This window comes from Nerophis ophidion, linkage group LG17 (genome assembly GCF_033978795.1).
Source record: "Nerophis ophidion isolate RoL-2023_Sa linkage group LG17, RoL_Noph_v1.0, whole genome shotgun sequence".
In the NCBI taxonomy this organism is placed as follows: Eukaryota; Metazoa; Chordata; class Actinopteri; order Syngnathiformes; family Syngnathidae; genus Nerophis; species Nerophis ophidion.
The window spans coordinates 10,195,253-10,322,981 of NC_084627.1; the positions used below are offsets into that span (position 1 = coordinate 10,195,253).

Here is a 127,729-nt window from a genome sequence, read left to right on the forward strand (position 1 = left end):
TTAAAGTTGTTTATTTGGCCACCCTCAGTGTGACCTGTATGGCTGTTGAGCAAGTATGCGTGGCATTCGCATACGTGTGTGTGAAAGCCGCATTTATTATGGGACTTGGCCAACACGCTGTTTATATGGAGGAAAAGAGGACGTGACGACATGTTGTAGAGGACGCTAAAGGCAGTGCCTTTAAGGCACACTCCCAATATTGTTGTCCGGGTGGAAATCGGGAGAATGGTTGCCCAGGGAGATTTTCGGGAAGGGCACTAAACTTCGGGAGTCTCCCGGGAAAATCGGGAGGATTGGCAAGTATGAGTATTGGCGAGGAATTTGGTGTTACCGGCGGGCCAGCTCTAATGTTAATTTGATATTGCCTCAAGGGCCAAATGAAATGAAACGGTGGGCCAATTTTGGCCCGCGGGCCACAGTTTGACACCCATGCCATAGTGGATCTAACATAATACTGAGAGTCTAGTCCATATTGGGGCCAGCAGGAGAGCATCCCGAGCGGATTATTATTATGGTGTGTCTATAAAGTAAGACATTATCTGGCGTTTTGTGGTACAATATTATGCAAAAGCTTTTCTTACCTTCTGGTACCTGCTGATCTGTATTTGGGATCTGCATGAATCCTGAAAACGTGCGCGTGTCCGCCTTTGTAGTGTGCCGACACCGTAGTCGATAAGTTTCTTTTTTCTCTCTATCTTCTTGTTATGAGACATTCATCCTCCGCTGTTGCCATTTGTAATTTAAAGTAGTGTTAAGTTCTAACTTATATCTGTCAGTAAACATGCCACGAAAGCACTAAAACATACCTGTGTAGTGAGTTTACATTATTCACCCAAGGAACTTTAGTTATTAGAGAGTTGCGGTCGGACGGTTTTTCACGGGACACATTTCCGGCGTTGACGTTGCACTAGTGAGCCACGGATGAGGAGACGCTGCTCCGTTATTGATTGACATCTCTGCGCTGCTGATCCGCCTCCGCTTGGGATGGTTTCCTGCTGGCTCCGCTATGAACGGGACTCTCGCTGCTGTGTTGGATCCGCTTTGGACAGGACTCTCGCGACTGTGTTGGATCCATTATGGATTGAACTTTCACAGTATCATGTTGAACTTTCACAGTATCATGTTAGACCAGCTCGACATCCATTGCTTTCCTCCTCTCCAAGGTTCTCATAGTCATTATTGTCACCGATGTCCCACTGGGTGTGAGTTTTCCTTGCCCTTATGTGGGCCTACCGAGGATGTGGTAGTGGTTTGTGCAGCCCTTTGAGACACTAGTGATTTAGGGCTATATAAGTAAACATTGATTGATTGATTGATTGAAGTAAAGTCTGAATGTCATTAAAACAGTTAGAGCCATCTTTTGACACTTCTTCCACTCCCGCTACAACAAATATGACGGAGAAAAGACGCTGCGGATGGTGAGCCAAGTAAATAAGAACGCCCACAAAACGGCGACTGTCAGAAAGCGGCTTGAAGATGGTCTGTAAAACATCATCAATGCAACATTTTGACCAAAGAACCACCATTACATCAATCAATCAATCAATGTTTACTTATATAGCCCTAAATCACTAGTGTCTCAAAGGGCTGCACAAACCACTACCACGGCCCACATAAGGGCAAGGAAAACTCACACCCAGTGGGACATCGGTGACAATGATGACTATGAGAACCTTGGAGAGGAGGAAAGCAATGGATGTCGAGCGGGTCTAACATGATACTGTGAAAGTTCAATCCACAATGGATCCAACACAGTCGCGAGAGTCCAGTCCAAAGCGGATCCAACACAGCAGCGAGAGTCCCGTTCACAGCGGAGCCAGCAGGAAACCATCCCAAGCGGAGGCGGATCAGCAGCGCAGAGATGTCCCCAGCCGATACACAGGCAAGCAGTACATGGCCACCGGATCGGACCCCCTCCACAGGGGAGAGTGGGACATAGAAGAAAAAGAAAAGAAACAGCAGATCAACTGGTCTAAAAAGGGAGTCTATTTAAAGGCTAGAGTATACAAATGAGTTTTAAGGTGAGACTTAAATGCTTCTACTGAGGTAGCATCTCGAACTGTTACCGGGGAGGGCATTCCAGAGTACTGGAGCCCGAACGGAAAACGCTCTATAGCCCGCAGACTTTTTTTGGGCTTTGGGAATCACTAACAAGCCGGAGTCCTTTGAACGCAGATTTCTTGCCGGGACATATGGTACAATACAATCGGCAAGATAGGATGGAGCTAGACCGTGTAGTATTTTATACGTAAGTAGTAAAACCTTAAAGTCACATCTTAAGTGCACAGGAAGCCAGTGCAGGTGAGCCAGTACAGGTATATATGTATGTATATATGTATATAAAGGTATATACAGTACAGGCGTAATGTGATCAAACTTTCTTGTTCTTGTCAAAAGTCTAGCAGCCGCATTTTGTACCAACTGTAATCTTTTAATGCTAGACATGGGGAGACCCGAAAATAATACGTTACAGTAATCGAGGCGAGACGTAACAAACGCATGGATAATGATCTCGGCGTCTTTAGTGGACAGAATGGAGCGAATTTTAGCGATATTACGGAGATGAAAGAAGGCCGTTTTAGTAACGCTTTTAATGTGTGCCTCAAAGGAGAGAGTTGGGTCGAAGATAATACCCAGATTCTTTACCGTGTCGCCTTGTTTAATTGTTTGGTTGTCAAATGTTAGAGTTGTATTATTAAATAGAGTTCGGTGTCTAGCAGGACCGATAATCAGCATTTCCGTTTTTTTGGCATTAAGTTGCAAAAAGTTAGCGGACATCCATTGTTTAATTTCATTAAGACACGCCTCCAGCTGACTACAATCCGGCGTGTTGGTCAGCTTTAGGGGCATGTAGAGTTGGGTGTCATCAGCATAACAGTGAAAGCTAACACCGTATTTGCGTATGATGTCACCTAGCGTTAGTTATGTATACCACAGGGAAGTATTTTACATTTAAAAAAAAAAGAAATATTAGACTCCTTTAATGCGCCCTATAATCCAGCGCGCCTTAAATATGAAAAAAGATCAAAACCAGACCATTCATCGGCAGTGCACCCTATGGTTCAGTAAACGAGAAGAGAGCGGTTATAGTCAATGTCGGTCTTAATAGCCAACAAGAGTGCTGTAAAGTTGATATTTTCATGTTATTCATTTTGTGTTCAGACGCTGAACACCCATAATCCATCTTTGATGTGTATTTGGGTTGCTTGTTCTCCTGTACGTGCCAGGGTTTTCCGCACTTCCTACTTTTGGGCCGCTAACGCGCTAATCAGCCTTGTAATCTCAGCATGCGACGACAAAGCCGCACGCTGGCCCGGTCTCACGCTTTCCAATCCAGGGATTGGACGTTGCCAATCCCTGGATTAACCTGCGGCGTCAGTGTTTGCCCGCCCGGGGGTCAATTAGCATGGCTGCTGTCAAACATTCCGAGCCGGGTGACGTGGTCAGACAAACATCCTGATCTGGCTGCACGTCACCGCGATGATCAAGGTGTGATTCAACCAAGACTTGTCCAATCAATGCCTGATTGGATCAAGCATCATTGATTTATCCATGCGTTTGTTACGTCTCGTCTCGATTACTGTAACGTATTATTTTCGGGTCTCCCCATGTCTAGCATTAAAAGATTACAGTTGGTACAAAATGCGGCTGCTAGACTTTTGACAAGAACAAGAAAGTTTGATCACATTACACCTGTACTGGCTCACCAGCACTGGCTTCCTGTGCACTTAAGATGTGACTTTAAGGTTTTACTACTTACGTATAAAATACTACACGGTCTAGCTCCATCCTATCTTGCCGATTGTATTGTACCATATGTCCCGGCAAGAAATCTGCGTTCAAAAGACTCCGGCTTATTAGTGATTCCTAGAGCTCAAAAAAAGTCTGCGGGCTATAGAGCGTTTTCCGTTCGGGCTCCAGTACTCTGGAATGCCCTCCCGGTAACAGTTCGAGATGCTACCTCAGTAGAAGCATTTAAGTCTCATCTTAAAACTCATCTGTATACTCTAGCCTTTAAATAGACCTCCTTTTTAGACCAGTTGATCTGCCGCTTCTTTTCTTTCTCCTATGTCCCCCCCTCCCTTGTGGAGGGGGTCCGGTCCGATGACCATGGATGAAGTACTGACTGTCCAGAGTCAAGACCCAGGATGGACCGCTCGTCGGGACCCAGGATGGACCGCTCGCCTGTATCGGTTGGGGACATCTCTACGCTGCTGATCCGCTTGAGATGGTTTCCTGTGGACGGGACTCTCACTGCTGTCTTGGAGCCACTATGGATTGAACTTTCACAGTATCATGTTAGACCCGCTCGACATCCATTGCTTTCGGTCCCCTAGAGGGGGGGGGTTGCCCACATCTGAGGTCCTCTCCAAGGTTTCTCATAGTCAGCATTGTCACTGGCGTCCCACTGGATGTGAATTCTCCCTGCCCACTGGGTGTGAGTTTTCCTTGCCCTTTTGTGGGTTCTTCCGAGGATGTTGTAGTCGTAATGATTTGTGCAGTCCATTGAGACATTTGTGATTTGGGGCTATATAAATAAACATTGATTGATGATTGATTGATGTGCCGAGACTGTATTTGGAAATCCCCGACATTCACACACTACAGGTGTTAATGTACTTCCAATTATAACGTTCATTTTGGTGCGAACATGTACGGATATCGCACTCAGTAGATATTATAAGCGCCATAGGGCAATGGAGGATCCTACACAAAACCCTCTTCCATAGTTCCATAGACCACTTGGCGCTCCAAGTAAAATATGTCAACAAACACAAAGTGGATAAGACAAAAGCTGGTGCCACCATTGTAGAAGAGTTCAATCAATCAATCAATGTTTACTTATATAGCCCTAAATCACTAGTGTCTCAAAGGGCTGCACAAACCACCACGACATCCTCGGTAGGCCCACATAAGGGCAAGGAAAACTCACACCCAGTGGGACGTCGGTGACAATGATGACTATGAGAACCTTGGAGAGGAGGAAAGCAATGGATGTCGAGCGGGTCTAACATGATACTGTGAAAGTTCAATCCACAATGGATCCAACACAGTCGCGAGAGTCCAGTCCAAAGCGGATCCAACACAGCAGCGAGAGTCCCGTTCACAGCGGAGCCAGCAGGAAACCATCCCAAGCGGAGGCGGATCAGCAGCGCAGAGATGTCCCCAGCCGATAATAAACTTTACTCAAATAAAATAATCTTTCAAACTTTATAAACTCCTATTGTTTATTTTCTTTTGTATTTCGATTTGAGAATTTTACAACAATAAAGTGGATAGATAGTACTTTATTGATTCCTTCAGGAGAGTTCTCTCAGGAAAATAGGAGAAATAGTCATTTTACAAGAAAAATAAGTTGTAATTTTATGAAGTGAAGTGAATTATATTTATATAGCGCTTTTCTCAAGTGACTCAAAGCGCTTTACATAGTGACACCCAATATCTAAGTGACATTTAAAGCAGTGTGGGTGGCACCGGGAGCAGGTGGGTAAAGTGTCTTGCCCAAGGACACAACGGCAGTAACTAGGATGGCACAAGCGGGAATCGAACCTGCAACCCTCTACCAACCGAGCTATGCCGCTCGACAAGACATTGGTATCAATATTAAGAATATTGTAAGATAAAATAGTTATAAAATGTACTTTCATCTTTAAAAAAACAAAACAGAATATTAAAAGATACATTTACAAGTAACATGGAATTTTACAAGAAAAAAAAAAGAAGTTTTACATGATTAAAGTTGTCTTGTTATATGAATAAAATCGTAATAGTATGAAGAAAAAAAAAATTTTACAAGAAAAAAGGTGCAAATGCAGAATATAAAAATAGTATTATTATTATTTGTAATAAGTTTGTATTTATTGATCATTAAAAAAATATATTAATGAGAGGAACATTATCAATTTTATGAGGAAAAAGTTTCAATAAGATAAAAATGGTAATATTATTGTTGGTGGTAAGATTGTATTTTTTGAGAATAAGATCATAATATTATAAAGAAATACATTGATGTTGCAATTACACGAGATAAAAATTCCAATATTAACATTGGTAATAAGATTGTATTTATTGAGAATTAAATTGTAATAATATGAAGAAAAAAAATAAATTTTGCAAGAAAAAAGTTGCAATCGCAGGAGACAAAAAAAGTAATATTAGCACTGGTTATAAGTTTTTATTTATTGATAATATAACAACAAGAGGAAAATTATCAATCTTATTATAAAAATGTGCAATAACACTAGATAAAAATGGTAATATTAGTGTCGGTAATAAGATTTTATTTATTGAGAATATAATCATAAAAATACAAATAAAACATTTTATTTTGCAAGAAAAAAGTTGCAAATCGCAGGAAATAAAAATAGTAATATTAGTATTGGGAATAAGATTGTATTTATTGAGAATCAAATAGCAATATTACAAAGAGAAACCTTGATGTTGCAATTGCAGGAGATAAAAATAGCAATGTTAGTATCGGTAATAAGATTGTATATATTGAGAATAAAATCGTTGTAATATGAAGAAAATATTTGGACGATATAAAAATAGTGATATTAGTAATGGTAAGAAGGTTGTATGATTTGGAATAAAATTGTAATAATGTAAGGAAAGTAATTTTGTGGGAAAAAAAAGTTGCAATTGCTGGAGATAAAAATAGTAATATTGGTATTGGTAATAAAATTGTATTTATTGAGAATCAAATTGCAATATTGTGACAAAACATTTTAGTTTGCTAGAAAAAAAGCTGCAACTGCAGGATATACAAATTGTAATAATGGTTTTGGTAAAAAGGTTGAATGATTTGGAATAACATTTTAAGAAGGAAAATATTGAATTTTGCACCCCCGAAAAAGTTGCAATTGCAGTAGATAAAAATAGTAATAGTATTGGTAATAAAATTCTACTTATGGAAAATTCAAATGTAATAATACAAGAACATCATAATCTTATGAGAAAAATGTGAAATTACAGGAAATATCAATAGTAATATTAGTATCGGCGATAATATTGTGTTTATTTAGTATTAACTGAAAGTGTAGGTTGTATTTCTTGTTTAGACTAGATTGTTTGTTCTTGGAGGTTCCGACACCGCAACATCCCCACAATGCAGCATGCATTTAGTGCAGGGGTCACTAACGCGGTGCCCGCGGGCACCAAGTAGCCCATAAGGACCAGATGAGTCGCCCGCTGGCCTGTTCTAAAAATAGCTCAAATAGCAGCACTTACCAGTGAGCTGCCACTATTTTTTAAATTGTATTTATTTACTAGCAAGCTGGTCTCGCTTTGCTCGACATTTTTAATTCTAAGAGAGACAAAACTCAAATAGAATTTGAAAATCCAAGAAAATATTTTAAAGACTTGGTCTTGAAGTGAAGTGAATTATATTTTATATAGCGCTTTTCTCAAGTGACTCAAAGCGCTTTACATAGTGACACCCAATATCTAAGTGACATTTAAACCAGTGTGGGTGGCACTGGGAGCAGGTGGATAAAGTGTCTTGCCCAAGGACACAACAGCAGTAACTAGGATGGCACAAGCGGGAATCGAACCTGCAACCCTCAAGTTGCTGGCACGGCCACTCTACCAACCGAGCCATGCCGCCCCCTTCACTTGTTTAAATAAATTCATTTATTTTTTTACGTCGCTTCTTATAACTTTCATAAGAGACAATTTTAGAGAAAAAATACAACCTTAAAAATACTTTTTAAATTCCTTCCTCTTCTTTCCGGACAATTTAAATCAATTTTTAAGTATTTTTTTATTTATTGTAAAGAATAATAAATACATTTTAATTAAATTCTTCATTTTAGCTTCTGTTTATTCGATGAATATTTGTGAAATATTACTTCAAACTTATAATTAAAATGAAAAAAAAATATTTTGGCAAATCTAGAAAATTTATAGAATCAAATTTAAATCTTATTTCAAAGTCTTTTGAATTTATTTTTAAAATTTTGTTCTGGAAAATCAAGAAGAAATAATGATTTGTCTTTGTTAGAAATATAGCTTGTTCCAATTTGTTATAAATTCTAACAAAATGCAGATTGGATTTTAACCTATTTAAAACATGTCATCAACATTCTAAAATTAATCTTAATCAGGAAAAATTAATAATGATGTTCCATAAATTATTTTTTAATTTTTTCAAAAAGATTAGAATTAGCTAGTTTTTCTCTTCATTTTTTTCGGTTGAATTTTGAATTTTAAAGAGTCGAAATTTAAAATAAACTATGTTTCAAAATGTAATTTTCATTTTTTTCCTGCTTTCTCCTCTTTTACACCGTTCAATTAAGTGTTTTTTTCACCATTTATTCTCTACAAAAAACCTTCCGTAGAAGGAAAAAAAATGTACCACGGAATGACAGACAGAAATACACATTTTTTTAGTTTTGATATTTATCTTTTTCTATACATATTTATTGTTAGAAATCATTATGCTGATCAGTGTTTTCACAAAGATAAATATCATTAATAATTAACAATAACATAGAGTTAAAGGTAAATTGAGCAAATTGGCTCGTTCTGGCAATGTATTTAAGTGTGTATCAAACTGGTAGCCCTTGGCATTAATCAGTACCCAAGAAGTAGGTCTCGGTTTCAAAAAGGTTGGTGACCCCTGGACTAGATGGTTTGTTTTTAGAGGTTCCACACAATTTAGTGCAGGGGTAGGGAACCTATGGCTCTAGAGGCCAGATGTGGCTCTTTTGATGACTGTGTCTGGCTCCCTTAGCTGACATTGCTTAACACGATAAGTAATGGATATGTCCGCTAGTAATCACATTGTCAAAAACAAAGTTCAAAATATAAAACATTCCCATGCATGTTAATCCATCCATCCCTTTCTATCGCACCTGTTCAAGAAGTCGCATTAATGGTCAAAAGTATTTTGTTTATTATTGGTTCGCTTCAGAATAACAATGTTATTAAAAAAAATAAGAGATGCACACATTTAGTTGTCCAAATAAAATAGGAGGCGTAGGATTCTCTTGTCAAAGCCTGGGACGACACTGCACAAGGGTACAGGTCTACACGTTTCTCCTCATTGAGCTGAACTGAATCCTGTCTCTGTTTAATTCCTTGCTTCTTGTCTGTTTAATATGTCATCAGCTGTATTCAGGGTTAACAATATTATACGGCTCTTACGGAAATACATTTTAAACTATTTGGCTTTTCAGCCAAAAAGGTTCCCGACCCCTGATTTAGAGTGTACTTGTTGTTTGTGTGCCATTATGTGTTAACTGTTGAAAGGGCGACAACCACCCTGGACTTCTTTGCACCATCCCCCTGAAGACCATTCCAATCCCGCGCGGCGTGTTACCTGGGCTCGGGCAGGATGATCTTCTTGCTGGCTCTGGCTGCAGGCGTGGACTTGCTCTTCTCCATCGCCATCAAGTAGCTGACATCAGCCAGCACTGCCTCCAGGTCCGCCATCTTTCTCAGCGGCTGCGAACGGGCTTGAAAAACACGGGAGGTCCTCCGCCAGATGTGACCACCATCAATGTCCCGGGGTGGGGGGGCCTCGGTGTCCTCAGACTCTCATCCTTGTGTTTAATGCCGGAGAGAACAGTTCTTTTAATCCCATTTAATCAAAGATTCTACGGCGGTCTTCTAATCCCATTTAAAGGCGGCGGTGGTGCGCGCTCCCTCGCCCCCGATGCAGCATCCGTCCCCGGGGAGCAACGTCAACGCCGTCAAGGTGTGTTTGTTCCCGGCAGGTGAGACTGATCCGTTAATGTCTTCCAAGCTAGCGCGCCTCCTTTCGCATGCCACGCAGTCCGCCTGCCGCCACCCGCGGTGTGCTTCTTGTGTGCTCCCGGACTGAGGAGCCCCGGAGGCAAAGTCCCTCTGCGACGCTCGATCACGTCAGAAGGCGGACGTCGATGTTTGCTTTGCTAGCTAGCATGCGGCTAGCTGCGGAGCTAACAGGCTAGCGGGGTTAGCTGCTAGCCGGCAGCTCGGAGTCAGGTTGCGGTTGTCCACTACCACCCCCGCCCCCCAAAAAATAACAACCAAAAAAAAAAAAAAAACACATCCACCGGCCCTTTTAAGTGTGTTAAAAGTGTCCCCCGCGCAGCTTCCACCGCTGCTCGCCGAGCTAGGCCGAGCGTTCGGGGAGCTTCGTCGCCGGGGCAGCCAGCGCGGAGGGCTGCCTGGGGGCTGCCAGTGACGCCGGAGGAGGGGGAGGGGGCGCTCGGAACTTTGGAGCCAAATGGCGGACAAACTAAGCAAAAAAAAAAAAAACACGAACTAAGGCAGGATGTGGCGCTTAAGTGTCCCGCGCCGGCGTCTCGTCGACCGCACTGAGCTCCACAATCACACGGGGGGGGGGGGTGCAGGTCGTCGTGCTCCGTCAGCTCCGGGCGACTCCTTCCTGCAAGGCTGGCCGTGCAGCCGCTCAATGTCCGGGTGTGGGGGGAGGGAGGGTGTCCTCTCTACGGGGCTCGCGATGTCCGGTACCGTGCTTGTCCTCTGCTAGCCCCGCTTCTCCGTGTTTTTTTTTCTCTGTTTTCACTAACGCGGCTGTGAGCTCGCCCTGTGGCTCAACTTCCTCCCACTGCGGCGGGAGAGCCTTCCAAAACCCGGTGCGGCTCGCGGCCTTGGAGCCGGACAGCCGGTTCCGCTCAACTCTGCTCGGCTCGATTGGATCACCAGGGGCGCCGAAAAGGAGACGGATTCTAGGGGCCCATGATGATGATGAAATTATATGAAATGATGTGTTGGGGGATCCTGTAAAGATTCTTCTCATGGGGCCCAAAATCCTTAGCGGCGCCCCTGTGGATCAAACCAACATTGATGCATCTGTCACCATGTTGAACTCTAACTGTGGTCCCCAACCTTTTTGTATCCGCGGACCGGTCAACGCTTAATAATTTGTCCCCCTCCTTTTATTTTATTTTATTATTATTTTTCTGTGTCATGAAAAACGGAGGTTTTTGTGGTTGGTGCACTAATTGTAAGTGTATATTGTGTTTTTTATGTTGATTTAATATATTTTTTTTTAAATAAAAATTAATAAAAAATTATTCTGCGGCCCGGTGGTTGGGGACCACTGCTCTAACGTATAACTATAATAATTCCCCCCTATACAATACCCTACTGTGCAATACTACCCTTCGAGTGCAACACGTCAGACACTGATTGTTATTTATTCCTTCCTTGCTCTTGTCTTGTTCTGTAAATTGTTCAGTATTTTGTATTTCTATAGTGTTTTGTATATTGTACAGAATTGTTTATTATTTTTATCGGATAGTAGTATGTTTATTTTAATTGTTAGTTTTTTTCCTTTGTATACCTCTTGTGTTATTTATTTCACCCCATATTTATTCCCACTACCACACCTTAAATTGGAGTCTTTAATCTCCATCCATCCATTTTCCTACCGCTTATTCCCTTTTGGGGTCGCGGGGGGCGCTGGCGCCTATCTCAGCTACAATCGGGCGGAAGGCAGGGTACACCCTGGACAAGTCGCCACCTCATCGCAGGGCCAACACAGACAGACAGACAACATTCACACTCACATTCACACACTAGGGCCAATTTAGTGTTGCCAATCAACCTATCCCCAGGTGCATGTCTTTGGAAGTGGGAGGAAGCCGGAGTACCCAGAGGGAACCCACGCATTCACGGGGAGAACATGCAAACTCCACACAGAAAGATCCCGAGCCTGGATTTGAACCCAGGACTGCAGGAACTTCGTATTGTGAGGCAGACGCACTAACCCCTCTCCCACCGTGTTTTTTTATGTTGTTTTAATATATATATATATATTTTTTTAAATAAAAATTAATAAAAAATTCTTCTGCAGCCCGGTGGTTGGGGACCACTGCTCTAACTTATAACTATAATAATTCCCCCCTATACAATACCCTACTGTGCAATACTACCCTTCGAGTGCAACACATCAGACACTGATTGTTATTTATTCCTTCCTTGCTCTTGTCTTGTTCTGTAAATTGTTCAGTATTTTGTATTTGTGTAGTGTTTTGTATATTGTACAGAATTGTTTATAATTTTTATTGGATAGTAGTCTGTTTATTTCAATTTGTTAGTTTTTTTTCCTTTGTATGCCTCTTGTGTTATTTATTTCACCCCATATTTGTTCCCACTACCGCATCTTAAATTGGAGTCTTTAATCTCAATATATGCAAATATAATGACAATAAAGTCCATTCTATTCTATTCTATTCTATCTAAAATCTTTGAGACCAGTGGTTGTCAAACATTTTTCACAAAGTGCCACCATAATGAACAACAATAAAACACAGTATAGTGTAGTAGGCCTACGTATTCATTAAAAACAAGACATAGGTTTTATTTAACATTTATATTTACCTACAAAAAGTGCAAAATAATCTCCCCTACACAAATTTAAATCAATCACCTACATATTAATAACTTTTTGTAATGTTTTGACTCTGTTAAATGTAAGGGAGCTCTCTCGACCTGTGGCTCAACTTCCTCCCACTGCAGCGAGAGAGCCTTCCAAAACCCGGAGCGGCTCGCAGCCTTTGAGCCGGACCGCCTGTTTCGCTCAACTGGGCTCGGCTCGATTGGATCACACCAACATTGATGCACCTTAAATGTTTGAGACCTGTTGTTGTCAAACTTTTTTCACTAAGAGCCTTCATCAGGGGTCGGGAACCTTTTTGGCCGAGAGAGCTAAGAAGCCAAATATTTTAAAATGTTTTTCCCTAAGAGCCATATAATATTTTTTTTACCACTGAACACAACTAAACGCGTGCATTTTTAAGTAAGACCAACATTTCCAGAGTATAATAAGTCTCTTATTCTTTGCAATAACATTGTTATTCTGAAGCAAACTGGGGAAAGGGCGTGGCCTGCGGGCCTGCAGCAAAGCGGGATGTTGTCAGGACCGGCCTCGAAATCAGCGACAGGTGCGTAGAGGGCCCACCTGGGCCTTTTTATCTAATCACCTGTCGCTCTGTTATAAGCAGCAGCCAGGAGGATAGACAGGGTTGGGGCTGGAGCCAGGCTCTCATGTCGATGTTTGGTGGTCTGAAAAACCCCCAGGAGGGCAAGCCCAACACTAACCACTAATAAATAAATTACTACTTACCATTAACGCAACTTCTTGAACATAAAAAAACATGAGAATGTTTTATATTTTGAACGTTATTTTTAACACTGTGATTACAAGTGGAATTATTCATTATTAATCCTGTTAAGCAATGTCAGCTCAGATTTATCCGAGAGCCAGATGCAGTCATCAAAAGAGTCACATCTGGCTCTAGAGCCATAGGTTCCCTACCCCTGGTCTTCATAATGAACAACAATAAAATACAGCATTGTGTAATAGGCCTAAGTATTCATTAAAACAAGGCATAGGTTTTTATTTAACAATTATATTTACTTTAAAAAAGTGCAAAATAATCTCCCCCCCATACATATTAAAATCAATCACCTACATATTAATGACTTTTTGCAATATTTTGACTCTTTGTTAAATGTAAGCGAGCTCGCCCTGGGGCTCAACTTCCTCCCACTGCGGGAGAGCTTTCCAAAACATGGAGCGGCTTGCGGCCTGGAGCCGGACCGCCGGTTCCGCTCAACTCGGCTCGGCTCGTTTGGATCACACCAACATTGATGCACTTTAAATGTTTGAGACCTGTTGTTGTCAAACTTTTTTCACCAAGAGCCTTCATAATGAACAACAATACAATACAGCATTGTGTAGTAGGCCTAAGTATTCATTAAAAACAAGGCATAGGTTTTTATTTAACAATTATATTTACTTTAAAAAAGTGCAAAATAATCTCCCCCCCACACAAATTAAAATAAATCACCTACATATTAATAACTTTTTGCAATATTTTGACTCTTTGTTAAATGTAAGTGAGCTCGCCCTGGGGCCTTCCAAAACATGGAGCGGCTTGCGGCCTGGAGCCGGACCACCGGTTCCGCTCGGCTCGATTGGATCACACCAACATTGATGCATCTAAAATGTTTGAGACCATTGGTTGTCGAACTTTTTTCACTAAGTGCCACCATAATGAACAACAATAAAATACAATATTGTGTAGTAGGCCTAAGTATTCATTAAAAACAAGGTATAGGTTTTATTAAACATTTATATTTACATACAAAAAGTTTGAAATATCTCCCCCACACATTTAAATCAATCACCTACATATTAATGCCTTTTTGTAATATTTTGACTCTCTTTTTGTCAAATGAAAGTGTCAAAACAACCAATAAAGGATTGGAGTTGTGTTAACTAACATCAAATAATGACATATTTAGCAGCGCAGTCAAAACAAACTTTACTTAAGTTAAACACTGTGTGCACTTTGTAGGCCCTTGAGGGTTGAAATGTTCTATTCCTCTTCAAATACATTTAAAGCAAACAATATGAACTAAGACACTATAGTCATTAGCTTCAGGCTAATCAGTCCTTCCAGGAATTTGCGCACCATTTCACGCAATTTCAACAAACCCCAGCTAATGCAACTTCCCGGCATTTTTTGGCCAGTGAGCCACATTTTCGCCGATTGAATTTGCCTCTAAGTGGCGCTAAACTTGTTTGTTACTGTGCGGACCAAGTGGAAACAAGGTGTAACAACGTAGCCACCCTTTCTACTTCCTGTTCCTGCCTACAGCGCTAAGCCTTCGCTTTCTAATTTAAATGTACATTGATATATTTTTTTAACCTATATTTTTTAACCAGGTTAAGACAATTACAAACATGTTCACCTTTGTAATGCTGACCTGGCATAGAGGCAGTATTTACATGTTAGAGATGTTGAAGTGTGATGATAATATCTCATTTGCTAACAAAAATTGCTCCCAACAACGGCGAATGTCAGCATCTTGTTTATAATAAAAGCTTTGGTGGTTATAACTATAATGCACATACTTGCCAACCCTCCCGGATTTTGCGGGAGACTCCCGAAATTCAGGCGGAGCTGGAGGGGGCGTGGCCTCCAGCTCCATGCGGACCTGAGTGACGTGTCGACAGCCCGTTTTCACGTCCGCTTTCCCACAATATAAACAGCAAGTCTGCCCAATGACGTTATAACTGTAGAATGATTGAGGGCGAGTGCTTGGTTTCTTATGTAGGTTTGTTTTTAGGCAGTTTCATTAACGTCCTCCCAGAGCAGTAACAACACACAACAACAGCAGTCACCTTTTCGTCTACCGTAAAGCAGTTTCCCTGCCGTAAACAGCAATGTTGTGACACTCTTAAACAGGACAATACTGCCATCTACTGTACATGCATATGGTAAGAAAAAGAAGGATGGACTTAACTCAACAATGAGTAGATGAGTGTTATGTGTGTGTAAATGTGTAAATAAATGAACACGGAAATTCAAGTATTTCTTCTATATAAATGATAAATAAATAAATGGGTTGTACTTGTATAGCGCTTTTCTGCCTTCAAGGTACTCAAAGCGCTTTGACACTATTTCCACATTCACACACACATTCACACACTGATGGAGGGAGCTGCCATGCAAGGCGCCAACCAGCACCCATCAGGAGCAAGGGTGAAGTGTCTTGCTCAGGACACAACGGACATGACGAGGTTGGTACTAGGTGGGATTTGAACCAGGGACCCTCGGGTTGCGCACGGCCACTCTCCCACTGCGGCACGCCGTATATATATATATATATATATATATATATATAATAAAATAAATATACTTGTCCAGGGTGTACCCCGCCTTCCGCCCGATTGTAGCTGAGATAGGCACCAGCGCCCCCCGCGACCCCAAAAGGGAATAAGCGGTAGAAAATGGATGGATGGATGGATGAAATTCAAGTATTTCTTATATATATATATATATATATATATATATATATATAATAAAATAAATATACTTGTCCAGGGTGTACACCGCCTTCCGCCCAATTGTAGCTGAGATAGGCGCCAGCGCCCCCCGCAACCCCCCCAAAAAATGGATGGATATATATATATATATATATATATATATATATATATATATAGGCACCAGCACCCCCGCGACCCCAAAGGGAATAAGCGGTAGAAAATGGATGAATATATATATATATGGCTAGAATTCCCTGAAAGTCAAGTATTTCTTATATATATATATCTATATATATATATATATATATATATATATCTATATATATATATATATATATATATATATATATATATATATATAATAAAATAAATATACTTGTCCAGGGTGTACCCCACCTTCCGCCCGATTGTAGCTGAGATAGGCGCCAGCGCCCCCCGCAACCCCAAAAGGGAATAAGCGGTAGAAAATGGATGGATATATATATATATATATATATATATATATATATATATATATAGGCACCAGCACCCCCGCGACCCCAAAGGGAATAAGCGGTAGAAAATGGATGGATATATATATATATATATGGCTAGAATTCACTGAAAGTCAAGTATTTCTTATATATATATATATATATATATATATATATATATATATATATATATATATATATATATATATAGGCACCAGCGCCCCCAAAGGGAATTAGCGGTAGAAAATGGATGGATGGATATATATATATATATATTTATGAAATACTTGACTTGGTGAATCTAGCCGTAAATATACTCCTCCCCTCTTAACCACGCCCCCGCCCCACCCCCGACCACGCCCCCACGCCCACGTCCCGAAATCGGAGGTCTCAAGGTTGGCAAGTCCGATAATGCATTACTACTATTATTAGTAGATTAATGAAAATTGTAATTTCTACGTGCTGCCATGTGACGTCCACTTTGAAGTCTGTGTGGTACAAATGGAGTAAAACATCAATGCAGTATTTATAGTTGAATGAGATGAAATGAAAGAAATGTCTCTGATGTTTAGGAAAAACAGTTTATTCAGCTGGAAAGCAGCGGGGGTCAAAGGTTAAGGGTCACTGTTGGATGCGGCGGATGGACTGGATCTGGGGGGTCTGGCTGTGGGAGCCGAACTCCTTGAAGTGTTTGTACTCGCCGCAGTGACGGTCGCACTCCATGATGTACTGGTAACCACGGTAACCGGGGTACTGGTAGCACACGAAGCTGTAGAGAGACGGGCGGGTGTCAGAAAGCGCGGCGCCGGGAGAGGCGAGGGGTCAGAGGTCACTCACGCTCCCGACTGGACCCGCAGAGAGCCCACTTCGTTGTTGCACCAGCCCATGGCCTGCAGGGAGGGGTAGTCGTCGCTCAGCTCGCCTTTGCGACCCAGGAAGTTCTCCCGCTCAAAGATGGTCATGCGGCACTCTCGGTGGTTCTGCGGGGGACAAAAAGGAGACGCTCAGGTGGACTCGGGAAGGTTCCACGGTTCTCGGCGTGGTCGCCACTCACGGCGCATGCGATGGGCCGGAAGGAGGTCAACCTCTCGATGTGGTAGGCGTTGCTTCCGCCGAAGGCGTCGCACTGCGGGTACTCGCCGCGCTCAAGAACCAACTGCTGGCCCTGGAAGGAGGCGTGCTCGTAACCCACCCAGCTGCAAGGAATACAGAACCCAGGACATTGTTGTTACACATTGTTGTTACACACTGTCACACCTGTTTAGACTTTGTTGTTACACACTGTCACACATGTTTAGACATTGTTGTTACACACTGTTAGACCGGTTTAGACATTGTTGTTACACACTGTCACACCTGTTTAGACATTGTTGTTACACACTTTTAGACCTTTTTAGACATTGTTGTTACACACTGTCACACATGTTTAGACATTGTTGTTACACACTGTTAGACCTGTTTGGACTTTGTTGTTACACACTTTTAGACCTGTTTAGACATTGTTGTTACACACTGTCACACCTGTTTAGACTTTGTTGTTACACACTTTTAGACCTGTTTAGACTTTGTTGTTACACACTTTTAGACCTGTTTAGACTTTGTTGTTACACACTGTCAGACCTGTTTAGACATTGTTGTTACACACTGTCACACCTGTTTAGACTTTGTTGTTACACACTGTTACACCTGTTTAGACAGTGTTGTTACACACTGTTAGACCTGTTTAGACATTGTTGTTACAGACTGTCACACCTGTTCGGACTTTGTTGTTACACACTGTTAGACCTGTTTAGACTTTGTTGTTACACACTGTCACACCTGTTTAGACATTGTTGTTACACACTGTTAGACCTGTTTAGACATTGTTGTTACACACTGTTAGTTTAGACATTGTTGTTACACACTGTTAGACCTGTTTAGACATTGTTGTTACACACTGTTAGTTTAGACATTGTTGTTACACACTGTTAGACCTGTTTAGACATTGTTGTTACACACTGTTAGTTTAGACATTGTTGTTACACACTGTTAGACCTGTTTAGACATTGTTGTTACACACTGTTAGACCTGTTTAGACATTGTTCTTACACACTGTTAGTTTAGACATTGTTGTTACACACTGTTAGACGGGTTTAAACATTGTTGTTACACACCGTTAGACCGGTTTAGACATTGTTGTTACACACTGTCAGACCTGTTTAGACATTGTTGTTATACACTGTTAGTTTAGACATTGTTGTTATACACTGTTAGACCGGTTTAGACATTGTTGTTACACACTGTTAGACCGGGTTAGACATTGTTGTTACACACTGTTAGTTTAGACATTGTTGTTACACACTGTTAGTTTAGACATTGTTGTTACACACTGTTAGTTTAGACATTGTTGTTATACACTGTTAGACCGGTTTAGACATTGTTGTTACACACTGTTAGACCGGTTTAGACATTGTTGTTACACACTGTTAGACCGGTTTAGACATTGTTGTTACACACTGTTAGTTTAGACATTGTTGTTACACACTGTTAGACCTGTTTAGACATTGTTGTTACACACTGTTAGACCGGTTTAGACATTGTTGTTACACACTGTTAGTTTAGACATTGTTGTTACACACTGTTAGACCGGTTTAGACATTGTTGTTACACACTGTTAGACCGGTTTAGACATTGTTGTTACACACTGTTAGACCTGTTTAAACATTGTTGTTACACACTGTTAGATCGGTTTAGACATTGTTGTTACACACTGTTAGACCGGTTTAGACATTGTTGTTACACACTGTTAGTTTAGACATTGTTGTTACACACTGTTAGACCGGTTTAGACATTGTTGTTACACACTGTTAGACCTGTTTAGACATTGTTGTCAAACACTATTGTTGTTAGACATTGTTGTTAGACATTGTTGTCAAACATTGTTGTGAGACATTGTTGTTGCTAGACATTGTTGTCAAACATTGTTGTTAGACATCTTTAAACATTGTTGTCAAACATTGTTGTTAGACATCTTTAAACATTGTTGTCAAACATTGTTGTTAGACATCTTTAAACATTGTTGTCAAACATTGTTGTTAGACATTTTTAAACATTGTTGTTAGACATTTTTAAACATTGTTGTTAGACATTTTTAAACATTGTTGGACATCGCTACACAATGTTGTTAGACGTTGTAAGACCTGTTTAAACATTGTTGGGTATTGCCAGACATTGTTGTTGAACATTGTTGTTAAACATTGGTGTTAGACATTTAAAACATTGTTAGACAGTGTTACGCAATTTAAACATTATTGGACATTTTTGTCAAACATTTTAAACATTGTTGTTAAACACTGTTGGTCATTGTCATTGTTAAACATTTAGACATTTTAAACATTATTACACATTGTTGTTAGACATTGTTACACATTTTTAGACATGGGACATTGTTGTCAGATATTGTTGCTAGACTTTGTTACAAATTGTTAAGACATTTTTAAACATTGTTGGACATTGTTAGACATTGTTGCCAGACATTGTTAAGACATTTTTTAAACATTGTTGCACCTTATTGGACACTGTTAGACATTGTTGTTGGACATTGTTGCCAGACATTGTTACAAATTGTCAAGACATTTTTAAAAATTGTTGGACATTGTTAGACATTGTTGCCAGACATTGTTACACATTAAGACATTTTTAAACATTGTTACACACTATTGATGGACATTGTTGTACACTATTCCACATGGTTACAAGTTGATGGGCATTGTTACACATTGTCTTACATTGTGAGACATTGTGAGACATTGTTGTTAGACATACTTAGACACTGTTACACATTATTGTTGGACATTGTCATACACCATTAGACATAATTTGGCATTATTAGACATGATTAAAAGTTGTAAGACATTGTTGGACATCGTTACACATAATTGGACATTGTTACACATTGTTACACATTGTTAGACATTGTTGTTTGGCATTGTTGTTAGATAGTATCACCCATTGTTGTTAGACATGAAACATTGTTGTTGGACATTGTTACACATTGTTGTTGGACATTGTTAGACATTGTTGTTGGACATTGTTACACATTGTTAGACATTGTTGTTTGGCATTGTTGTTAGATAGTATCACCCATTGTTGTTAGACATGAAACATTGTTGTTGGACATTGTTACACATTATTGGACATTGTTACACATTGTTATTGGACATTGTTACACATTGTTAGACATTGTTGTTTGGCATTGTTGTTAGATAGTATCACCCATTGTTGTTAGACATGAAACATTGTTGTTGGACATTGTTACACATTATTGGACATTGTTACACATTGTTAGACATTGTTGTTTGGCATTGTTACACATTGTTAGACATTGTTGTTTGGCATTGTTGTTAGATAGTATCACCCATTGTTGTTAGACATGAAACATTGTTGTTGGACATTGTTACACATTGTTACACATTGTTGTTGGACATTGTTACACATTGTTAGACATTGTTGTTTGGCATTGTTGTTAGATAGTATCACCCATTGTTGTTAGACATGAAACATTGTTGTTGGACATTGTTAGACATTGTTGTTTGGCATTGTTGTTAGATAGTATCACCCATTGTTGTTAGACATGAAACATTGTTGTTGGACATTGTTACACATTGTTGTTGGACATTGTTACACATTGTTAGACATTGTTGTTTGGCATTGTTGTTAGATAGTATCACCCATTGTTGTTAGACATGAAACATTGTTGTTGGACATTGTTACACATTGTTGTTGGACATTGTTAGACATTGTTGTTTGGCATTGTTGTTAGATAGTATCACCCATTGTTGTTAGACATGAAACATTGTTGTTGGACATTGTTAGACATTGTTGTTTGGCATTGTTGTTAGATAGTGTCACCCATTGTTGTTAGACATGAAACATTGTTGTTGGACATTGTTACACATTGTTACACATTGTTGTTGGACATTGTTACACATTGTTAGACATTGTTGTTGGACATTGTTACACATTGTTAGACATTGTTGTTTGGCATTGTTGTTAGATAGTATCACCCATTGTTGTTAGACATGAAACATTGTTGTTGGACATAGTTAAACATTCTTACACATTGTTGTTGGACATTGTTAGTCACCGTTAAGACATGGTTACACATAGTTTGGCATTGTTGGACATGATTAAAAAAATGTAAGACATTGTTGGATATTGTTGTTTGGCATTGTTGTTAGATATTGTCAGCCATTGTTGTTAGACATGAAACATTGTTGTGGGACATACAAAGTAAACAGTGTTACACATCATTGTTGGACATTGTTAGACACCGTTCAGACATGGTTACACATAGTTTGGTATTGTTAGACATGATTAAAACATTGTAAGACATTGCCGGATATTGTTGTTTGGCATTGTTGTTAGACATTGTAGTTGGACATTATTACACATTGTTGTTGGACATTGTTGGACACTCACGCTCCACTCTCCACCCGCAGGGAGCGCACGGTCTCGAAGCCCAACTCCATCACGTTGCTGCACTCGGACGTGAACTCATGGCGGCGGCCCTGGAAGCACTCCTCGTCGAACACGATGATCTACGCCAGAGAGGTCACAGAGTAAGCGCGTCCTGGTCATTGCTGTTCCTAATGAAGTGGCCATAGAGTGTGGCGCTCCTCACCCACCTTCCAGTGTCCAGAGAACTTGGTGCAGTGGTGAGTCATGATGTCTGCAAGCAGAGACACGGGTCAGAACCAGGAAGCCACGTTGGAAAAGTTCTAAAGAGGCACAACTATCCCAACCAGACTGCCAGGGTCTGTTTGCATGGGGGCCCACCTTCACCTGCATGGGAGCTTCATTTTTGACCCCACGCTGGGGGTCCAGGCACTGCTGAATGAGGGGGTCTGGGCGGGCGGTGGGCACTCACCTTGCTCTGATGCTCCTTGCTGCTGAGAGTGAGAGCAGCCTGGCGCCCCCTCCCTTTTAAAGCCTCCCCTGGCAGCAGGCCATCCTGAAAGGCCCGCTCAGCAGAGGGGCGGGGCCTTGCCTCCTTTGTGCCCCCCCCCCCAACAAAGGTGGCTTTAATCCGTGGACCACTAGAAATGCAGACGCCACATTATCAGATGGGAAGGGGACGGCGACCTGGCAGCCGGGGACCGCCGTGTGGACCATGATGAAGACCGAGCATGCAAATGAGCTCATTAGAAGGTAAAGGTCAGAGGTCGCTGACCATGTGAAGATACAGCATCTCCTCAATTACAATACAAAATATGAAAACTGATATACAATCCGAAAAAAAAAAATATTATCATAATAAATGTACATCAATTTATGTATTTATCTGGATATTTGATGTCGACTTTTATTTTCATGTACTCCATTTACTCTACTTTATGTATTTTTTGGGATATGTTATGTCATGTCGATTTTTATTTTCATGTACTCCGTTTACTCTACTTTATGTATTTAAGTACATATTTTATGTCCATTTTTTTAATGTAATCCATTTACTCTACTTCATGTACTTTACGCATTTATATGGATATTTGATGTCATGTTGATTTTATTGAAATTATAAATCAACATGACATAAAATATCCTAATAAATACATAGAGTAAATGGAGTACATGAAAAATAAAAATCAACATGACACAAAATATCCAAATAAATGCATAAAGTACATAAAGTAGAGTAATAGAATACATGAAAATAAAAATCAGCATGACATAAAATATCCAAATATATACATAAAGTAAACAGAGTACATGAAAATAAAAAGCAAAATGACATCAAATATCCAAAAAGATACATAAAGTACATAAAAAGGAGTACATGGGGAAAAAAAAGTCAACATGACATAAAATGTCCAAATAAATACATAATGTAAAGTAAACAAAGTACATGAAAATAAAAAGCAACATGACATAAAATATCCAAATAATACATAGAGTACATGAAGTAGAGTAAATGGAGTATGTGAACATAAAATTTGACATAAAATATCCAAATAAATACATAAAGTATAGTAAATAGAGTACATGAAAACAAAAATCAACATTATATAAACTATCCAAATAAATACATAAAGTACATAAAAAAAGTAAATGGGGTACATGAAAAAAATAAACATGACATAAGATATCAAAATAAATACATAAAGTAGAGTAAACAGAGTACATGAAAATAAAAAGCAACATGACATAAAATATCCAAATAAATACATAAAGTACATAAAGTAGATTAATAGAGTACATGAAAATAGAAATCAACATGACATAAAATATCCGAATAAATACAAAAGTAAACAGAGTACATGAAAATAAAAAGCAACATGACATCAAATATCCAAATAAATACATAAAGTACATTAAATAGAGTAAATGTAGTACATGGGGGGAAAAAAATCAACATGACATAAAATATCCAAATAAATACATAATGTAAAGTAAATAGAGTGCATTAAAATAAAAATCAGCATGACATAAAATATCCAAATAAATACATAATGTAAAGTAAATAGACTGCATTAAAATAAAAATCAGCATGACATAAAATATCCAAATAATACATAAAGTACATGAAGTAGAGTAAACAGAGTACATGAACATAAAAAATGACATAAAATATCCAAATAAATACATAAAGTATAGTATATAGAGTACATGAAAATAAAAATCAACATGACATAAAATATCCAAATAAATACATAAAGTATAGTATATAGAGTACATGAAAATAAAATTCAACATGACATAAAATATCCAAATAAATACATAAAGTACATAAAGTAGAGTAAACATGACAAATGACTGAGACGCTTCATTTTTTTCCTGATGTTGTGCGAGATCCGGCAGGATTAGTGGTGATAATCTGTACGTATGAAACATGTTAATCCTTCTTCCATAGCACAAATAATCACATTCGACGGGATTTGATCCCAAAACAATCCTTCTGTAATCCATGTATTAGTAAGTAATAGCTAGCTTCTCTCTAGCCACTGAACACTTAGCATATTAGCCACTTTATTGGATCATCAGTCAGTGTGTTAGCACATTAGCATGGTGGGTAGTTACCATACTAGCTGGGTAGTTACCATACTAGCTGGTTAGTTATCATACTAGCTGGGTAGTTACCATACTAGCTTGGTAGTTACCATACTAGCTCGGTAGTAACCATACTAGCTCGTTAGTTACCATACTAGCTTGGTAGTTACCATACTAGCTGGGTAGTTACCATACTAGCTTGGTAGTTACCATACTAGCTAATTAGTTACCATACTAGCTCGGTAGTAACCATACTAGCTCGTTAGTTACCATACTAGCTTGGTAGTTACCATACTAGCTCGTTAGTTACCATACTAGCTTGGTAGTTACCATACTAGCTGGGTAGTTACCATACTAGCTAAGTAGTTACCATACTAGCTTGGTAGTTACCATACTAGCTGGTTAGTTACCATACTAGCTTGGTAGTTACCATACTAGCTAAGTAGTTACCATACTAGCTGGTTAGTTACCATTCTAGCTGGGTAGTTACCATACTAGCTTGGTAGTTACCATACTAGCTGGGTAGTTACCATACTAGCTGAATAGTTACCATACTAGCTGGTTAGTTACAATACTAGCTGGGTAGTTACCATACTAGCTTGGTAGTTACCATACTAGCTGGGTAGTTACCAGACTAGCTGGTTAGTTACCATACTAGCTGAATAGTTACCCTACTAGCTGGTTAGTTACCATACTAGCTGAATAGTTACCATACTAGCTGGGTAGTTATCGTACTAGCTTGGTAGTTACCATACTAGCTTGGTAGTTACCATACTAGCTGGTTAGTTACCATACTAGCTGAATAGTTACCATACTAGCTGGTTAGTTACCATACTAGCTTGGTAGTTACCATACTAGCTGGGTAGTTACCATACTAGCTGAATAGTTACCATACTAGCTGGTTAGTTACCATACTAGCTTGGTAGTTACCATACTAGCTGGGTAGTTACCATACTAGCTGAATAGTTACCATACTAGCTGGTTAGTTACCATACTAGCTTGGTAGTTACCATACTAGCTTGGTAGTTACCATACTAGCTGGTTAGTTAGCATGTGATCTTTTTAGTTATCACATCAGTCATTTAGTTGTTAAATTAGCTGGGTAATTACCATAAGAACTAGTTAGATAGTATATGGAAGTTAAAGGCCTACTGAAATGAGATTTTCTTATTTAAACGGGGATAGCAGCTCCATTCTATGTGTCATACTTGATCATTTCGCAATATTGCCATATTTTTGCTGAAAGGATTTAGTAGAGAACATCGAAGATAAAGTTTGCAACTTTTGGTCGCTAATAAAAAAGCCTTGCCTGTACCGGAAGTAGCAGACGATGTGCGTGTGACGTCACGGGTTGTGGAGCTCCTCACATCTGAACATTGTTTACAATCATGGCCACCAGCAGCAAGAGCGATTCGGACCGAGAAAGCGACAATTTCCCCATGAATTTGAGCGAGGATGAAAGATTCGTGGATGAGGAAATTTAGAGTGAAGGACTAGAAAAAAAAGTAAAAAAAAAAAAAAGGCTATTGCAGTGGGAGCGATTCAGATGTTATTAGACACATTTACTAGGATAATTCTGGAAAATGCCTTATCTGCTTATTGTGTTGCTGGTGTTTTAGTGAGATTATATGGTACCTGAAAGTCGGAGGGGTGTGGCCACGGGTGTGTTGACACCAGAGTCTCTGAGGGAAGTCACGCAGCTGCAGCAGGACAGAAGCTCCGCTGATGTCTCCGGTAAGAGGCGACCTTTTACCACAATTTTCTCATGTAGTCGGGATCCATGTTCACTTGACCGCTCTGTAAAGCTTCATCTTCGGGAATTTTAAACAAGGAAACACCGGCTGTGTTTGTGCGGCTAAAGGCTAAAAGCTTCCCATCTACATCTTTCTTCTTTGACGTCTCCATTATTAATTGAACAAATTGCAAAAGATTCAGCAACACAGACGTCCACGATACTGTGGAATTATGCGATGAAAAGAGACGACTTGTGGAAAAATAATGTCTACTGCAACCCGAGACGTCATCACGTTTTTAACACGACACTTCGCGGGAAATTTAAAATTGCAATTTAGTAAACTAAAGCGGCCGTATTGGCATGTGTTGCAATGTTAATATTTCATCATTGATATATAAACTATCAGACTGTGTGGTCGCTAGTAGTGGCTTTCAGTAGGCCTTTAACGTGGGGTAGAACTGGTGCACAGACAGTCGCCACACCGTCCTTGACAGAATCGGGTCAGGGTCCAGTGGCGTGGAGTCCAAGACGACTGGGGACCCTTTTCTGCTGCAGCCTTTTTCCTCTGTCGCAGCCGTTGTGGTAATTCTTCAAATCTACCGTCTTCCGCTTGCTCCGCCGTTGAGGTCTTCACCGTATCCCTGGCTAGGGGGCAGTCAGGTGCCAAGGACCACCTGGGGTAACAGTAGTAAAGGGGTAAACCTCCTAGAGTCCCAAGACCCCGTAGAGGAGCCTTCACTGCCGGATGCACTTTATTAGTTTGGGACAAGCAGAAGCTAATTAGCAAGTAGCATGTGCAAAAGTAGATATTGATATAAGATGTAGTTTGTTGTGTGTCTGAATGAAAGTGTTCCAATGAGGTTTGATGAGCTACTAATTGTGTTTGTTGTGTGACAGCGATGACATCATCGTCGGTTCGTTGCATTCTTGTCTTTCAGCCCCCAAAGCAACAGCAGCCTGAAATGCCGCGCTCAGCGCTTTCCTTTCCTGGTCAAAGTGCTTACAGGCTTCCAGGCTTCCAGGCCTTGCCATGACCCGCTTGGCTTTGGCCCCGATCCCACTCTGATGACAAAGCCTTTCTTTTGTGCCGGCGCCGTCCGCGCTCCACCTTTGCCAGACTATATAAGCCGGACCGGAGCCGGACCACACCATCTTGGTTCAGTCCGCCTCACGCCGCACTGCAGGACAGACCTAGCCCAGGTAAGTACGCACGTACACACCCCGCACACGCCGAGGTCCTCGTCCGTCACCTACGTCTCCCGCCCAGACTCTCCTGAAGCCCCCCCGCCATGTCTCAAATCGCCAAGTCCGCGTCCAGCCTGGGCTCCGACCCCAAGGACAAGGGAGTCCCGACCCCGGCCGCCTCCAGCAAGGCCACCAAGACGGGCGAGCCCGGCGCCGGGTCCTTCAGGGTGAGTCCGCCTGGGGGTCAGGACCCGAGTACTCGGGTGAGCAGGGGTCACCAACGCGGTGCCCGTAAGGACCAGATGAGTCGCCCGCTGGCCTGTTCTAAAAATAGCTCAAATAGCAGCACTTACCAGTGAGCCGCTTCTATTTTTTCAATTGTATTTATTTACTAGCAAGCTGGTCTCGCTTGGCTCAACATTTTTAATTCTAAGAGAGACAAAACTCAAATAGAATTTGAAAATCCAAGAAAATATTTTAAAGACTTGGTCTCCACTTGTTTAAATAAATTTTACTTTAATTCTTATAACTTTCAGAAAGACAATTTTAGAGAAAAAATACAACTTAAAAAATGATTTTAGGATTTTTAAACACATATACCTTTTAAATTCCTTCCTCTTCTTTCCGGACAATTTAAAGTAAATTATTTTTTTTAATTGTAAAGAATAATAAATCAATTTTAATTTAATTCTTCATTTTAGCTTCTGTTTTTTCGACGAAGAATATTGGTGAAATAGTTCTTCAATGTGATTAAAATAAAAATAAAAGTATTCTGGCAAATCTAGAAAAATCTTTAGAATCAAATTTAAATCTTATTTCAAAGTCTTTTGAATTTCTTTTAAAATTTTTGTTCTGGAAAATCTAGAAGAAATAATGATTGGTCTTTGTTAGAAATATAGCTTGGTCCAATTTGTTATATATTCTAACAAAGTGCGGATTGGATTTTAACCTTTTTAAAACATGTCATCGCCCTGAGATGAGGTGGCGACTTGTCCAGGGTGTACGCTGCCTTCCGCCCGATTGTAGCTGACATAGCCGCCAGCGCCCCCCGCGACCCCGAAAGGGAATAAGCGGTAGAAAATGGATGGATGGAAAACATGTCATCAACATTCTAAAATTAATCTTAATCAGGAAAAATTACTAGGTGGCGACTTGTCCAGGGTGTACGACGCCTACCGCCTGATTGTAGCTGAGATAGCCCCCTGCGACCCCAAAAGGGAATAAGCGGTAGAAAATAGATGGATGGAAGGAAAAATGACTAATGATGTTCCGTAAATTCTTTTTTTTTATGTTTTCAAAAAGATTCGAATTAGCTAGTTTTTCTCTTGTTTTTTCGGTTGAATTTTGAATTTTAAAGAGTCGAAATTGAAGATAAAGTATGTTTCAAAATTTAATTTTCATTTTTTTTCGTGTTTTCTCCTCTTTTAAACCATCATTTATTCTCTACAAAAAACTTTCCGTAGAAGGAAAAAAACGTACGACGGAATGACAGACAGAAATACCCACTTTTTGTTTTGATATTTATCTGTTTCTAAACATATTTATTGTGAGAAATCATTAAGATGATCAGTGTTTCCACAAAGGTAAATATCGTAATTATTAACAATAACATAGAGTTAAAGGTAAATTGAGCAAACTGGCTATTTCTGGCAATTTATTTAAGTGTGTATCAAACTGGTAGCCCTTGGCATTAATCAGTACCCAAGAAGTAGCTCTTGCTTTCAAAAAGGTTGGCGACCCCTGCGGCCGAGGGTGTACTGAGAAGCTGTGTGTTCCCAGATCATGCTGTTCGACCAGGAGAACTTCCAGGGCAGGATGGTGGAGCTTCAGAGCGAGTGCGTGAACATTTGCGATCGAGGTCTGGATCGGGTCAGGAGTCTCATCGTGGACAGCGGCCCGTAAGAGGACCCCCCCCTCCACAAGTTGACGTGTGGAACTGTGCACTCATGGCTCTGTATGTCTACACCCCCTCCCCCAACCGACCCCCTTACTCCCCATGCCGCCGCACCCCCCTCTTCCAGCTTCGTTGCTTTTGAGCAGACCAACCTCCGTGGCGAGATGTTCATCCTGGAGAAGGGAGAGTATCCTCGCTGGGACACCTGGAGCAACTCCTACCGCAGCGACTGCCTCATGTCGCTCAGGCCCATCCGCATGGTACTGCCCACTGACACCCCCCCCAACCCCCCACACCCCCAACACCAGAACCACACTTACCTTCAGTGTTAAAAATGATAGATTATATGGCTCTCACGGAGATACTTTTAAAAATATTTGGCTTGTACGGCTGTCTCAGCCAAAAAGGTTCCGACCCCTGCCCTAGAGTCTTCCTTAGGTGGTTTTATAAGACCCCCTTTGTTAGGTAGTCTTATAGGACCCCCTAGAGCAGGGTTGTCAAGCCCAAATACAGAGTGAGCCAAAATTTAAAACTGAACAAAGCCGCAGGCCAAGGTTGAACAAATGAACCTTTTAATAGGAACCCAAACACGTTTTGCATTGAATATTGAACAAGCAAGGCTTATATAACTTTATAGTGACATGCAAAATCGAGTTTTAAATAATAATCATTAAAAAATATCAATGGCATATAGAATAAAATGTAAGTAAAAATGGAATGCCCCTTTTTTATTTGCAGCCCTCTGAGGTAAATATCAACATAAACTTTTTAAAATAACAATAACAAATCAATCAAACATTCAAGCCTTGAAGTAGCAAAAGAAAGTGCATGAGTAAAACATGAATTATTGCTTGGGGGCGGGGGGGGGCGGGGGTATATTCTAGCGTCCTGGAAGAGTTAGTGCTGCAAGGGGGGCTGGATATTTGTTCTGTTGTGTTTATGTTGTGTTACGGTGCAGATGTTCTCCTGAAATGTGTTTGTTATTGTTGTTTGGTGTGGGTTCACAGTGTGGTGCATATTTATATATATATATATATATATATATATATATATATATATATATATATATATATAGGGCTTCACGGTGGCAGAGGGGTTAGTGCGTCTGCCTCACAACATGAAGGTCCTGCAGTCCTGGGTTCAAATCCAGGCTCGGGATCTTTCTGTGTGGAGTTTGCATGTTCTCCCCGTGAATGCGTGGGTTCCCTCCGGGTACTCCGGCTTCCTCCCACATCCAAAGACATGCACCTGGGGATAGGTTGATTGGCAACACTAAAATTGGCCCTAGTGTGTGAATGTGAGTGTGAATGTTGTCTGTCTATCTGTGTTGGCCCTGCGATGAGGTGGCGACTTGTCCAGGGTGTACCCCGCCTTCCGCTCGATTGTAGCTGAGATAGGCGCCAGCGCCCCCCGCGACCCCGAAAGGGAATAAGCGGTAGGAAATGGATGGATGGATGGATAGAGATATATATATATATATATATATATATATATATATATATATATATATAGATGAGGTGGTTCGGGCATCTGGTCAGGATGCCACCCGAACGCCTCCCTAGGGAGGTGTTTAGGGCACGTCCAACCGGTAGGAGGCCACGGGGAAGACCCAGGACACGTTGGGAAGACTATGTCTCCCGGCTGGCCTGGGAACGCCTCGGGATCCCCCGGGAAGAGCTAGACGAAGTGGCTGGGGAGAGGGAAGTCTGGGTTTCCCTGCTTAGGCTGTTGCCCCCGCGACCCGACCTCGGATAAGCGGAAGATGATGGATGGATGGATGGATGGATGGATATATATATATATATATATATATATATATGTAAATTCCTCGCGCACTAATTGACTGAAAGAGCGCAAACTTGAGGCGGCATAGCTCGGCTGGTAGAGTGGCCGTGCCAGCAACTTGAGGGTTGCAGGTTTCAGGATATTGTTGATAAATGGGTTTGGCTTTGCATAGTAGAGTTTTAACTTGCACCTACAGATGTAGCGACCAACTGTAGTTACCGACAGTGGTTTTATGAAGTGTTCCTGAGCCCACGTGGTGATATCCTTTACACACTGATGTCGGTTTTTGATGCAGTACCGCCTGAGGGGTCAAAAGTCCGTAATATCATCGCTTACGTGTAGTGATTTCTCCAGATTCTCTGAACTTTTTGATGATTTTACGGACCCGTAGATGGTAAAATCCCTAAATTCCTTGCAATAGCTCGTTAAGAAATGTTGTTCTTAAACTGTTCGAATTTGCTTACAAAGTGGTGACCCTCACCCCATCCTTGTTTGAGAATTACTTAGCATTTCATGGAAGCTGTTTTTATAGCCAATCATGGCACCCACCTGTTCCCAATTAGCCTGCACACCTGTGGGATGTTCCATATAAGTGTTTGATGAGCATTCCTCAACTTTATCAGTATTTATTGCCACCTTTCCCAACTTCTTTGTCACGTGTTGCAGGCATGAAATTCTAAAGTTAATGATTATTTGCAAAAAAAAAATGTTTATCAGTTTGAACATCAAATATGTTGTCTTTGTAGCATATTTAACTGAATATGGGTTGAAAATGATTTGCAAATCATTGTATTCTGTTTATATTTACATCTAACACAATTTCCCAACTCATATGGAAACGGGGTTTGTGCATTCATTCGCATATTAGTTAGGTAGAGTGTTTTCTGTCAAGTTACTTAGCATATTTACCAGTTAGTTACCACATTGGCCAGATAGTTAGCACATTTGCGAGCTAGTTAGCATATTAGCTATTTCTTTACACCATGAACTTGTTAGTTGTTACATGAGTTAGCATATTAGCAGGTGGTAATATTATTAAATTAGTTACCAACTTAGCCAGTTAGGTAGCTAAAGAACTAGGATCGTATAATACGACATAGATATCTATCATATTAGCTTGTTAGTACATTAGTAAGTACATAAGAATATTTGCAAGCCAGTTAGTTGTCATACTAGCCAGTTAAGTAGCACATTAGCCTGGTAGTTAGCCTATTTTCTGACTAAATAGCATATTAACCAGTCATTTAGCAGTAGCTTGTTGTTCATTACACAATTAGCTCATTAGTTAGCAGATATTAGGTCAGTGAGTCAAAATGTTAGACGATAGTTACCACATTAGCCAGTTAGGTAGCATATTAACCAGGTAGTTAGAATAATACATCGTCAGAAATCATAGTACCTTTTTATTTAGTATTTTAGTTTGATTATTGCTTGTACACTTAGCAAATTTGCCAGTTAGTATGTGCAATAGATGGTTAGTTATCAAATTAGCCAGTTAGTCAGCACATTAAGTTGTTCGTAATTATATACGTTCGTTTAATTGTTAGGTAGTTAGTATTTCAACTAATGAGTTCGCATGGTAACAGGTAGAGTATATTACCTGGTTAGCCTTCATACCAGCTCGTTAGCACATTAGCCAGGTAGTCGGCACATTAGTTAGCATATTAGCCAGGCAGTTAGCACATTTGTTAATTAGTTACTGTAATAGTCAGTTAGTTTGCGTATTAGCCAGGTAGATGGCCCATTTTCTCAATAATAATGATAATAGAATGTATTTGTAAAAGCACAAGAAAAATAAATAGAAAAAACAAATAGAAACTACAACAGCCTAATAGCTATTTTTAGCATATTACCCAGTTATCTAGCAAATTAACCTGTTAGTTATTACACAAGTTAGCATATTTTTCAGTTAGTTAGCCAATGTGTTAGCTTCCTAGCAGGAAGTTAGCAATAGTATTAGCTTCAAAGAACATTAGTAAGCACAACACCCAGGTAGTTAACACATGTGCCAGTTAGTAAATGCAATAGCCAGGTAGTTAGCACATGTGCTAGTTAGTAAATGCAATAGCCAGGTAGTTAAGACATATGCTAGTTAGAAAATGCAACAGCCAGGTAGTTAACACATGTGCTAGTTAGAAAAATGTAACAGCCAAGTAGTTAACATATGTGCTAGTTAGTAAATGCAACAGCCAGGTATTTAGCACATGTGCTAGTTAGTAAATGCAACAGCCATGTAGTTAACACATGTGCTAGTTAGTAAATGCAATAGCCAGGTAGTTAGCACATGTGCTAGTTAGTAAATGCAATAGCCAGGTAGTTAAGACATATGCTAGTTAGTAAATGCAACAGCCAGGTAGTTAGCACATGTGCTATTTAGTAAATGCAACAGCCAGGTAGTTAGCACATGTGCTATTTAGTAAATGCAATAGCCAGGTACTTAACACATGTGCTAGTTAGTAAATGCAACAGCCAGGTAGTTAGCACATATGCCAGTTAGTAAATGCAACAGCCAGGTAGTTAACACATGTGCTATTTAGTAAATGCTACAGCCAGGTAGTTAACACGTGCTAGTTAGTAAATGCAATAGCCAGGTAGTTAGCACATATGCCAGTTAGTAAATGCAACAGCCAGGTAGTTAACACATGTGCTATTTAGTAAATGCTACAGCCAGGTAGTTAACACGTGCTAGTTAGTAAATGCAATAGCCAGGTAGTTAACACGTGCTAGTTAGTAAATGCAACAGCCAGGTAGTTAGCACATATGCCAGTTAGTAAATGCAACAGCCATGTAGTTAACACATGTGCTATTTAGTAAATGCTACAGCCAGGTAGTTAACACGTGCTAGTTAGTAAATGCAATAGCCAGGTAGTTAGCACATATGCCAGTTAGTAAATGCAACAGCCAGGTAGTTAACACATGTGCTATTTAGTAAATGCTACAGCCAGGTAGTTAACACGTGCTAGTTAGTAAATGCAATAGCCAGGTAGTTAACACATGTGCTAGTTAGAAAAATGTAACAGCCAGGTAGTTAGCACATGTGCTAGTTAGTAAATGAAATAGCCAGGTAGTTAGCACATGTGCTAGTTAGTAAATGATATAGCCAGGTAGTTAGCACATGTGCTAGTTAGTAAATGAAATAGCCAGGTAGTTAGCACTTGTGCTAGTTAGTAAATGATATAGCCAGGTAGTTAGCACATGTGCTAGTTAGTAAATGAAATAGCCAGGTAGTTAGCACATGTGCTAGTTAGTAAATGCAATAGCCAGGTAGTTAGCACATGTGCTAGTTAGTAAATGCAACAGCCAGGGTAGTTAACACATGTGCTAGTTAGTAAATGCAATAGCCAGGTAGTTAGCCCATGTGCTATTTAGTAAATGCAACAGCCAGGTAGTTAGCACATGTGCTAGTTAGTAAATGCAATAGCCAGGTAGTTAGCATGTGTGCTAGTTAGTGATATCATAGCAGAGTCCAGCCAGTGTGCATTCCTTTATAGAACATTTAAAATTTTGCGCTGGACATCAAGTCGATGTTTGAGGCTTTTAGCTCGATGCCTAGCGCATTTGCATTCTGATTCGGAGGACCGAGGTTCGAACCCCGGGCGCTAATGATGCTAATGAGCAGGTTGATATGTTGGTCCCTTGTTGTTGACAGGACAGCTTGGAGCACAAGATCTGCCTGCACGAGCTATCTGACTTCAAGGGCAACAAGATGGAGATCCAGGAGGACGATGTCCCAACCCTGTGGGCGCACGGTTTCTGTGACAGAGTGGGCAGCGTGAAGGTGCCCGGAGGAGCGTAAGTTTACCTTTTTACTCTTTTCAGACAATTGATCCCTAGGGGAAATTCAGCACCACAGTTCGGTCACAATAGACAATAATAATAATAAATAATATATAACATATGTTATATATATAATATATGAATAATATAAATATATTCTACATTTAAGTGCAGTCAAGGAACATATGCATTATACAGTCTAATGGATGTCGGTATGAAAGACCTCCTGTGTCGTTCCGTGTTGCATTTAGGGAGTCTGAGCCTTCCACTGAACGTGCTCATTCTCTCCACAAGGTCCGAGTGTAGTGGGTGGGAGGTTTTTGTCCATAATGGCTGGGAGTTTTACTAGACTTCTCCTCTCTGACACCACCGCCAGAGAGTCCAGCTCCACTCCCACCACGTACTTGGCCTTCTCTACCAACTTGTCCAGTCTGTATGTGTCCCTCGCTCTCAGCCCACTGCCCCGGCAAGCCAGGGCGTACAAGAAGGCGCCCGCCACCACCGACTCGTAGAACATCTTCAACATCTTTGTACAGACGTTGAAGGATCCTAGACTCCTGAGGAAGTAGATCTTTGTACATCTTTGTACAGACGTTGAAGGATCCTAGACTCCTGAGGAAGTAGAGGGCCTCAGCGTGTTTTGACCCATTCAGCTTGTGGTCCATGTGTACTCCGAGGTATTTATAATCCTCAACCATGCCCACATCGACCCCCCTGATGGAAACAGGGGTCGCCGAAGTACTCCTCCTTCTTCCCAGGTCCACATTGAGGTGGAGGTGGTTCTTTCAACACCATGTGACAAAGTCCTCCACCAGTGTCCGGTATTCCTCATCATCACCATCCTCAATACACCCCACTATCGCAGAGTCATCAGAAACCTTCTGAAGGATGCAGGACTCTGACTGATAGTGGAAATATGTGGTGTAAATGGTGAAGAGGAAGGGGGGAGAGGACGGTACCCTGCGGGGCCCCGGTGTTGCTGACCAGCCTGTCAGACACACAGTCCTGCAGTCGAACGTACGGTGGTCTGTCAGTCAGGTAATCTACAACCCAGGACACCAAGGGGGCCTCTACCTGCATCTTCTCCAACTTCACACCCAGTAGCCCTGACCTTATGGTATCAAAAGCACTGGAGAAGTCAAAAAACATGACCCTCACACTGCTTGCAGGCTTGTCCAGGTGGTTGTGGTCTCGGTTCAGCAGGTAGACTGTGTCCTCCCCTCCCAGTCGGGGCTGGTAGGCGAATTGGAGTGGGTCCAGGTGGGGCTTGACTGTAGGGCGGAGTTGTTCCAGGACCAACCTCTCCATGGTCTTCATGATATGGGAGGTTAGCAGGGGCGGCATGGCGTAGTGGGTAGAGCAGCCGGCCAGAAACCTGAGGGTTGCAGGTTCGCTTCCCATCTATTGACATCCAAAAAATCTCTGCCGTTGTTTCCTTGGTCAGGACACTTCACCCTTTTCCCCCGGTGCCGCTCACACTGGTGAATGAATGATAGGTGGTGGTCGAAGGGGCCGTAGGCGCAAACTGTCAGCCACGCTTCCGTGAGTCTACCCCAGGGCAGCTGTGGCTACTGATGTAGCTTACCACCACCAGGTGTGAATGAAAGTTGAGTCCCACTTCTCTGTGAGCGCTTTGAGTGTTTAGAAAAGCGCGATATAAATCCAAGTTGTTTAGCGCCACCGGCCTGTAGTCTTTCGACGCTCTGGGGCCCGTGTACTTGGGGATGGGGACCACGCATGAGGTTTTCCACTGTGTGGAGACTTTCTGCAGCCTAAGGCTCATGTGTGGCGCAGGCTTTGAGAACCCTGGGACTCACACCGTCAGGACCCGCGGCCTTGCCTGTGTGTAACCTATTTAGCTGTGCATTCACCTGTTCTGCAGACAGACACACTGGGGGGGGGGTCTCAGGTGGTTGGGGGAGTGAGGGTCATCCTTCTGAGGGTGAGGTGTTGGGTGGGGGGAGGTAGGCATTGGAGTTGGGGGGCTGTGAGGCTGGGGGGGTGGATTGGTTCGCTTGTTTTGGGGGTGGTGGGGCAGGAGATTTTCTGAGCCACTGTGTCAAACCTGTTAAAGAACTGGTTTAGCTCATTGGCCCTCTCTTTGTCTCCGTCGAACTCCCCCTACCCCCCGACGGTTTGAGGCCGGTGATGGTCTGCAGACATCTCCAAACCGCCTTCATGTTGTTGTCCTTCAGCTTCCTAGTTCTCCTTGGCCTCCTTTAGTTTGGTCTTCAGCAGTTGTCCTTCAGCTTCCCTTCCAGCTTCCTCTTGTAGTTTTCCTTGGCCTCCTTTAGTTTGGTCTTCAGCAGTTGTCCTTCAGCTTCCCTTCCAGCTTCCTCTTGTAGTTCTCCTTGGCCTCCTTTAGTTTGGTCTTCAGCAGTTGTCTTTTAGCTTCCCTTCCAGCTTCCTCTTGTAGTTCTCCTTGGCCTCCTTTAGTTTGGTCTTCAGCAGTTGTCCTTCAGCTTCCCTTCCAGCTTCCTCTTGTAGTTTTCCTTGGCCTCCTTTAGTTTGGTCTTCAGCAGTTGTCTTTCAGCTTCCCTTCCAGCTTCCTCTTGTAGTTTTCCTTGGCCTCCTTTAGTTTGGTCTTCAGCAGTTGTCCTTCAGCTTCCCTTCCAGCTTCCTCTTGTAGTTTTCCTTGGCCTCCTTTAGTTTGGTCTTCAGCAGTTGTCTTTCAGCTTCCCTTCCAGCTTCCTCTTGTAGTTCTCCTTGGCGTCCTTTAGTTTGGTCTTCAGCAGTTGTCTTTCAGCTTCCCTTCCAGCTTCCTCTTGTAATTTTCCTTGGCCTCCTTTAGTTTGGTCTTCAGCAGTTGTCTTTCAGCTTCCCTTCCAGCTTCCTCTTGTAGTTCTCCTTGGCCTCCTTTAGTTTGGTCTTCAGCAGTTGTCCTTCAGCTTCCCTTCCAGCTTCCTCTTGTAGTTTTCCTTGGCCTCCTTTAGTTTGGTCTTCAGCAGTTGTCTTTCAGCTTCCCTTCCAGCTTCCTCTTGTAGTTTTCCTTGGCCTCCTTTAGTTTGGTCTTCAGCAGTTGTCCTTCAGCTTCCCTTCCAGCTTCCTCTTGTAGTTTTCCTTGGCCTCCTTTAGTTTGGTCTTCAGCAGTTGTCTTTCAGCTTCCCTTCCAGCTTCCTCTTGTAGTTCTCCTTGGCGTCCTTTAGTTTGGTCTTCAGCAGTTGTCTTTCAGCTTCCCTTCCAGCTTCCTCTTGTAATTTTCCTTGGCCTCCTTTAGTTTGGTCTTCAGCAGTTGTCTTTCAGCTTCCCTTCCAGCTTCCTCTTGTAGTTCTCCTTGGCCTCCTTTAGTTTGGTCTTCAGCAGTTGTCCTTCAGCTTCCCTTCCAGCTTCCTCTTGTAGTTCTCCTTGGCCTCCTTTAGTTTGGTCTTCAGCAGTTGTCTTTCAGCTTCCCTTCCAGCTTCCTCTTGTAGTTTTCCTTGGCCTCCTTTAGTTTGGTCTTCAGCAGTTGTCTTTCAGCTTCCCTTCCAGCTTCCTCTTGTAGTTTTCCTTGGCCTCCTTTAGTTTGGTCTTCAGCAGTTGTCTTTCAGCTTCCCTTCCAGCTTCCTCTTGTAGTTCTCCTTGGCCTCCTTTAGTTTGGTCTTCAGCAGCACCTGAACTCTTTTCACCTCCTCCCTGTTCCCAGCATTGAATGCCCTCTTCTTCTCATTCAGTATGGCTTTGATGTCTTTGATCACGTTTGGGTATCAGGGTGACCGTCTTTGATGGGACCTTTGAGTCAACACAGAAGTTGATCTAGTCTGTGATGCACTCTGTCAGGACCACAATCTTCTAGTCCAGGGGGAGGGAACCTATGGCTCCCGAGCCAGATGTGGCTCTTTTGATGACTGCATCTGGCTCTCGGATAAATCTGAGCTGACATTGCTTAACACGATAAGTCATGAATAATTCCACTTGTAATCACAAGTGTTAAAAATAACGTTCAAAATATAAAACATTCTCATGCATTTTTAATCCATCCATCCGTTTTCTACCGCACCTGTTCAAGAATTTGCGTTAAAGGTAAGAAGTTATTTATTTGTACAGTCCTTTGAGACATTTGTGATTTAGGGCTATATAAATAGACATTGATTGATATTTATTATTGGTTAGTTGTGGGGCTTGCCCTCCTGGGGGTTCTTCAGACCACCAAGCACCGACATGAGAGCCTGTTTCAGGGTTACAATATTGTTTTATTTTTCAATTAGTCTCTCTTTTTCTCTTTCGTTCCCGCTCGCGCTCTGGCTCCAGCCTCAGCCCCAACCCCGTCTCTCCTCCTGGCTGCTGCTTATAACAGAGCGACAGGTGATTAGATAACAAGGCCCAGCTGGGCCATTTACACACCTGTCGCTGATTTCAAGGCCGATCCTGGCAAAACCCCGCTTCGCTGCAGGCCCGCAGGCCACGCCCCCTCCACATTCAGCTTCAGAATAACAATGTTATTACAAAGAATAAGAGAACTATTATACTCTAGAAGTGTTGGTCTTACTTAAAAATGCACGCGTTTAGTTGTGTTCAGTGTTAGAAAAATATTATATGGCTCTTAAGTAAATACATTATAAAATATTTGGCTTCTTGGCTCTTTCAGCCAAAAAGGTTCCCGACCCCTGTTCTAGTCCGTCATATCATCACAAATTGTATCATCCATCCATCCTTTTTCGACCGCTTGTCCCTTTCGGGGTCGCGGGGGGTGCTGGAGCCTATCTCAGCTGCATTCGGGCGGAAGGCGGTGTACACCCTGGACAAGTCGCCACCTCATCACAGATTACATCATCACAAGTCGTATCATCGCGAGTCATATCATCCCAAATCGTATCATCCATCCGTCCATTTTTGACCGCTTGTCCCTTTTGGGTTTTTTTCAGCATTTTTCTCTAGATTAAAAAATAATTGTACTTTTTTTACTGTAATAAAGTGTGGTGCTGGTATGGCATTTACAGAAATACACCCAAAAATCTACACTTGTTGATTTGCGGTAAAGAAAATAACAACAAACAGGCAGCTCAGGTGCCAAAATGTTACTGTAAAATTGCAGGGTTTTTATTTATTTACAGTAATAAAACAAATGTTACTGTAAAATTCTGAAAACTGAACTGCCTTTTTTTTAACCATAAAAACAGCAGTACTTTTTTTTTCTAATTACAGTAATACACACTAAATGTTGAGGTGAAATTATTGAAACTTACCATATTTTTTTTTTACATTTGAGTTAAAAAACAATTAATAATAAAATGAATTAAAAATGGTGCAATAGTATTATTCACTGTTAGAAGCGGCCCTCTGGGGCCAAACATAACTGCCATGTGGACCCTTGGTGAAAACCACTTTGACACCTAAAATGTCCACGTGAAGCCTCCGTGTCAAACATGCTGAGTGTTTGTGGTTTTGTTGTTTGAATCACGAAGAATTGCTGACAGCAACACAAACACTCTGACATTTTCTTTTCTCTCATTCAAACTACTGAGCAAAAGCTTTTAATGGAAGCAAACAGCCCCCTCGTGTGGATTAACTGTGTATTGCAACTATTTCAAAGACTAAAATAAACGCGGTCTCAGATGGAATACTTGTTTCAGTACACTTAAGATGGAATACTTGTTTCAGTACACTTAAGATGGGATACTTGTTTCAGTACACTTAAGATGAAATACTTGTTTCAGTACACTTAAGATGGGATACTTGTTTCAGTACACTTAAGATGGAATACTTGTTTCAGTACACTTAAGATGGAATACTTGTTTCAGTACACTTAAGATGGAATACTTGTTTCAGTACACTCAAAATGGAATACTTGTTTCAGTACACTTAAGATGGAAAACTTGTTTCAGTACACTTACGTACCTTAAGATGGAATATTTGTTTCAGTGAACTTAAGATGGAATATTTGTTTCAGTACACTTAAGATTGAATACATTTTTCAGTACACTGATGTACCTTAAGATGGAATAATTGTTTCAGTACACTTAAGATGGAATACTTGTTTCAGTACATTGAAGTACCTTAAGGTGGAATACCTGTTTCAGTACACTTAAGTACCGTAAGATAGAATACTGGTTTCAGCACACTGAAGTACCTCAAGATGCAATACTTTTTTCAGTACACTGAAGTAACTTAAGATGCAATACTTGTTTCACTACACTGAAGTACCTTGAGTTGCAATAATTTTTTTCAGTGTACTTAGATGGAATACTTGTTTCAGTACACTTAAGATGGAATATTTGTTTCAGTACACTTAATATGGAACACTTGTTTCAGCACACTGAAGTACCTTAAGATAGAATACTGGTTTCAGTACACTGAAGTACCTCAAGATGGAATACTTTTTTCAGTACACTGAAGTAACTTAAGATGCAATACTTGTTTCAGTACACTGAAGATGCAATACTTTTTTCAGTATACTTAGGTGGAATACTTGTTTCAGTACACTTAAGATGGAATATTTGTTTCAGTACACTTAATATGGAACACTTGTTTCAGTACACTAAAGTACCTTAACATGGAATTATTTTTTAAGTACACTGAAGTACCTTAAGATGGAATACTTGTTTCTGTACACTTATGACAGAATACTTGTTTCAGTACACTTCAGATGGAAAAGTTGTTTCAGTACACTTCAGATGGAAAGGTTGTTTCAGTACACTTAAGATGGAATACTAATTTCAGTACACTTAAGATGGAAGACTTGTTTCAGTACACTAAAGATTGAATACTTGTTTCAGTACACTGAAGTACCTTAAGATGGAATCCTCGTTTCAGTACACTGAAATACCTTAAGATGGAATCTTGTTTCAGTACACTGAAGTACCTTAAGATAAAATTCTTGTTCCAGTACACTTAAGATGGAATACTTTGTTTCAGTACACAGAAGTACCTTCAGATGGAATATTTCTTCCAGTACACTTAAGATAGAATACTTTGTTTCAGTACACTGAAGTACCTTAAGATGGAATACTTGTTTCAGTACACTTCAGATGGAATACTTGTTTCAGCACACTGAAGTACCTTAAGATGGAATACTTGTTTCAGTACACTAAAGTACCTTAACATGGAATTATTTTTTCAGTACACTGAAGTACCTTAAGATGGAATACTTGTTTCTGTACACTTATGACGGAATACTTGTTTCAGTACACTTCAGATGGAAAAGTTGTTTCAGTACACTTCAGATGGAAAACTTGTTTCAGTACACTTAAGATGGAATACTAATTTCAGTACACTTAAGATGGAATACTTGTTTCAGTACACTTAAGATTGACTACTTGTTTCTGTACACTGAAGTACCTTAAGATAAAATTCTTCTTCCAGTACACTTAAGATGGAATACTTTGTTTCAGTACACAGAAGTAAATTAAGATGGAATACTTCTTTCAGTACACTTAAGATAGAATACTTTGTTTCAGCACACTAAAGTACCTTAAGATGGAATACTTGTTTCAGTACACAGAAGTACCTTAAGATGGAATACTTCTTTCAGTACACTTAAGATAGAATACTTTGTTTCAGTACACGGAAGTACCTTAAGATGGAATACTTGTTTCAGTACACAGAAGTACCTTAAGACAGAATACTTTTTTCAGCACACTTAAGTACCTTAAGATGGAATACTTGTTTCAGTACACAGAAGTACCTTAAGATGGAATACTTCTTTCAGTACACTTAAGATGGAATACTTGTTTCAGTACACAGAAGTACCTTAAGATGGAATACTTCTTTCAGTACACAGAAGTACTTTAAGATAGAATACTTTTTTTCCAACACACTCAAGTACCTTAAGATGGAATACTTGTTTCAGTACATTGGAGTACTTAAGTATGGTAAATGAAGTGTGTAGTGTGAGGGTTGAAGACTAAGGCGAGGTGTGCTCCCCCTCAGGTGGGTGGGCTACCAGTACCCGGGCTACAGAGGCTACCAGTACCTGTTTGAGAGCGGAGACTTCCGGCACTACAACGACTTCTCGGCCCTGCAGCCTCAGATCCAGTCGGTGCGTCGCATCCGAGACATGCAGTTCCACCAGAGAGGATGCTTCACCTTCACCTCCTCCAGCAAGTGAGCCACACCCGCCGGTGCAGCTTTTTACCCTCCACTGACTCCTTTCTCTCCATCCCGGGAAGGACCACGGACTTTTTATGGTGCTAACTAATAAAACACGTTGTGGAACAAAAACAATCAAAACCTCCGGCCTGCTTCGCCTTTTACCTTTTACTCCATGTCGCCGCACGTGAGACAGGGGTCGACATAGTTCCATTTACCTGGGAAGTGGGACCTGCCTTCCGCTCTCCAGGCGGCCACATCTACGGAAGCTATTTTTTTGTGCCGTTGCCTTGTCTGAAATAAACAAGTTAAGGGAAAACATGGACTCTTTCTTCAACCTTCAAACATGGTGGCTGAAGAAGAAACTGTATATATGTACCACTTGCCGAAATGATCATGTAGACCAGTCATTTTCAACCACTGTGCCGCGAGATATTGTCTGGAGTGCCGTGGGAAACTATGCAACTTCACCTAATTGGTCCCAAAAATATTTTGGGCAAATCCATCCATTTTCTACCGCTTGTCAATAATCATAATAATGCGCTGTTGTCTAGTGCCCGAAAAGGCACTGAAGCATAGGGATAGCTATGTCAAACAAAAGTAAAACCTACCTAGTCAACAAAAACAGAATGCTGGACGACAGCAAAAACTTACAGCGTGTGGGGCAAAGACGGCTACCATGAATTGATTAACGTGGACTTAAACAAGTTCATCCATCCATCCATTATTCTACCGCTTATTCCCTTTCGGGGTCGCGGGCGGCGCTGGCGCCTAACTCAGCTACAATCGGGCGGAAGGCAGGGTACACCCTGGACAAGTCGCCACCTCATCGCAGGGCCAACACAGATAGACAGACAACATTCACACACTAGGGCCAATTTAGTGTTGCCAATCAACAGAGAAGTACTTTAAGATAGAATACTTTTTTTCAACACACTCAAGTACCTTAAGATGGAATACTTGTTTCAGTACACTTAAGATAGAATACTTTGTTTCAGTACACAGAAGTACCTTAAGATGGAATACTTGTTTCAGTACACTTAAGATAGAATACTTTGTTTCAGTACACAGAAGTACCTTAAGATGGAATACTTGTTTCAGTACACTGACGTACCTTAAGATGGAATACTTGTTTCAGTACACAGAAGTACTTTAAGATAGAATACTTTTTTCCAACACACTCAAGTACCTTAAGATGGAATACTTGTTTCAGTACATTGGAGTACTTAAGTATGGTAAATGAAGTGTGTAGTGTGAGGGAGGGAACCCACGCAGTCACGGGGAGAACATGCAAACTCCACACAGAAAGATCCCGAGCCTGGATTTGAACCCAGGACTGCAGGACCTTCGTATTGTAAGGCAGACGCACTAACCCCTCTGCCACCGTGAAGCCCTGTATATATGTATGTACCACTTGCCAAAAGGTTCATGTAGACCAGTCATTTTCAACCACTGTGCCGCGAGATATTGTCTGGAGTGCCGTGGGAAACTATGCAACTTCACCTAATTGGTCCAAAAAATATTTTGGGCAAATCCATCCATTTTCTACCGCTTGTTAATAATCATAATAATGCGCTGTAGTCTAGTGCCCGAAAAGGCACTGAAGCATAGGGATAGTTATGTCAAACAAAAGTAAAACCTACCTAGTCAACAAAAACAGAATGCTGGACGACAGCAAAAACTTACAGCGTGTGGAGCAAAGACGGCTACCATGAATTGATTAACGTGGACTCCGACTTAAACAAGTTCATCCATCCATCCATTTCCTACCGCTTATTCCCTTTCGGGGTCGCGGGCGGCGCTGGCGCCTAGCTCAGCTACAATCGGGCGGAAGGCGGGGTACACCCTGGACAAGTCGCCACCTCATCGCAGGGCCAACACAGATAGACAGACAACATTCACACACTAGGGACCATTTAGTGTTGCCAATCAACAGAGAAGTACTTTAAGATAGAATACTTTTTTTCAACACACTCAAGTACCTTAAGATGGAATACTTGTTTCAGTACACTTAAGATAGAATACTTTGTTTCAGTACACAGAAGTACCTTAAGATGGAATACTTGTTTCAGTACACTTAAGATAGAATACTTTGTTTCAGTACACAGAAGTACCTTAAGATGGAATACTTGTTTCAGTACACTGACGTACCTTAAGATGGAATACTTGTTTCAGTACACTGACGTACCTTAAGATGGAATACTTGTTTCAGTACACAGAAGTACTTTAAGATAGAATACTTTTTTCCAACACACTCAAGTACCTTAAGATGGAATACTTGTTTCAGTACATTGGAGTACTTAAGTATGGTAAATGAAGTGTGTAGTGTGAGGGAGGGAACCCACGCATTCACGGGGAGAACATGCAAACTCCACACAGAAAGATCCCGAGCCTGGATTTGAACCCAGGACTGCAGGACCTTCGTATTGTGAGGCAGACGCACTAACCCCTCTGCCACCGTGAAGCCCAGTATATATGTATGTACCACTTGCCAAAAGGTTCATGTAGACCAGTCATTTTCAACCACTGTGCCGCGAGATATTGTCTGGAGTGCCGTGGGAAACTATGCAACTTCACCTAATTGGTCCCAAAAATATTTTTTGCAAATCCATCCATTTTCTACCGCTTGTCAATAATCATAATAATGCGCTGTTGTCTAGTGCCCGAAAAGGCACTGAAGCATAGGGATAGTTATGTCAAACAAAAGTAAAACCTACCTAGTCAACAAAAACAGAATGCTGGACGACAGCAAAAACTTACAGCGTGTGGGGCAAAGACGGCTACCATGAATTGATTAACGTGGACTCCGACTTAAACAAATTCATCCATCCATCCATTTTCTACCGCTTATTCCCTTTCGGGGTCGCGGGCGGCGCTGGCGCCTAGCTCAGCTACAATCGGGCGGAAGGCAGGGTACACCCTGGACAAGTCGCCACCTCATCACAGGGCCAACACAGATAGACAGACAACATTCACACACTAGGGCCAATTTAGTGTTGCCAATCAACAGAGAAGTACTTTAAGATAGAATACTTTTTTTCAACACACTCAAGTACCTTAAGATGGAACACTTGTTTCAGTACACTTAAGATAGAATACTTTGTTTCAGTACACAGAAGTACCTTAAGATGGAATACTTGTTTCAGTACACTGACGTACCTTAAGATGGAATACTTGTTTCAGTACACAGAAGTACTTTAAGATAGAATACTTTTTTCCAACACACTCAAGTACCTTAAGATGGAATACTTCTTTCAGTACATTGGAGTACTTAAGTATGGTAAATGAAGTGTGTAGTGTGAGGGAGGGAACCCACGCAGTCACGGGGAGAACATGCAAACTCCACACAGAAAAATCCCGAGCCTGGATTTGAACCCAGGACTGCAGGACCTTCGTATTGTGAGGCAAACGCACTAACCCCTCTTCCACCGTGAAGCCCTGTATATATATATGTACCACTTGCCAAAAGGTTCATGTAGACCACTCATTTTCAACCACTGTGCCGCGAGATATTGTCTGGAGTGCCGTGGGAAACTATGCAACTTCACCTAATTGGTCCCAAAAAATATTTTTGGCAAATCCATCCATTTTCTACCGCTTGTCAATAATCAGCACCGTAGTCTAGTGCCCGAAAAGGCACTGAAGCATAGGGATAGCTATGTCAAACAAAAGTAAAACTGAACTGGGGACGGCGTGGCGCAGTGGGAGAGTGGCCGTGCGCAACCCGAGGGTCCCTGGTTCAAATCCCACCTAGTACCAACCTCGTCACGTCCATTGTGTCCTGAGCAAGACACTTCACCCTTGCTCCTGATGGGTGCTGGTTGGCGCCTTGCATGGCAGCTCCCTCCATCAGTGTGTGAATGTGTGTGTGAATGGGTGAATGTGGAAGTAGTGTCAAAGCGCTTTGAGTACCTTGAAGGTAGAAAAGCGCTATACAAGTACCACCCATTTATTATTTATTTATTTATAACTGGCTACCTAGTCAACAAAAACAGAATGCTGGACGACAGCAAAAACTTACAGCGTGTGGAGCAAAGACGGCTATCATGAATTGATTAATGTGGACTCTTGACTTTAACAAGTTGAAAAACGTATTGGGGCGGTTTAGCTCGGTTGGTAGAGCGGCCGTGCCAGCAACTTGAGGGTTGCAGGTTCGATTCCCGCTTCTGCCATCCTAGTCACTGCCGTTGTGTCCTTGGGCAAGACACTTTACCCACCTGCTCCCAGTGCCACCCACACTGGTTTGAATGTAACTTAGATATTGGGTTTCACTATGTAAAGCGCTTTGAGTCACTAGAGAAAAAGCGCTATGTAAATATAATTCACTTCACTTCACCATTTAGTGGTCAATTGAAGGATAGCGTACGCACAACATCAAAGGCCTACTGAAAGCCACTACTAGCGACCACACAGTCTGATAGTTTATATATCAATGATGAAATATTAACATATGGCCGGGGTTAGTTTACTAAATTGCAATTTTAAATTTCCCGCGAGTTTCTCGTTGAAAACGTCGCGGAATGATGACACGTACGCGTGACGTCACTGACTGTCAGGAAATATTAGCAGCTGCACCGCTCGCGGCTAAAAGTCGTCTGCTTTAACCGCATGATTCCACAGTATTTTGGACGTCTGTGTTGCAATTTGTTCATTTAATAATGGAGACGTCAAAGAAGAATGCTGTTGGTGGAAAGCGGTGGATTGCAGCTGCCTTTAGCACCGAGACACTGTTTGTCGCGAAAGAGCGGTCAAGCGAACATGTTTTCTCGACGTCAACCAGCATGTTTTTGGAAGGGGAAATTGTGACATATATATCTTACCGGAGACATCAGTGGATTATTCGTCGTCCTGCAGCAGCTGTCAAAAAAGGCGGCTGTGAGCTTGGCTTCTCTCTGAGACACTGCTTGTTCACCGCAGCCATCCGACCTCGAGGTATGTTTTTACAATCTTTACAATCTCACTAAAACACTATTAAAACAATAAGCAGATAAGGGATCTTCCAGAAATATCCTAGAATATGTGTCTAATTACATCTGAAACGCTCACTTTGCCGCCGCCCTTCCAGTCCTTCACTATCAATTTCCTAATTCACAAATCTTTCATCCTCACTCAAATTAATGGGGAAATTGTCGCTTTCTCGCTCCGAATTGCTCTTACTGCTGGTGGCACCCGTTATAAACTATGTGAATATGTGTGGAGCCCTCCAACTCGTGATGTCACGCGCACATACTTCCGGTAAAAGCAAGGCTTTTCTAGTAGCGACCAAAAGTTGCGAATTTTATCATCGATGTTCTCTACTAAATCCTTTCATCAAAAATATGGCAATATGGCAAAAAGATCAAGTATGAGACATAGAATGGACCTGCTATCCCCGTTTAAATAAGAACATCTCATTTTAGTAGGCCTTTAAGTAGTCTTGATTGCAAAAACAAAGCAGGTGCGGGGAATAGCACTCAAAAGAAGGCTACAGGAGAACACCAACAAAACAGGAAGTGTCACCAAAATAACAGCGCAAGACAGGAACTAAAGCACTACACACAGGAAACAACAACAAACTCAAAATAAAGCTCGACAACCTGGTGGAGTTTAATTGTTTAACCTTTTATTTATTTATTTATTTCGGCAATCTTCACATAAAACAAAGAACAACAACAAAAAAAAGGAAAACAAAAAAACACTCATTTGAGCAACGATTGAGCCGAAAGGGTGTAGGTTGAAGCAACGCTTATATAAACCTACCCCATCACAACAAGAACAAGATTGTGTCCCCCATAACAATGTGACCTCGGACTACGTTAAGGTAACGTGTGGAGTTCCCCAGGGTTCGGTGCCGCTAGGTGACATCATACACAAATACGGTATTAGCTTTCACTGCTATGCTGATGACACCCAACTCTACATGCCCCTAAAGCTGACCAACACGCCGGATTGTAGTCAGCTGGAGGCGTGTCTTAATGAAATTAAACAATGGATGTCCGCTAACTTTTTGCAACTCAACGCCCAAAAAACGGAAATGCTGATTATCGGTCCTGCTAGACACCGAACTCTATTTAATAATACAACTCTAACATTTGACAACCAAACAATTAAACAAGGCGACACGGTAAAAAATCTGGGTATTATCTTCGACCCAACTCTCTCCTTTGAGGCACACATTAAAAGCGTTACTAAAACGGCCTTCTTTCATCTCCGTAATATCGCTAAAATTCGCTCCATTCTGTCCACTAAAGACGCTGAGATCATTATCCATGCGTTTGTTACGTCTCGCCTCGATTACTGTAACGTATTATTTTCGGGTCTCCCCATGTCTAGCATTAAAAGATTACAGTTGGTACAAAATGCGGCTGCTAGACTTTTGACAAGAACAAGAAAGTTTGATCACATTACGCCTGTACTGTATATACCTTTATATACATATATACATACATATATACCTGTACTGTATATACCTTTATATACATATATACATACATATATACCTGTACTGTATATACCTTTATATACATATATACATACATATATACCTGTACTGGCTCACCTGCACTGGCTTCCTGTGCACTTAAGATGTGACTTTAAGGTTTTACTACTTACGTATAAAATACTACACAGTCTAGCTCCATCCTATCTTGCCGATTGTATTGTACCATATGTCCCGGCAAGAAATCTGCGTTCAAAGGACTCCGGCTTATTAGTGATTCCCAAAGCCCAAAAAAAGTCTGCGGGCTATAGAGCGTTTTCCGTTCGGGCTCCAGTACTCTGGAATACCCTCCCGGTAACAGTTCGAGATGCCACCTCGGTAGAAGCATTTAAGTCTCACCTTAAAACTCATTTGTATACTCTAGCCTTTAAATAGACTCCCTTTTTAGACCAGTTGATCTGCCGTTTCTTTTCTTTTCCTTCTATGTCCCACTCTCCTTTGTGGAAGGGATCCGGTCCGATCCGGTGGCCATGTACTGCTTGCCTGTGTATCGGCTGGGGACATCTCTGCGCTGCTGATCCGCCTCCGCTTGGGATGGTTTCCTGCTGGCTCCGCTGTGAACGGGACTCTCGCTGCTGTGTTGGATCCGCTTTGGACTGGACTCTCGCGACTGTGTTGGATCCATTGTGGATTGAACTTTCACAGTATCATGTTAGACCCGCTCGACATCCATTGCTTTCCTCCTCTCTAAGGTTCTCATAGTCATCATTGTCACCGACGTCCCACTGGGTGTGAGTTTTCCTTGCCCTTATGTGGGCCTACCGAGGATGTCGTGGTGGTTTGTGCAGCCCTTTGAGACACTAGTGATTTAGGGCTATATAAGTAAACATTGATTGATTGATTGATTGATTGAAAAATATATAAAATCTAAAACATGCTTCACTTATATTACTTTTTTTGATGCAATATATAAGCAACATATATGTAGCACACGTCTCATATACACAGTTTAACATTTAAATCAAACATATACATTCGTACACTTATATATATATATACATATATATATATTATATATACCCAATTTATTTAAATTCCATATAAAGTGGTGATATATACATTTTAATATAACCTATATGTATAATTATGAAATCATAAATTGTATTTATATACATATTATATATTATTGTCTTTCTACAACAATGTTTGTTCTTCTTTCTTATATTTACGAATGATAAATGATTTAAAAAGCTTTTTAAACGTGTTTATGTTGGTGCTGTGTTTTATTTCATCCTTTAAACAGTTCCACATTTTAACGCCTGCTATTGTTGTACTCATTCGTTTCTGCGTTGTTCTACAATATCGGATCTTAAAAAGTAGTTCTCCTCTTAAATTATAATTCCCTTCTCTCTGTAAAAATCTTCTCTGTAACCCTGTTGGAAGTCAATCTCTACTTGCTTTATAAATCATTTGGGCAGTCTTGAGTTGGATGAGATCTGGTAGTTTTGAATCAAATGTTTTTTTTGCTAGTGGTGTGCCTCCGTATTTTTTTTGTGAAAAAAATGGGCCTCGGCTCCAAAAAATGTTGAAAAACACTGATGTTGACTACAATAACGTCCAAAGACACAAAGTATATGGCCGGTTTAGTGTCACAAAAGTGCTTATAAACTGATATTTAGAAGCTTATATTGGTAAAAATGGCGTTCCGGTTGAAATTCCGACCTTTTAGTACAAATGGACTCACCATTAGCGACACCTGCTGGGTGATAATAGGTCATTGAAATGTGAAATATATGACCAGTTTGTGCGGAGTGACCACTGTTATGCTAACGCTGGCCTTTTCAACTATTTCAACTTATGCTAATGTGTTAGCATGCCAACATGCTAACGCTAGCACAGACCTTTGATTGATTGGAAACTTTTATTAGTAGATTGCACGCACAATACGGTGCATATTCCGTACAATTGACCACTAAATGGTAACACCCTAATGAGTTTTTCAACTTGTTTAAGTCGGGGTCCACGTTAGTCAATTCATGGGCAATTATTTTGACTCGGGGGGGCCAAATTTTGAGAGAAAAAAAAGTGTCTAGGGGCCGGTATATCCGATTTTTAGGAACACTAATACAAAACCTCACAATATGGCGGCATAGCTCGGTTGGTTGAGCGGCCGTGTCAGCAACTTGAGGGTTGCAGGTTCGATTCCCGCTTCCGCCATCCTAGTCACTGCCGTTGTGTCCTTGGGCAAGACACTTTACCCACCTGCTCCCAGTGCCACCCACACTGGTTTAAAAAATGTAACTTAGATATTGGGTTTCACTATGTAAAGCAGATGATGTGGTCCTGATGGCTTCATCAGACCGGGATCTTCAGCTCTCGCTGGATCGGTTCGCAGCCGAGTGTGAAGCGACCGGAATGAGAATCAGCACCTCCAAGTCCGAGTCCATGGTTCTCGCCCGGAAAAGGGTGGAGTGCCATCTCCGGGTTGGGGAGGAGACCCTGCCCCAAGTGGAGGAGTTCAAGTACCTAGGAGTCTTGTTCACGAGTGAGGGAAGAGTGGATCGTGAGATCGACAGGCGGATCGGTGCGGCGTCTTCAGTAATGCGGACCTTGTACCGATCCGTTGTGGTGAAGAAGGAGCTGAGCCGGAAGGCAAACCTCTCAATTTACCGGTCGATCTACGTTCCCATCCTCACCTATGGTCATGAGCTTTGGGTCATGATCGAAAGGATAAGATCACGGGTACAAGCGGCCCAAATGAGTTTCCTCCGCCGTGTGGCGGGGCTCTCCCCTAGAGATAGGGTGAGAAGCTCCCTTAGAGATAAGGTGAGAAGCTCTGCCATCCGGGAGGAACTCAAAGTAAAGCCGCTGCTCCTTCACATCGAGAGGAGCCAGATGAGGTGGTTCGGGGATCTGGTCAGGATGCCACCCGAACGCCTCCCTAGGGAGGTGTTTAGGGCACGTCCAACCGGTAGGAGGCCCCGGGGAAGACCCAGGACACGTTGGGAAGACTATGTCTGCCGGCTGGCCTGGGAACGCCTCGGGATCCCCCGGGAAGAGCTGGACTAAGTGGCTGGGGAGAGGGAAGTCTGGGTTTCCCTGCTTAGGCTGCTGCCACCGCGACCCGACCTCGGATAAGCGGGAGAAGATGGATGGATGGATGGATATGTAAAGCGCTTTGAGTCACTAGAGAAAAGTGCTATATAAATATAATTCACCACAATAAAGTCTGATTGAAAGCTAAAAACGTTACGACAGACCGCCTTAAAAAAACAGAAGGTTTTTTTTTTTTTTTTTTAACGTTTTTAACAAATGAGACACCCGGAAAGTACATGAAAATAAAGAATGTGGGGTTTTAAGTAGACGCAGCATTGGCTGCTGTGATGTGAGAAATTGGGCCGCCATCTTGAAGTGGTGATGAAGAGCCGGCGAGCAGCCTAAACCAATCTGTTTCACTAAATCCAGTGTTTGGTTTTAGCTGATATAAAGACTTTCAGGTGTTTATATATCTTTATGTTGAAGTATTTGGCAGACGTTTTTATCTAAAACAACATACAATCAAACAATCAGTGTAAACATGATCATTTAAGGGAAGAAAGTAATAGAACATACAAATAAAAAGTGTGAAGATAGAATAAACTCTGCTGCTGCAGCAACAGAGATACAGTCTATAGATAAATATTTAATGTATTCATGCATTGTTTATGTGGGATATACACATGTATATTCTACATAATCATATTGTTTCTTCAATTTAAAAAAAGCTGACCGTTTTTTCCCCCTTCTCTGGGATTATATTCTTAGTTTTTATCTTGGATGTCTGGTCACTTACAGCATATAAGAATATTCTATTACTGTTAAGCAAACTATGAATAATAAAACATGTGTCCTTTATCATAGCTACACGTATGACAAAAACAACGCGTGAAAATCAGTGGTAGTCAGTGAATTGATTAACGTGGACCCCGACTTAAACAAGTTGAAAAACTTATTCAGATGTTACCATTTAGTGGTCAATTGTACATAATATGTACTGTACTGTGTAATCTACTAATAAAAGTTTCAATCAATCTAAGGTAAGGTGAATGAAATGCGCTGACAGTTCATTGCTTCTGACAAATGAATTGCACCGAGTGGAGCGGATCACCACTCCAAGATGGCGGCCCCGCGTCTCGTCAGCGCCAGTAGGCAGTAGCATTCCATGCTGCCCACATTTAGCAGGGGTCACCAACGCGGTGTTCGCGAGCACCGGGTAGCCCGTAAGGACCAGATGAGTCGCCCGCTGGCCTGTTCTAAAAATAGCTCAAATAGCAGCACTTACGACATTTTTAATTCTAAGAGACAAAACTCAAATAGAATTTGAAAATCCAAGAAAATATTTTAAAGACTTGGTCTTCACTCGTTGAAATAAATTAATTAATTTTTTTACTCTGCTTCTTATAACTTTCAGAAAGACAATTTTAGAGAAAAAATACAACCTTAAAAATGATTTTAGGCTTTTTAAACACATATACCTTTTTACCTTTTAAATTCCTTCCTCTTCTTTCCTGACAATTTAAATCAATGTTCAAGTAAATTTGTTTTTTATTGTAAAGAATAATAAATAAATTTAGTTTAATTCTTCATTTCAGCTTCGGTTTTTTCGACGAAGAATATTTATTAAATATTTCTTCAAACTTATTATGATTAATTTAAAAAATATATATTCTGGCAAATTTAGAAAATCTGTAGAATCAAACTTAAATCTTATTTCAAAGTCTTTTGAATTTCTTTTAAAATTTTTGTTCTGGAAAATCTAGAAGAAGTAATGATTTGTCTTTGTTAGAAATATAGCTTGTTCCAATGTGTTATATATTCTAACAAAATGCAGATTGGATTTTAACTTATTTAAAACATGTCATCAAAATTCGAAATTAATCTTAATCAGGAAAAATTACTAATGATGTTCCATAAATTCTTCTTTTTTTTTTTTTTCAAAAAGATTCGAATTAGCTAGTTTTTCTCTTCTTTTTTTAGGTTGAATTTTTAATTTTAAAGAGTCGAAATTGAAGATAAACTATGTTTCAAAATTTTATTTTTTTTTTTTCGTGTTTTCTCCTCTTTTAAACCGTTCAATTCAGTGTTTTTTTCATCATTTATTCTCTACAAAAAACTTTCCGTAAAAGGAAAAAAAATGTACGACAGAATTACAGACAGAAATCCCCATTTTTCATATGTATATATATATATATATATATATATATATATATATATATATATATATATATATATATATATATATATATATATATATATATAGCAAATTGGCTATTTCTGGCGATTTATTTAAGTGTGTATCAAACTGGTAGCCCTTCGCATTAATCAGTACTCAAGAAGTAGCTCTTGGTTTCAAAAAGTTTGGACACCCCTGCCTTAGAAGATGTCAATATGTGGAACCATTGTCTCGTTGGTGTCCCTCCTACTGCAATAATTGCTGTGACACCTGCCTTTTTATATCTGTTGGACACGCCTTTCTACTTCCGTTTTGTCCACTTTATCAACATGGGAGGTAAGCAGAAAAGTGTGTTTATTGTCTCATTAAGAACTTAAGTTCACTATTTATTGTTCTGTATTATTATATTAGTGTAAGGCCTCGACAATTGGCAGAAAAATATTGACTATATTTGTATTTCCGGTATCGTAAGGTATGTTTTTATTTCACTTTGTCATCTTACGTGACTCCCTGTTTGTCCACGATATCAACCTGAGAAATAGGCGTTCGAGCCACGAAAGAAAAATGTATTTATTGTGTCTTTGACAACTTAAGTTGACTATTTATTGTTCTGTATTATTATATTCATGTAGGGGCTCGACAATTGGCGGAGAAATAGTGACTATATTTGTATTTCCGGCGAGCAAAGTGCCGCTGAGCAGCGCCCCCTGGTGGCGGGCGTCTTTATTACATTTTACATGTGATCGGACAAGAAAGTTAAAAAGCAAATGAAAGTAGACCATGGAACTAATACTAGGATTAAATGTAGGTCAGTTTTTTTAGTCAGCATGTCCACATTTTCATGGTTCTACAACGAGTTTGTTCTGAAGCAGAGGTGTCAAACAGGTTTTTATGAGATGAGTTTGCCAAGTGTACAAATGAGCTGACATTTTTCTTAACGTAATGACCTGCTGTTCTCAATGTGTCCACTGGATGTCGCACTTCAGTGTTTGGACACTACCTACTAAGGCTTTTTTTGTATATATATATATATATATATATATCTCAGTGACGTGCGGTGAGGTTCATGGCTGGTGAGGCACTGACTTCATCACAGTCAGATTTACAAACATATGAACCCTAAAGAGTATCTTATTCACCATTTGATTGGCAGCAGTTAAAGGGTTATGTTTAAAAGCTCATACCAGCATTCCTTACACTTACAAACTGTAGCACACAAAAAAGCACATTTAATTAAAAAAAAAAACGTTATCATGGTCTTACCTTTACTTATAAATGAAGTCCATGCGCAGCTCCTTCTGAACAAAAGCATCGATAACTTGTTTATAGAAGTCTTCCTTATCTTTCTTCGGTTTTAAAAGTCTCTCTGTCTCGATGGAGATCACTGTCTGAAACAAACATTTTAGCTCCGGCGTTGGTCTTCCTTTAATTATTACCACCTGCGTCGATTAAAAGTCCAGTTTGGAAAACTGTTTTATTTTAGATACCAGTATGTAATCCTTCGTGTTAAGGGTCCAGAGGAGAGGAAAAAATAAACAATCGCTGCCGCTGCACTTGACTTGCTAAATGTAGCTTGTTGTCACTTCTTCTGCAGCCGAGTTGTCGCAAGAAGTATCACTAGCGCCCTCTACCACCAGGAGGCGGGAGAACAGCTGCCTCACACAGTGTGTCTTCGCAGCTGTTTTATAATTGCTCAGCACAAGGAATATGTTACACACATACAGTTGTTGACAAAATACACTGTGCATTATATACCTCAGCTAACTAAACTATGGAAATGTATAATATAATATATACAGCAATACGGTCTCACTGCACAGCAGCCAGCAGTTAGCCGAGTCATTGCACAATCCTTGGTGAGGCTCAGCTGGCTGCTGACTCACTGCAAGTCTCTTCTCAGTATTTGAACGGCAAATGTGAAAATTCAGCGATTTTGAATAAAAATAATATAAAACTGGTGAAGTTAAATGGAAAATAACTTTTTTAAGTATAATCACTGGATACATATAACAATTTTATATATTTTTTTTTCTTTCCATGATGGCAGGTGAGGCACTGCTTCACCTGCCTCCCCTGACTGCACGTCACTGATATATATATATATATATATTAATATATATATAGCAATTTTCTCTTGCTTGTCCCTTTTGGAATCAGGGGGGTCGCTGGAGCCTATCTCAGCTGCATTCGGGCGGAAGGCGGTCTACACCCTGGACAAGTCGCCAACTCATTGCAAGGCCATATATCCATTTTCTACCGCTTATTCCCTTTGGGGTCGCGGGGGGCGCTGGCGCCTATGTCAGCTACAATCGGGCTGAAGGCAGGGTACACCCTGGACAAGTCGCCACCTCATCGCAGGGCCAACACAGATAGACAGACAACATTCACACTCACATACACACACTAGGGCCAATTTAGTGTTGCCAATCAACCTATCCCCAGGTGCATGTCTTTGGAAGTGAGAGGAAGCCGGAGTACCCGGAGGGAACCCACGCATTCACGGGGAGAACATGCAAACTCCACACAGAAAGATCCCGAGCCTGGAATTGAACCCAAGACTGCAGGACCTTCATATTGTGAGGCAGATGCGCTATATATATATATATATATATATATATATATATATATATATATATATATAAATTAGGGCTGTGAATCTTTGGGTGTCCCACGATTCGATTCAATATCGATTCTTGGGGTCACGATTCGATAATATATCGATTTTTTTTTTTTTTCGATTCTCGATTCAAAGACAATATTTTTCCGATTCAAAAGGATTCTGTATTCATTCAATACATATATTTCAGCAGGATCTACCCCAGTCTGCTGACATGCTAGCAGAGTAGTAGAGTTTTTAAAAAAAAAAAGCTTTTATAATTGTAAAGGACAATGTTTTAACAACTGATTGTAATAATGTATATTTGTTTTAACTATTAAACAAACCAAAAATACGACTTATTTTATCTTTGTGAAAACATTGGACACAGTGTGTTGTCCAGCTTATGAGATGCCATGCAAGTGTAAGCCACTGTGACACTATTGTTCTTTTTTTATTATTTTTATAAATGTCTAATGATAATGTCAGCGAGGGATTTTTAATCACTGCTATGCTGAAATTATAACTAATATTGATACTGTTGTTGATAATATTCATTTTTGTTTCACTACTTTTGATTTGTTCTGTGTGGTGTTTGTGTCTCCTCTCAATTGTTCTGTTAATTGCAGTTCTGAGTGTTGCTGGGTCAGGTTCGGTTTTGGAATTGGATTGCATTGTTATGGTATTGCTGTGTAGTGGTTTGTTGGATTGATGAAAAAAAATAAAAAATAAATAAAATAAATTTAAAGAAAATTTTTAAATTAAAAAAAAATCGATTTTTTTAAAAATGAGAATCGATTCTGTATCGCACAACGTAAACGATTCCATTCGTATTCGAATCGATTTTTTCCCACACACCATATATATATATATATATATATATATATATATATATATATATATATATATATATATAGTTACTTGCAGTGTGTATATAAAACATTGAGGGAGGGGTTTGAAGTTGTTTAGCGGATTTGAAGGCTGCAATGGCGACTCCTGTTATTTTCCAAGCGTTTTTTCTAATCATCTTTAAAATCTGCACCAAAAATGATTTTTTTTTAAAAAGGTGGCGACTTGGCCAGGGTGTACCCTCGCCTTCCGCCCGAATGCAGCTAAGATAGGCTCCAGCGAGCCCAAAAGGGACAAGTGGTAGAAAATGGATGGATGGATGATTGAAACTTTAATTAGTAGATTGCACAGTACAGTACATATTCTGTACAATTGACCACTAAATGGTAACACCCCAATGAGTTTTAAACTTGTTTAAGTCGGGGTCCACGTTAATGGCTGCATCTAACTTCATTGGGGCGGTATAGCTCATGGTAGAGGGTTCCAGGTTTGATCCCCGCTTCCAACATCCGAGTCACTGCCGTTGTGCTCTTGGGCAAGACACTTTACAGACCTGCTCCCAGTGTCACCCACACAGGTTTAAACCTAACTTAGATATTGGGTTTCACTATGTAAATCACGTTGAGTCACTAGAGAAAAGTACTATATAAATATAATTCACTAATGAAATGAGTTCAAATTCACAAGTTTTGTTGTAGATGATGCACAGAATAAACCACATAGTGGGGAAATTGACTCATTTAAATGAGTAATAATTACATTTTATATTATTTATTTAATCTTCTGATAGATTCAAAACACCAGTGAGAGCATTTTAAACTTAACCCCACCTCTTTGATTTATAAACATCCATCCATCCATTTTCTACCGCTTATTCCCTTTCGGAGTCGCGGGGGGCGCTGGCGCCTATCTCAGCTACAATCGGGCGGAAGGCGGGGTACACCCTGGACAAGTCGCCACCTCATCGCAGGGCCAACACAGATAAACAGACAACATATTGACATTTATTTAGGAGCATTTTAAACTTAATTCCACCTCTTTGATTTATAAACATCCATCCATCCATCCATTTTCTACCGCTTATTCCCTTTCGGGGTCGCTGGCGCTTATCTCAGCTACAATCGGGCGGAAGGCGGGGTACACCCTGGACAAGTCACCACCTCATCGCAGGGCCAACACAGATAAACAGACAACATATTGACATTTATTTAGGAGCATCCATCCATCCATTTTCTATCGCTTATTCCATTTTGGGGGCGCTGGCGCCTATCTCAGCTACAATCGGGCGGAAGGCGGGGTACACCCTGGACAAGTCGCCACCTCATCGCAGGGCCAACACAGATAGACAGACAACATATTGACATTTATTTAGGAGCATTTAAAACTTAATTCCACCTCTTTGATTTATAAACATCCATCCATCCATCCATTTTCTACCGCTTATTCCCTTTCGGGGTCGCGGGGGGCGCTGGCGCCTATCTCAGCTACAATCGGGCGGAAGGCGGGGTACACCCTGGACAAGTCGCCACCTCATCGCAGGGCCAACACAGATAAACAGACAACATATTGACGTTTATTTAGGAGCATCCATCCATCCATTTTCTACCGCTTATTCCATTTTGGGGTCGCGGGGGGCGCTGGCGCCTATCTCAGCTACAATCGGGCGGAAGGCGGGGTACACCCTGGACAAGTCGCCACCTCATCGCAGGGCCAACACAGATAAACAGACAACATATTGACATTTATTTAGGAGCATCCATCCATCCATTTTCTACCGCTTATTCCATTTTGGGGTCGCTGGCGCCTATCTCAGCTACAATCGGGCGGAAGGTGGGGTACACCCTGGACAAGTCGCCACCTCATCGCAGGGCCAACACAGATAGACAGACAACATGTTGACATTTATTTAGGAGCATTTAAAACTTAATTCCACCTCTTTGATTTATAAACATCCATCCATCCATCCATTTTCTACCGCTTATTCCCTTTCGGGGCCGCGGGGGCGCTGGCGCCTATCTCAGCTACAATCGGGCGGAAGGCGGGGTACACCCTGGACAAGTCGCCACCTCATCGCAGGGCCAACACAGATAGACAGACACCATATTGACATTTATTTAGGAGCATCCATCCATCCATTTTCTACCGCTTATTCCATTTCGGGGTCGCGGGGGGCGCTGGCGCCTATCTCAGCTACAATCGGGCGGAAGGCGGGGTACACCCTGGACAAGTCGCCACCTCATCGCAGGGCCAACACAGATAAACAGACAACATATTGACATTTATTTAGGAGCAGCCATCCATCCATTTTCTACCGCTTATTCCATTTTGGGGTCGCGGGGGGCGCTGGCGCCTATCTCAGCTACAATCGGGCGGAAGGCGGGGTACACCCTGGACAAGTCGCCACCTCATCGCAGGGCCAACACAGATAGACAGACAACATATTGACATTTATTTAGGAGCATCCATCCATTCATTTTCTACCGCTTATTCCATTTTGGGGTCGCGGGGGGCGCTGGCGCCTATCTCAGCTACAATCGGGCGGAAGGTGGGGTACACCCCGGACAAGTCGCCACCTCATCGCAGGGCCAACACAGATAGACAGACAACATATTGACATTTATCTAGGAGCATCCATCCATCCATTTTCTACCGCTTATTCCATTTTGGGGTCGCGGGGGGCGCTGGCGCCTATCTCAGCTACAATCGGGCGGAAGGCGGGGTACACCCTGGACAAGTCGCCACCTCATCGCAGGGCCAACACAGATAGACAGACAACATGTTGACATGTATTTAGGAGCATTTAAAACTTAATTCCACCTCTTTGATTTATAAACATCCATCCATCCATCCATTTTTTACCGCTTATTCCCTTTCGGGGTCGCTGGGGGCGCTGGCGCCTATCTCAGCTACAATCGGGCGGAAGGCGGGGTACAACCTGGACAAGTCGCCACCTCATCGCAGGGCCAACACAGATAAACAGACAACATATTGACATTTATTTAGGAGCATCCATCCATCCATTTTCTACCGCTTATTCCATTTCGGGGTCGCGGGGGGCGCTGGCGCCTATCTCAGCTACAATCGGGCGGAAGGCGGGGTACACCCTGGACAAGTCGCCACCTCATCGCAGGGCCAACACAGATAGACAGACAACATATTGACATTTATTTAGGAGCATCCATCCATCCATTTTCTACCGCTTATTCCATTTCGGGGTCGCGGGGGGCGCTGGCGCCTATCTCAGCTACAATCGGGCGGAAGGCGGGGTGCACCCTGGACAAGTCGCCACCTCATCGCAGGGCCAACACAGATAGACAGACAACATATTGACATTTATTTAGGAGCATTTAAAACTTAATTCCACCTCTTTGATTTATAAACATCCATCCATCCATCCATTTTCTACCGCTTATTCCCTTTCGGGGTCGCGGGGGGCGCTGGTGCCTATCTCAGCTACAATCGGGCGGAAGGCGAGGTACACCCTGGACAAGTCGCCACCTCATCGCAGGGCCAACACAGATAAACAGACAACATATTGACATTTATTTAGGAGCATCCATCCATCCATTTTCTACCGCTTATTCCATTTTGGGGTCGCGGGGGGCGCTGGCGCCTATCTCAGCTACAATCGGGCGGAAGGCGGGGTACACCCTGGACAAGTCGCCACCTCATCGCAGGGCCAACACAGATAGACAGACAACATATTGACATTTATTTAGGAGCATCCATCCATCCATTTTCTACCGCTTATTCCATTTTGGGGTCGCGGGGGGCGCTGGCGCCTATCTCAGCTACAATCGGGCGGAAGGCGGGGTACACCCTGGACAAGTCGCCACCTCATCGCAGGGCCAACACAGATAGACAACATATTGACATTTATTTAGGAGCATTTTTAACTTAATTCCACCTCTTTGATTTATAAACATTATGACATCATTTATTTAGGAAGTATAAATGACGACAAATGAAGACAGAATGTGACTAAATGCAACATTGAAGTGCTCTATTTTTAAGAAAACAATCTGAAGTTGTCTTTATTTCGAAGTTATCTTGCCATGGAACAGACCTTCTTCCATGTGGCCCCTGAGCTAAAATGAGCGTGACGTCCAGGTTCTAAAGAGACCACTTTTATTTTGTGACGTCTAAACACAAGGTGGCGCTCTACGGCGGAAGCGGCCCATAAATATGCACATTTCACAATAAAAGAGACACGTTAGGCGGCATGGGGGCGGAGTCGGGGGACAGCATGAGGTCACAGTAGGGGACGTGCAGCTTCAGCACACAGTACCTGGGGGCCGCTCGGTCCGGATCGCAGGTCGACGTGGAGTACCGCTCAAACTCCTGACACACACACACGTGCACAAGGTCGTCAGGACAAGATGGCGGGCATCTCTGACGTGGCGAGTGACAGTGAGACTGATTTAGCCACTCGTGTTTTCTAAATACCGTATTTCCTTGAATTGCCGCCGGGGCGCTAATTAATTTAAAACCTCTTCTCACTCCGGCGTTTACCAAAGACATGCGGTAAATTTAGGCCTGCGCTTATACATTTGAGTGTGATGTAAGGATACCATCATGGTCTTACCTTTACTTATAAATGAAGTCCATGCGCAGCTCCTTCTGATCAAAAGCATCGATAACTTGTTTATAGAAGTCTTCCTTATCTTTCTTCAGTTTTAAAAGTCTCTCTGTCTCGATGGAGAGCTTCCTTTATTACCTCCTGCTTCCATTGAAAGTCCAGTTTAGAAAACTGTTTTATTTTAGATATGTAATCCTCCATGTTAAAAGTGCAAGCGAGAGGAAAAAATAAACGATCGCTGCTTGTTGTCACTTCTTCTGCAGCCGAGTAGTCGCAAGAAGGATCACTAGCGCCCTCTACCACCAGGAGGCGGGAGTCATTTAATGACTCATATTTGACACGCGCAGCTACGGTATATTAATAAAACATAGCTGCTTACTGTTCTTTTTAGCATATTCAATAGCTTGGACCTTAAAACCTACTGAATAGCTCTTAATCTTCTTCCCTTTATGCGATTTCAAATGATTGAAATCAGCCTCCTCCATTTTGAAAATGAGAACAGGTGAAGTGTCACTCGTGACGTGACGAGTTTGACCCGGTGGAAATTCTAGGCATATGCAAATTATTTGACGAAACGAGCTTGACCCGGCGGAAATTCTAGACATGCGCTAATAAAAATTATATTTTACGAAACGAGTTTGACCCGGCAGTAATTCTAGTCAGGTGCATACTATATACCCGGCGGCAATTTTCTCTCCAATTTTTCATATAAGTGAGCAAATGCCAAAACTCTTTGACCATTCAGTGGCGCACATGTGAGCGACGGCAGGCGTGCACACTGTTATGCGCTTATCTTTTCATCCGATTTTGTGTGCGGCCGAGAGGGAACGTTGCCCGGCGGCAATTCAAGGAAATACGGCAGTCTGGTTGCTAGGAGGCGGAGCTAAGGTGAACAGATCAGACAAAAGTCAAGGTGAACTTTATTGGGGGTGAAGTGGGGGGGTACTCACAGTCACAGGCGGGTGCGGGAAGGCAAACGTGGGCGGAGTCTGGCTCTAAAACCTCCATGGGAATCTGAGAGGAGGCGGGACCGCGAGGCTGAGCGAGACAAAGTGGGAGGAGTCAACATGCAGGGGGGGGGAAAAAGACCACCAAGGCAAACGTTCATCCGCCACTAAAACTAGTCCCCAGCGTCACTCTAAACCAGGGGTGTCCAAAGTGCAGCCAGGGGGCCATTGTTGGCACGCTGATGGGTTTATTGGCATAGAGTAGAAATCAAAATGAATAATAATGAGATATATTATTGGATACTATCTAAGTAAGATGTGGATGTGTTTGGACACCCCTGGTCTACGCTCTTCCCCGCCCCCCCCATCATGTCACATGACTGCATCCATGGCTCCGTGTCCAGTGAGAGAGTTAGTGGATGAGAAGGTGTTAGAGAGGAGGAAGTGCTAAAAGTCAGCAACACTGTGGGAGGAAGAGGACATGTTAGTTAGTGATGGAGGGAGGTGTTAGTTGGCAGGTCTCACCTCCTCGTCGCTCTCCGTCTCCATCGTCTTCTTCTTCGTCTTCTTCTTCTTCTTCTCGTCCTCACTCTTCTTCTTCTCCCTGTCAGGGAGGAGGTCGTCCAGCCAGGCCAGGTCGTGTTGGGAGAATATCAAGTCCAGAAGCTTCCGCACCACCATCAGACCCAGGATCTGCACGCAGACCCATCAATCGCAGCAACCCAGGTATCACTGATACATGTTACAGATCATCACTGATATGTTTGATCAGTAGTCAATGATACGTGTAAGAGATCATCACTGATATATTTGTTAAGTAATCACTGATACATATTACAGATCATCACTGATATGTTTGATCAGTAATCAATGATACATGTTACAGATCATCACTGATATGTTTGATCAGTAGTCAGTGATACATGTTACAGATCATCACTGATATGTTTGATCAGTAGTCAATGATACATGTTAGAGATCATCACTGATATATTTGTTAAGTAATCACTGATACATATTACAGATCATCACTGATATGTTTGATCAGTAATCACTGATACATATTACAGATCATCACTGATATGTTTGATCAGTAGTCAGTGATACATGTTACAGATCATCACTGATATGTTTGATCAGTAATCAATGATACATGTTACAGATCATCACTGATATGTTTGATCAGTAGTCAATGATACATGTTACGGATCACTGATATGTTTGATCAGTAATCACTGATACGTGTTATCAATAATCCATGATACATGTTACTGATCACTGATATGTCAGTGATACGTGTAAGAGATCATCACTGATATGTTTGATCAGTAATCAATGATACATGTTACACATCATCACTGATATGTTTGATCAGTAATCACTGATACATGTTACAGATCATCACTGATATGTTTGATCAGTAATCAATGATACATGTTACACATCATCACTGATATGTTTGATCAGTAATCACTGATACATGTTACAGATCATCACTGATATGTTTGATCAGTAATCAATGATACATGTTACAGATCATCACTGATATGTTTGATCAGTAATCACTGATACATGTTACAGATCATCACTGATATGTTTGATCAGTAATCAATGATACATGTTACAGATCACTGATATGTTTGATCAGTAATCAATGATACATGTTACATATCATCACTATGATTGATCAGTAATCAATGATACATGTTACAGATCATCACTGATATGTTTGATCAGTAGTCAATGATACATGTTACAGATCATCACTGATATGTTTGATCAGTAGTCAATGATACGTGTAAGAGATCATCACTGATATATTTGTTAAGTAATCACTGATACATATTACAGATCATCACTGATATGTTTGATCAGTAGTCAATGATACATGTTACAGATCACTGATATGTTTGATTAGTAATAAATGATACATGTTACAGATCATCACTATGTTTGATCAGTAGTCAATGATACATGTTACAGATCACTGATATGTTTGATCAGTAGTCAGTGATACATGTAAGAGATCATCACTGATATATTTGTTAAATAATCACTGATACATATTACAGATCATCACTGATATGTTTGATCAGTAATCAATGATACATGTTACATATCTATCACTATGATTGATCAGTAATCAATGATACATGTTGCAAATCATCACTGATATGTTTGATCAGTAGTCAATGATACATGTTACAGATAATCACTGATATGTTTGATCAGTAATCACTGATACATGTTACAGATCTATCACTATGATTGATCAGTTATCAATGATACATGTTACAGATCATCACTGATATGTTTGATCAGTAATCAATGATACATGGTACAGATCAATATGTTTGATCAGTAATCAATGATACATGTTACAGATCACTGATATGTTTGATCAGTAATCAATGATACATGTTACAGATCATCACTGATATGTTTGATCAGTAGTCAATGATACATGTTAGAGATCATCACTGATATATTTGTTAAGTAATCACTGATACATATTACAGATCATCACTGATATGTTTGATCAGTAATCACTGATACATATTACAGATCATCACTGATATGTTTGATCAGTAGTCAGTGATACATATTACAGATCATCACTGATATGTTTGATCAGTAATCACTGATACATGTTACAGATCATCACTGATATGTTTGATCAGTAATCACTGATACATGTTACAGATCATCACTGATATATTTGATCAGTAATCAATGATACATGTTACAGATCATCACTGATATGTTTGATCAGTAATCAATGATACATGTTACAGATCACTGATATGTTTGATCAGTAGTCAATGATACATGTTACAGATCATCACTGATATGTTTGATCAGTTGTCAATGATACATGTTACAGATCATCACTGATATGTTTGATCAGTAATCAATGATACATGTTACAGATCATCACTGATATGTTTGATCAGTAATCACTGATACATGTTACAGATCATCACTGATATATTTGATCAGTAATCAATGATACATGTTACAGATCATCACTGATATGTTTGATCAGTAATCAATGATACATGTTACAGATCACTGATATGTTTGATCAGTAGTCAATGATACATGTTACAGATCATCACTGATATGTTTGATCAGTTGTCAATGATACATGTTACAGATCATCACTGATATGTTTGATCAGTAATCAATGATACATGTTACAGATCATCACTGATATGTTTGATCAGTAATCACTGATACATGTTACAGATCATCACTGATATGTTTGATCAGTTGTCAATGATACATGTTACAGATCATCGCTGATATGTTTGATCAGTAATCAATGATACATGTTACAGATCATCACTGATATGTTTGATCAGTAATCACTGATACATGTTACAGATCATCACTGATATATTTGATCAGTAATCAATGATACATGTTACAGATCATCACTGATATGTTTGATCAGTAATCAATGATACATGTTACAGATCACTGATATGTTTGATCAGTAATCAATGATACATGTTACATATCATCACTATGATTGATCAGTAATCAATGATACATGTTACAGATCATCACTGATATGTTTGATCAGTAGTCAATGATACATGTTACAGATCATCACTGATATGTTTGATCAGTAGTCAATGATACATGTTACAGATCATCACTGATATGTTTGATCAGTAGTCAATGATACGTGTAAGAGATCATCACTGATATATTTGTTAAGTAATCACTGATACATATTACAGATCATCACTATGTTTGATCAGTAGTCAATGATACATGTTACAGATCACTGATATGTTTGATCAGTAGTCAGTGATACATGTAAGAGATCATCACTGATATATTTGTTAAATAATCACTGATACATATTACAGATCATCACTGATATGTTTGATCAGTAATCACTGATACATTTTACATATCTATCACTATGATTGATCAGTTATCAATGATACATGTTACAGATCATCACTGATATGTTTGATCAGTAATCAATGATACATGTTACAGATCATCACTGATATGTTTGATCAGTAGTCAGTGATACATGTTACAGATCATCACTGATATGTTTGATCAGTAGTCAGTGATACATGTTACAGATCATCACTGATATGTTTGATCAGTAATCAATGATACATGTTACAGATCATCACTGATATGTTTGATCAGTAATCAATGATACATGTTACGGATCACTGATATGTTTGATCAGTAATCACTGATACGTGTTATCAATAATCCATGATACATGTTACTGATCACTGATATGTCAGTGATACGTGTAAGAGATCATCACTGATATGTTTGATCAGTAATCACTGATACATATTACAGATCATCACTGATATGTTTGATCAGTAATCAATGATACATGTTACACATCATCACTGATATGTTTGATCAGTAATCACTGATACATGTTACAGATCATCACTGATATGTTTGATCAGTAATCACTGATACATGTTACAGATCATCACTGATATGTTTGATCAGTAATCAATGATACATGTTACAGATCATCACTGATATGTTTGATCAGTAGTCAATGATACATGTTACAGATCATCACTGATATGTTTGATCAGTAATCAATAATACATGTTACAGATCATCACTGATATGTTTGATCAGTAATCAATGATACATGTTACAGATCATCACTGATATGTTTGATCAGTAGTCAATGATACATGTTACAGATCATCACTGATATGTTTGATCAGTAATCAATAATACATGTTACAGATCATCACTGATATGTTTGATCAGTAATCAATGATACATGTTACACATCATCACTGATATGTTTGATCAGTAATCACTGATACATGTTACAGATCATCACTGATATGTTTGATCAGTAATCAATGATACATGTTACAGATCATCACTGATATGTTTGATCAGTAATCACTGATACATGTTACAGATCATCACTGATATGTTTGATCAGTAATCACTGATACATGTTACAGATCATCACTGATATGTTTGATCAGTAATCACTGATACATGTTACAGATCATCACTGATATATTTGATCAGTAATCAATGATACATGTTACAGATCATCACTGATATGTTTGATCAGTAGTCAATGATACATGTTACAGATCATCACTGATATGTTTGATCAGTAATCACTGATACATGTTACAGATCATCACTGATATATTTGATCAGTAATCAATGATACATGTTACAGATCATCACTGATATGTTTGATCAGTAATCAATGATACATGTTACAGATCACTGATATGTTTGATCAGTAATCAATGATACATGTTACATATCACTATGATTGATCAGTAATCAATGATACATGTTACAGATCATCACTGATATATTTGATCAGTAATCAATGATACATGTTACAGATCATCACTGATATGTTTGATCAGTAATCAATGATACATGTTACAGATCATCACTATGATTGATCAGTAATCAATGATACATGTTACAGATCATCACTGATATGTTTGATCAGTAGTCAATGATACATGTTACAGATCATCACTGATATGTTTGATCAGTAGTCAATGATACATGTTACAGATCATCACTGATATGTTTGATCAGTAATCAATGATACGTGTAAGAGATCATCACTGATATATTTGTTAAGTAATCACTGATACATATTACAGATCATCACTATGTTTGATCAGTAGTCAATGATACATGTTACAGATCACTGATATGTTTGATCAGTAGTCAGTGATACATGTAAGAGATCATCACTGATATATTTGTTAAATAATCACTGATACATATTACAGATCATCACTGATATGTTTGATCAGTAATCACTGATACATGTTACATATCTATCACTATGATTGATCAGTTATCAATGATACATGTTACAGATCATCACTGATATGTTTGATCAGTAATCAATGATACATGTTACAGATCATCACTGATATGTTTGATCAGTAGTCAGTGATACATGTTACAGATCATCACTGATATGTTTGATCAGTAGTCAGTGATACATGTTACAGATCATCACTGATATGTTTGATCAGTAATCAATGATACATGTTACAGATCATCACTGATATGTTTGATCAGTAATCAATGATACATGTTGCAAATCATCACTGATATGTTTGATCAGTAGTCAATGATACATGTTACAGATCTATCACTCTGATTGATCAGTTATCAATGATACATGTTACAGATCATCACTGATATGTTTGATCAGTAGTCAATGATACATGTTACAGATCATCACTGATATGTTTGATCAGTAATCAATGATACATGTTGCAAATCATCACTGATATGTTTGATCAGTAGTCAATGATACATGTTACAGATCTATCACTCTGATTGATCAGTTATCAATGATACATGTTACAGATCATCACTGATATGTTTGATCAGTAGTCAATGATACGTGTAAGAGATCATCACTGATATATTTGTTAAGTAATCACTGATACATATTACAGATCATCACTGATATGTTTGATCAGTAGTCAATGATACATGTTACAGATCACTGATATGTTTGATTAGTAATAAATGATACATGTTACAGATCATCACTATGTTTGATCAGTAGTCAATGATACATGTTACAGATCACTGATATGTTTGATCAGTAGTCAGTGATACATGTAAGAGATCATCACTGATATATTTGTTAAATAATCACTGATACATATTACAGATCATCACTGATATGTTTGATCAGTAATCACTGATACATGTTACATATCTATCACTATGATTGATCAGTTATCAATGATACATGTTACAGATCATCACTGATATGTTTGATCAGTAATCAATGATACATGTTACATATCTATCACTATGATTGATCAGTAATGAATGATACATGTTGCAAATCATCACTGATATGTTTGATCAGTAGTCAATGATACATGTTACAGATAATCACTGATATGTTTGATCAGTAATCACTGATACATGTTACAGATCTATCACTATGATTGATCAGTTATCAATGATACATGTTACAGATCATCACTGATATGTTTGATCAGTAATCAATGATACATGGTACAGATCAATATGTTTGATCAGTAATCAATGATACATGTTACAGATCACTGATATGTTTGATCAGTAATCAATGATACATGTTACAGATCATCACTGATATGTTTGATCAGTAATCAATGATACATGTTACAGATAATCACTGATATGTTTGATCGGTAGTCAGTGATACATGTTACAGATCATCACTGATATGTTTGATCAGTAGTCAATGATACATGTTATCAATAATCCATGATACATGTTACTGATCACTGATATGTCAGTGATACGTGTAAGAGATCATCACTGATATATTTGTTAAATAATCACTGATACATATTACAGATCATCACTGATATGTTTGATCAGTAATCAATGATACATGTTACAGATCACTGATATGTTTGATCAGTAATCATTGATATATGTTACAGATCATCACTGATATGTTTGATCAGTAATCACTGATACATGTTACATATCTATCACTATGATTGATCAGTAATCAATGATACATGTTACAGATCACTGATATGTTTGATCAGTAATCAATGATACATGTTACATTTCTATCACTATGATTGATCAGTAATCAATGATACATGTTACAGATCACTGATATGTTTGATCAGTAATCAATGATACATGTTACAGATCAATATGTTTGATCAGTAATCACTGATACATGTTACAGATCATCACTGATATGTTTGATCAGTAATCAATGATACATGTTACAGATCATCACTGATATGTTTGATCAGTAGTCAATGATACATGTTACGGATCACTGATATGTGTGATCAGTAATCACTGATACGTGTTATCAATAATCCATGATACATGTTGTCCATCTGATACATTTGATCACCAATAATCCCTTTTTCCACAGCAGGAACTTTTTCAGGAACTTCCCACTTGACCCGTGTAAATAAAGTTCCTCCTGTGTTTCCACCAAAAACTACTCGGGTAGATAAAGTTTGTCAGGAACCTTTTAGAGTTCTTCCTAGCTTAGCGGTACTTCTTCAAGCGGCGACCAGGACCAGAACTCTCCAATGCTGATTGGTTGAACACAGTTGGGGGCGTTCCTAAAACTTCTCCTTCTAACACGCGACCACCATTGGAACATACGCAGCTACTTCATTGTTTCCATGACAACTAACATCAGTGGAACTAGGGCGGGGCGATATATCGATACACACGATATATTGTGGGCTTGTCTCTGTGCGATATAGAAAATGACTATATGGTGATATTGGAGTATACGTTCTCACGCAGTTGCTTTTAGCTGCGGGCATTACGCTCTTCTCACTTATTCTTGTCTCTCCTTCTCAGAGAGACGTAAAACAAGCGCTCCTTCTCAGAGAGACGTAAAACAAGCGCTCCTTCTCAGAGAGACGTAAAACAAGCGCTCCTTCTTACATACGTCACACATGGGGGAACATTAGCTGTGATGCTAACGGTGCGGTGCGAGTGGTAATACGAGAGAAAGAAGGTGCCAATCTGATAACAAATGAAGGAAGAATTCATTCCCAAGAAAAACAGCGGGGGTCCATTGTCTGGCGGTGGTTTGGCTTCAAGCGGGAATATGTCCAACATTTATGCGGCAAAAGCGTTGCTACAAAAAGTAGCAGCAGTGTTATTTCATTTCCTGCTATGCAGCTCTTTTTTATTTGACACATGATGGATGTTATCAATCATCAAAGATGGATGTAATGAATGATCAGTGAAGAAGATGGTGGTGTGCTGACCATGACGGGGAAGATGATGGCCAGGAAGGTGGACTTTAGGACCCAGAGGACGGCCAGACATATGACCTGCACCAGCGTGAAGAGGTGGACCCTTCTCAGGGGAACATGGCGCAGGAAGGAGAAGTCTGGTTGATGTTTGGGTGGCATCATGTACAACTTCATGCGCTCCCAGAACTACCACACAAAGTACACACATCATGTACATAGTACACACATGTACACACATCATGTACAACTTCATGCGCTCCCAGAACTACCACACAAAGTACACACATCATGTACATAGTACACACATGTACACACATCATGTACAACTTCATGCGCTCCCAGAACTACCACACAAAGTACACACATCATGTACATAGTACACACATGTACATACATCATGTACAACTTCATGCGGTCCCAGAACTACCACACAAAGTACACACATCATGTACATAGTACACACATCATGTACATAGTACACACATGTACACACATCATGTACATAGTACACACATGTACACACACCATGTACAACTTCATCCTCTCCCAGAACTACCACACAAAGTACACACATCATGTACATAGTACACACATGTACATACATCATGTACAACTTCATGCAATCCCAGAACTACCACACAAAGTACACACATGTACATAGTACACACATGTACATACTGTACATGATGTACAACTTCATGCGCTCCCAAAACTACCACACAAAGTACACACATGTACACAGAGTACACACATGTACACAGAGTACACACATGTAGACAGAGTACACACATCGAGTACACACATGTACACAGACTACACACATCGAGTAGACATGTACACAGAGTACACACATCAAGTACACACATGTACACAGAGTACACACATCAAGTACACACATGTACACAGACTACACACATCGAGTAGACATCATGTACACAGAGTACACACATCAAGTACACATGTACACAGAGTACACACATCGAGTAGACACATGTACACAGAGTACACACATGTACACACATCAAGTAGACAGAGTACACACATCGAGTAGACACATCATGTACACAGAGTACACACATGTACACAGAGTACACACATCAAGTAGACACATGTACACAGAGTACACACATCAAGTACACACATGTACACAGAGTACACACATCAAGTAGACATGTACACAGAGTACACACATCAAGTACACACATGTACACAGAGTACACACATGTACACAGAGTACACACATCAAGTACACACATGTACACAGAGTACACACATCAAGTACACACATGTACACAGAGTACACACATCAAGTAGACACATGTAGACAGAGTACACACATCAAGTAGACACATGTACACAGAGTACACACATCAAGTACACACATGTACACAGAGTACACACATCAAGTACACACATCATGTACACAGAGTACACACATCAAGTACACACATCATGTACACAGAGTACACACATCAAGTAGACACATGTACACAGAGTACACACATCAAGTACACACATGTACACAGAGTACACACATGATGTAGACACATGTACACAGAGTACACACATCAAGTACACACATCATGTACACAGAGTACACACATCAAGTAGACACATGTACACAGAGTACACACATCAAGTAGACACATGTACACAGAGTACACACATCAAGTAGACACGTACACAGAGTACACACATCAAGTAGACACATGTACACAGAGTACACACATTGAGTAGACACATGTACACAGAGTACACACATTGAGTAGACACATGTACACAGAGTACACACATGTACACAAAGTACACACATCAAGTAGACAGAGTACACACATCGAGTAGACACATGTACACAGAGTACACACATCGAGTAGACACATGTACACAGAGTACACACATCAAGTACACACATGATGTACACAGAGTACACACATCAAGTACACACATCATGTACACAGAGTACACACATCAAGTAGACACATGTACACAGAGTACACACATCAAGTACACACATGTACACAGAGTACACACATCAAGTACACACATGATGTACAGACATGAAGTACAGCCAGGTGAAGTTACCTGTATGCCGCTGAGTGAGGCCACGCCCATGTAGAGAAAGACCCCATAGAGGACGGGCATGGGGATGTACTGAAGCACAGGTCAAAGGTCAGTCCCCTGCTAGCATGCTAAGTAAGGAGCCGGGTTCTGACCTTCAAGACGGGGGCCAGGAAGACGGAGAGTCCGGTCAGGACGAAGACCAGAGTCCCGGTCAGCCTCTGCTCGCTGCAGGACAGAAGAGGACGGTCCGGTCAGCAAAGTCCAGGGCGAGAAGGAAGGCCGGCGGTCTTACCGGACCCCCAAGAACTGTGGCTGCTCTCCGGGGGCGCTGGACTCACTCTCCATCTTGAGGGAGTCGATGTGAGCGATGGAGATGACGGTGGCGGCCACGTACCAGGGCAGACCCATGAAGGAGCACACGGCCATCAGGACCCCCACCCAGAACAGGTCCAGGTGGTAGCCGCAACCTTTCTGCAAGACCACAGCGGTTCTCCCCGGGTTCTGACTTTTTGGGGCGGTGCGGCGCTCACCTTCAGCTTGTTCTCCTTGCGGTTGACGATGACGGCGCTGATCTGCTGGTCCATGAAGATGAGGATGGTGACCAGCAGGGCCGGCACCGAGCTGGCCAGGTACCACCACCAGGGGTTCTTGCCCACAGGACTCACCAGCCACCCGCGGTCTGCACGTGTGGGCTGTGCATGGAATACTAGGTCAGGAGTACTGCATGGAATACTAGGTCAGGAGTACTGCATGTAATACTAGGTCAGGAGTACTGCGTGTAATACTAGGTCAGGAGTACTGCGTGTAATACTGGGTCAGGAGTACTGCATGGAATACTAGGTCAGGAGTACTGCATGTAATACTAGGTCAGGAGTACTGCGTGTAATACTAGGTCAGGAGTACTGCATATAGTACTAGGTCAGGAGTACTGCATGTAATACTAGGTCAGGAGTACTGCATGTAATACTAGGTCAGGAGTACTGCATGTAATACTAGGTCAGGAGTACTGCATGTAATACTAGGTCAGGAGTACTGCATGTAATACTTGGTCAGGAGTACTGTATGTAATACTAGGTCAGGAGTACTGCGTGTAATACTAGGTCAGGAGTACTGCGTGTAATACTAGGTCAGGAGTACTGCATGTAATACTAGGTCAGGAGTACTGCATGTAATACTATGTCAGGAGTACTGCATGTAATACTAGGTCAGGCGTACTGCATGTAATACTAGGTCAGGAGTACTGCATGTAATACTAGTTCAGGAGTACTGCATGTAATACTATGTCAGGAGTACTACATAAAGTACTAGGTCAGGAGTACTGCATGTAATACTGTGTCAGGAGTACTGCATGTAATACTAGGTCAGGAGTACTGCATGTAATACTAGGTCAGGAGTACTGCATGTAATACTAGGTCAGGAGTACTACATATAGTACTAGGTCAGGAGTACTGCATGTAATACTAGGTCAGGAGTACTATATATAGTACTAGGTCAGGAGTACTGCATGTAATACTAGGTCAGGAGTACTGCATATAATACTAGGTCAGGAGTACTACATATAGTACTAGGTCAGGAGTACTGCATGTAATACTAGGTCAGGAGTACTGCATGTAATACTAGGTCAGGAGTACTACATATAGTACTAGGTCAGGAGTACTGCATGTAATACTAGGTCAGGAGTACTACATATAGTACTAGGTCAGGAGTACTGCATGTAATACTAGGTCAGGAGTACTGCATGTAATACTAGGTCAGGAGTACTGCGTGTAATACTAGGTCAGGAGTACTGCGTGTAATACTAGGTCAGGAGTACTGCGTGTAATACTAGGTCGGGAGTACTGCATGTAATACTAGGTCGGGAGTACTGCATGTCATACTAGGTCGGGAGTACTGCATGTAATACTAGGTCAGGAGTACTGCATGTAATACTAGGTCAGGAGTACTGCATGTAATACTAGGTCAGGAGTACTGCATGTAATACTAGGTCAGGAGTACTGCATGTAATACTGTGTCAGGAGTACCGCATGTAATACTAGGTCAGGAGTACCGCATGTAATACTAGGTCAGGAGTACCGCATGTAATACTAGGTCAGGAGTACTGCATGTAATACTAGGTCAGGAGTACTGCATGTAATATTAGGTCAGGAGTACTGCATGTAATACTAGGTCAGGAGTACTGCATGTAATACTAGGTCAGGAGTACTGCATGTAATACTAGGTCAGGAGTACTGCATGTAATACTAGGTCAGGAGTACTGCATGGAATACTAGGTCAGGAGTACTGCATGTAATACTAGGTCAGGAGTACTGCATGTAATACTTGGTCAGGAGTACTGCATGTAATACTAGGTCAGGAGTACTGCATGTAATACTAGGTCAGGAGTACTGCATGTAATACTAGATCAGGAGTACTGCGTGTAATACTAGGTCAGGAGTACTGCATGGAATACTAGGTCAGGAGTACTGCATGTAATACTAGGTCAGGAGTACTGCATGTAATACTAGGTCAGGGGTACTGCATGTAATACTGTGTCAGGAGTACTGCATGTAATACTAGGTCAGGAGTACTGCATGTAATACTAGGTCAGGAGTACTGCATGTAATACTAGGTCAGGAGTACTGCATGTAATACTAGGTCAGGAGTACTGCATGTAATACTAGGTCAGGAGTACTGCATATAGTACTAGGTCAGGAGTACTGCATGTAATACTAGGTCAGGAGTACTGCATGTAATACTAGGTCAGGAGTACTGCATGGAATACTAGGTCAGGAGTACTGCATGTAATACTAGGTCAGGAGTACTGCATGTAATACTTGGTCAGGAGTACTGCATGTAATACTTGGTCAGGAGTACTGCATGTAATACTAGGTCAGGAGTACTGCATGTAATACTAGGTCAGGAGTACTGCATGGAATACTAGGTCAGGAGTACTGCATGTAATACTAGGTCAGGAGTACTGCATGTAATACTTGGTCAGGAGTACTGCATGTAATACTAGGTCAGGAGTACTGCATGTAATACTAGGTCAGGAGTACTGCATGTAATACTAGGTCAGGAGTACTGCGTGTAATACTAGGTCAGGAGTACTGCATGGAATACTAGGTCAGGAGTACTGCATGTAATACTAGGTCAGGAGTACTGCATGTAATACTAGGTCAGGAGTACTGCATGTAATACTAGGTCAGGAGTACTGCATGTAATACTAGGTCAGGAGTACTGCATGTAATACTAGGTCAGGAGTACTGCATACAGTACTAGGTCAGGAGTACTGCATGTAATACTAGGTCAGGAGTACTGCATGTAATACTAGGTCAGGAGTACTGCATGTAATACTGTGTCAGGAGTACTGCATGTAATACTAGGTCAGGAGTACTGCATGTAATACTAGGTCAGGAGTACTGCATGTAATACTAGGTCAGGAGTACTGCATGTAATACTAGGTCAGGAGTACTACATATAGTACTAGGTCAGGAGTACTGCATATAGTACTAGGTCAGGGGTGTCCAAAGTACTGCCCGGTGAACAATCACAACATTTTTTGCACATTTTGCAGGTAAAAACCTCAGTGTCAGATATTTTCTTACTTGACAAATTATACCTGTTAGCATGCTAGCTTTTATTTGGTAAATTTGTAATGCATTCATAATGCATTTTGGTACTTGACACATGTTACAGTTAGCATTTTAGCATGCTAACATGATCATGTTGGTGTGTTAAGCTAATTTACCAAGTATGCGTACCCCAGTGTCAAATATTTTGGTATTTCATTCATGCTAACTGTTTGCACGCTAGCTTTTTTTTGGATAATTTTATTGGTAAACACCTCAGTCTTATTTTGGTACTTGATACATGCTAATGTGGACCTGCTAGCTTTTTTTGTGGTAAATTTGTTGATACACACCTCAGTCATATTTTGGTACTTGATACATGCTAATGTTAGCATGACGGCGTTTATAAACAGATTTTTCAGGCACACACCTCAGCGTAATGCATTTTGGTACTTGACGCATGTTACAGTTAGCATTTTAGCATGCTAACATGATCATGTTGGCGTGTTAAGCTAATTTACCAGGTATACGTACCCCAGTGTCATATATTTTGGTATTTCATTCACGCTAACTGTTTGCATGCTAGCTTTTTTTTTTTTTAAGCTAATTTTGTTGGTATACACCTCAGTCATATTTTGGTACTTGATACATGCTAATGTTAGCATGCTGGCGTTTATAAACAGATTTTTCAGGCACACACCTCAGCGTGATGCATTTTGGTACTTGACGCATGTTACAGTTAGCATTTTAGCATGCTAACATGATCATGTTGGCGTGTTAAGCTAATTTACCAGGTATACGTACCCCAGTGTCATATATTTTGGTATTTCATTCACGCTAACTGTTTGCATGATAACTTTTTTTTAGCTAATTTTGCAAATATTTTTGATACTTGATGCTATTTGGCCAATGTGCTAAACTGTTAGCATTTCAGTTCGGCTTTGGCTCGTCAGCATTCACACAAAACGTCCACCAAAGTTGGATGTTCTAGTTCTTTGGTAAAAAATCTGTATATCGTGCAGGTTTTGAAGGTGAAAACTAGAAAGAGGGGAATAGTTTGGGCACCCCTGAACTAAACACCTGTTGTGATGTGGTTAGCATGCACGCCAAGAGAAATACCTTCAACTCGGTCGGAACGATTAGTTTGGGCGTGTCTAAACCCACCAACATATCCAGACCCACAAAGGACATGATTGACATGAAGATGGCAAAATCACTGATTAGCTTCCTTAGCTTAGCATCCACACAGGCGGAGACGAGAAAAAGAAGAGAGAGAAAGTCTTTGTTAAATTTGCACGACGGATGGGGAGTAAACGACACACACAGTAAGGGGGAAAGGTTGATGCGTTCAAGGACCTTTATCTCAGTGGGGACGTGCAGTTTGGGGGTGTCCAGGTCCAGCAGGGCGTCCAACCCGCAGAAGACCAGGATGGAAATAACGATGGAGAAATCGCTGACAAACTTACGGAGCTGCAGCAACAAGGGAGGGGAGGGGGGAGGGGCATGTAGTACGGTTGCTAGGATACCAGGACACCAAAGTTGCAAGGACGTTCATGCTGTCAACTCTTGTTAATATCCTCACTAAGTATACTTGTTGAATCGCAGGCAATGTTCCCATGGCAACACGTGCGGGGTCAGGGGGCGGGGCAAAGCGACGGCGGCGGGCGTCCTCACCTTTGTCGGGAAGTAGCGGCTGAACTTGAACTTCTTGAGGGAGACGGTCATGGAGTAGGTGCCGAAGAAGAGGATGAAGGACATGAGGGCCAGGTCGGGCACGTACTTACAGGCCTTGCCCACCAGGGCGCCGCTGTACTTCACGCACTCCTTCTTGCTCAGCTGAGTCCAGGCCAGGTCGCTCACGTTGAACTGCGGGAGGACAAAGGGCTGAGCAACGGACGCCGCCCACCGCCAGCCAGGCGCTCACTCACCAGCAGAGTCATGTTGTCGTCCGCCAGCGGGGCTGAAGCGGCGCTGCGGGGCCGAGTCCAACATACCAGCTAAGTATCAATCTTTATTTCTCTCTTTCTTGCAAAAAATACAGTTTTCACCCTGGATTTTTTGCGTTTTAATTTTGTGAACTGAAATTTTTAACATCTAATTATGCCGTGTATTCATTGATGATGGCCTTCTTTCATCTCCGTAATATCGCTAAAATTCGCTCCATTTTGACCACTAAAGACGCTGAGATCATTATCCATGCGTTTGTTACGTCTCGCCTCGATTACTGTAACGTATTATTTTCGGGTCTCCCCATGTCTAGCATTAAAAGATTACAGTTGGTACAAAATGCGGCTGCTAGACTTTTGACAAGAACAAGAAAGTTTGATCACATTACGCCTGTACTGTATATACCTTTATATACATATATACATACATATATACCTGTACTGTATATACCTTTATATACATATATACATACATATATACCTATACTGTATATACCTTTATATACATATATACATACATATATACCTATACTGTATATACCTTTATATACATATATACATACATATATACCTGCACTGGCTCACCTGCACTGGCTTCCTGTGCACTTAAGATGTGACTTTAAGGTTTTACTACTTACGTATAAAATACTACACGGTCTAGCTCCATCCTATCTTGCCGATTGTATTGTACCATATGTCCCGGCAAGAAATCTGCCTTCAAAGGACTCCGGCTTATTAGTGATTCCCAAAGCCCAAAAAAAGTCTGCGGGCTATAGAGCGTTTTCATTTCGGGCTCCAGTACTCTGGAATGCCCTCCCGGTAACAGTTCGAGATGCCACCTCAGTAGAAGCATTTAAGTCTCACCTTAAAACTCATTTGTATACTCTAGCCTTTAAATAGACTCCCTTTTTAGACCAGTTGATCTGCCGTTTCTTTTCTTTTTCTCCTATGTCCCACTCTCCCTTGAGGAGGGGGTCCGGTCCGATCCGGTGGCCATGTACTGCTTGCCTGTGTATCGGCTGGGGACATATCTGCGCTGCTGATCCGCCTCCGCTTGGGATGGTTTCCTGCTGGCTCCGCTGTGAACGGGACTCTCGCTGCTGTGTTGGATCCGCTTTGGACTGGACTCTCGCGACTGTTGCATCCAATATGGATTGAACTGTCACAGTATCATGTTAGATCCGCTCGACATCCATTGCTTTCCTCCTCTCCAAGGTTCTCATAGTCATTTATGTCACCGACGTCCCACTGGGTGTGAGTTTTCCTTGCCCTTATGTGGGCCTACCGAGGATGTCGTAGTGGTTTGTGCAGCCCTTTGAGACACTAGTGATTTAGGGCCATATAAGTAAACATTGATTGATTGATTGATTGAAACATTTCTTATCAAATGCCTTTGTTGAAAAAAAGAGTCGGTGTATAAAAATGTTATGCACACTTAAAGGGGAACATTATCACCAAACCTATGTAAGAGTCAATATATACCTTGATGGTGCAGAACAAAGACCATGTATTTTTGTAACCGAGTTCTGAACTCTAAATGGGTGAATTTGGGCAAATTAAACGCCTTTCTGTTTATCGCTCTTTTAGCGCAGTCAAGGCGTTGAGGGGTTCCGGTTTGGTGACCGCAGGATTAGGTCTCTGCTTTTTGCAGATGATGTGGTCCTGATGGCTTCATCTGACCGGGATCTTCAGCTCTCACTGTGTCTAGGGGCCGGTATATCTGATTTTTAGGAACACTAGTACAAAACCTCACAATATGGCGGTACAGCTCGGTCGGTAGAGCGGCCGTGTCAACAACTTGAGGGTTGCAGGTTCGATCCCTGCTTACGCCATCCTAGTCACTGCCGTTGTGTCCTTGGGCAAGACACTTTACCCACCTGCTCCCAGTGCCACCCACACTGGTTTAAAAAATGTAACTTAGATATTGGGTTTCACTGTGTGAAGCAGATGTGGTCCTGATGGCTTCATCTGGCCGGGATCTTCAGCTCTCACTGGATCGGTTCGCAGCCGAGTGTGAAGCGACCGGAATGAGAATCAGCACCTCCAAGTCCGAGTCCATGGTTCTCGCCCGGAAAAGGGTGGAGTGCCATCTCCGGGTTGGGGAGGAGACCCTGCCCCAAGTGGAGGAGTTCAAGTACCTAGGAGTCTTGTTCACGAGTGAGGGAAGAGTGGATCGTGAGATCGACAGGCGGATCGGTGCGGCGTCTTCAGTAATGCGGACGTTGTACCGATCCGTTGTGGTGAAGAAGGAGCTGAGCCGGAAGGCAAAGCTCTCAATTTACCGGTCGATCTACGTTCCCATCCTCACCTATGGTCATGAGCTTTGGGTCATGACCGAAAGGATAAGATCACGGGTACAAGCGGCCCAAATGAGTTTCCTCCGCCGTGTGGCGGGGCTCTCCCTTAGAGATAGGGTGAGAAGCTCTGCCATCCGGGAGGAACTCAAAGTAAAGCCGCTGCTCCTCCACATCGAGAGGAGCCAGATGAGGTGGTTCGGGCATCTGGTCAGGATGCCACCCGAACGCCTCCCTAGGGAGGTGTTTAGGGCACGTCCAACCGGTAGGAGGCCACGGGGAAGACCCAGGACACGTTGGGAAGACTATGTCTTCCGGCTGGCCTGGGAACGCCTCGGGATCCCCCGGGAAGAGCTGGACGAAGTGGCTGGGGAGAGGGAAGTCTGGGTTTCCCTGCTTAGGTTGTTGCCCCCGCGACCCGACCTCGGATAAGCGGAAGAAGATGGATGGATGGATGGTCTTTTAGCGGTGACGTCACCGAGGTAACACACCCGCCATTTTCATTTTCAACACATTACAAACACCGGGTCTCAGCTCTGGTATTTTCCGTTTTTTCGACTATTTTTTGTAACCTTGGAGACATCATGCCTCGTGGGTGTGTTGTCGGAGGGTGTAACAACACTAACAGGGAGGGATTCAAGTTGCACCACTGGCAAGAAATCTGCCGCCAGACCCCCATTGAATGTACCAGAGTGTCTTCACATTTGACCGGCGATGCTAAGACAGACATGGTACAGAGATGTATGGATAACCTGCAGATGCATTTGCAACGATAAATTCAACAAAATCACAAAAGTGAGTTTTTTTTATGTTGACTTATGTGCTAATCAGACATATTTGGTCACGGCATGACTGCCAGCTAATCGATGCTAACATGCTACGCTAATCGATGCTAACATGCTATTTACGCTAGCTGTATGTACATTTGAAACTAGATACCCACGTTTAATGCGAAACAAACACTTACCAATCGACGGATTTAAGTTGCTCCAGTGTCACAAGATGCGAAAGTCCAGATCGTTTGGTCCACACATTTTACCGGCGATGCTAATAAGGCAGCCATGCTATGGGCCACTTCATTAGGTACACCCATGCTATGGCCGAATAGCGTCAATAGCTATTCGCTCAATAGCTTCAATTTCTTCTTCAATTCCGTTTTCGCTATCTGCCTCCATACTCCGACCATCTGTTTCAATACATGCGTAATCTGTTGAATCGCTTAAGCCGCTGAAATCCGAGTCTGAATCCGAGCTAATGTCGCTATATCTTGCTGTGGTAACCGCCATGTTGTTTACATTGGCAGCACTGTGTGACGTCACAGGGACATGGACAGTGGTTTCGAAGATAGCGAAAATAAGGGATATTCCGGGACCGGTAACATTTTGAAAAAAAACTTCTAAAAATACAACAAGCCACTGGGAACTGATTTTTATTGTTTTTAACCCTTTTGAAAATGTGATAATGTTCCCCTTTAACTGCTTTTTCCTGCCCGTGTCATGTGACTTCAAACTTGACACTTCATTGGCTGCTTCAGTCTTAGTTTACAGCAGTCAGCACTGATTCTTTTTACTCTGAATTTTTTTACAACTGAATTATTGTAATTATAGTTTTTTACACTGAATTTTTTTACTGTGATTTTTAATACACTATTTTTTCATACTGAATATTTTGCAGCCCTGAATCTTTTACACTGAATATTTTTTTTGCATTGAATTTTTTTATTTTGATTTTTATACACACTGAATTTTTTTACATAGATTTTTTTTATAGACTCAGTTTTTACACAAAAATTTTTTTTTTTACACAAAATGTTACATTTAAATTTTTCAGCTCTGAATTTTTTTATACTGTTATTTTATACACCAAATGTTTTTTTACTTAGAATTTTTATACACTGAAATGTTTTATACATAATGTTTATATAGTGATTTTTAAAACAATTAATTTTCAGCACTGAATTTTTTTACACCGAATCTTATACTGATTTTTTTTTTAGCTTTGAATCTTTTACACATTCTTTTTTTGCATAGAATTTTTATACACTGCATTTTACAGCACAATTTTTTTATACACTGAATTTTTTACACACTCATTTTTCGGCACTGAATTGTTTTTACACAAAATCTTCTCACATTGAATTTTTCAGCTCTGAATTTGTTTTGTACATTTTTTTATACACCAAATTTTCTTTACTTAGAGTTTTTACACTGTAAATTTTTATACAGTGAATTTTTTAAATGAATTTTTCAGCACTGATATTTTTTTTTACACTGAATCTTATACTGATTTTTTTCAGCTCTGAATCTTTCACACAGCCTTTTTTTCTCATTTCATTTTTATACACTGCATTTTCAGTACAATTTTTTACACTGATTTTTATATACACTGAATTGTTTTTACACATTTTTATACACTCATTTTTCACACTGAATTTTTTTTACTCAAAATGTTTCAGCTCTTAATTTTTTCATACCGTTATTTTTTATAAACCCAATGCTTTTTACTTAGAATTTTTATACACTGAAATTTTTTATACACAATTTTCATACAGTGATTTTTTTTAAATGATTTTTTAGCACTCAATCTTCTTACATTGTTTTTTTAAGCTCTGAATCTTTTACACAATCTTTTTTTTGCATTGAATTTTTGTATACTGCATTTTTCAGCACATTTTTTTACACTGATTTTTATATACACTGACTTTTTTTAGACAGATTTTTATACACTCATTTTTCACACTGAATTTTTCGGCACTGAATTTTTTTTACTCAAAATGTTTCAGCTCTTAATTTTTTATGCTGTTCTTTTTTATAAACCAAATGCTTTTTATACACTGCAATTTTTTATACAGTGATTTTTTTCTAATGAATTTTTTTCATCACTGAATCTTTTTCCATAGATTTTTTTCAGCTCTGACTCTTTTACACAATCTTTTTTTTTTTTTTTTTGCATTGAATTTTTGTATACTGCATTTTTCAGCACATTTTTTGTACACTGATTATTATTTACACAGAATTTTTTTCCACATATTTTTTATACACTCATTTTTCGGAACTAATTTTATTTATTTTTTTTGCACAAAATGTTCTTACATACATTCATTAATTTTTCAGCTCTTAATTTTTTATACTGTTTTTTTATACACCAATAGTTTTTACTTAGAATTTTTATACACTGAATTTTTTCATACAAAATTTTTATTCAGTGAATTTTATTCAAAATGAATTTTTTTACACTGAATTCTAATACATTGAATTGTTATTTTTTCTTCAAACACATTTAGCCTCAAAAAAGTGTTTTCAATGAAATAGTTGGCATAATTTGATGTAAAAAAAAATGCAGTTCACAAAATTCAGTGTCAAAATAAAACTTTCTTCATTAAGACCTCCAAACTAAGCTAACTAGCTTTGTTAGCCAACACGTCGTTGCTTATTACTCACATTTTCCGAGCACGGCCACGGCAGGAAGCAGACGGGGACAGAAAGGTGAGACAAAGTCAAGGCGTGAAGACTCTCGCGGTCACATGCAGGTGAGGAGGACTCACCCTGGTCAGGAGGCACGCAGTCGCACGTGTACGACGTCACGTAGTCCGGCTTGAAGCCGCGGTTGATGGGGTAATATTTGAAGACTCCCACCTGCGCACACACAAGCCTCAGCGGCGCTAACGTGCTAACGTGCTAACCCACCATCTTCTTGATGGCGTCCGAGATGAAGATGAAGGAGATGAGGCTGGAGAAGCCCTCCTCGGTGAAGCGGGTCATGTACTGGATGATGTAGCTGGCGTCGGACAGAACCAGCACCAGGCACTGCAGACAGGAGTGGATGCCGATCCACAGGCGCAGCTCCATGTAGTCCACGCCGTTGCTCCTGCGCCACACGCAAACACGCCGTCAAGCCTCAACAGGTGTCGCCCGGCCCGCCCGGCTTCTCACTTGCAGAACTCGTATAGAAGCTTCTCGAAGATGAGGATGGGTCCGGTGGAGCTGAGGATGATGAGAGGCTGACCGCCGAACAAGCAGAAGACGGTTCCCGCCAGAGCCGTGCCCAAGAAGCTCTCCATCACGCCCTGGCAGGAGGCGGGGTCACAGGGGAAGGAGGACCGAGAGCGTGCGGGTCTTACCTGGTAGTTGTCGGTGGCGTCCCCCAGCAGGCCGCCGAAGGTGATGGCGTTGGTGATGCAGCCCAAGTAGATGAAGAGCACGGCGGAGATGGTCTGGATATGGAAGCCGTCGTAGATGTCGCTGCAGTAGAACGGGATCTTCCTCTTGAAGTCCAACCACAAGCCGCCGCCCAGCCTTCACCGCGGCGGAGAAAACGTCAGACCACTTCCTGTCCCCTTCGCCACGCGTCTTACGCACTCAAAATGTTGGGTTGAAAAATAACCCAATTTGAACCCAACTGCTGGTTCAGAGAAGGACGAACCCTTTATTTGAGTTATTTTAACCCAACATTCTGGGTTAATTTTTTCAACCCAACTTTTACGTAGAATTATTTAACCCAAAAGTTGAGGTATTAAACTTAATGTTGGTTGATTCATAACCCAACTATTAGGTTGAATTATTTAACCCAAAAGTTTAGTTGTAATAACTTAATGTTGGGTTATTCCCAATCAAACTATTAGGTTGAATTATTTAACCCAAAAGTTGAGTTATTGTAACTCAATGTTGGTTGATTCATAACCCAACTATTGGGTTGAATTATTTAACTCAAAAGTTGAGTTATGATAATGTTGTGTTATTCCCAATCAAACTATTGGGTTGAATTAATTCACCCAAAGTTTGAGTTATGATAACTTATTGTTGGGTTATTCTCAATCAAACTATTGGGTTGAATTATTTAACTCAAAAGTTAAGTTATGATAACTTAATGTTGGGTTATTCCCAATCAAACTATTGGGTTGAATTATTTAACCCAAAAGTTGAGTTATTGTAACTCAATGTTGGTTGATTCATAACCCAACTATTGGGTTGAATTATTTAACTCAAAAGTTGAGTTATGATAATGTTGGGTTATTCCCAACCCAACTATTGGGTTGAATTAATTCACCTAAAGGTTGAGTTATGATAACTTAATGTTGGGTTATTCCCAATCAAACTATTAGGTTGAATTATTTAACCCAAAAGTTGAGTTATTGTAACTCAATGTTGGTTGATTCATAACCCAACTATTGGGTTGAATTATTTAACTCAAAGGTTGAGTTATGATAACTTAATGTTGGGTTATTTGCCAATCAAACTATTGGGTTGAATTAATTCACCTAAAGGTTGAGTTATGATAACTTAATGTTGGGTTATTCCCAACCCAACTATTGGGTTGTGCAGTTTAGCGCTCCTTGACCCAATAGTTGGTTAAAAATGATACATTTTACTGCTGGTTTGACCTACTCCTTCACAACTACTGATTAAAAGTATTTTTATCCTATTAAAATATACTCAAAGGCAAGAGTGTGTTTTTTTTTTTACAATAATTGTCATGTATGATAGTAGTTCTATACAGCATGCTTAAATACATCCATGTACATAATATGTGTGATTGTAAATAATGTTAATTATTAGATTAATCCTTAAAATTCCCTTCAAGAAAAAAGTACCTTTTTTATAATAAAAAAATCCTTTTACCCAAAAATATGTTGTTCGTTGAAAAACGACCCATTTTTGGGTTGTTTTTCATTGAACAACATATTTTTGGGTAAAAGGATTTTTTTTGAAAACCCAGAAACTGAGTTCAAATAACACCCTTAGAACTCCAAAAAAGTATTGCTCTTCATAAAAAAAATTCCAAAATTGAACCCAACACTCGCAACTCATAAATTGGGTTATGAGAATAACCCAGAATGTTTGAGCGTGTACCTTCCGGTGAACTTCAGCTCCTCTCCCAGCTCGTGTTGGGCCGGCAGCTCCTGGTCTTCCCCGCCCGCCGCACCCCCGGCAGACCCGTTCATCTGGCCCAGCTCGTTCAGGTTCAGCACCGACTTCCTGCAAGGAGAGCGGGTTAAGTTGCGTCCGACGGCGACGACGAAGACGACACGGTCACGGCGGCGCCGACTCCTGCCTCATGTCGGCTGACGGAACCTTCTTGGGGGGCTCGATGCGGATTTTGGGGTCCCATTCTCCAGGGGGGAGGACGATGACTTCGTCCAGAAACTCGTCCACGCCTGCGATCAGGTCCTCGCGGTCCCTGGCTTTGTACGCCACGTCGCTGAATAGCTGGCGGCACACGGAGACGCCATGTGAAAGGAGGGCGGGGGTGGGGGGCGCACATTGACGAGTCGTGGCCTTACGTCGTCCACCATGAGCGTGGCGATGGCCCGCCCGATCTCGTTGTAGGACTTGGTCTTTCCCTGAGGACCCAGCAGGATGAAGAGGAACCTGCGAGACACCTCCCGGTCAGCCTTAGAGGGGGATGAAGACGTGGGAAGACCCACCTGGTCGGTACCGGGACCTCCGTGAGACCGCCCAGCGTGGTGGCCTGGGCCAGGCGCACGAAGGAGACGAAGGGTTTGTCCAGGAAGTCCACCTCGCCAATCAGCACGTTGGACGCCTCGGCATCGCGAGGAATCTTCTTCATGAATTTGTTCTTCAGCTGCCCACAAAAAGTTACTTTTTACAAAAGTTACCACAATGTTCCCCCGGCCTTATATGGAGGTCTGTTTCCATGGGAACTCGTGCATGTCCTTATATGGTTTGCTCATTAGGGGTGCACAACAAATCTATTTACTTTGCAATGGTTTTTTATTCATCGCCGTTCTAAATCAGTACATTATTTTTAAAAACCGAATAAAAATTGGAAAAAATTTAATAAATATATTATTTTTCTCATTTTTTAGACCATCCATCTTCTTATGTGTTATGCTCAATAGGGGTGCACAAAAAAAAAATATTCACATCTAAAAAAATTTATTCATCACTATTCTAATTATCAAAAAAACTTAATTTTTTAACATAATAATAGTAAATATATATTTGTATTTTTCTCATAAAAATACATTTCCCAAAAATATTTTTAGGTAATCTCCAGCTTCTTATATTGTATGCTCCCCCCAAAAAATTATTTATCCCAATTTTAAATCAGTTCATAATTTTCAAAAACTGAACAAAAACATAAATGATAAATATATATTCATATTTTTCTCATAAAAAAAAAAATATTTTTAAATATATTTTAGGCTATCTTCATCTGCTTAAAGGGTATAATCATTGATGGTGCACAAAAAAATCTATTTACATTTGAATCGCGATTTTTATTCATCTCGATTCTAAATCAGTTCCTAATAAAAAATAAACTATGTAAAAGAAAAAAAAAATAATTAATTAATTTGAAATGTTTTATTTTTTCTCATAAGAATACATAAACATTAAAAAAAAAAAAAAAAAACTTTTAGGTCATCTCCAGCTCCTTATAAGCTCTGCTCATTGGAGGTTCAAAAAAACATTTTACATCCAAATAGCACATTTTATTCATCCCGATTCTAGATCGTTTTTTTTATATTAATCAAAAAATATATAAATATATATAAATACATTTAAAACACTTATTTTTCTTAATTTTTTTCTTAAAAGAATACATCTTTAAAAATACCTTTTCAGGCCATGTTCTTTTAAAAGTTAAAGTACCAATGATTGTCACACACTCGTCTTACGTGGTGTGTTCACAGGAGTGCACACACCCCAAAAAAAAATCACATCAAAATCGCAACTTTTTTATTCATTCCGATGCTAACTTGGTTCATAATTTTCATAACAAGTTTGAAAAATTTAAATTAATAAATATATATATTTTTTTATAAGAATCAATTTATACATACATCCACACACATTCACTGTACTAACATACATGTACACATACTGTACATATACCATCATATATATATACACATATACACATGTACACATACTGTACATATACCATCACATACATATATATACACATACTGTACATATACCATCAATATATATATATATACACATACTGTACATATACACATACTGTACATATACCATCACCATCCATTTTCTACCGCTTATTCCCTTTTGGGGTCGCGGGGGCCATCACATATATATATATATATATATATACATGTACACATACTGTACATATACACATACTGTACATATACCATCACATATATATATATATACATATACACATACTGTACATATACACATACTGTACATATACAATCACATATATATGTACATATACACATACTGTACATATACAATCACATATATATGTACATGTACACACACTACATATACATCACATATATATACATATACATGTACACATACTGTACATATACAATCACATATATATGTACATATACACACACTACATATACATCACATATATATACATATACATGTACACATACTGTACATATACAATCACATATATATGTACATATACACACACTACATATACATCACATATATATACATATACATGTACACATACTGTACATATACACATACTGTACATATACATCACATATATATACATATACATGTACACATACTGTACATATACCATCACATATATATATATACATGTACACATACTGTACATATACATCACATATATATGTACATATACACATACTGTACATATACATCACATATATATACATATACATGTACACATACTGTACATATACACATACTGTACATATACCATCACATATATACATATACATGTACACATACTGTACATATACACATACTGTACATATACATCACATATATATGTACATATACACATACTGTACATATACATCACATATATATGTACATGTACACATACTGTACATATACACATACTGTACATATACATCACATATATATGTACATATACACATACTGTACATATACATCACATACATACTATCATGCATATAATCAAACATAACGCTGTTGCCCTAAGGTAAACTGGGTAACACATGGCACACTGACAAAGCTGAACCTATTGTTACTATAACAATCTACAAGATTAATACAGTTCTCTTCTCTTTCTTCTCCTCCCTTTATCTGCTTTCTTTTGTATTTGAAGTTATCATTACATATATGTATTGTTGCATTTGAAACAATATTATTTTTAATAATAGAGGTGATTATTGTTATTATTCATTATTTGATAATAGAGATGATTATTGTTATTATTCATGATCAATAGTGATATGGCTTTTGGTTTGTGTATTGTTCTATTTGTAGTGTATTAATGTACATTGTCATTTCTGTGTTATTAATATTTACGTCACTAACAATTTTGATGTCACTTATACTATCATATTTGTACATATCTTATTTGTTGTTGTTGTTGTTTCTTTGTCTTATCCCACTCTTGTCTTCCTTTTTTCTCTTTCTATCCCTTCCTGCTCCGGCCCGGCTGCACCGGATAATAATAAACATCCATTTAATAAATCGAATACAAATCAGGCAACAATATGATTTGCCTGAGTGGCTGGACAGGAAAACAATAAAATAAAAACATCTATTTTTTAACAAGATGTTTTCGGGCATCTCAACACAAGCAGAAGGAACTGTTCTCTGTAGTCATCCATCCTGAACATTACAGGAATCCTGTTGACTCAATTCTGAATCAAATTCAGGTTCAGAAATACTTTATTAATCCCCCAGGGGAAATTAATCATTTTCAGCACAATCCCTTTCAAGATCACACAAACATTACAGGGAGACAGATCAGGATCAAACATTACAGGGAGACAGAACAGGATCAAACATTACAAGGAGACAGAACAGGATAACAAATTACAGGGAAACAGAACAGGATCAAAAATTACAGGGAGGAAGAACCGGATCAAACATTACAGGGAGACAGAACAGGATCAAACATTACAAGGAGACAGAACAGGATAACAAATTACAGGGAAACAGAACAGGATCAAAAATTACAGGGAGGAAGAACCGGATCAAACATTACAGGGAGACAGAACAGGATCAAACATTACAAGGACAAAGAACAGGATCACACATTACAGGGAGATAGAACAGGATCAAACATTACAGGGAGACAGAACAGGATCAAACATTACAAGGACAAAGAACAGGATCACACATTACAGGGAGATAGAACAGGATCAAACATTACAGGGAGACGGAACGGGATGAAACATTACAGGGAGACGGAACGGGATCAAACATTACAGGGAGACGGAACAGGATCAAACATTACAGGGAGACAGAACAGGATCAAACATTACAGGGAGACAGAACAGGATCAAACATTACAGGGAGACAGAACAGGATCAAACATTACAGGGAGACAGAACAGGATAACAAATTACAGGGAAACAGAACAGGATCAAAAATTACAGGGAGGAAGAACCGGATCAAACATTACAGGGAGACAGAACAGGATCAAACATTACAAGGACAAAGAACAGGATCACACATTACAGGGAGATAGAACAGGATCAAACATTACAGGGAGACGGAACGGGATGAAACATTACAGGGAGACGGAACGGGATCAAACATTACAGGGAGACGGAACAGGATCAAACATTACAGGGAGACGGAACAGGATCAAACATTACAGGGAGACAGAACAGGATCAAACATTACAGGGAGACAGAACAGGATCAAACATTACAGGGAGACAGAACAGGATAACAAATTACAGGGAAACAGAACAGGATCAAAAATTACAGGGAGGAAGAACCGGATCAAACATTACAGGGAGACAGAACAGGATCAAACATTACAAGGACAAAGAACAGGATCACACATTACAGGGAGATAGAACAGGATCAAACATTACAGGGAGACGGAACGGGATGAAACATTACAGGGAGACGGAACGGGATCAAACATTACAGGGAGACGGAACAGGATCAAACATTACAGGGAGACGGAACAGGATCAAACATTACAGGGAGACAGAACAGGATCAAACATTACAGGGAGACAGAACAGGATCAAACATTACAGGGAGACAGAACAGGATCAAACATTACAAGGAGACTAAACAGGATAAAAAATTACAGGGAAACAGAACAGGATCAAACATTACAGGGAGACAGAACAGGATAAAAAATTACAGGGAAACAGAACAGGATCAAACATTACAGGGTGACTGAACAGGATCAAACATTACAGGGAGACAGAACAGGATCAAACATTACAGGGAGACAGAACAGGATCAAACATTACAAGGAGACAGAACAGGATAAAAAATTACAGGGAAACAGAACAGGATCAAACATTACAGGGAGACAGAACAGGATAAAAAATTACAGGGAAACAGAACAGGATCAAACATTATAGGGTGACTGAACAGGATCAAACATTACAGGGAGACAGAACAGGATCAAACATTACAGGGAGACAGAACAGGATCAAACATTACAAGGAGACAGAACAGGATAAAAAATTACAGGGAAACAGAACAGGATCAAACATTACAGGGAGACAGAACAGGATAAAAAATTACAGGGAAACAGAACAGGATCAAACATTACAGGGTGACTGAACAGGATCAAACATTACAAGGAGACAGAACAGGATCAAACATTACAAGGAGACAGAACAGGATCAAACATTACAGGGTGACAGAACAGGATCAAACATTACAGGGTGACAGAACAGGATCAAACATTACAGGGAGACAGAACAGGATCAAACATTACAAGGAGACAGAACAGGATAAAAAATTACAGGGAAACAGAACAGGATCAAACATTACAGGGAGACAGAACAGGATAAAAAATTACAGGGAAACAGAACAGGATCAAACATTACAGGGTGACTGAACAGGATCAAACATTACAGGGAGACAGAACAGGATCAAACATTACAGGGAGACAGAACAGGATCAAACATTACAAGGAGACAGAACAGGATAAAAAATTACAGGGAAACAGAACAGGATCAAACATTACAGGGAGACAGAACAGGATAAAAAATTACAGGGAAACAGAACAGGATCAAACATTACAGGGTGACTGAACAGGATCAAACATTACAAGGAGACAGAACAGGATCAAACATTACAAGGAGACAGAACAGGATCAAACATTACAGGGTGACAGAACAGGATCAAACATTACAGGGTGACAGAACAGGATCAAACATTACAGGGAGACAGAACAGGATCAAACATTACAAGGAGACAGAACAGGATCAAACATTACAAGGAGACAGAACAGGATCAAACATTACAAGGAGACAGAACAGGATCGCTGATTATTATTAGCCGAGATAGGCTCCAGCACCCCCGCGACCCCAAAAGGGACAAGCGGTAGAAAATGGATGGGTATGTAAATATTATAAAGTTTCCCAGCCCCACAGCCGATGCTAAGTGCTGTTTTAGAAGCAACAAGAAGCTTTAAAGGTTTGAAAATAATCCCACACTGAACCTTTGTTTCTTTCCCACAGTCTTTGGGAGATTAAGCAGCAAACTTCCAGCTCTGACAAAACATTCACTTCACACTCTCGCCTCGGTCCTGACTGGCTGTTGGCAGCAGGAAGTGGAAGTTCAACTGAAGGTCGCAGGTTAGTTTTCATTGCTAGCAAGTCACGTTTGTATTGGTTTAAAGGAAGCTCAGGGAATGGTACCCACATAACACCGAAATAAGCAGGGGCGCCCATGAAAAAGACGTTGCTTGGATGGCAACAAATGAGCTCCAAAACCTGTATGTAACTTTTAAGCATTAATGGTGCCTTCACAGATGTGTAAGTTACCCATGCCTTGGGCACTAATGCACCCCCATACCATCACACATGCTGGCAAGAACAGTCCGGATGTTTTTTTTTTTAGTCTTTGTTCCGGAAGACACAACATCCACAGTTTCCAAAAAACCAAATGAAATGTGGACTCCTGAGACCACAGAACACTTTTCCACTTTGCATCAGTCCATCTTAGATGAACTCGGGCCCAGCGAAGCGGGCAGCGTTTCTGGGTGTTGTTGATAAATCAATCAATCAATGTTTATTTATATAGCCCCAAATCACAAATGTCTCAAAGGACTGCACAAATCATTACGACTACAACATCCTCGGAAGAACCCACAAAAGGGCAAGGAAAACTCACACCCAGTGGGCAGGGAGAATTCACATCCAGTGGGACGCCAGTGACAATGCTGAGTATGAGAAACCTTGGAGAGGACCTCAGATGTGGGCAAACCCCCCCCCTCTAGGGGACCGAAAGCAATGGATGTCGAGCGGGTCTAACATGATACTGTGAAAGTTCAATCCATAGTGGCTCCAACACAGCCGCGAGAGTTCAGTTCAAAGCGGATCCAAGACAGCAGCGAGAGTCCCGTCCACAGGAAACCATCTCAAGCGGAGGCGGATCAGCAGCGTAGAGATGTCCCCAACCGATACACAGGCGAGCGGTCCATAGCTTTGGCTTTGCATAGTAGAGTTTTAACTTGCACTTACAGATGTAGCGACCAACTGTAGTTACTGGCAGTGGATTTCTGAAGTGTTCCTGAGCCCACGTGGTGATATCCTTTACACACCGATGTGGCTTTTTGGTGCAGTATTAGCTGAGGGATCGAAGGCCACAGGCATTTAATGTTAGTTTTACTCCAGGTTCTCTGAACCTTTTAATGATATTACGGAGCCTAGATGGTGAAATCCCTCAATTCCTTGCAATATCTGGTTGACAAATGTTGTTCTTCAACAATTTGCTCAGGCATTTGTTGACAAAGTGGTGACCCTCGCCCCGTCCTTGTTTGTGAACGAGTGAGCATTTCATGGAAGCTGCTTTTTATACCCAATCATGGCACCCACCTGTTCCCAATTAACCTGCTCACCTGTGGCAAGTCCCAAATAAGTGCTTGATGAGCATTCCTCAACTTTCCCAGTCCTTTTTGCCACTCGTGCCAGCTTTCTTGAAGCATGTTGCAGGCATCAAATTCTAAACGAGCTAATATTTGCCAGAAATAACAAAGTTTAACAGCGTGAACATGAAATATCTCGTCTTTGCAGTCTATTCCATTGAATATAAGTTGAAAAGGATTTTGCAAATCATTGTGTTCTCTTTTCATAAAATTGCCAATATTTTAAGCTTTTCTTGAAAATTCCAACTTTTATCATAATATTGCACAAATGTTCCGTTTTTCTTGTAAAATTATGACTTTTTAATGCAAAACGGTGACATTTGTCATATAACATTCTGACAATGTTTGTTTTGCTCTTGTGAAACTGTGACATTTTCTGTGCAAAATTAGGACTTTTGGCATCATTTTGCTGAGTGAAATTCCAAATATTTTAATATTGCCGACATTTTAACGTTTTCTTCTAAAATTGTGACTTTTGTCAAATAAAATTACAACTCTTTTCATAAAATTGCCAACGTTTTAAGCTTTTCTTGTAAAATTGCAACTGTTATTGAGTAAAATTCCAACTTTTATCATAATATTTCTATCATAAAAATTCTAAACGAGCTAATATTTGCAAAAAAATAACAACATTTAACAGCGTGAACATGAAATATCTCGTCTTTGCAGTCTATTCAATTGAATATAAGTTGAAAAGGATTTTGCAAATCATTGTATTCTCTTTTCATAAAATTGCCAATATTTTAAGCTTTTCTTGAAAAATTGCGACCGTTATTGAGTAAGATTCCAACTTTTATCATAATATTGCACAAATGTTCCGTTTTTCTTGTAAAATGATGACTTTTTAATGCAAAACGGTGACATTTGTCATATAACATTCTGACTTTTATCACAATATTGCCAATGTTTGTGTTGCTCTTGTGAAACTGTGACATTGTCTGTGCAAAATGAGGACTTTTGGCATCATTTTGCTGAGTGAAATTCCGAATATTTTAATATTGCCAACATTTTAACGTTTTCTTCTAAAATTGTGACTTTTGTCCAGTAAAATTACAACTCTTTTCATAAAATTGCCAACGTTTTAAGCTTTTCTCTTAAAATTGCAACTGTTATTGAGTAAAATTCCAACTTTTATCATAATATTTCTATCATAAAAATTCTAAACGAGCTAATATTTGCAAAAAAATAACATTTAACAGCGTGAACATGAAATATCTCGTCTTTGCAGTCTATTCCATTGAATATAAGTTGAAAAGGATTTTGCAAATCATTGTATTCTCTTTTCATAAAATTGCCAACATTTTAAGCTTTTCTTGAAAAATTGCGACCGTTATTGAGTAAAATTCCAACTTTTATCATAATATTGCACAAATGTTCCGTTTTTCTTGTAAAATTATGACTTTTTAATGCAAAACGGTGACATTTCTCATACAACATTCTGACTTTTATCACAATATTGCCAATGTTTGTGTTGCTCTTGTGAAACTGTGACATTTTTTGTGCAAAATTAGGACTTTTGGCATCATTTTGCTGAGTGAAATTCCAAATATTTTATAATATTGCCAACATTTTAACGTTTTCTTCTAAAATTGTGACTTTTGTCCAGTAAAATTACAACTCTTTTCATAAAATTGCCAACGTTTTAAGCTTTTCTTGTAAAATTGCAACTGTTATTGAGTAAAATTCCAACTTTTATCATAATATTTCTATCATAAAAATTCTAAACGAGCTAATATTTGCAAAAAAATAACATTTAACAGCGTGAACATGAAATATCTCGTCTTTGCCGTCTATTCCATTGAATATAAGTTGAAAAGGATTTTGCAAATCATTGTGTTCTCTTTTCATAAAATTGCCAATATTTTAAGCTTTTCTTGAAAACTTGCGACCGTTATTGAGTAAAATTCCAACTTTTATCATAATATTGCACAAATGTTCCGTTTTTCTTGTAAAATGATGACTTTTTAATGCAAAACGGTGACATTTGTCATATAACATTCTGACTTTTATCACAATATTGCCAATGTTTGTTTTGCTCTTGTGAAACTGTGACATTTTCTGTGCAAAATTAGGACTTTTGGCATCATTTTGCTGAGTGAAATTCCAAATATTTTAATATTGCCAACATTTTAACGTTTTCTTCTAAAATTGTGACTTTTGTCAAATAAAATTACAACTCTTTTCATAAAATTGCCAACGTTTTAAGCTTTTCTTGTAAAATTGCAACTGTTATTGAGTAAAATTCCAACTTTTATCATAATATTTCTATCATAAAAATTCTAAACGAGCTAATATTTGCCAGAAATAACAACATTTAACAGTGTGAACATGAAATATCTCGTCTTTGCAGTCTATGCCATTGAATATAAGTTGAAAAGGATTTTGCAAATCATTGTATTCTCTTTTCATAAAATTGCCAATATTTTAAGCTTTTCTTGAAAAATTGTGACCGTTATTGAGTAAAATTCCAACTTTTATCATAATATTGCACAAATGTTCCGTTTTTCTTGTAAAATTATGACTTTTTAATGCAAAACGGTGACATTTGTCATATAACATTCTGACAATGTTTGTTTTGCTCTTGTGAAACTGTGACATTTTCTGTGCAAAATTAGGACTTTTGGCATCATTTTGCTGAGTGAAATTCCAAATATTTTAATATTGCCAACATTTTAACGTTTTCTTCTAAAATTGTGACTTTTGTCAAATAAAATTACATTTCTTTTCATAAAATTGCCAACGTTTTAAGCTTTTCTTGTAAAATTGCAACTGTTATTGAGTAAAATTCCAACTTTTATCATAATATTTCTATCATAAAAATTCTAAACGAGCTAATATTTGCAAAAAAAAAACATTTAACAGTGTGAACATGAAATATCTCGTCTTTGCCGTCTATTCCATTGAATATAAGTTGAAAAGGATTTTGCAAATCATTGTATTCTCTTTTCATAAAATTGCCAATATTTTAAGCTTTTCTTGAAAAATTGCGACCGTTATTGAGTAAAATTCCAACTTTTATCATAATATTGCACAAATGTTCCGTTTTTCTTGTAAAATTATGACTTTTTAATGCAAAACGGTGACATTTGTCATATAACATTCTGACAATGTTTGTTTTGCTCTTGTGAAACTGTGACATTTTCTGTGCAAAATGAGGACTTTTGGCATCATTTTGCTGAGTGAAATTCCAAATATTTTAATATTGCCAACATTTTAACGTTTTCTTCTAAAATTGTGACTTTTGTCAAATAAAATTACAACTCTTTTCATAAAATTGCCAACGTTTTAAGCTTTTCTTGTAAAATTGCAACTGTTATTGAGTAAAATTCCAACTTTTATCATAATATTTCTATCATAAAAATTCTAAATGAGCTAATATTTGCCAAAAATAACAACATTTAACAGCGTGAACATGAAATATCTCGTCTTTGCAGTCTATTCCATTGAATATAAGTTGAAAAGGATTTTGCAAATCATTGTATTCTCTTTTCATAAAATTGCCAATATTTTAAGCTTTTCTTGAAAAATTGCGACCGTTATTGAGTAAAATTCCAACTTTTATCATAATACTGCACAAATGTTCCGTTTTTCTTGTAAAATTATGACTTTTTAATGCAAAACGGTGACATTTGTCATATAACATTCTGACTTTTATCACAATATTGCCAATGTTTGTGTTGCTCTTGTGAAACTGTGACATTTTCTGTGCAAAATGAGGACTTTTGGCATCATTTTGCTGAGTGAAATTCCAAATATTTTAATATTGCCAACATTTTAACGTTTTCTTCTAAAATTGTGACTTTTGTCCAGTAAAATTACAACTCTTTTCATAAAATTGCCAACGTTTTAAGCTTTTCTTGTAAAATTGCAACTGTTATTGAGTAAAATTCCAACTTTTATCATAATATTTCTATCATAAAAATTCTAAATGAGCTAATATTTGCAAAAAAATAACAACATTTAACAGTGTGAACATGAAATATCTCGTCTTTGCAGTCTATTCCATTGAATATAAGTTGAAAAGGATTTTGCAAATCATTGTATTCTCTTTTCATAAAATTGCCAATATTTTAAGCTTTTCTTGAAAAATTGCGACCGTTATTGAGTAAAATTCCAACTTTTATCATAATATTGCACAAATGTTCCGTTTTTCTTGTAAAATTATGACTTTTTAATGCAAAACGGTGACATTTGTCATATAACATTCTGACAATGTTTGTTTTGCTCTTGTGAAACTGTGACATTTTCTGTGCAAAATTAGGACTTTTGGCATCATTTTGCTGAGTGAAATTCCAAATATTTTAATATTGCCAACATTTTAACGTTTTCTTCTAAAATTGTGACTTTTGTCCAGTAAAATTACAACTCTTTTCATAAAATTGCCAACGTTTTAAGCTTTTCTTGTAAAATTGCAACTGTTATTGAGTAAAATTCCAACTTTTATCATAATATTTCTATCATAAAAATTCTAAATGAGCTAATATTTGCAAAAAAATAACAACATTTAACAGTGTGAACATGAAATATCTCGTCTTTGCAGTCTATTCCATTGAATATAAGTTGAAAAGGATTTTGCAAATCATTGTATTCTCTTTTCATAAAATTGCCAATATTTTAAGCTTTTCTTGAAAAATTGCGACCGTTATTGAGTAAAATTCCAACTTTTATCATAATATTGCACAAATGTTCCGTTTTTCTTGTAAAATTATGACTTTTTAATGCAAAACGGTGACATTTGTCATATAACATTCTGACTTTTATCACAATATTGACAATGTTTGTGTTGTTCTTGTGAAACTGTAACATTTTCTGTGCAAAATTAAGACTTTTGGCATCATTTTGCTGAGTGAAATTCCAAATATTTTAATATTGCCAACATTTTAACGTTTTCTTCTAAAATTGTGACTTTTGTCCAGTAAAATTACAACTCTTTTCATAAAATGGCCAACGTTTTAAGCTTTTCTTGTAAAATTGCAACTGTTATTGAGTAAAATTCCAACTTTTATCATAATATTTCTATCATAAAAATTCTAAACGAGCTAATATTTGCAAAAAAATAACAACATTTAACAGCGTGAACATGAAATATCTCGTCTTTGCAGTCTATTCCATTGAATATAAGTTGAAAAGGATTTTGCAAATCATTGTATTCTCTTTTTATTTACACAACGTGCCAACTTCGCTGGTTTTGGGTTTTGTAAAAAATAAAAGATATACACGTGGTTTTGGTTGGATGGGGTTTATCCACCTTCTTACTTTGCTAATAACTCTTTCTTCACCTTCTTTGTCAACATGCTGGCACTCACAACTCCTAACGAAAAGCACTTGTCGAGCTTGACTTGAACTTTAAAGCCTTTGAAAGAGACACACACACACACACACACACACACACACACACACACACACACACACACTTACCTGGTCTGAACTGGGCGTGTCAGAAATGTCGTTCATGCTGCGACTCTGCGCGTGGTCTGTGAACGCAACACACGCTTTTTGTGTTGTTTCACGTAAACAAATTCAACTTTCCACAAATGACTTTCTGTCCAAAGACAGTAAAAGTTGTATTTAAGAACACGCAGCAACAGAGCAGACACGTGAAAGAAGCAAAGCGTTAGTGTGTTAGCACCGCATGCTAAAGCTAATGTGAAAGGTGTGTGTGTGTTCTTGTATTTCTACCCTTCTTGAGACATGAAGAAGGAAAAGTATCTTCCATATGAGGAGGTGTGAACAAGTGATGACATAAATCATGCTCCCAATAACATTGCATCTAATAGACAATGTCTCACTTGCACCCCTGCTGGTCAACATGAGGGTGTAAAAGTGCTCCCCCTCTGGCCAGCATATGAAATAACAAGTGTGTGTAAAAATCTGAAGTGCTCCCCCTCTGGTCAATATATGTCAATATATTACAAGTGTGTAAGAAATTGAAATGTGCCCGTTTTGGCCAAAATTAATACAAAAAATGAAATAAAGATGTATGTAGAGACACTGTAATAACTTGAAGTATATAATGAAGATTAAAATCAATTACAAACAAAATATAAAAAAGCAGTCTTTCTCACAATGTGTCGACATTTTTTCTTACAAAATTGGGAAGAATGTTTCATATTCTTTCTGCTTCCATAATATTGCAACATTTTCTCCTAAAATTATGACTTTTTCATGTAAAACGGTGACATTTGTCATATAGAATTCTGACTTTTATCACAATATTGCTAATTTTTGTGTTGTTCTTGTGAAATGGTGACATTTTTTGTGTAAAATGATGACTTTTGCCAAGTGAAATTCCCATCATAATATTGCCAAAATTTAAAACTTTTATTCCAAAGTTGTGACTTTTGTTGAGTAAAATTACAACTCTTTTCATAAAATTGCCCAAATTTTAAGCTTTTCTTGTAAAACTGCGACTGTTATTGAGTACAATTCCAACTTTTATCATAAAATTGCACAAATGTTCCGTTTTTCTTGTAAAATTATGACTTTTTAATCCAAAACGGTGACATTTCTTATATAAAATTCTGACTTTTATCACAATATTGCCTATTTTTGTGTTGTTCTTGTGAAATGGTGACATTTTTTGTGTAAAATGATGACTTTTGCCAAGTGAAATTCCCATCATAATATTGCCAAAATTTAAAACTTTTCTTCTAAAATTGTGACTTTTGTTGAGTAAAATTATGACTCTTTTCATAAAATTGCCAACATTTTAAGCTTTTCTTGTAAAATTGCGACTTTCATTGAGTACAATTCCAACTTTTATCATAAAATTGGACAAATGTTCCGTTTTTCTTGTAAAATTATGACTTTTTAATCCAAAACGGTGACATTTCTTATATAAAATTCTGACTTTTATCACAATATTGCCAATTTTTGTGTTGTTCTTGTGAAATTGTGACATTTTTTGTGTAAAATTATGACTTTTGCCAAGTGAAATTCCGATTTTTATAATATTGCCAAAATTTAAAACTTTTCTTCTAAAATTGTGACTTTTGTTGAGTAAAATTATGACTCTTTTCATAAAATTGCCAACATTTTAAGCTTTTCTTGTAAAATTGCGACTGTCATTGAGTACAATTCCAACTTTTATCATAAAATTGCATAAATGTTCCTTTTTTCTTGTAAAATTATGACTTTTTAATCCAAAACAGTGACATTTGTCATATAAAATTATGACTTTTATCACAATATTTCCAATTTTCGTGTTGTTCTTGTAAAATTGTGACATTTTGTGTGTAAAATTAGGACTTTTGCCAAGTGAAATTCCAATTTTTATAATATTGCCAAAATGTTAAAGTTTTCTTCTAAAATTGTGACTTTTGTTGAGTAAAATTACAACTCTTTTCATAAAATTGCCCAAATTTTAAGCTTTTCTTGTAAAACTGCGACTGTCATTGAGTAAAATTCAAACTTTTATCATAAAATTGGACAAATGTTCTGTTTTTCTTGTAAAATTATGACTTTTTAATCCAAAACGGTGACATTTGTTATATAAAATTCTGACTTTTATCACAATATTTCCAATTTTTGTGTTGTTCTTGTAAAATTGTGACATTTTGTGTTCAAAATTATGACTTTTGCCAAGTAAAATTCCATTTATTATAATATTGCCAAAATGTTAAAGTTTTCTTCTAAAGTTGTGACTTTTGTTGAGTAAAATTATGACTCTTTTCATAAAATTGCCAAATTTTTAAGCTTTTCTTGTAAAATTGCGACTGTTATTGAGTACAATTCCAACTTTTATCATAAAATTGCACAAATGTTCTGTTTTTCTTGTAAAATTATGACTTTTAAATCCAAAACAGTGACATTTGTTATATAAAATTATGACTTTTATCACAATATTTCCAATTTTTGTGTTGTTCTTGTAAAATTGTGACATTTTGTGTGTAAAATTATGACTTTTGCCAAGTGAAATTCCAATTTTTATAATATTGCCAAAATGTCAAAGTTTTCTTCTAAAATTGTGACTCTTTTCATAAAATTGCCCAAATGTTAAGCTTTTCTTGTAAAACTGCGACTGTCATTGAGTAAAATTCCAATTTTTATCATAATATTGCACAAATGTTCTGTTTTTCTTGTAAAATTATGACTTTTTAATGCAAAACGGTGACATTTCTCATACAACATTCGGACTTTTATCACAATATTGCCCATTTTTGTGTTGTTCTTGTGAAACTGTGACATTTTTTGTGCAAAATTATGACTTTTGGCATCATTTTGTTGAGTGAAATTCCAAATATTTTAATATTGCCAAAATTTTAACGTTTTCTTCTAAAATTGTGACTTTTGTCGAATACAATTACAACTCTTTTCATAAAATTGCCAACGTTTTAAGTTTTTTTTTGTAAAATTGAGTAAAATTCCAACTTTTATCATATTATTGCACAAATGTTCATTTTTTCTTGTAAAATTGTGACTTTTTAATGCAAAATGGTGACATTTGTCATAAAACTCTGACACCCACTGGGTGTGAGTTTTTCCTTGCCCTTATGTGGGCTCTGTAACGTGGATGTTGTTGTGGTTTGTGCAGCCCTTTGAGACACTTCTGATTCAGGGCTATATAAATAAACATTGATTGATTGATTGACTTTTATCACAATTTTGCCAATTCTTGTGTTGTTCTTGTAAAATGATGACATTTTTTGTGTAAAATTAGGACTTTTGTCTTCATTTTGCCGAGTGAAATTCCAATTAATTTAATATTGCCAACATTTTAAAGTTTTCTTCTAAAGTTCTGACTTTTGTCGAGTAAAATTACGGCTCTTTTCATAAAATTGCCCAAATTTTAAGCTTTTCTTGTAAAACTGCGACTGTCATTGAGTAAAATTCCAACTTTTATCATAATATTGCACAAATGTTCTGTTTTTCTTGTAAAATTATGACTTTTTAATGCAAAACGGTGACATTTGTCATATAACATTCTGACTTTTATCACAATATTGCCAATTTTTGTGTTGCTCTTGTGAAACTGTGACATTTTCTGTGCAAAATTAGGACTTTTGGCATCATTTTGCTGAGTGAAATTCCAAATATTTTAATATTGCCAACATTTTAACATTTCTCTTCTAAAATTGTGACTTTTGTCGAATAAAATTACAACTCTTTTCATAAAATTGCCAACGTTTTAAGTTTTTTTTTGTAAAATTTAGTAAAATTCCAACTTTTATCATATTATTGCACAAATGTTCATTATTTCTTGTAAAATTGTGACTTTTTAATTCAAAATGGTGACATTTGTCATAAAGTTCTGACACCCACTGGGTGTGAGTTTTTCCTTGCCCTTATGTGGGCTCTGTACCGTGGATGTTGTTGTGGTTTGTGCAGCCCTTTGAGACACTTCTGATTCAGGGCTATATAAATAAACATTGATTGATTGATTGATTGACTGTTATCACAATTTTGCCAATTTTTGTGTTGTTCTTGTAAAATTATGACATTTTTTGTGTAAAATTAGGACTTTTGTCTTAATTTTGCCGAGTGAAATTCCAATTAATTTAATATTGCCAACATTTTAAAGTTTTCTTCTAAAGTTCTGACTTTTGTCGAGTAAAATTACGACTCTTTTCATAAAATTGCCCAAATTTTAAGCTTTTCTTGTAAAACTGCGACTGTTATTGAGTAACATTCCAACTTTTATCATAATATTGCACAAATGTTCTGTTTTTCTTGTAAAATTATGACTTTTTAATGCAAAACGGTGACATTTGTCATATAACATTCTGACTTTTATCACAATATTGCCAATTTTTGTGTTGTTCTTGTGAAACTGACATTTTTTGTGCAAAATTAGGACTTTTGGCATCATTTTGCTGAGTGAAATTCCAAATATTTTAATATTGCCAACATTTTAACATATCTCTTCTAAAATTGTGACTTTTGTCGAATACAATTACAACTCTTTTCATAAAATTGCCAACGTTTTAAGTTTTTTTTTGTAAAATTGAGTAAAATTCCAACTTTTATCATAATATTGCACAAATGTTCATTTTTTCTTGTAAAATTGTGACTTTTTAATGCAAAATGGTGACATTTGTCATAAAACTCTGACACCCACTGGGTGTGAGTTTTTCCTTGCCCTTATGTGGGCTCTGTACCGTGGATGTCGTTGTGGTTTGTGCAGCCCTTTGAGACACTTCTGATTCAGGGCTATATAAATAAACATTGTTTGATTGATTGACTGTTATCACAATTTTGCCAATTCTTGTGTTGTTCTTGTAAAATGATGACATTTTTTGTGTAAAATTAGGACTTTTGTCTTAATTTTGCCGAGTGAAATTCCAATTAATTTAATATTGCCAACATTTTAAAGTTTTCTTCTAAAGTTCTGACTTTTGTCGAGTAAAATTACGACTCTTTTCATAAAATTGCCCAAATTTTAAGCTTTTCTTGTAAAACTGCGACTGTCATTGAGTAACATTCCAACTTTTATCATAATATTGCACACATTTTCTGTTATTCTTGCAAAATTAAGACTTTTAAATCCAAAACAATGACATTTGTTATATAAAATTCAGACTTTTATCACAATATTGCCAATTTTCGTGTTGTTCCTGTAAAATTGTGACATTTTGTGTGTAAAATTGTGACTTTTGCCAAGTGAAATTCCAATTATTATAATATTGCCAACATTTTAAAGTTTTCTTCTAAAGTTGTGACTTTTGTCGAGTAAAATTACAACTCTTTTCATAAAATTGCCCAAATTTTAAGCTTTTCTTGTAAAACTGCGACTGTCATTGAGTAAAATTCCAACTGTTATCAAAATATTGCACAAATGTTCCGTTTTTCTTGTAAAATTATGACTTTTTAATGCAAAACGGTGACATTTGTCATATAACATTCGGACTCTTATCACAATATTGCCAATTTTTGTGTTGCTCTTGTGAAACTGTGACATTTTTTGTGCAAAATTAGGACTTTTGGCATTATTTTGCTGAGTGAAATTCCAAATATTTTAATATTGCCAACATTTTAACGTTTTCTTCTAAAATTGTGACTTTTGTCCAGTAAAATTACAACTCTTTTCATAAAATTGCCAACGTTTTAAGTTTTTTTTTGTAAAATTGAGTAAAATTCCAACTTTTATCATATTATTGCACAAATGTTCATTTTTTCTTGTAAAATTGTGACTTTTTAATGCAAAATGGTGACATTTGTCATAAACTCTGACACCCACTGGGTGTGAGTTTTTCCTTGCCCTTATGTGTGCTCTGTACCGTGGATGTCGTTGTGGTTTGTGCAGCCCTTTGAGACACTTCTGATTCAGGGCTATATAAATAAACATTGATTGATTGATTGACTGTTATCACAATTTTGCCAATTCTTGTGTTTTTCTTGTAAAATGATGAAATTTTTTGTGTAAAATTAGGACTTTTGTCTTAATTTTGCCGAGTGAAATTCCAATTAATTTAATATTGCCAACATTTTAAAGTTTTCTTCTAAAGTTCTGACTTTTGTTGAGTAAAATTACGACTCTTTTCATAAAATTGCCCAAATTTTAAGCTTTTCTTGTAAAACTGCGACTGTCATTGAGTAAAATTCCAACTTTTATCATAATATTGCACAAATGTTCAGTTTTTCTTGTAAAATTATGACTTTTTAATGCAAAACGGTGACATTTCTCATATAACATTCGGACTTTTATCACAATATTGCCAATTTTTGTGTTGCTCTTGTGAAACTGTGACATTTTTTGTGCAAAATTAGGACTTTTGGCATCATTTTGCTGAGTGAAATTCCAAATATTTTAATATTGCCAAAATTTTTACGTTTTCTTCTAAAATTGTGACTTTTGTCGAATAAAATTACAACTCTTTTCATAAAATTGCCAACGTTTTAAGTTTTTTTTGTAAAATTGAGTAAAATTCCAACTTTTATCATAATATACATAAACATTGTTTGATTGATTGACTGTTATCAGAATTTTTCCAATTCTTGTGTTTTTCTTGTAAAATGATGACATTTTTTGTGTAAAATTAGGACTTGTGTCTTAATTTTGCCGAGTGAAATTCCAATTATTTCAATATTGCCAACATTTTAAAGTTTTCTTCTAAAGTTCTGACTTTTGTCGAGTAAAATTACGACTCTTTTCATAAAATTGCCAATATTTTAAGCTTTTCTTGAAAAATTGCGACTGTTATGGAGTAAAATTCCAACTTTTATCATAATATTGCACAAATGTTCTGTTTTTCTTGTAAAATTATGACTTTTTAATGCAAAACGGTGACATTTGTCATATAACATTCTGACTTTTATCACAATATTGCCAATTTTTGTTTTGTTCTTGTAAAATTGTGACATTTTGTGTGTAAAATTATGACTTTTGCCAAGTGAAATTCCAATTATTATAATATTGCCAAAATGTTAAAGTTTTCTTCTAAAATTGTGACTTTTGTCGAGTAAAATTACGACTCTTTTCATAAAATTGCCAATATTTTAAGCTTTTCTTGTAAAACTGCGACTGTCATTGAGTAAAATTCCAACTTTTATCATAATATTGCACAAATGTTCCGTTTTTCTTGTAAAATTATGACTTTTTAATGCAAAACGGTGACATTTGTCATATAACATTCGGACTTTTATCACAATTTTGCCAATTTTTGTGTTGTTCTTGTGAAACTGTGACATTTTCTGTGCAAAATTAGGACTTTTGGCATCATTTTGCTGAGTGAAATTCCAAATATTTTAATATTGCCAACATTTTAACGTTTTCTTCTAAAATTGTGACTTTTGTCAAATAAAATTACAACTCTTTTCATAAAATTGCCAACGTTTTAAGTTTTTTTTGTAAAATTGAGTAAAATTCCAACTTTTATCATATTATTGCACAAATGTTCATTTTTTCTTGTAAAATTGTGACTTTTTAATGCAAAATGGTGACATTTGTCATAAAACTCTGACACCCACTGGGTGTGAGTTTTTCCTTGCCCTTATGTGGGCTCTGTACCGTGGATGTCGTAGTGGTTTGTGCAGCCCTTTGAGACACTTGTGATTCAGGGCTATATAAATAAACATTGTTTGATTGATTGACTGTTATCACAATTTTGCCAATTCTTGTGTTTTTCTTGTAAAATGATGAAATTTTTTGTGTAAAATTAGGACTTTTGTCTTAATTTTGCCGAGTGAAATTCCAATTAATTTAATATTGCCAACATTTAAAAGTTTTCTTCTAAAGTTCTGACTTTTGTTGAGTAAAATTACGACTCTTTTCATAAAATTGCCAATATTTTAAGCTTTTCTTGAAAAATTGCGACCGTTATTGAGTAAAATTCCAACTTTTATCAAAATATTGCATAAATGTTCCGTTTTTCTTGTAAAATTATGACTTTTTAATGCAAAACGGTGACATTTGTCATATAACATTCTGACTTTTATCACAATATTGCCAATTTTTGTGTTGCTCTTGTGAAACTGTGACATTTTTTGTGCAAAATTAGGACTTTTGGCATCATTTTGCTGAGTGAAATTCCAAATATTTTAAGATTGCCAAAATTTTAACGTTTTCTTCTAAAATTGTGACTTTTGTCGAGTAAAATTACAACTCTTTTCATAAAATTGCCAACGTTTTAAGTTTTTCTTGTAAAATTGCAACTGTTATTGAGTAAAATTCCAACTTTTATCATAATATTGCATAAATGTTCATTTTTTCTTGTAAAATTGTGACTTTTTAATGCAAAATGGTGACATTCCTCATATAACTCTGACACCCACTGGGTGTGAGTTTTTCCTTGCCCTTATGTGGGCTCTGTAACGTGGATGTCGTTGTGGTTTGTGCAGCCCTTTGAGACACTTGTGATTCAGGGCTATATAAATAAACATTGTTTGATTGATTGACTTTTATCACAATTTTGCCAATTCTTGTGTTGTTCTTGTAAAATGATGACATTTTTTGTGTAAAATTAGGACTTTTGTCTTAATTTTGCCGAGTGAAATTCCAATTAATTTAATATTGCCAACATTTTAAAGTTTTCTTCTAAAGTTCTGACTTTTGTTGAGTAAAATTACGACTTTTTTCATAAAATTGCCCAAATTTTTAGCTTTTCTTGAAAAATTGCGACCGTTATTGAGTAAAATTCCAACTTTTATCATAATATTGCACAAATGTTCCGTTTTTCTTGTAAAATTATGACTTTTTAATGCAAAACGGTGACATTTGTCATATAACATTCGGACTTTTATCACAATATTGCCAATTTTTGTGTTGCTCTTGTGAAACTGTGACATTTTTTGTGCAAAATTAGGACTTTTGGCATCATTTTGCTGAGTGAAATTCCAAATATTTTAATATTGCCAAAATTTTAACGTTTTCTTCTAAAATTGTGACTTTTGTCGAATAAAATTACAACTCTTTTCATAAAATTGTCAACGTTTTAAGTTTTTTTTTTGTAAAATTGAGTAAAATTCCAACTTTTATCATAATATATATAAACATTGTTTGATTGATTGACTTTTATCACAATTTTGCCAATTCTTGTGTTTTTCTTGTAAAATGATGACATTTTTTGTGTAAAATTAGGACTTTTGTCTTAATTTTGCTGAGTGAAATTCCAATTATTTTAATATTGCCAACATTTTAAAGTTTTCTTCTAAAGTTCTGACTTTTGTCGAGTAAAATTACGACTCTTTTCATAAAATTGCCAATATTTTAAGCTTTTCTTGAAAAATTGCGACCGTTATTGAGTAAAATTCCAACTTTTATCAAAATATTGCACAAATGTTCTGTTTTTCTTGTAAAATTATGACTTTTTAATGCAAAACGGTGACATTTGTCATATAAAATTCTGACTTTTATCACAATATTTCCAATTTTTGTGTTGTTCTTGTAAAATTGTGACATTTTGTGTGTAAAATTATGACTTTTGCCAAGTGAAATTCCAATTATTATAATATTGCCAAAATGTTAAAGTTTTCTTCTAAAATTGTGACTTTTGTCGAGTAAAATTACGACTCTTTTCATAAAATTGCCAATATTTTAAGCTTTTCTTGAAAAATTGCGACCGTTATTGAGTAAAATTCCAACTTTTATCATAATATTGCATAAATGTTCTGTTTTTCTTGTAAAATTATGACTTGCGTTGCGTAAAATTACGACTTTTATTATAATACTGCCAAAATTCTAAGGTTTTCTTGTGAAATTGTGAACTTTTTCTTGTGAAATTCCAACTCATTTCACAACAAGCTTTTTTTATATTTGTATAGTATGTATATATCATTGATGTTGTAAATACAAATAGAAAAGGCGGTCCTAAAGAGGTCTCAAGAAGGTAACAAATACAAGAAAGTGTGCGTGTGTGTGTGTGTGCGTGTGTGTGTGTGTGTGTGTGTGTGTGTGTGTGTGTGTGTGTGTGCGTGTGCGGACTCACGCAGGCGTCCCAGGCTGCTGGCGTGTCGCGAGCGCAGGTCATCAGAGGATCGATGGATGGCGGAAGTAGTACTAGTGCTACGACTCAGCGCGCCCTGAGGACTACGGTCTGAGCGCACAGGAGGCGGAGTCAGGGCCAAGGAGGCGGAGCAAGTGTGGCGGTGTTAGCAGCGGACAGAAAGCGCCAAGAAGTGTGAGTGAGACGGGAGCGAGTGCTTACTGGCGGCGGCGGAGGAGGACTTCCCGATGTCGGCCAGCGAGCGGTGGATGGGCTTCTTGGTCTGATGGCGGTGTCGTCGTAGCAACACGAAGCTGATCTTCTCCTTCAGGTCCTCCGAGACCAGGCCGTCGGCGATCTGCCGCTCCACGATCTCGTCTGCGAGAGGTCACACGACCTTAGCGGCGGCACAGGCGGCGCGGGGCCCAGGGGGGCGGAGCACTCACCCACGATGTGCGGCAGCGAGAAGGCGTCCAAGTCCAGCAGGATGCTTCCTGTCTGCAGACATGTCCGCAGCTCGAAGAGGCTGTGCAGCGTCAGCGTGGACACGTGGGGTTTGCTCCAGCGCTCCCCGCCCTCCTCCACCTTCTCCTCGAACTTCACCCACCTGTGAGGAGCACACCCGTGTGGTCAGCACGCCACGCCCCCGCGCGGACCGACAGGGGAGGCGCACCTGGCCGACTCCTTCCACTCCAGCTCGCCGCCCTCCTGCTGCAGCGTGTCCATCTCCGTGAAGATGGTGGGCGTCGGCCCGCCGCCGTCGTCCTCCGCCAGGATGTGACGCAGTCTCTCGGCCGCCGGTGACACTGCGAGATGGCCGACACGCTCGTGTCATGACTCTGTGTCCAGTAGAACACTCCACTAAGTACACTGTCTACAGTGCACTTACTTCCTGAGTATTTGTTGATGCCAATCCCTGATTGGATGGTCAAAGATGACCGCAATTATGTCACATTATTATAATTATGTCACATTATTATAATTATGTCACATTATTATAATTATGTCACATTATTATGATTATGTCACATTATTATGATTATGTCACATTAATATAGTTATGTCACATTATTATGATTATGTCACATTATTATAGTTATGTCACATTATTATGATTATGTCACATTAATATAGTTATGTCACATTATTATAATTATGTCACATTATACACCTCGTAAGTGGAAGTATCCACTTCCACTTACGAGGTGTCATTAAAGGGGCGTTATCTGACTGATGATGTCATTAAAGTGGTGTCATGTGACTGATGTCATTAAAGTGGCGTCATGTGACTGTGATGATGTCATTAAAGTGGTGTCATGTGACTGTGATGATGTCATTAAAGTGGCGTCATGTGACTGTGATGATGTCATTAAAGTGGTGTCATGTGACTGTGATGATGTCATTAAAGTGGTGTCATGTGACTGTGATGATGTCATTAAAGTGGTGTCATGTGACTGTGATGATGTCATTAAAGTGGCGTCATTTGACTGTGATGATGTCATTAAAGTGGTGTCAAATGACTGTGATGATGTCATTAAAGTGGTGTCATGTGACTGTGATGATGTCATTAAAGTGGCGTCATGTGACCTTGATGATGTCATTAAAGTGGTGTCATTTGACTGTGATAATGTCATTAAAGTGGTGTCATGTGACTGTGATGATGTCATTAATGTGGCGTCATGTGACTGTGATGATGTCATTAATGTGGCGTCATGTGACTGTGATGATGTCATTGAGAGGAAAATCATGTTTGCTGTGCAGGTGACCTCCATGGACCCTGGTCAGGAGCCATCTCTGTGCGCCTACTCATCCACTTCCTCAATTACTCACTCATTCACCTCACTCACTTAGTTTCCCATTCATTATGTCATACCTCACTTGCTCATAACTGACTCAGTCACTCACTCACTCAGTTTCTTATACCTCACTCACTCACTCACTCACTCAAATCCATACTCAGTACCTCACTCGCTCATAACTGACTCAGTCACTCAATCAGTTTCTCATTCATTATCTCATACCTCTCTGACTCACTCAGTACCTCACTCACTCAGTCAGCATTTCACTCACTCAGTTCCTTACACACTCAGTACCTCACTCACTCACTCACTCACTCCTACCTGTCCAATAAAGCTGATTGTGATTCCGCGTCCCTCACTCACTACTTTGTTCACTCCCAAGTGTTTGGAGTACAACATCCGGTACAACACACTTGTGTACTTAAAAGACTACTGTAAGTGCAAGTGCACACACTGAGACACTTGTGTACTTAAAAGACTACTGTAAGTATAAGTACACTCACTGAGAGACTACTGTAAGTGCAGGTGCACTCACTGAGACACTTGTGTACTTAAAAGACTACTGTAATTATAAGTGCACTAACGGAGACAGTTGTGCACTTAAAATACAACTAAGTGCAAGTGAACTCACAGAGACACTTGTGTACTTAAAAGACAACTGTAAGTGTGAGTGCACTAACAGACACTTGTGTACTTAAAAGACTATCGTAAGTATAAGTGCACCAACTGAGACACTTGTGTACTTCAAAGACTAGTGTAAGTATAAGTGCACTAACAGAGACAGTTGTGTACTTAAAATACAACTAAGTGCAAGTGCACTCACTGAGACACTTGTGTACTTAAAAGACAACTGTAAGTGTGAGTGCACTAACAGACACTTGTGTACTTAAAAGACTATCGTAAGTACAAGTGCACTCACTGAGAAACTTGTGTACTTCAAAGACTAATGTAAGTATAAGTGCACCAACTGAGACACTTGTGTACTTCAAAGACTAGTGTAAGTATAAGTGCACTCACTGAGACACTTGTGTACTTCAAAGACTAGTGTAAGTACAAGTGCACTCACTGAGACACTTGTGTACTTCAAATACTAGTGTAAGTATAAGTGCACTCACTGAGACACTTGTGTACATCAAAGAATAGTGTAAGTACAAATGCACTCACTGAAACACTTGTGTACTTCAAAGACTAGTGTAAGTATAAGTGCATTAACAGACACTTGTGTACTTCAAAGAATAGTGTAAGTGCAAGTGCACTCACTGAGACATTTGTGCACTTCAACGACTACTGTAAGTATTAGTGCACCAACTGAGACACTTGTGCACTTCAAAGACGACTGTAAGTACAAGTGCACTCACTGAGACACTTGTGTACTTCAAAGACTACTGTAAGTGTAAGTGCACCAACTGAGACACTTGTGTACAAAAATACTGTAAGTATAAGTGCAAGTGCACTCAATGAGACACTTGTGTACTTAAAAGACAACTGTAAGTGCAATAGCACTCACTGAGACACTTGTGTATTTCAAACACTAGTGTAAGTATGAGTCCACTCACTGAGACACTTGTGTACTTAAAAGACTACTGTAAGTATAAGTGCACCAACTGAGACACTTGTGTACTTCAAAGACTAGTGTAAGTATAAGTGCACTCACTGAGACACTTGTGTACTTCAAAGACTAGTGTTAGTATAAGTGCACTCACTGAGTCACTTGTGTACTTCAAAGACTACTGTGAGTATAAGTGCACTAACTGAGACACTTGTGTACTTCAAAGAGTAGTGTTAGTATAAGTGCACTCACTGAGACACTTGTGTACTTCAAAGAGTAGTGTAAGTATAAGTGCACTAACTGAGACACCTGTGTACTTCAAAGAGTAGTGTTAGTATAAATGCACTCACTGAGACACTTGTGTACTTCAAAGACTACTGTAAGTATAAGTGCACTAACTGAGACACTTGTGTACTTCAAAGACTAGTGTAAGTACACATGCACTCACTGAAACACTTGTGTACTTCAAAGACTAGTGTTAGTATAAGTGCACTCACTGAGACACTTGTGTACTTCAAAAACTAGTGTTAGTATAAGTGCACTCACTGAGACACCTGTGTACTTCAAAGACTAGTGTTAGCATAAGTGCACTCAGAGAGCCACAGCAAACAATCAACAAGTCCACAAGCAGCAATCAGGACAGCCCTCTGCGTCGCTGCAACGCACCTCTGAGCCAGCAGAGGGCGCAAGTCGGCGTCTAATCAGACTCAACCCATCCCCATTAGCAAGGCAGCTTGGGGGCGTGTCCCGCCTAAAGCCCGCCCCCCTGCACACATGTCAATCACCATCCAAAGACTCCAACAGGAGCACATCCTCACCTGACTGGCGGCCGCACACATCAACAACTTTGCTGAGTCACTTCCTGCTTGTTACCTGTTTGCTGAGTCACTTCCTGCTCGTTACCTATTTGCTGAGTCACTTCCTGCTTGTTACCTATTTGCTGCGTCACTTCCTGCTTGTTACCTATTTGCTGCGTCACTTCCTGCTTGTAACCTATTTGCTGCGTCACTTCCTGCTTGTTACCTATTTGCTGCGTCACTTCCTGCTTGTTACCTATTTGCTGCGTCACTTCCTGCTTGTTACCGGTTTGCTGCGTCACTTCCTGCTCGTCACCTGTTTGCTGAGTCACTTCCTGCTTGTTACCTGTTTGCTGAGTCACTTCCTGCTTGTCACCTGTTTGCTGCGTCACTTCCTGCTTGTTACCTACTTGCTGAGTCACTTCCTGCTCGTCACCTGTTTGCTGAGTCACTTCCTGCTTGTTACCTGTTTGCTGAGTCACTTCCTGCTTGTCACCTGTTTGCTGCGTCACTTCCTGCTTGTAACCTACTTGCTGAGTCACTTCCTGCTTGTAACCTACTTGCTGAGTCACTTCCTGCTTGTTACCTATTTGCTGCGTCACTTCCTGCTTGTAACCTACTTGCTGAGTCACTTCCTGCTTGTAACCTACTTGCTGAGTCACTTCCTGCTTGTTACCTATTTGCTGAGTCACTTCCTGCTTGTTACCTGTTTGCTGAGTCACTTCCTGCTTGTTACCTATTTGCTGCTCACTTCCTGCTTGTTACCTATTTGCTGCATCACTTCCTGCTTGTTACCTATTTGCTGCGTCACTTCATGCTCGTTACCTATTTGCTGAGTCACTTCCTGCTTCTAACCTACTTGCTGAGTCACTTCCTGCTTGTTACCTATTTGCTGAGTCACTTCCTGCTTGTTACCTGTTTGCTGAGTCACTTCCTGCTTGTTACCTATTTGCTGCTCACTTCCTGCTTGTTACCTATTTGCTGCATCACTTCCTGCTTGTTACCTATTTGCTGCGTCACTTCCTGCTTGTTACCTATTTGCTGCGTCACTTCCTGCTCGTTACCTATTTGCTGAGTCACTTCCTGCTTCTAACCTACTTGCTGAGTCACTTTCTGCTTGTTACCTATTTGCTGAGTCACATCCTGCTTGTTACCTATTTGCTGCGTCACTTCCTGCTTGTTACCTATTTGCTGCATCACTTCCTGCTCCTAACCTACTTACTGAGTCACTTCCTGCTTGTTACCTACTTACTGAGTCACTTCCTGCTTGTTACCTATTTGCTTCGTCACTTCCTGCTTGTTACCTGTTTGCTGAGTCACTTCCTGCTTCTCACCTGTTTGCTGCGTCACTTCCTGCTTGTTACCTATTTGCTGCGTCACTTCCTGCTTGTTACCTGTTTGCTGAGTCACTTCCTGCTTGTTACCTGTTTGCTGAGTCACTTCCTGCTTGTCACCTGTTTGCTGCGTCACTTCCTGCTTGTTACCTATTTGCTGCGTCACTTCCTACTTGTTACCTATTTGCTCCATCACTTCCTGCTTGTTAACTATTTGCTGCATCACTTCCTGCTTGTTACCTATTTGCTGCGTCACTTCCTACTTGTTACCTATTTGCTGCATCACTTCCTGCTTCTAACCTATTTGCTGCGTCACTTCCTGCTTGTTACCTATTTGCTGCATCACTTCCTGCTTGTTACCTATTTGCTGCGTCACTTCCTGCTTGTAACCTATTTCCTGCATCACTTCCTGCTTGTTACCTATTTGCTGTGTCACTTCCTGCTTTTTACCTGTTTGCTGAGTCACTTCCTGCTTGTTACCTATTTGCTGCATCACTTCCTGTTTCTAACCTACTTACTGAGTCACTTCCTGCTTGTTACCTATTTGCTGAGTCACTTCCTGCTTGTTACCTGTTTGCTGAGTCACTTCCTGCTTGTTACCTGTTTGCTGCATCACTTCCTGCTTGTTACCTGTTTGCTGAGTCACTTCCTGCTTGTTACCTATTTGGGGGGCAGCCAGCGTCCAAGCAGAAGTCATGATGGCGTCTTTATCTCGGTGTTGATGCCTGCGCTTGTCCTGTGGGAGTGTGCGTCCGAGCGGGCTGCTAGCACGCCATCAACTTGTTGACTTAGTGAAGTTTGGCCGACACACACGGCCGAGCCCTGGAGGACCCTCCTCCTCCTCCTCCTCCTCCTCCTCCTCCTCCTCCTCCCTCCTCCCCCTCCTCTAAAGGTAATCAGCTTATGGCTTCAGACTTCCCGGCCTCCATGTTGGCCTCATCACACGCTGGCGCCACAGGCCGCCGCCCACCTGACGACGACCTACATGGCGAGATTAGCTTGATGGAAAAAAAAAGTGCAGGAATTCGCCGCGTGACTCGGAAGGGAATGTGGCGTGGCCGCCAGCAGGGGGCGGAGATGCCGATACCTGAGCCTGACTCCAAGAGACAAAAAATGGCGACTGACCTGAGAGATCGGCGCGCGGCGCCAGCTCGGCGCAGCTTTCCTCGCTGTACGCTCCTTGGTGGGCGGGCTGGTGGTAACCGTGGTGATCGTAGTGCGATTGGCGGGAGCCGCGGTCGCTGTCGTGGTTGTAGGAGCGGTGGCGGCGTCTCTTGCGTCTGTGGGACACGGGCACGCCGATGTAGAAGGGCTCGACGTCTGCCAGGAACACAGCAGAATGTTCACTTCTTTTTACACTTGGAGTGTGAATACATTGTTTGTACACCAGGGGGCTCCAAAGTGCTGACTTGGCAACACACTCTGAAACTATCCGTCCATCCATTTTCTACCGCTTATTCCCTTTTGGGGTCGCGGGGGGAGCTGGCGCCTATCTCAGCAACAATCGGGCGGAAGGCGGGGTACACCCTGGACAAGTCGCCACCTCATCGCAGGGCCAACACAGATAGACAGACAACATTCACACTCACATTCACACACTAGCATCAAAAAGTGGAGGAAAAGATCACATAGTTGACATTTTTCTTTCAAACTGTCTTTGCTGAAAAAATAATAATGAATCAAAATCAATGTTGTGATAAATTGTTGACCTATTCAAGGCTCCAATTATTTCATATTGTATTTTTGGGGAAAATTTTACATATTTTGTGTGTTTGCCTTAAAAAAAAACTAAGTTTTCAATGACAAAAAGGGCATAAAACAGGGGTGTCCAAACTTTTCTGAAAAATCAAAGCAAGCTGGGGCCATTTTGATATTTTTTATTTTAAAAAACAATACAATATATTTATAAAAAATATACATTTAGGCCTCCACTCAGGGTTTTGGTCAAAAAAATATTAAAATGTGTCATTCCATCCATGCATCCATCCATTTTCTACCGCTTATTCCCTTTCGGGGTCGCGGGGGGCGCTAGCGCCTATCTCAGCTACAATCGGGCGGAAGGCGGGGTACACCCTGGACAAGTCGCCACCTCATCGCAGGGCCAACACAGATAGACAGACAACATTCACACTCACATTCACACACTAGGGCCAATTTAGTGTTGCCAATCAACCTATCCCCAGGTGCATGGCTTTGGAAGTGGGAGGGGCCTATCCCCAGGTGCATGTCTTTGGAAGTGGGAGGAAGCCGGAGTACCTGGAGGGAACCCACGCATTCACGGGGAGAACATGCAAACTCCACACAGAAAGATCCCGAGCCTGGATTTGAACCCAGGACTGCAGGACCTTCGTATTGTGAGGCAGACGCACTAACCCCTCTGCCACCGTGAAGCCCAAAATGTGTCATTATTTAGTATTATTATTATTATTATTATTATAGGCTTAAATCTCTAGATCAGGTGTCACCAACGCGGTGCCCTTAAGGACCAGATGAGTCGCCCGCTGAACTGTTCTAAAAATAGCTCAAATAGCAGCACTTACCAGTGGCTGCCTCTATTTTTTAAATTGTATTTATTTACTAGCAAGCTGGTCTCGCTTTGCTCGACATTTTTAATTCTAAGAGAGACAAAACTCAAATAGAATTTGAAAATCCAAGAAAATATTTTAAAGACTTGTTTCTTCACTTGTTTAAATAAATTCATTTATTTTTTACTTTGCTTCTTATAACTTTCAGAAAGACAATTTTTGAGAAAAAATACAACCTTAAAAATGATTGTAGGATTTTTAAACACATATACCTTTTTACCTTTTAAATTCCTTCCTCTTCTTTCCTGACAATTTAAATCAATGTTCAAATAAATATATTTTTTCGTATTGTAAAAAATAATAAATCCATTTTAATTTAATTCTTCATTTTAGCTTCTATTTTTTCGACAAAGAATATTTGTGAAATATTTCTTCAAACTTATAATGATTAAAATTCCCAAAAAATATTCTGGCAAATCTAGAAAATCTGTAGAATCAAATTTAAATCTTATTTCAAAGGCTTGAATTTCTTTTCAAATTTTAGTTCAGGAAAATCTAGAAAAAATAATGATTTGTCTTTGTTAGAAATATAACTTGGTCCAATTTGTTATATATTCTAACAAAGTGCAGATTGGATTTTAACCTATTTAAAACATGTCATCAACATTCTAAAATTAATCTTAATCAGTAAAAATTACTAATGATGTTCCATACACTTATTTTTTTTATTTTTTCAAAAAGATTCAAATTAGCTAGTTTTTCTCCTTATATTTTTCGGTTGAATTTTTAATTTTAAAGAGTTGAAATTGGAAATAAATCATGTTTCAAAATTTAATTTTCATTTTTTTTGTGTTTTCTCCTCTTTTAAACCGTTCAAATAAGTGTTTTTTTCATCATTTAGTCTCTACAAAAAAACCTTCCGTAAAAGGAAAAAAAATGTAGGATGGAATGACAGACAGAAATACCCATTCATATATATATATATATATATATATATATATATATATATATATATATATATATATATAGGCATTGAACAATAAAATAAAAACCTCAATAAAACTTTTATTAAACAGATAGATCTGACGTTTATCCAAAAATGTAAAAAAGATAATAATAATGTATGACATACTTTATAACTTTTACAAGTGGGGCCCCTAGAATTTTTTTGGGGCACTTTTCATTGTTAATTCTATATGTCTAAAACTTGATAAACATATGTTTCCATTTTTTTTTAAATAATTCTAAATGTTATATTGGTTTGAAAATATCTAAATGGCCCCGTATGTTTTGATTTTTCCGTGTGCGGCCCTCAGTGGACACAGTTTGGACGCCCCTGAAGGCCACAGTTTGACCCAGGAACTGACTATTAACATAATTTCCTCTGTCAGGGCTTATCCAATACAGCTTGTTTTTTATTGCACCGCCGCATAGTAAAATAGACAAATTCATAGGTAGTTATTCATGTTAACTATCTATAATTTTTTTTTTTTTATTAATTGTTCTGCAAAACTACAGTTCAACATGAAAACTGATATAATATAAATATTATTTGTGACTTTTTTTGTACATATATGACCTTTTATTTAGTCTCCAACGTGAAAAATCAAACAAGTGAGTGAGGTTCTCCTGATTGATTGATTGATTGACAAGTGTGTGTCTGTGTGTGTGTGGCCTCACCGTCCTCCTCGTCGTCATAGCGACGCTGAGCTCGGCTCCTGGCGTGCTGGTCCATCCTGAAAGTCACAACAAGCCTCATTAGACGCAGGACCTGGACACGTGTGACGGGGGTCCATGGTGGGACGCAGGACAACCCCCCCCCCCCCCCTCACAAAGTGAATATCCACCCAAACAAAGGTAATTTATCAATAAAGTGTGTCAAACATGAGACTTTGTGCGCGGTCGCCATGACGCTGACTCTCAACAACGTGAACCCGGGGGAGGGGGGGGAGGGGGGGGGTGTTGCAGGCTAATCAATAGGTGTCATTGGCGATCGCTAACGAGTTCCTGAAGCCTGATCAGTGACTGTGAAGGTCACACACACACACACACACACACACACACACACACACACACACACACACACACACACATCACTCGCGGGGACTTCCTGTGGCGTTCCTTTCCGTGCAAAGACGTGGTGAAGACGGCGCTAAGGTGGCAGGGAGAAGTATTACCACATCCTTTGTGGTAGTAGAAGTGAGGCCTTGGTAACCGCGGCAACGCAACACCTCTGTGTCCGCAGCCCCCCGCTTCCACACCTGCACGTTCCAACAAGAAGTGAAAAGTCCTTACCTGAATGAGAAGAAGAAATAGGAGCGCAGAACCAACAGTCAGTGCGTCGTGTGCAAGTGCGGAGTCGCCAACAAACGAAGTGAGAACTCTCACACACACACACGGACTCAATGCCGCTATATGTGTGTGTGTGTGTGTGTGTGTGTGTGTGTGTGTGTGTGTGTGTGTGTGTTACCTGAGGGCATCCATCGACATCCACGTTCTATTTCCAGGCTGGCTGATGTTTCCATGTGTGATAGTCAGGAGTAGTTAGCCAGTGGAACACAGCAGGATGACATCAACCTTCATTACAACACATGAATAATAACATTATAATCAACATTTACAACAACATTGTAAACAACAATAATAACATTAACACCAACAATAATGACATTATAATCAACAATAATAACAACATTGTAAACAGCAATAATAACATTAACATCAACAATAATGACATTATAATCAACAATAATAACAACATTGTAAACAACAATAATAACATCAACACCAACAATAATGACATTATAATCAACAATAATAACAACATTGTAATCAACAATGTTAACATTGTAACAACATAATCAACAATAATAACATAATCAACAATAATAACATTCTAATCAACAATAATAATATTATAATAACATAATCAACAATATTAGCAACATTATAATCAATAATATTATAATTGACAATAATAACATAATCAACAATAATATAATCAACAAAAATAATGACATAATCAACCATATAAATAACATTATAATCAATAATAACATTACAATCAACAATTATAACATAATCAACAATAAAATTATAATCAACAATAAAATTATAATCAACAATAATAACAACATTGTAATCAACAATATTAACATTATAATCAACAATAATAATAACATAATCAACGATACTTATAATATTATAATCAACAATAATATAATAACATTATAATCAACAATATTAGCAACATTATGATCAATATTATTATAATTAACAATAATAAAAAAATATAATCAATAATAATATTAAAATCAACAATAATAACATAATCAACAATAATATAATCCACAATAATAACATTGTAATTAACAATATTGACATTATAATCAACAATAACTATAACATTATAATCAACAATAATATTATAATCAACAATATTAGCAACATTATAAGCAATAACATAATCAACAATAATATTATAATCAACACAATTAATAACATAATCAACAATAATATTATAATCAACACAATTAATAACATAATCAACAATATTATAATTAACAATAATAATACAATTATAATTAACAATAATAATACAATTATAATTAACAATAATAACATTATAATCAACAATAACATGAACATCAAAAATAACATTAGAATAAACAATAATAACATAATCAACAATAACAACATTAAAAGCAACAATAACAACATAATCATCAATTATAATACAGTCATAATCAACAATATTACATTATAATCAACAATAATAATAACATAATCAAAAATAATACAATTATAATCAACAATATTAAAAATAGTATAATCAACAATAACATTATAAATAACAATAATAGCAAAATTATAATCAACAATAATAACATAATCAACAATAACTACATTATAAGCAACAATAACATAATCATCAATTATAATACAATTATAAACGACAATATTAACATCATAATCAACAATAACATAATCAAAAATAATACAATTATAATCAACAATATTAACATTATAACCTACAATAATGACATTATTAACAATAGCAAATTATAATAAACAACAATAATATTATAATCAACAACAATAATAACATAATGAACAATATAAATAACATAATCAATAATAATATTACAATCAACAATAATAACATTATAATCAACAATAATATTATAATCAATGATAATATCAACAACATTATAATCAACAATAATATTATAATCAACAATAATACAATTTAATCAACAATAATAATAACATTAAAATCAACAATAATAACATTAAAATCAACAATAATAATACAATAATAACATTATTATCAACTATAATAGCATAATCAACAATAACATTAGGTGTAAGTCCTTTCAACTTATATTCAGTTGAATAGACTGCAAAGACGAGATATTTCATGTTCACACTGACAAACCTTGTTATTTTTTGCAAAATTCGCTCATTTGGAATTTGATGCCTGCAACAGGTTTCAAAAAAGCTGGCATAAGTGGCAAAAAAGACTGAGAAAGTTGAGGAATGCTCATCAAACACTTATTTGGAACATGCCACAGATGAACAGGCTAATTGGGAACAGGTGGGTGCCATGATTGGCTATAAAAGCAGCTTCCATGAAATGCTCACTCATTCACAAACAAGGACGGGGCGAGGGTCACCACTTTGTCAACAAATGCCTGAGCAAATTGAGAACAACATTTCTCAACCAGATATTGCAAGGAATTTAGGGATTTCACCATTTACGGTTTGTAATATCTTCAAAAAGTACAGAGAATCTGGAGAAATCACTGCACAATGAGATTATGGACCTTTGAGCCCTCAGGCGGTTGTGCTTCAAAAAGCGACATCAGTGTGTAAAGGATATCACCACATGGGCTCTGGAACACTTCAGAAAACCACTGTCAGTTTTTTTGATTGATTGATTGATACTTTTATTAGTAGATTGCACAGTACAGTACCTATTCCGTACAATTGACCACTAAATGGTAACACCCCAATAAGTTTTTCAACTTGTTTAATCAATTCATGGTACAAATATATACTATCAACATAATACAGTCATCACACAAGTTAATCATCATAGTATGTACATTGAATTATTTACATTACTTACAATCATAACTACAGTTGGTCTCTACATCTGTAAGTGCAAGTTAAAACTCTACTACGCAAAGCCAAAGCCATATATCAACAACACCCAGAAACGCCGCCGGCTTCGCTGGGCCCGAGCTCATCCAAGATGGACTGATGCGAAGTGGAAAATTCTTCTGTGGTTTAACGAGTCCACATTTCAAATAGTTTTTGGAAACTGTAGACGTCGTGTCCTGCAGACCAAAGAGGAAAAGAACCAGTCGGATAGTTCTAGGCGCAAAGTGTAAAAGCCAGCATGTGTGATGGTATGGGGGTGCATTAGTGCCCAAGGCATGGGTAACTTACACATCTGTGAAGGCACCATTAATGCTGAAAGGTACATACAGGTTTTGGAGCAATTTTACACATTTGACTAATTCCCCAGCCATACACCTGAGAGTCATGACATAAGAAACAAGCTAACTGTTAGCATGTTAACGTTAGCATGCTACCATTAAAATGCGAGCTTTTTTTTTACCATGAATTGATTAACGTGGACCCCGACTTAAACAAGTTGAAAAACTTATTGGGGTGTTACCATTTAGTGGTCAATTGTACGGAATATGTACTGTACTGTGCTATCTACTAATACAAGTTTCAATCAATCAATCAGCTAATTTTGCAACCGTTTACCCTTCAGTCATTTCACCTGGTCGGTGACACTCATGAACTGTTATCATGCTACCTTTAAAGTGCTAACTTTGTTAGCTAATTTTACTCCAATTCCCTAGCCATACACCGTAGAGTCATATTACTTGGTATGTGACACAAGCTAACTGCTAGCATGCTAACATTAGCATGCTAACCGTTTGAGCAAGTTTTGCAACCATTTACACCAGAGCCGTACAACTTGGTTTGTGACATTTGTTAACTGTTAGCATTCAAACTAAATCATGCTGGCAAGCTAACTTGAACATGATAAGTTTTTCATCTAATTTTACACTTTTTTCTCTATTTTCGCCGCCACATTTGAGTCATATAACTTGGTTTATGAAACATGCGACCCTTATCACGTTAATGTTTGTACAGATGCCACATGTTAGCTTTTTAATGTCAGCATGCTAACGTTTTAGGCTAGATGTGTAGCTCATTTTGTGCAGTTGCACCTAAAATTGTGGAAATCAGACAGTTGGCACCATCTTCAAAGTACGGTGGCTTCCGCCGACCCCCGGCCGGAAGTCCAGGGCACAGATAGCAGGCCTATCAAAATGTTCTAGTTGTCCATATACTTACATATGAGGAGTTTTCTTTTGGAAACGTGGGCATGGACTGGATTTGTGTGTCATTGTGACGCGTGTGTAACAATTGAAAATCAAGAAAACCTTGCCTGATTGTACAAAAGTAGATGATTAAATGTCGTCAACAAAACAAAGAAACATTTATGTATCTTGAATATTGCTAAATATTATCGGAACTAAACAGGAAAGCACATCTGACAAAACATAAAACGAATGTCAAATTAAAGATGACGGCAAAATATTAGTTACCTCTAAAGCAGGGGTCGGGAACCTTTTTGGCTGAGTGAGCCATACAAGCCAAATATTTTTAAAAGTATTTCCGTGAGAGCCATATAATTTTATTTTTTTTAACACCTAATACAACTACATGCATGCATTTTTAAGAAAGACCAACATTTTTAGAGTATAATAAGTTTCTTATTCTTTTTAATAACATTGTTATTCTGAGGCTAACCAACAATAAATAAAACGCTTTTTACCATTAATGCAACTTCTTCAACAGGTGCGGTAGAAACCGGATGGATGGATGAAAATGCATGAGACTGTTTTACATTTTGAACGTTATTTTTGACACTGTGATTACCAGCGGAATTATTCATTACTTATCGTGTTAAGCAATATCAGCTAAGATTTATCTGAGAGCCAGATGCAGTCATCAAAAGAGCCACATCTGGCTCGAAAGCCATAGGTTCCCTACCCCTGCTCTAAAGGCTTAGTGGCCACATGCGTGGACAGCACCTTTTAGCTCTTATTTCCAAAATTGTGTACACTACTGAACTGGGGTCTTATGGCCACTTATGTGGACACTTATACTGCCATCTAGTGGTGTCAGAAGAGTGAAGTGAAGTGAATTATATTCCTATAGCGCTTTTTCTCTAGTGACTCATTGCGCTTTACATAGTGAAACCCAATGTATAATTTTTCCATTTAAAGCAGTGTGGGTGGCACTGGGAGCAGGTGGGTAAAGTGTCTTGCCCAAGGACACAACGGCAGTGACTAGGATGGCTGAAGCAGGGATCGAACCTGCAACCCTCAAGTTGCTGGCATGGCCGCTCTACCAACCGAGCTATACGTATAACATACAATGGAATCCGGAGAGAAAAAAAAGTGTAAAAATAAGAATTAGCATGTCATTAAACATGAAGTACACGTTTGTGTACTTATGGACTGAGTACATCATATCAAAAGATGATTCTTATTTTTTTCTAACTAGAGTCCAATGAGCCCAAACAGCAAAAAGAAATAAAAAAAGCATGTAAACAAACAGCTTGAGCCTTAAGAGGTTCAAAATAAATGTTATATATTATGTATGATGTAAGCAAATTTCCTGACAACACACACAACATTCTTTAACATGCATACGTCCAACGTTGTCCTTTTTGTGGCTCATGTTTAATTCCTGTACAATTCAGATTAAATAATTCATGTTTCTGTATATTCTCCTCCATCACATTCACATTTTATTTATAACTTGTATATTTGCTCCTAATTAAAAAAAATACTCTCATATGCTATAAAGTTCAATAAATAGCCTAATTAAAATGCCTCTGGTAGAAAATGGATGGATAGGTTGCAAGCCAGCAAGAGATAACAGTAATATGGTCTTCTCCACAAGGTGGCGGTGTTTACCTCCACACAAACTACAATGCTTTGAAGAGCTAGAAGAAAGTGACATCTGCTGCTGCCTGAATTTAGAGGAAACCCTATCACTGTTCATTGGTTCCGGGCCAGACCGTGGTAAATTAATTCCTGCCAAATAGGATATATTAAATATTTTCATAGCTGGAGAAAAAAAAAGTCCTCCTTTCTGTCCAATACCACATGAAAGTGGTTGCTTTTTGCCAGTTTCTTTGTCCAGCTTTCATACTTCCTTTTTATACACTTTACAAGAATCACATTGGCGGCAAACTCCGTAGCCTGCTAGCTTACAGAGAATCTTATTTTGTTAGCGCAGTCAGGATGAAGCAGCGCTTCTATTGTGAAGACAGGAACTGTGCTAATGACGGCAGGTACGGCGCAAGAGTCGAGAATAGATTTTATCTGGAAAAAAAACACAACTTCAAAGTACTAGAGTCTATTAAAAAAATGTAATAAAAATTAAAAAAAAATTAAAACTAGAACAGACAAATAGCTAGAACTAGTATGCATATGTTCAAAAAAGTTTTTTTGTGAAAAGAAGGGGTTTTAAGCCTTTTTAAAAAGCATTCACAGTCTGTGTTACCCTCAAGTGGTCAGGGAGAGTGTCTGTTGAAATAAAACGTTTTTCTGGCCTTCC

The 127,729-nt window shown here is 39.0% G+C and overlaps 4 protein-coding genes across 10 annotated transcripts in view; 1 reads left to right on the plus strand and 3 right to left on the minus strand.

Moving 5' to 3' along the window:
• Positions 1–10,649, minus strand: part of grk3 (G protein-coupled receptor kinase 3) — a 96,600-nt gene extending 85,951 nt beyond the window's left edge. Inside the window, 1 exon segment of the mRNA XM_061876188.1 lies at positions 9,323–10,649. Coding sequence (XP_061732172.1) covers positions 9,323–9,435 — 113 coding nt within the window. The 5' untranslated portion in view covers positions 9,436–10,649.
• Positions 10,650–16,828: 6,179 nt separating this feature from the next.
• Positions 16,829–55,815, minus strand: cryba4 (crystallin, beta A4). 5 transcript variants are annotated; one of them, XM_061877206.1, is made up of 6 exons: positions 55,565–55,815; positions 21,933–21,976; positions 21,727–21,845; positions 17,321–17,462; positions 17,104–17,246; positions 16,829–17,035 (listed from the first exon to the last, which is right to left on the minus strand). In XM_061877206.1, exons 1-6 carry the CDS (start codon positions 55,611–55,613, stop codon positions 16,888–16,890), a joined length of 645 nt encoding a protein of 214 aa, XP_061733190.1. In that variant the 5' UTR covers positions 55,614–55,815; the 3' UTR covers positions 16,829–16,887. The 5 variants fall into 5 exon arrangements, with proteins under 5 accessions (XP_061733190.1, XP_061733191.1, XP_061733192.1 ...); XM_061877207.1 differs by lacking the exon at positions 55,565–55,815 and adding an exon at positions 22,175–22,222; XM_061877208.1 differs by lacking the exon at positions 55,565–55,815 and adding an exon at positions 22,100–22,194 and having other exon boundaries at positions 21,933–21,978.
• Positions 26,879–42,983, plus strand: crybb1 (crystallin, beta B1). 3 transcript variants are annotated; one of them, XM_061876189.1, is made up of 6 exons: positions 26,879–27,226; positions 27,294–27,438; positions 28,991–29,109; positions 29,252–29,365; positions 34,540–34,682; positions 42,513–42,983. In XM_061876189.1, exons 1-6 carry the CDS (start codon positions 27,092–27,094, stop codon positions 42,688–42,690), a joined length of 834 nt encoding a protein of 277 aa, XP_061732173.1. In that variant the 5' UTR covers positions 26,879–27,091; the 3' UTR covers positions 42,691–42,983. The 3 variants fall into 3 exon arrangements, with proteins under 3 accessions (XP_061732173.1, XP_061732174.1, XP_061732175.1); XM_061876190.1 differs by having other exon boundaries at positions 27,089–27,226; positions 29,233–29,365; XM_061876191.1 differs by having other exon boundaries at positions 27,089–27,226; positions 34,545–34,682.
• Positions 55,816–61,740: 5,925 nt separating the features above from the next.
• LOC133536020 (electrogenic sodium bicarbonate cotransporter 4-like) lies at positions 61,741–121,649 on the minus strand. Its single transcript, XM_061876192.1, is given in 27 exon segments — positions 61,741–63,363; positions 63,798–63,965; positions 72,065–72,238; positions 74,135–74,203; positions 74,266–74,338; positions 74,406–74,584; positions 74,644–74,805; positions 79,018–79,131; positions 79,336–79,527; positions 79,590–79,621; positions 85,446–85,536; positions 85,588–85,768; positions 85,834–85,967; positions 86,022–86,196; positions 87,751–87,933; positions 87,935–88,107; positions 88,182–88,269; positions 88,326–88,483; positions 101,124–101,179; positions 111,068–111,175; positions 111,287–111,442; positions 111,511–111,671; positions 111,738–111,870; positions 117,669–117,863; positions 120,749–120,804; positions 121,246–121,363; positions 121,539–121,649. Coding segments are annotated over 27 exon segments (3,525 nt in total). The 5' UTR covers positions 121,594–121,649; the 3' UTR covers positions 61,741–63,222.
• Between the last annotated feature and the right edge of the window lie 6,080 nt (positions 121,650–127,729).

What these genes read in the sequence shown, in the direction of transcription:
- crybb1 (XM_061876189.1), top strand. Translation starts at nt 27,092, where the DNA reads ATGACAAAGCCTTTCTTTTGTGCCGGCGCCGTCCGCGCTCCACCTTTG. An exon ending in GCAGGACAGACCTAGCCCAG is followed by an intron (nt 27,227 to 27,293) that starts GTAAGTACGCAC and finishes TCTCCCGCCCAG; the next exon opens with ACTCTCCTGAAGCCCCCCCG. An exon ending in CTCATCGTGGACAGCGGCCC is followed by an intron (nt 29,110 to 29,251) that starts GTAAGAGGACCC and finishes GCTTTTGAGCAG; the next exon opens with ACCAACCTCCGTGGCGAGAT.
- cryba4 (XM_061877206.1), bottom strand. Translation starts at nt 55,613, where the DNA reads ATGCTTTTGTTCAGAAGGAGCTGCGCATGGACTTCATTTATAAGTAAA. An exon ending in GACTTCATTTATAAGTAAAG is followed by an intron (nt 21,977 to 55,564) that starts GTAAGACCATGA and finishes CTCTGCTTGCAG; the next exon opens with ACATCATGACTCACCACTGC. An exon ending in CTGCGGGTCCAGTCGGGAGC is followed by an intron (nt 17,036 to 17,103) that starts GTGAGTGACCTC and finishes GTCTCTCTACAG; the next exon opens with CTTCGTGTGCTACCAGTACC.